Source organism: Hyperolius riggenbachi, chromosome 3 (assembly GCF_040937935.1).
Source record: "Hyperolius riggenbachi isolate aHypRig1 chromosome 3, aHypRig1.pri, whole genome shotgun sequence".
Taxonomy (NCBI): Eukaryota; Metazoa; Chordata; class Amphibia; order Anura; family Hyperoliidae; genus Hyperolius; species Hyperolius riggenbachi.
The window spans coordinates 109925429-110069607 of NC_090648.1; the positions used below are offsets into that span (position 1 = coordinate 109925429).

Sequence of the window (144179 nt, forward strand, 5' to 3'; positions counted from 1 at the left end):
TTGACACCCACTGGGCTCCAAGCACCTGCCTAGGTTGCCTGGTGGGTGATCCTGCTCTGAATACAACCATCAGGCAGCCTTGGCTGTGACACCTGCAAATGTTCCAGGTACGAGGGCTGTGGAAGGACCAATAATAACATCACCCAAACAAAGAAGGTGCAAAAATAACATTTTACTGTACAATACTTGTCATCAAAACATTAACGGGAAAAAAATATAGAGTCCCCTTCAATACTAATTCCAAGAAAATAGGTCATTGAAGTTTTAAATAATATAGAAAAGAGTTGAAAACTACTTGGACTTTTATTGCTTTCTGTAGCCCCTCTGGGAGAATTGTTTTCATTTCCTGTCCAGACAGGAAGACCAGGAAGTCCACAAATATCCTAGGGAGTAGGACATAAGGGAAACGCCAGCCTTTTCAATAGGACACAAATATGAAAAACACAACCAAAATTCTAACCTCTTTTCACAATATTCAAAACTAAAAATATTTTCCTAGAATTGGGCTGTTCCCAACAGTTACATGGCATTTCCCAGCTTCATTTACATATATACAACCTTAAAGGACAACGGAAGTGAGAGGGATATGAAGGCTGCCATACTTATTTCTTTTTAAACAATACCAGTCGCCTGGCTGTTCTGCTGATCCTCTGCCTCTAATACTTTTAGCCATAGCCCCTGAACAAGCATGCAGCAGATCAGGGGTTTCTTACATTGTCAGATCTGACAAGATTAGCTACATGCTTGTTTCTGTTGTTATTCAGACACCACTGCAGCCAAATAGATCAGCAGGGCTGCCAGGCAACTGGTATTGTTTAAAATGAAATAAATATGGCAGCCTCCATATCACTCTCACTTCAGTTGTCCTTTGAATCAGTTAAAAAAAAAAGTATCTATGTTTTTCAGTATCTATCTATTTCAGTATCTGAAATTATTGGTGGGAACACCAGTCATCCCTTTAGTTGAGGTTTAGGCGTAGCTCGCAGTAGGATCTGCTTTGCACTCCTTGTAAAAACAGGAACGCAATGAAACAGGAAACTCGCACCACCCATGATGCGCAGGTTGCGTCCCATACAGTCAATGTGTCACTGCAGTGTGTTGGTATACTGCGCTCTGTTAGTTTGCAACGCACCAGACGTGAACATTGCATAGATTTAACATTGCTGTGCCACTTTTTGTATTACAGTGCATCTGTTACATCGTACCAGCGACACCCCGCTGTGAACAAGGGCTTAGGGTCCATCACACATGACAGAATTCTTATGCCAATTCGCGTTTGACACTTATGTAGTGCAAGGCAGTAGCATAGCACTTGCGCATTTTAATGCAAATTTTCACAGAAAAAAAACAGCCTACAATAATGCTTTTTTTCCAGAAAGGACATGCGAATTCCATATGACGTAAGTCAATGGAAATGTGAATTTTCAGAATTGTAACATTCCAAACATGTTCATCCGCATGCGAATGTAGTGTTCATTAAATGCAAATTCATGTACGTTCACTTCATTGTTAGGCAGGCATGGAAAAATTGCAATGTGAAAACGCAAACAGAAAAAAAGAATCGGATGCAAACAATTGCAAAACTCAGAATCGAAAATAGGAAAAACGTGGGACAAGTGTGAAGGCATCTTTGGAGTGCTCTATAGTACATTAACTACTTTGGGACCACGGTGATAGAAATCTATGCCCTGTTTTGGTGGTCACCTGGCTTTCACGGTGTAGATTTCAATCAGCCGCCGCTGCGCGCATCTGCCGTTCCGTCGCTCCCGCCGATCTCACCACTAAAACCTGACGTCTCTCGCCGCAGCTCACTGGCTTTGCCTGTCTCTATGACGGCAGAGCCATGTGAGCCGGTTATGGGCCAATTTCATTGGCTCCTGGCCGTGTCTATCAATGTAAGCCGCTCCCATAGGCTTACATTGATAGACACCGCCAAGAGCCAATGAAAGCGGAGGATCCCGGCGTTATTGTACCAGCGGTCTGTGGTCCTTACGGGGGCAGAGACTGCTGGTACTTAGGTGGTTAAGCTTGTAATGCAGATTGTAGAAATACAACGCATGCGCAATGCGGGATCCCCCTCCGATGGATGCACCGGATGCTCTCTCTCCTCACTGTGGCCAGCAGTGCAGCACTCCAGACGTCTACAATGCTGGCCCAGAGCCGATCATCTACAAGGCAATTCTAGGCAGTTGTCTAAGGCCTGGAGAGCGTCTAGGGGGTGGATGCTAGCCCACACCAAATCTTACTAAAAAAAGGCAGGTGACTATCAGTGATGGGCAAAAACTGATATCTTGCCCAGAGCTGGAACAAGGTCCTCCAGCACCCAAGGCTGAGACACCAAAGTGCGCCCCTCCATCCCTCCCACCCCAGCCGTCACACACTGATTGCTATTAGACTAAGAGGCGCCCCAGGGCCCCCAACGCCTTAATTTCTAGTTATCTGGCTTGCAGTCACTGCCATGTATCCCCTTTTCTTATTTCTCTCTGCATCAAACACAATAGGGGAATGATAGCTGAGTGAGTTGTGCGCGCCCTCCTACACTGCGCCCTGAGGCTGGAGCCTCTCTCGCCCCTGCCTCGGCACGGCCCTGATTCTTGCCTAGGGCCCAATTTCATCTTAATCCATTTCTGTGCTGGCCCCAGTGAGGAGAGAGGGAGCATCTGGTGCATCTATTGGAAGCGGATCCTGCCTTGTGCCTGCTTTGTGTTTCCTGTAAGTGTGATTTTATCATTTGCAGCATACAAATAAATGTTAATGCTCTATAGTGCGCTCCCAATCTGCCTTTTTTCAACTCTACTTTTTCCCAAACGTTTCCAGTGATGCACTGTGGTGGCATTAAGGACTTTATTCCTGGAGCATATTCCCCTGTATTCCCCTGGTCTGAGCGCAGTTTACTAGTTTGGATTGAAGTGTAAGGGCGCCCTAAGAGTGATTGTGACATTTCCTGTGGAGTTGTGCCATTTTTTATTGCAGCTGTGTGCCGGCCAGTGGTGCAGAGCAGCAGCCACCCTGAGCAAGTCCATGAGGTACTGTAAGCAAGAAGTCCTTGTTGTAGAGTCCACCAAGCAGTCTCAGCACTTCTCAGCTTTAGTTATGTCTTTCTCATCCCCCTGAAAGTCAGGGTTACTGTACCCATTCGGTATGATTTCCAGCTTTTTAACTTCCTCATCCTTCTCCTGCTGCTGTAGTAACACTGCCCGATTGATATCAGGACCTGTATGAAAAAAAATGACAGCTGTCAGTTATAATCAAGGCTGGATTTATACATTTTGTGCTCCTAGGCCAGGTACGTTGTGGCTCCTCTTATCTGCAGCAGCCCCCCTCCCATTCCATGTGCAGCCCCCTCTTCCTTGTGTATCATCCATTTGCTGTAGTCCATCTTTTTCATGTACAGCTGCCCCCATAAAGGGACTCCGAGCACCTCTTATGGGTAATGGTATGCCTTTAAGACTCCGACCAGTACTGCAAAATACTTAGATGCATACCTTTCTGTAGCTTGTGCTCTTGAATCGCCATTCTACACCAAACAGTTTTCGTTCGATTTCAGTTTAAAAATCGTGGCTGCCATCTTGGTTATGTTATAACTTCCGGGTCCCCCGTCTTCTCTGTTAGAGAAGTGCATCACTGAATGAAGCAGGAAGAGGAAGTGACAAGCATGGCCATTGCAAGACATTGTTTCGTTGGAAGTCGTCTGGCTTAAAGGCATACCCATGAGAGGTACTCGGAGCCCCTTTAAGCTGCAGCCGCCCAAAGTCCGGGCCTTTTTGGCCTTTTCAGAAATCCGACCCTGGCTCTGATAAAAGTGGACTGACTACATCTTGCATGGAAGAACAACCCGTATGCAAATCACAGGAGTTTATTATGTTGGATTAAGGAAGTTCTAGAATTAGTCACAGTAATCACAGAAAAACACAGGCCCAGGAGCACCAACACTGGCTTCTAAACGATAAAGTGTGCCACGGTCACACCCCAGTACCAAGGGGCCACAGCAATAAATGTCCTCAAAGACCGGCACCACAAGAGAGTATTGTAGCTCAATTACTTTATTCTGTCAGAATAAAGTAATTGAGCTACAATACTCTCTTGTGGTGCTGGTCTTTGAGGACATTAGTCACAGTAATCACAGAGTACATGCATAAAGTGTAGAGAAACCGAGAGCCCAATATAGTGTAGTATGTTAAGCATAAATGAAGTAAAGGTTATCGTGAGAAAATTATACTCACAAACGTGGGTTACCACAGAGGCAACCACTGTATAGGCAGGTGAGGAGATTAGATCTGTCCTCACTCAGGGATAAGAAGTCGCTCTCTGTAGATGCGAAAGGGGGTAGATCACCCCTCCACCAGGGGTGGACACGGTATAGCAGTAGGAGAACAGAGGCGCCAGCAGGATAAAAGTGGATAAAAACTTTAAAATTTGCTGGGAGGAAGCGGTGGACTTACCTCCATAAAGCAGACACGAAAGACTGTCTGAATAGTAGTCACATTTATTAATTAGTACCCCAAAACAGTGCAACGCGTTTCGCAGGCTCAGCCCGCTTCATCAGGCAATAAACATGGAGACAAGACAGAATTTCAACAATAGCCAGTGTAGCGCCTCAGGGTGATCAGCTGTCATAGGCTTCAGCCTAGGCCAGCCGATCACTGTGCAGCCTATGGAGGGGACAGCTGTGTCCCAGTACAGCGTTGCTGCCGATCGCAGCGCTGTACATGTAAATAGATGGCGATTACGCCGTCTAACAGTCTCCCGAGCGGCGATTGCCGCTCGGAGACTGAAGGCGGGGTGGATCTCCACCCCCCGAGAAGCAGCCTGTGCACGATTTCCTTCAATAGCCGGCTCCAGCACCTGACGCCAATTGGCGTTAGGCGGTCCTGGGGCTGCCGCTGCGTCCACGCTCACTGGTAAGGGGTGGTCTTTAGGTAGTTAATTATCCATACTACACATACAATTAATTATAAGTTTATTATTTTTTTCGCTTCAGTGTCACTTTAGGGTAATCAAATCATCTAAGCCTTATATTTAATTGTTAATAGCACGAGCAGGGCCGGCGCTACCATAGAGGCAAAGGAGGCAGCTGCCCCAGGGCCCCGGAGCTTGTAGGGGCCCCCAGTGGCTACAAGAGGAAAAAAAATTCAAAATCGACCTTATAGTTTTTGAGAAAATCGATTTTAAAGTTTCAAAGTAAAAAAAATACACATTTAAAAACCAGCTGACTTTAATGGTTAATAGCAAATCCACCTTAAATTCTAGAAACCCTAAATTTGCAGGATATGTTAAGGAGATCATTGGGAATAAGAGGAAAAAACAATTTTTCAAAAAGACCTTATAGTTTTTGAGAAAATCGATTTTAAATTTTTTCGAAGGAAAAAAGTATACTTTTAAATGCGGTAAATGTCACTTTTAGTACCTAACGGTAGTGTAATTTTACAGGCATCAAAAGTTAGAGTAATACATTTCCTGACGGGGTTTCCAGGGGGTCCATACGCAGCCGCAGCGCTTTGGCCAGGGATCGCTATACAGCCGCAACATGGCTGTATGAAGATCCCTGGCATTTTTTTCCTATTTTCCCAATTTTTTTTTATGTTTAGAGTGTGGGAATTTTTTTTTTTTTAATTATGTAAAGTCCCCCGTCCTGAAACTTTTTAACCCCTTGTCCCCCATGCAGGCTGGGGTAGCCAGAATGTGGAGCTCTGACCGATTGGGGTTTCAAACCCTGACTATACCAGCTGCAAAAAAAAGGTCCCCTAATGCTGATTTTTGCTCCGGGGTATCTGTTGCAGGGCCCCCCAGGTTTATTTTGCCCTGGGGCCCCATCATTGCTTAAACTGGCCCTGAGCACGAGACAGCATAGTAAATGTAACTGGAAAATGTTATTATTTTATTACAAAAAAAATGCTCATTTTAAAAAAGTTAAATAAAAATGTTGGATACAAAACGGAGATGGAAGCTGGCACTTCCAAAAATAGAAAAGCTCTTTTATTGAAGTTTTATTTAAAATCAGTGGCTGGCTATACAGCTATATAGCCACTGAATTTAAATGAAACTTCAATAAAAGAGCTTTTCTATTTTTGGAAGTGGCAGCCTCCATCTCCGTTTTGTATCTAGTTGGGATCCAAAGGTGCGAAGATCCATTGAGGCTTTGGCACCCTTATCCCTGTCGCATGAGTGCTGCTCTTTTTACCATATTGCAAAAAATAAAAATGTTGGGACAGGAAAAAACAACAAGTGGAGAATGTATGGTCGGTGGAACATCTCACAACTAATTAAGCTTACTGGCAACATTAACATGACTGGTATGAATAGAGCATTCCAGAGATGTCTATTAGAAGATGAGGAGTACACCACTCTGGGAAATACTGTACAGGAAAGCTATGTGATACAGTAATGTAAACAATAAAATGTACATGTGTGACTTAGGAGTTATATCTCATATTTAGATCTTACAAATGCATTAATTCCAAATTAATTAACTTACCAAAGTAACTAAGAGCCACCGGCAGGAATATGAGGCCATGCACAAGTCCGAGCAGAGTGATGGTTAGGTTAAGACGGAAAAAGAAGATCTGGATGAGCTGAGCTTTGGCAAACGCCAAGACAATGATTCCCGGGAGGTTGGTCATGGCTACTCCAGCAAACACCTGAGTTTGAGGATAAATGAAATAATGAGTCAGGAAACCGGTAGTACAGTAACTACATAGAATGATAAGCAGAGATTAACTTACTAACAATGTTGGGGAACAAAAGAGATAGGGGAAGTCTTGCCAGGAAATGATATAAGTAGGGATTTAATTCACTGTGGCATACCGTAGGTTCGCCAGCGATGAACTTCCAACCCATAATGCCCAGCGTGAATTTTGAGGCCACACATGATACCACTTTTTACCTTTTCTTTTCAATTTGAGGAGTAGAATTACCTTTTCTGATTGATTGTAATATTTGAAAAATCTGACCAATGTATCAAATTACCCACAGCACCTTCAGTTACATATAGGAGAGCACTGAATCTCCGCAACCTCCTAGCGCCGAGCAAATTACGTACAACTAATGAACTCTCCCCTCCGCAAGCACAGGAGCCTGGCTGCTTCCCCTGCAACAAGAACCGCTGCACAGCTTGCCAGTTCATCAACACCTGTGCTTCCTTTGTTTCCTCTAGCACCAATATTCAATATCCCATAAAAAAACACCTCACCTGCGAATCCAAATTCGTCATCTATCTCATTTCATGCCCTTGCCGTCTCCAGTACGTGGGGAGAACTACACAGTTGGCCCGCAGCAGAATCGGGCAACACAAAAGAAACATCACCAATAAATTCCCCCTTCACAGCGTTTCACGGCACTTTTGCACCCACCATGACAATAACCCACAACTCTTCAGCATTATACTACTTGACTCTATTGATGCTAGTTTACCAAATGCGTTCGAACAACTTAAAAAACATGAAATGTACTGGATACAAACTCTAAGAACCCTCATACCTGAAGGTCTGAACGAAGTTTTGGAAAAAATCTACTAAAACACTAACTATTCCGTTTTTCTTTTATCTCTGGCCGCTCTCTTTTATCCTTTTATGTGTAATATTTTTAGTACTCCTATTTTTAGTACTTTTATTATTTATACTTGTATTTTTCATTTTTAATATAGCAACGTTCATCTTTACAACAATACCTCAGGCTAGATCATAATTTCTACATAGCTTTATATTTACACATCTGTATATTCACATTATTTATATCAATAATTAGAATTGTTCATGTTTTATACATCTTTATTTGTCTTGTTTTAACTTTGTCTTCTTCCTCCTTTTTATCTCATTGTTTTTACCATAATTTTTTTTTTTTTTTTTTTTGCCTTTCTGTATCAACACCAGCTATAATTTTGTTACATTACATTTGCGTTGCCAAATGTATTAATTTAATTCCTGCCATAATTAATATTATGTTCATGTATTATTTTCTTATTAACTATCCCCTGGCCGGGATTCGAACCCTGGTCTCCCACGTCAAAGGCAGTGCCCTTAACCAGTACTCTATTTAGCTAGTACTGTACTCAGCTGCACATTTGGTAACCATGATACCTGTATCCACCCCCCCCAACTACCCAACACACTGAACACAGGTGGTGAGAGCCCATTGGCTACTCGCAAGCCCGCCCTAACCCCACCCACCCTTCCCAAAAACCCAATTCACTGAACACAGATGGCGAGAACCCATTGGCTGCTCGCACACTCACCCTAACCCCGCCCACCTAACACTTCCCACACATCTAATTGGCCCTTTTAGCAAGTACCTGTGTATATATAAGGAGTTGAGTGTCCTCACCACTCCACTGAGGCGCTACACCTGCTACTGCTGGAATTCTGGTGAGTTCTTTATGTTATCTTATTTGCACACTTTACCTTATATTTCTGCCCCCCTGTTCTCTTCTCAATGCTCTATTACCCATTACACTTGCTGACACATACCCTTTTTCATTACCAATACCACTCATTGCAAATCTGTGTAAAAAATACCCCATAGCCCATTACTATCACGAGCACCATAGCCTCTACCCCCTATTGTTTACTTGTACACCCAACTTTTTATGCTATTTCCACAAAGCAATTTTACATATGGTATGCTTTATGACATGTAATATATTAATATGCATCTTGTAACTGCAGAATTCACTATAGCATAATGTACTGTCTCTTGTCTACAGTTTTGTCCCCACTTTATTGCCTGATGAAGCGGGCTCGGCCTGCGAAACGCGTTGCACTTTTGGGGTACCATATAATAAATGTGATTACTATTATAAAGACAGTCTTTTGTGTCTGCTTTATGGAGGTAAGTCCACCACTTCCTCCAAGCAAATTTTAAAGTTTTTATCCACTTTTATCCTGCTGGCGCCTCTGTTCTCCTACTGCTATACCGTGTCCACCCCTGGTGGAGGGGTGATCTACCCCTTTTTCTCATCTACAGAGAGCGACTTCTTAATCCTGAGTGAGGACAGGTCTAATCTCCTCACCTGCTTATACAGTGGTTGCCTGTGTGGTAACCCACGTTTGTGAGTATATTCTTCTCACTGATTTGCCTTACTTCACTTATGTTTTGACATACTACACTAGATTGGGCTCTCGGTTTCTCTATAATGTATCAAAAACGCAGGGCCGTGCCGAGGCGATAGAGGCTCCAGCCTCATGGCGCAGTGTAGGATGGGGCGCAAAACTCACTCAGCTATCATTCCCCTATTGTGTTTGAAGTAGAGAGAAATAATAAAAGGGGATCATGGCAGTGACTGCAAGCTAGATAACTAGAGATGAAGGTGTTGGGGGCCCTGGGGCGCCTCTTAATCTAATAGCAATCAGTGTGTGACGGCTGGGGTGGGAGGGATGGAGGAGCGCACTTTGGTGTCTCAGCCTTGGGTGCTGAAGTACAGTGTCCCGGGTCTGTAAACACGTGTTCAATTCTCCCCAATTGTGAAAAAAAGTGATTGACAATGCTGAAAAAATTGCTTGGGTCTCTAAATCAAGAAATTGTGAGAATATGTCCAAAACCATTTAATTTTCTGAATAGGTGCAGGCTTACTGAACGGGAAGAGCCGAGATTCGAACCCTAGTCTCCTGTGCCAGAGGCGGAGCCCTTAGCCAGTACACTATCCAACCAGCCAATCAAGTTCAAGAAATCAAGATTTCTCGCTCACATAAAAAAAAAAAATTTCAATTTTTCTGTACAACTGATCATTTATATCAAATTTTTGATTCTGAACATAGGGAAAGGTCACACAATCACCAGTGGCGTAGCTAAGGAGCTCTGGGCCCCGATGCAAGTTTTACAATGGGGCCCCCCAAGCACTCTATACATAGCAATTAATACGGTGCACCAAAACCTGCCAATGGCAACTACAGTGTCAGAGGTGTAAGAAGGGGATGGGGAACAGTTTGTTAATGATTACCACTATTCAAAGTATCTATAGAAGTGATTATTATGAGCACAGGACCAATAGAGAGCTAATACAGTAGTTGAGGGAGGGCCCTTCGGGGCCCCTCTGGCCCAAGGGCCCTGATGCGGTCGCTACCTCTGCACCCCCTATTGCTACGCCCGTGACAATCACAGAGGTGTTTACTAAAAAGAAAGTCAGTGTGAAAGACAGTGGGGAATGTTTGGGACTAAATGTAGAAATTGCAACCATTTTGCAAAGACAAGCCTCTTATCCTACTGAATTGCAGATTGAAAAATCCCATGTGAATGTAAGTTTAATGTGGAAGTGTATTTAAGTGTAACCTTCACCGCTCACTCAGAGCTGTGCTGCTCCTACAAAAATAATAATAATAATAATATGGCCCCACACGTTTTGTAGAGAAAATTCCAGAATTTCAGTTTATGAGCATGAAACCACCAGAAGGCTTATTTAGGTTTATATACTCCTACACGCCAGTAGAGGGAGTCGTAGGCATACAGCAGACGGGATCTCAGTTTGGCCTAGTTCACAGTACAAATCGCAAGCGCAATTACAAGTGCTAATCACTTTTGTGAATTTTGTGACTTCTGTCATTTTCACAGCTATTTGCATTTTTTTTTGCAACTGTTTTTGTAAGCACTTTCATTTTGCGTTTTGTGATTTTGGGCCTGATTCACAAAGCGGTGCAAACACTTTGCACGCCTGTGAAAAGCCCTTTATCACGCCTAAACTCAGTTTAGGCGTGATCTGAAGGAATTCGCGCGAACTCCCGCGCGCAAAGTTTTGTGCGCGCAGCGCACCGTGCTTCGCGCGAAGTGCCCATTAAGCCCTATGGGACTTTGCGCGAGTTAGAGCACAAAGCGGTGATAACTTTGCTGGTGCAAAGGTTATCACGCCTAAAGTCTTTTAGGCGTGATAACTGAGTTATCACCGCTTTGTGAATCGAGCCCTTTGTGTTTGCAAACAGAGTAACCAAGCAGCTCGGGGTGACCCAAACCACTAGGAATGTATAGGGGGATAAAAGAGACCAAAAAGCCCTCCAGGAAATGCACTCTGACCCAGAACTTTGAACTGACCCAGAACTGAATTTTGAAGCAATTGCTATATGGCTGCCATATTTATTTCATCTTAAAGGGAACCTGTACTGAGTAAAATTATTTAAAATAAACACGAGGTAACTTCAAATGAACATTACATAGTTACCTTGCCATCAGTTCCTTTCAGAAGCTCACCATTTTCTTCTGACAATGATCCCTTCCAGTTCTGACAACATTTTGTCAGAACTGAAATATATCAGTTGCTGTCAGTTATATATCAGTTGCTGTCAGTTACAGCTGAGAGGAGAACTGATGTGTCCATGTTTCCCTATGGCTCAAGTGGGCGATGTTACAGTTTAACTGTGTGCTGACCAGAAAGCTGTTATGGTGAAATGGCCATTTTCAAAATGGAGGACGGAGAATTCCATTGATCACAGTGGACAAACAGGACGCAGGAGAGGAAAAAGAGATTGAGGAGTAGACTACACAGGAGGTAAGTATGACTTGTGTATGTTTATTTTGACTTTTAATTTTCAGTTCTGGTTTTCTTTCTGGCATCAATCAGAATAATTTATTTCGCCAGGTACAATGGGGGTTGTACCCAGAATTATTTTTGGCACATACAGGGTCAGTGCTGGTACAGTGTAAGCCCCAGTGCACACCAAAACCGCTAGCAGATCGTCAAAACGCTAGCGGTTTTTGGAGCTGATTTCAGAGCGATTCTAGGCATGTTTAGAGACGTTTTCTAAACATGCCTAGCGTTTTTGTGTAGCATATTACAAATATTGTTACAGTAAAAGCTGTTACTGAACAGCTTCTGTAACAATGCAAATTTGGACAGAGGCGCCAGGCAGGTTAAAATGATCTAAAAACAACTAAAAAGGAGGAGTACAGGTGGACTTACCTCCTGAACTGATGGACAATCGAGATTGTTCAAATCGCAAATAACAATTTATTTTGGCACTCCGCAACGCGTTTCGCAGGTATAACCCGCTTCATCAAGCAAGGAGTGCAAACTCAAAAAGGTCTAATAGTGGCAATGCACCTGGGGTCAGGTTTTAATGCTCCCCACCTGCATTTCGAGTGGTTGCCTATGTGGTAACACGTGTTTGTGAGTATATCCACACCATTATTTTGCCAACAATTGCTAGACTTACTGCACCATATTGGGCTCTCGGTTTTTCTTTTTTGTTTCAAGTGCAGCTTCTGTAACAAAAACGCCTGGAAAACCGCTCTGATGTAGCGTTTTCCACAGCGGTTTGCGTCTTTGCTATACTTTACATTGAGGACGAAATGCTTCTGAAAGCCGCAAACTTGCAGCAGGAGGCACGTTTGCGGTTTGGAAAAAAACTCAAACCACTGGTGTGCACCATCCCATTGAAATACATTAGCCAAGCGTTTTCACTGGCGGATCGCTGCTAAAACCGCTCAGTGTGCACTGGGCCTGACTGACATATCCTACATAAGTAGTATCTGAATCACATACCTGAAACAAGCATGCGGCCAATGCAGTCAAACATCTGATCTGCATGCATGTTCAGGGTCTATGGCTAAAAGTATGAGAGGCAGAGGATCAGCCGGACTGCCAAGAAACTTGCATTGTTTAAAAGGAAATTCTTATGCCAGCCTCCATATCCCTCTCACTTCAGGTGTACTTAGCAGCATTGATCGCTAGTGGCCGGTGACAGAGAGGGAACACAGGCGACATGCCTCCAGGACTGAAATTTCATAATCCATTCCATGATTTCTCTTTTTGTCTTTTATGCTGGATTTTTTATGTATTGATTGTTTTTGATCTCCACAACCTTCTCTGCTGCCCAGTTATTCTGCTGTATGTTGGTTGCATATTTCGCAGCTATCACGGTTTTTTTTAATGCCATTACTGTGTACAATCTCTGTTATGTGGTCCAGCTAGCGTATACATCTTTATGCACCATACAATCTCTCTGCTATACTTACAGCGCTGCCCATGTAGATTGTGGCATCTTTTGCCCGTTCCACTTTGGTAAGCTTGTTGCTCATGGCAAAAGATCGTGTAAGGTGGGATACAAATTCCACCGAGATACCAATGGCCTGAAGGATGGAAAAGAAAAGATCAAAGTATGAGCTGAAAAGTTATTCTAACTAAACAGAAGATGAAAAAGTATCTCCTAGGAGAAAACATAACAGAACAAGTGAATTGAATAAGGGCCTTCATACGTAAAGTCCGCTATGTTCTTGGTCACATAGATAGAGGTAGGTGTTGGATGTACACTAGAGAATGACTACTTACTGTCACCAGATTGATGAGAGACACAGCATTATAGTCTATGTCCCACAGCGTCATGACTCCAACCGTGTCTACAATGATCATGAAGATGGTGATGAGGTTTATGAGGCCTGAGCGCAAGTCCATGCCAAGCAGGATGCAGCACACAGCAAAGGTTGGCAGGAGGCACAGTGCCAGCATGAAGAGACCTTCTTGAACAATTGTCAGGTACTGCTCATAGAACACATATGTAATCCTGTGTAAAGAGAAGAGGTCAAATCATCAGACAGCACAAGCTGATCAATGTGAAGTCACACATGGGTGATGTTCATGAAAAAATAACTGGAACAACATTATCGTAAGATCAAGCATTTGGGTGAGTACAAAGGGTGGACAATGTCCAGCTCTGATTTTCAGGGAAAGTCCCAGGGGTTTTGAATTTATCTCTCAGCTTTAGAACTTTGATAAATAGGTCCAGCAAGCTCTAATGCTGGGGATACACGGTACGTTTCTGTACCGTGTATTGACCAGCTGATCCGGTCAGCTGATAATATTCAGCTGGCCCGATCAAGCTGCTTGACTCTCCCCCCCCCCCCCCCCCCGGCGGAAAATGGCAGGGAATCGAGCGCTGATAAGGAGCGCCGGCGGGGACGAGCGGCTGGGGTCGATCCGGCGGCTAATCGGCCGCCGGATCGACCCGTGTATTCCCAGCAAGTTTTGTATGTAATATTCCTACCGGTGGCCATTTATATAATGTAGTCCATTGCTGTTAGGCACAGGACTAGCACTAGAACAGCCATGAGGTGGTCATTGCACAATGTAAAACATGGATATAAAGAGAAGCCAGCACAAGACATGGTAGTCTTGCCTATAGAGAAATGAGCCACACAGAGTACAGCCAGTAGCTTGATAACAGCTCTAAAATCATGTAGTATGCAACCTGTTCACTCTGTGTTCTTTTTTTCAGCGCACTTTAGTATTATGCAGTAAAATGCAATGCGGGAAAATTAAAATTATTTTCTGTCTTCATCAAAGTTTCTCTAAGTATCCAACTCATTTCTGGTTTTTTTTACCAGCAAATCTGAAACTAAGAGTGAAGCTTTACTCTATGCATTCCACTTACAGGAATAAAACCACATTTCCAACCATAGCCACCCCATGAACTTATGCCTGCTAATTGGCAATGGCACTCGTCCTCAGGGCCGGTGGTTTAAGGGACCCTGTGGCATACTATAGCATTGGGGCCACCCAGCGCAAAGCTTTCCAAGCCCCCCCGCGCCATTACCCCTCTGCTCCCTGGTGTCCTGCAAGCAGCCATAAGTACCTATTAGCGCCGGCGGGTAAGCAGACGGGCAGCGGCTGTACTCTGAGACACGCTGTCTCCCTCCCACTCTATGACGCGGCGCGTCATTTGTAAACACGCTCCGGGCCATAGAGTGAGAGGGAGACAGCGTGTCTCAGAGTACAGCCGCTGCCCGTCCGCTCACCCGCCGATACTTATAGTTAATTATGGCTGCCATTATAGCTGCAGGGCCCTGGGGAGTGGGGAGCAGGCAGAATGGAGCAGGATCGGCACTGCAGGGGCCTCAGAAGAGGTCGGGGCCCGGGGCAAATGCCCCCTTTGCCTCTATGGTAGCGCCGGCCCTGCTCGCCCTGCCCTGAGCCCCTGCGGGTTCATAGCGCTCGCTATGCTACTTTGATAAGGTGTGTTAACTTTGATAAGGTGTGATATCTTTGTTAAAGTGAACCTTAAGTGTAAAAAAAAATGAGTTTTACTCACCTGGGGCTTCCCTTAGCCCCCTGCAGCTGATCGGGGCCCTCGCCTTTCTTGCCGCAATAGCAGTATAGGGGGCGATATTGTGGCTGGGAACGCGAAGAATCACTCGCGTTCCCGGCCTGTCGGCTAAACCGGAAGTGGTCGCCGGCGGGGACGGGAGGATCGGAGAGACATGGCGAGGGCACCGATCAGCTGCAGGGGGCTGAGGGAAGCCCCCAGGTGAGTAAAACTCATTTTTTTTTTTACTTAAGTGCCTCTTTAAGGTGTGTGATATCTTTTCATAAGGTGTGATATCGTTGATAAGGTGTGAGATTTGAGTTATCACGGTTTAGTGAATCAAGCCCACTAGCAGAATTTAGTATTTGTCTGTAGGTTGCATAAATTAATATGGGTATAATTTCTGAACTGTGTTCTTCTCCGGTGAACAACAGGATGAGTGTGATCTCAGTAAACAGAGGAGGGAAATCACTCACGTGTATGGGAAGACGCTGAAGTTAGGGTCTGTACCCGGCACCAAGCGCATTGACTTAGTTATGTCATCTGTAAGTTCTCGGGTATACAGCAAGGCAGCGGTGTATTCCTGGGAGTTCTTCAAGGTTGTATGATAAGCCATGAAACGCGTGGCTGTGGAAGACGTTAGACCTCAGTATTCCAAACAGGCATACATTATTAGACGTAGACTACATACATATTCAACATCTTCCAGAAGGTGATCATTTATCTGGTCTATCACTTTGCAACTTTAAATATGTGGTCTAACATAGGTCTGACCACTGCAGCTGCTTCATTTGCATTACCCAAAATACAAAGCTACGCAAATGTCACTAAAATACAGCTCCCTCTACCTGCTCCATGCATTCCTGCTGGCATTGATCAAGCATGGAATAGCCATGTTCGATCAATATTTCGTGAAGGTACGGATATAAGAAATATACGTGAAGGTACGTATACACATGTTACCCGTCGGCTGAAACGGCCGATAATAACCGTTTCAGCTGACGACTGTTGTGTGCGACTGTTGTGTGTACAGTGGCAGCCAAGGTTCCTGCTCCTGCATTGGGCCTCATTGATGACCCCCAATGCCTGAGCATGACCAATCACAATGCTATTTTTTAGCCCCCCCCCCCCCCCCCTCACAGATGTCCTGGCACCTTAGATTTTGAACTCCATGAACCTACCAACACCTGCCGAACCTCACCGCAAGTGAGTTGGCTGGCCCGGCTGTCAATTCTCTTTTACTCCCCTTGCCCATCATAGGTAGCTACAGGTGCCCCTTAGGTAGCCAGAAATACCCTATATTAAGTAGATAGAGGTGCCCCCCAAGTATTAGGAAGCTAGAGGTGCCCCTGACTGAAGGGAGATCTTGTCAGTGGAATGCTGAGAGCAGGGTGAGTAGCCTCTTATTTAACTCTCATCAGGACTCAGCGTAGGGAAGGAGGGAGGCACTCGGGAGGAGGGGAGTGAGCTGCCTTTCCATCATCAGGCGCATGTAGGCATGTTTGCCTTATGGTAAATCCAGCCCTGGTCTGTACAGCATTGTTCCCCAAATTGTCGCCCGAGAGATTGTTTCCCTGTTCCCGATGGAGGACAATTCGTGTGCGTGCGTGTGTGCGTGCGTGCGTGTGTGCGTGTGTGTTTTTTACCATAAATTTCTAATTTCTAATACATTTGATGTCTATATCAAATACATTTGTCTAATCTATTAAAAAATTGTGTAGTATCTGACATCCTTAAGAAGATGCAGGAAACATCTTACCTATAATCTCTCCCTGCTCGTTGAATTTAACCGCACTGTCATACGCACCCAGACCCCTGCAAAAATACAGTTTCATACTGGTTAATGGTTTTTAAATCAATTTACAGCATACTTGATTTATTGTATTAGGTACCCAAACAAACAAATTATTTCATTTAATTAGTTTATGATAGCAACATATGAAATATAATGGGTTCATATTTTGGGGGATTGGATTGTGGCCAAGACTTACAAAGCAATTCTAAATTTAAATTTTCTTCATAAATAACAACTTATTAGCTATTGATTACATCAGCATATAGTTTTCACTGCGAGTCTTTGCTGAATAAATATTTTTCATAATATGCTCATTTTGTGCTATGCATATTGTGACAGGTGCACTTTAATCTGCTCTGTCGCTACATGCATATCTGTCATTGGCAGTAATGAATACTCGTAAGGATGAAGGCGCCTCAGTGTAAAAATATATATAAGCTTCTAATAGTTAAAATAAGAACAAGAGGTCATCTTTTACCTATCTTGACGACAAAAACAGCAGTAGTAATGGAAAAGTATTTGTTCAAAAAACAGACAAGGTGTTTCACAGGCACAAACCCCCTTCCTCAGGTCAATACACAGAGCCTTGCAGCAAGGTGAATAGGATATGGACTCCTCCATCCTTATGAGTATCTAGATAAACCTCCTTTGGGGGTAATCGTTTATTCCCTAAAAACTACAAACCCAAAAGAGCGACCGCCCAGCTTCCGGCAGAACCTGTAAAACCCAGCGGGGATGGTTCATTTCCCACTGGCTTATACAGTAATTGCAGGGATCTGCAACCCACACTTATGAGTATAGCTGTATACACTTACAACTTCCCATTTATTAACGATACTACACATTGGGCTCCTGGTCTCTTCGTTTATCCAGGTATTCTTGAGTACAAGGTCACTACAAGGATCACCCAAGCCCTCCTATAAATTGGCAGTAATGCTTTTTTTTCTTCATACAGCACAGTATGGTACCATACCCTAGAACAGGGCCAATATGATATAGTCTGCCCAGTATGATTATGAATGGCTTTACTGTATATACCCATTTAATCTAGGCCTCAGTACAAGCTGGTGGGTACCCTCCTAATTTTCATTAATAGCAAGTATTTATCAGTTCCTCCTAAAGGCAAAACAATGTAGGATAAAGCAGGATGTTAAAGTGACATAAAATCACATGGCCACAACTAGCCTGGGTTACCACTGCTAACCTACATATGTTCAAATTCCATAGACATTTTACAAAAGCATAGCTTTTTCCATCACTTAAATATTATTTTACGTCTACTTACCCTTTTGGGCATTTCAGGTTTGGATAATCTCCCAGGAAGTAAGGCAGGTAATGGTAAAATTCTTCTACTGTTGGTCTGAGAGGGCCACTTGGAGTCGGCACACATCCACGTACGCATCCAGGTAAGTCTAGAATTAAAGTTAAAAATAACACGATAATTAGACTAACAGCTTTATGCTAGGTTCACACTGGGGGTACATTCAAAAATAGCACCGCAAAATTATGGCGCAGGGTGATGCCAGTAATGATATATTAATGTATGAATGCAGCTTTACTTACCTGGGGCTTCTTCCAGCCACTAGAAGTCATTTGTCGGCCTTCTCCTGGGTCCTGCTGGCATCTAGGGTTTTCAGCGCCCGGGGACAAAGACAGTTTTTGCGCCCCCCTCTGGACAAAATGGGCGTGGCCACACATCAGAATGTGGTCATGGGTGGAGTCAAAAGTTATTTAGATAGCTATATGTGCCCCCTTTCCCGTTCAGATAGCCAGATGTGCCTCCCTTTAAATAGCCAAATGTGTGCCCCTTTAGTTAGCCAGATGTGCCCCCTTCACCCTGTTTAGATAGCCAGAAGTGCCCCCTTTAGATAGGCTTATTCTGCTACTGTTAACGCTCCCGCAGAGGGAGGGAGAGAAGCAGGGGCACTTCGAGCAGCTAGTGAGCCACCTCTCAAGCATGTGGGGGTGCAATGGCCGTGCTGAGCGCCCTCACAGTGCTGCGCCCGCAACATATGTCCCCACTTGCCCACCTATAGCTACTCCTCTGCTGGCAGCCATTGAAGGATCGTCAACCTCGATGGGTTGGTGTCTTTCTGCGAATGCGCGTGAATGCACCCACATCATCGGGAACGTACTGTGTGTGGGCACGTTCCTGTGCAGATGACGCCGACCCGACGGGGGTCGGCGATCCTTCAGAGGCTGCCACCGGGACCCAGGAGAAGACTGGAGCTGCGGCGAGGGACACAAATGAATTCTAGGGACTGAAAGAAGTCCCAGGTAAGTAAAGCTACATTTATTTTTTCTCTTCAGAAATCCTTTAAGCACAGCAGAACCCATGAGCAGCTTAAGAAGTTGGCCTTCATCACTATGAATACGATTTGTGCTGGATGGGTGAGACTTCAGGTAAGATGTGCTCTGGAAAACAGGGACTATACTGTATATGAAACCTTTCCTATGACATGTGTTAAACACTTAAAGCCAAGTGGACGGATATATCAGTCCAGCAGGAGCCACTTAGAGTCAATCTGGACGGATTTATCTGTCCAGCGGTGTTGCAGCTGGTGCACTTATTGCCGGTGGCTATTAAAAGGGATCGATTGATGAAGGGGGACATGTATTCCCATCCCCAAACCAATCGAAGCCCCTGTGAATGAATCAACATGCCTCCAATAGGGAGGCATGTTGATTCATCAAAGTGAAAGTATTCAGTAGAAAAAAAAGACTGTACACATCTTGGTATCATCCAGGAGAGTGTACAGCACCATCTAGTGGCCAAAAAGTAATATTAAAGTAAAAAGAATTAAAATAAATAGATTTAATATTTATTAAAACCTTAATAATCCCCTTCCCCCATACCTACCAAACATAAACACATGAAAAAAAATAATTTAAAAAAAGACAGTTTTAAAAAAATACATAGTTACCTTAGGGTCTGAGGTTTTTTTTTTTAATATGTATGTAATGAGGGTATATTACTATTATGTAAGCAAATAAAGGCTTGTAATTATTGATAGGGTACAAACCAAAAAAATACACCTTTATTTCCAAATAATACATTGTCACCATACATTGTACTAGGAACATAATTTAAATGTTGAGATAGCTGGGACTACAGGGCAAATAAAATGTGGTGGTTTTATTTTAAAACTGTAGGGGATGGAATTGGAGTAATTGTGTATTTTTTTTTCTTGTATCTCTCTATAAAAGGCATGGAACATAAAGTAATTACTGAAATCAAGTATCACCGCCAAAAAGCCTAATTTATGGAGAAAAAAACAAGATATAGATCATTTACGTGTGATAAGTAGTGATAAATGTATTGGTGAATTAATGGGAGGAGCACTGGCAGGGGAAAATCGATTCCGTGGGCAAAGAAAAAATAAAAGATACAAGTATACTCTCCTCAACCATTGATAGGTATGACTTAATGCAGTGGTTTAATACACTAGAACTAGAACTAGTTTAACATTTAGTTGTTACTTACTGCTAGTGGAGGAGCAGAATGTTCCATTTAATAACCGTCTGCAGCAAGTCGATGATGGATTTAGCCAGTCTACAAAGTCATCAACCCAGGAGGATGCTGGGATGGCCAAGTAAGATCTATATAGGGACAAAGATGCCACAGAATGTGTCAGGATAAGGCTAACAGCATTTTAGAACAATACATGTATTATAAAACCACGCCAAAAGCAGAAAGCATGAAATGCTTGTCTGTCATTGATTAGATCTGCAGGAGATTCATTCATGCTGATGGGAATATAGTATCTAGACTACACAAGATTTCTAGTACAATGTGACTGGTTTAGAAAATGAAGGTGGTACATAGAGATCATGAAGGTTTATAACTGTTTGTCTTAATAAAAGATAAGATTATGCATGGGAAAGGGGCCTGGCACTCACCGGGAGAGGGGTCAGGCACTCACTGGGAGAGGGGCCAGGCACTCACCGGGAGAGGGGTCAGGCACTCACCGGGAGAGGGGCCTGGCACTCACCGGGAAAGGGGCCTGGCACTCACCGGGAAAGGGGCCTGGCACTCACCGGGAAAGGGGCCTGGCACTCACCGGGAAAGGGGCCTGGCACTCACCGGGAGAAGGGCCTGGCACTCACCAGAAGGACCTTGCACTCACCGGGTGAGCTGTCTGGCACTCACCGGGATAGGGGTCTGGCACTCACCAGGAGAAGGACCTTGCACTCACCGGGTGAGCTGTCTGGCACTCACCGGGATAGGGGTCTGGCACTCACCAGGAGAAGGACCTTGCACTCACCGGGTGAGCTGTCTGGCACTCACCGGGATATGGGTCTGGCGCTCACCAGGAGAAGGACCTTGCACTTACCAGGTGAGCTATCTGGCACTCACCGGGAGAGGGGCCAGGCATTCACCAGGAGAGGGGTCTGGCACTTAACAGGAGAAGGACCTTGCACTCACCGGGTGAGCTGTCTGGCACTCACCGGGAGAGGGGCCAGGCATTCACCAGGAGAGGGGCCTAGCATTCACCAGGAGAGGGGCCTGGCACTCACTGGGAGAGGAGCCTGGCACTAGCCAGGGCTTGGTGACAGCGGGCCTAGGGAGCTGGAGGGTACATATCAGGCCCGGGTTATCCCAGTTATAGTCCCCTTTTAAAATGCCTCTAGTTATAGTGCCCTCTTATAGTTTCCCCTTGTAATAATGACAGTTATAGTTCCTCAGGTTATGGTGTCCTCTTAGATGAAAGTTATAGTGCCCTTTATAGTGCATCCAGTTATCATGACCCCCTATGGTGCCTATAGATATTGTGTCCCCTAATAATTAGATCTTATAGTGCCTCCAGTTACAGTGCTCCCCTGTAACCCGCTGGTTGTGGCCCACCCCTACAGAGCACACACAGGAGTCTGGGGAAAGTATATTTACCTCTCCTCATTGCTGCTGCCCTGCCACTCACCGTCATCCTGAATCCTGAGCTTGCAATGTGTGATTTGTTCCCTATTTCCGGCGTAACACAACCATGATGCAGTGGCAAGGAAGAGAAAAGATGTGGCAGAAAGACTCATGAATCAAAGACAAACAGGAAAATGGGAAACCTATTCACTTACAATTGCACTCCAATGCACGCTCTAAGGGTCCTTTCACACTTTTCTTTTCTTTGTCTTTTGCATTCCTTTGCAACAGACAATATTATTGCAATGCAATGCAATGATATTCCTATGGTGCTTTCACTTTAAGTACAGTACGGTGGGTCCCATTGGAGTAATGCACAGCATGCTGTGCGTTTACTGGGCAACGTGTGTGTTTACAGTGGCAGTGAAACATACTTTCATTGTACTGTATGTTTCACTGTATAGTCGCATGTCTAAGGCACGATGTGACTTAAGGCCCGTTTCCACTTGTGCGGTGGAAATCGCCACGAAAAAAAAAATTTGCATGCGGATGCGAATTTCGCATGTGGTTGTATGCGAAGTTTCAAGCGCATTCACATACCATTTCGCATGGATGACTATGTATGCCAATTTAACCATGGCAGTGCCTGTGTGCTTTTCCATTGTTTCTTTTCAAAATCTTTTGCGAATTTGCATGAAAATTCGCATACCAAAACCGCATGCGAATTACCTATTAAATACATTGTATGCGAATTGCATAGTGGTATGTGGTATGTGAATTCTGATGGCTCTGCCGTGCAGATTTTTTCTGCACAGAAAAACGCTCAGAAATCCTGACAAGTGGAAACAGTCCCATCCACTTGTATTGTCTATGCGAATCTGCATGCAGGAAACACATGCAGATTCACTCTAGTGGAAACGGGCCCTTAGGGCACCGTTGCGATGGTATAGTAATGCAATGTGCACAGTGTGAAAGGACCCTAAGGCTTGGGATAGGAGACTTATGCTGGGTACACACGTTGCGATTTCCCGCTTGATCCGTGGGATCGATTCGATCGATTTGATTATTTCCAACATGTTCGATCGGGTTTCGATGGATACAGCCGTCAATTTTGCATATTAAGTATGCAAAATCGACGGCTGTATCCATCGAAACCCGATCGAACATGTTGGAAATAATCAAATCGATCGAATCGATCCCGCGGATCAAGCGGGAAATCGCAACGTGTGTACCCAGCATTAGGGCCCCTGGGTAATGGCTTGGAAATCACATAGCCTACAATGTCACTGATTTACAGTCTCAAAATCTGTGGAGTAAAATGAGGTCCAAAGGCATATGTTGTAGATAGTGAAGTAGCCTGATTAGATTAGCGCAGTGTGCAGCATGCAGGTGACAGGGCTGTCTTCAGAGATAACTGTTGAGTCAGCATATGGTGAATGTGTTCTGCTTGGAGGGGGTAAGTCCACCACTGCCTCCTCTATTACCAAATTGGTTTTTAAGCTCATTTAGTCCCTTTTATTCTTTTGGCACATTGTTATCTTATTGCTACATTGAGTCCACCCTAGGTGGAGGGTTGTACCCACTTCCTTCTTCTACTACAGAGAGTGACTTCTTAATCCTGAGTGGGGTCAGGACAATCTCCCCACCTGCCTTGACAGTGGTTGCCTAATGGTAACCCTGGTTTGTGAGTATTACATTTTGAATTACTCTATAAATCTTCCATTACCAGTACATACTACACTATATTGGGCTCTTGGTGTTCTCTTCTTTGCAAATAATTCCGAGTTCATGCAGGATCATGCGAATTGGTCCATTTTCAAGCTGTATAAATTAGTATGCAAAATGTACATAACTTTGTAGCATCGCGGTACTCTTACCCGCCGCAGCTGATTGCAAAGGCAATGTAAGTCTATGGGTACTTACACATTATGGCGACGTGAAGCGGTGTAACTGAAGTAACAAAATTGACGCAAGCACACGGCAAGCTCTGCAATGCATTGCCGCATGATTCGTGCATACAGATTATGCAGCATTGCAAGTTTATAACGATGCGGTAAGTGTCCACGAGCAGTTGCGGCGCGCATGTGCAGAAAAACGGTGATCCAGCAATGTACTTCCTGGCCAGAAAGGTATGCATCACATACTATCCTGTCAGCGCACTCAGCTGCAGGATATTATGCATGGGGGGGGGGGGGGGAACAATAGGTGAAATTAGCCTTAAGCATCCTCTCTAGTAGCTGCTACCATTGTTACAACCAACTGACAAAGATGTTTATTTCTACTTATGCATTTTTTGTTGTTTCAACAACGGTTTATTGGAAAGCTAAGAAAAATCATTATGTACAAAAAAGCCAATAAACCTCACACCGGAGATATGGCTACTTATCCATTTTTTTCAATGTTACAGGTTAGAAACATTTTGGACACCAGTAGAGATGGTCGAGAGAAGACAACAAAAATCTGGTTTGTATGCAAGTTTCATGTAAATGGAAAGGCAGCTTGGAATTGGGCCAGTCAGATACAGCGGGGAGTGAATCTGATTGGTCCATTTCCAAGCTAGAGTTTGCACGCAAGCAGGAATTCTTTATATCTGATTAACCATCTCTTCTCAGCAGTATTCAGGAACCGAATGCAGTGCTTACCGGTCAGGGAAATCAGTGGCGTACTGTATCTTCTGTGTCATTGAATTGTTGTCACAGCCAGCACTGGAACATATGCCATTTATTCCAGCTATGGTGGAGAAGTTATAACCAGGCTTTGTCACAAAGTATGTGGGCACTCCAACCTCAAAATACTCAGTGAGATTCCTTAAATAATCTATGATATAGGAGTCCTGTGAAGAGGGAAGTGAAATATGGGAATTTACAGTATATACTGAAATGAAATCACATCCAGATAACATACATGCTGCAGTACTCTGAACAGGCCCTTAGAGTTGTATGGGCAGTGAGTTGACATCCAGAATTATTCTGCAACGCAAGTGAGCACTGTGAACTAGCCATTGTGGTTAAATAAAAGTTTCAGATATTTTGGGAATGAAGGGCAGAGGCGTAACTACAAATCATAGGGATACATTCCAAATTCATGGGCTTCTGGTGCTAGTTTACTTTAAAGAGAACCCGAGGTGGGTTCTAAGAATCCTATTAGCACACAGAGGCTGGGTCTGCATATAATGTCCAGCCTCTGTTGCTATACCGTCTCCCCCCAGGCCCCCCTGCGCTCTGCTGTGCCCCATAAATCAAACCGGTGTGCTAGCGACATGCAGCGTGTGGATAGCAGGCTGTTTACATCCACGCTGTCACTCTCCACCGCTCCCCCGCCTCCTCTATATCGCTGCTCCTCACCTGCGCCCCTTCCCTCCCTGCTGATTGGAGGGAAGGGACGCAGGCGGGGAGCGGCGATATAGAGGAGGAGGGGGAGTGGCGGAGAGTGACAGTGTGGATGCAAACAGCTTGCACGGTGGTTTGATTTATCGGGGCCAGCAGAGCGTAATGGGTGTGAACGCGGTGGCAGCCCCAGGACCGCCTAACGCCCATTGGCATCAAGTCCGTGCGCATGCGTGATTGTTCCCTGCCCATTCATGCCTGCTAGCCGCCGATCGCAGCTAGCAGGCTGTTTGTAAACGATAGGGGAAATTCCTTTTGTTTACATGCGTACCAACACTGCGGTCTCTGGCAGCGCTGTACGAGATCGGCGATCCCCGGCCTCTGATTGCCCGGGGATCACTGTCCTCTCATAGGCTAATGCCTATGAGAGGCGGAATAGGACGGATCGCTGTCCTGTTCAAATTCAGTGAACGGAGGGGAGGAGGGAAGGGAAGGGGAGGGAGGAGGGAGGGAGGGTGAAACAGCATATACAGGCTGAATAAAAAAAACAAAAAACACTGCTGCCACAGCGATCGGACATCTCCGGCGGCATGTCCCCTAAGGGACAAAAAAAGGAGGTGAGTCCAATCGCTGGGCTGTGCAGGAGGCTGAAAAGCCTGCACAGCCCAGCGCAACAAAAACAGCATAGTCGGTAGGGGGGTTTAACACTGCGGTCCTCAAGTGGTTAAAGGACCCAGTAGGAAACCTCAAAGGGAACAGTTCTCTAATCACAGCATCCTCTACAGCACGAAGCATTGTGAATGGACGAATACAACAACAACAACAAAACATTTGTAAAGCGATTTTCTCCCATTGGACCCAAAGCGCATAAGCTTTTCTCAGAACAGTACATAGTGGTGCGTACAGGGGAAATGTCATGTGATTATAAATGCCAGACTAAACAGGTGGCTTTTCAGTTTTGATTTAAACGTGTCCAGGGTTGGAGTTGTCTTGATTTTGTTTGGCAAGGCATTCCACAGGGTAGGGGCAGCATGACAGAAGGGCTCTGTCTCCAAAGGTTTTTAGTTGAACTCTGGGGTTGGTCAAGTTATTGTTTCCTTGTGATCTGAGGTTGTGGGAGGTGTGAAGCATATGCAACAAATCCTTCAGGTATCCAGGGCCTAGGTTGTGCAGGGATTTTAATTAAATTCAATTCAATTCACTTTATTGTCATTGTGTAACACAACGAAATTACTTTTCATGACAACCCCACGGTGCATATATAGGGAACATAGTGATAGTAACAAGGAAGAGAAGAAATTATACAAGTATGCCAGGTATTACAGAAGATACCTAGGTTGTGTAGGGATTTTAATGTTACCATTACAATTTTGAAAAGGATTCTCCATTTTATGGGTAGCCTGTGTAGTGAGCCAAGGATTGGTGTTATGTGGCAATGCCCGGGTTGGCTTGTTAACAGTCTTGTGGCAGCATTCTGTACTAGCTCCAGGCGGTGTAGGTCTTTACTTGGAAGGTGCCATAGTCCAGTCGTGATGTGATGAAGGCGGGAACTAGAGTAGGAAGATCCTCTGAGGGAATGAGGTGCTTAGTTTTTGCAATATTCCTTAGGCGAAAGAAGGAATGTTTCACCACAGCTGAGATTTGATTCCTGAGGTTTAACTCCCCATCAATCAGTAAACCCAAGCTGCTCACAGTGATGAAGCAAGTAAGGTCTGAGTTCCCTAGCCTCAGTGGTGTTGACTGTGTCTGGAACCGCTTTGCTGTAAAGGTGCGTACACACATGCGACTATAGTCGTTTGAATTGATCGTTCCCCCGATCGTTTCAAACGACGATCGTTTAAAAAAAAGCAACCAACGGGGGGCGTGGCTGGCGCGCTAGAGAGATGGCCGCTTTCTAGACTCGCTCAGCGTGGCCGACTGCTAAAGCTAACTACCCCAGCCTTTTCAGCAACCATCCCCACTCCTTTTTCCTCTCCTCAGCATCCTAAAACATCGGTGACTCGATGGGCCGAACCTCAAAAGGATCCAGGGAGAGCTCACCCCACTCTCAGGCTTCTTTCTCTCAGCGCTGCCGAGGCAAATCCAGCATGGCGTCCTCAGCTTCCTCCTCACACTCAGACGCAACAGTAGCTTCCCGACCCCGCACCAGAGCACGGAGGTCGGAACACAACTCTTCGGATCCCACACTGGACTGGACTCCGAGGGATGCCCTTCTCCTAGAGAAATTCAAGTCCCTTCTCCATAAAGAACTAGACGCTGTAGCTAACAAATTAGCCCGTCAGCTCAAAAAAGACATCAAAGACCTTACCGCTCACATGGGAGAATTTGAAGAAAGGTACGAAAAGACTGCGACGGTGGTCGATGCACATGACAAGGAGCTCACTGAAGTTAAATCTGAGCTAGCAGAAACCAAGCTACGGTTGGAGGACTCAGAAAACCGCTCCCGCCGCGGCAACCTGAGAATTCGCGGGCTACCGGAGTCCATCTTGGATCTGAACTCCACTGCAACAGCTATGTTCCAGGAGCTAGTTCCTAACATCCCAATTGAGCGCTTAGAATTTGACCGCATCCACCGGGCCCTGGGGCCGAAGAGAGCAGATGGTTCCCCCCGGGACATCATCATTAAATTTACATTTTACCGCACTAAAGAAGTGATCCTGCAAGCGGCAAGAGAAAAGGAGCCATTAAATTTTCAAGAGCACCCTTACCAAATCTTTGCGGACCTTGCTCCCGTGACAATACAGAAACGAAGAAGCATGAAGCCCTACACTGCTGCACTACGGGCTCAAAATATCAAATATAAGTGGGGGTTCCCGTTCAAATTAATCTTCCTGCTGTCCGGGAAATCTTACACTACCACCTCTCCCGAAGAAGCCCAAGAGCTGTTCGAGCGCCTACACCTGCTCCTACCTCCAAACGGCAACAAGTCACCTGCCGGAGCTTCATCACAGCGTCCCCCGAATCTGCAAAATTCTTGGAAACAAGTTTCCCCATCACGGAAATCCACTCAGTCTGCTCCAGCTCTTCGGGATGTCTCTCCAACCTGAGGACCAGCTGCAGCTACTCCTCTGCCTGCCTTACGGAAAATCTCCCTAAGCTGATGTACGCATCACCGCTCAGGTGCATTACCATAAGCACGGATCACCGGTGGACAGTTATAGTCCTACGTTCTGTTTGCTTCTTCTACTTTTAGGACAGTCCACTCCGGGGTTAACTAGTTCAGCATTCCGCTCTTGATCTTGTTTGAACATCTGGCTTTGGTTTATCTTCCTGTCATCACCCAGAGAACTCCGTGCTTCACAGATAACCTTTTGTTCGCATACCTCTTCACTTTACCAGCTACCGCCACGGTTGGGTAAGACACTACAGTTTTTTCTTCGCTGTTAAGCTGACTTTATTTTTATTTTACTCCTCAGTCACTACTTTTGATCTGGCTGAGCTACTCAGCGGTAACCTTGCCCAGACCTCCGCTTTCTAATTGTTACACTCTGGGACAATGTTTATATGTTTACTGAACAGTTTAGGAGGGCATAGACCTGAAAGCTCTCTCCTCACTACGAGATCTTGCTTTTCTTAGCATACTGTGTATCTGATAAATGTAGCTTAAATGATGAACTAACTAACCTCTCTTAATTATTTAACCTCTCTTAATTATTGTTCTTATGGCATGAAGTTTAACAATGTTAATGTTACTGTTCTTATAGGATGCTCGCACAATGTTCCATTTACAATATATGTCTTGCATTAAGCTTAACATATTACCCCCCCCTCCTTTCCTCCCCCCCCCCCCCCTTTCACCTGTGCTCTCTGTATAATTAGCACTTCATAGATACATGTTCTAACGGAACATTTACTGTCCTGCTTGTCCTCGTTTCCCCCCCCTCCCTTTCCCCCTAAGCAAATTTGCCGGTAGTTTTGCAAAGCATCACGCCCTTAGTGTTTTGTAACATATATATAAGCCAGAACTCTAACTGGAAACCTCAAGGTTCTATATAGGGTTAAAAGGTTGTACTTATCATTACTGTTATGCACAGTTTACCCCAGATTTACCCCCTCTCCCCACCACCCATGCTACTACTGCTGATATGTTCATCCTCCCTCCCCACCCTCTCTACCCCACTCGCTCTCCCCCCCCCCCCTTCTTCTCCCCTCCTGTCTACACTAGCTTTAACAGAGGAGCCCCCTCCGTTATTGAGCCTCTTCCCCTTCCCCGTCCTTCTCCCCCTTACCCTTCCTACCCTACCCTACCTTATTACCTAACTTTCCCTATGAAGGGATCGACAACTTTTAAACCAAAATAAGGATGTGTCGCTCTAAGCTTATATTTGATTTGATGTTATACCTCAGGCCTTTTATATGTACACCAAGTCTTCAACAAAATTTGCTATCTTTTTCCCTTTTCCATTTACCTGCCTTACTAAGCTTAACAGTTTGTTACCGAAACAAAATACTGTACGATACCTACCTGTCTTGGTGAACATAAAAGGGACAAACCAACATACCACATTAAAGCTGATTACTCTGCTGGCTTGACCCATCCTCCACACAGAAACTACATAACCATATTCTTAATTATAATAATTAACACCCCCAGCCGACAACCTACAACTAAATCGTAAGTTTATCCTCCCCCCTCCACCCCCACACACACTTACAACTACTTTCTCTCCTGACGCTGGGACCTATTTTGAAAATATGACCCGATAACTAAGCCAGCAAGGCAGTCGGCCAACACATGTTCCCCAATGATTTGGACAGAGCCCCTTACCCATGGGGACTCAATCCCTCTCGAGAACCTCTCGACCCTGACTCAATTGGAGTCGCCCTCTCTGCCTACCTCAGTCCCTTTGTTACTAGGGATCTGGGTACCTCTTACCTTTTCTCCTTCTCTTCTATTCTCAACTGCTTTCAATCTTTCCTACTCTTTTCTCTTTCCCTCCTCTCCCCACTCTAAAGGTGTCCACCTTGCAGCCTTTCACATTCGCACACCCTCATACATCGACCCTCCATGACTTCCCCGTTTTTTAAAATCTTTTCTCACAACGTCCAAGGATTCGGATCCCCACATAAACGCTCCAAGGCGTTCACTTACTACAAAGCGAGTCAAGCTGACATAGTTTGCCTACAAGAAACCAGGCTAGATCAAACCACCTGTCCCAAATACTTAAATCGTCATTATCCCACAGCCTACTTTGCTTGTGCCCGCACAAAAGTACGGGGTGTTCTAATAGCTATTAGAAATCATTTTCCCTTCTCCTATACAAAACACATTGGTGACCCTACTGGTAGGTATCTTATCTTACTTGGCACCATATATGACAGAGAAGTCACCATTGCTACATATTACGCCCCCAATGCACACCAATCTAATTTCTACTCACATTTTCTCCAAGTTCTCACTCAACATGGCTCAGGTCAAATCATAATTACTGGTGACACAAATGCCACTCTTAACCCCAAAGTAGATAGACAGAAACCCCCCAACTCTAACGCTGCCCCAGAACCAAAAGACCCGCAAGGTGTTAAAATTAAGGAATTGCTGGATAAATATGGCTACGTGGATATATGGCGAGAACTCCACCCTTCCACAAAGGATTTCACCTTTTACTCTAACGCCCACGATAGCTTCAGTAGAATTGATCACATATTCGTCCAGCAAAACCATTTACATCTGACACCAGCTGCTAAGATACACACAACCCCCTGGTCAGATCACTCTCCAATCTCTGTCTGCTGTTCTGCTACACTTCCAATCAACCGAGCATTTCATTGGCGATTAAATGACTCCCTACTCTCGAGAGCAGATATAACTGATCAATTAAGAGGGAGAGTCACAGAATACTTTGAGGATAACACAGGCTCGGTAGCCTCCTCCCTAACTCTATGGGAGGCCCATAAAGCTACCATAAGGGGGACCCTGATTGGAATAGCTAGCGCTATTAAAAAGCAACGCAATAAAAAAATCGAAGAACTATCTTCAAAACTAGATCAAGCAGAACAAGATTGGAAGCGCAACCCCTCACGTATCAATAGAATCATTAAAGATCGCACCCGCACAGAACTAGATCTTTTACTTACAGATAGAGTTGAGCAGCAGCTTAGGTGGCGCAGACAATTATATTACTACAATGCAAACAAACCTTTAGCTTTGCTTGCTAGATGCCTTAAAAACAAACCATTAACTCCAACCATGCTGAAAATTCGCAACAGCTCAGGACAAATTACCGCCAATCCCCGCAAGATTGTAGATCTTTTTTCTAAATTCCTATCAGATCTATACACCGACTCCTCCACTGCTCCTGATGGAGACATTCTCGCCTTTCTAGACCAGGTTACACTCCCAAAACTAAGCCAGGAATCTGTTTCACACCTGAGCGCCCCCATTTCCACCATTGAAGTCCTCTCCGCTATCAAAACCCTGAAATCCAACAAATCTCCAGGCCCAGACGGGTTCTCAGCCCTATATTACAAAAAATGTTCAGACTTATTGGCCCCAGTATTAGCGAAATGTTACAACGAACTCCGAGAAGGTAAATCTCCTCCGAGATCTATGCTTGTAGCTCACATTTCGATGATCCCCAAAACAGACCAAGAACACCACGCAGTCCACCAATTTCGCCCCATATCCCTCATCAATGTAGACTTCAAAATACTAGGTAAAATCCTGGCCCTGAGATTAAATAAACTCCTCCCAGCTTTGATCCACCGTGATCAAGTTGGATTTGTTCCGGGAAGGCAAGCTGAAGACAGCACCAGAAGAGCTATCCTTTTAACTCACTATCTCAATTCACATAAAACCCCAGGGGTAGCCTTATCCTTAGACATCTTTAAGGCCTTTGATACCCTCTCCTGGTCTTACCTAAAGCTCACCCTGAATAAATGGGGCCTTGATGCCCACTTTTTAAATTGGATTCAAGGGATGTACACAGATCCAACAGCCTCAGTGAAACTTTCTGGCCATAGTTCTCCAACCTTCGCTATCAAACGAGGTACGAGACAAGGCTGCCCACTATCCCCACTGCTTTTTATTTTAGCCCTCGAACCCTTTGCATGCTATTTACGCAATGCTACAGACATTAAAGGGGTAGACTGCGCTGGCCTATCTCACAAGCTTCTTATGTTTGCAGACGACACCCTACTATTTTTAACACAGCCCCACATCTCAATCCCGAATGCCCTTTCAGCCTTTGCTCGCTTTGCCCAGGTGTCAGGCCTACAAATTAATGTTGAGAAATCCAAGGCCTTAGGCATCTCTTTACCCCCCCAAGACCTTGAGCGAATCAAAGACCTCTGTCCCTTTCAATGGGTCCAGTCCTTACCTTATTTAGGCATCACTCTTACCCCCAATTATGCCTCCCTCTTTTCAGCCAATTACTCCCCCTTATTAAAATCACTCTCAGCCCTAACCGACCGGTGGTCCCACTCCCCCCTATCATGGCTAGGGAAGATCAACGCCATCAAGATGTCATTCCTGCCCAAACTCCTTTATTACTTCCGCACCCTTCCAGTCCAAGTCCCAAACCATTACATACGCATCTTTCAAAATAAAATCATGGGATTCATTTGGGGACGTAAATGTCCCAGAGTCCGCAAAACTACTCTCTTTGCTCACAGATTTGATGGAGGCCTAGGAGTCCCACAAATCTCGTCATATTATCGCGCGGCAACCATAGCCCAACTTGCTCGTTTATTTCAAATACAAGATACTCCCCTCTGGGTTTTCCTGGAAATACCTAACTGTGCTCCCTTGCTCCCTAGTACCTTACTATGGCTTCCATTGAAGGCCAGGCCTCCCTCACTTAGCCCCCCTTTGACCCACTGCCTCCAAGTATGGGACTCCATTCGCTATTCAGCACACCTGCAATCCCCATTTTTACCATTGCTTCCCCTGATTAACAATCCTTTATTTCTGCCAGGACTTGAGGACCCAACAGCATTCTCATGGTGGAGCACGAAAGGCCTCACCCATGTGACACACTTCCTTACGCCTAGGGGTATTCTCTCCTGGCCAGATATTCAAGAGAAATTTCGGGCTCCCCCCAGAGAATACTTTCGCTACCTGCAAATCCGACACTGGGTCAAATCCCTCACTCAAAGCATAGATCCCCCCTATACCGTAACGCCTTACGAAAACATCTGTCGCTACCGCCCTAACGTCAAAGGGCTAATCTCCCAGATATATGCCCTTTTAACCCGCCCATCCCCACCTGTAACACACCTCTACACCTCTAGGTGGGAAGCAGACCTGGGTGACCCTAAGGACAGGGAAGATTGGCTTGATATATGGAGCAGAGTCTCCAACTGCTCTTGCAACCTACATATAGTAGAAGCTGCTTATAAAGTTATGACCCGCTGGTACCTGGTCCCAGCACGCATAGCTAAGGTATTCCCATCCGCCAACCCGTACTGCTTCCGGGGCTGCAGGGTACTTGGCGACATGTTGCACACTTGGTGGACTTGTCCACGACTTATGAGATTTTGGTGCCAAGTATATAAGATACTCTCCTCCCTTTTCCATAAACCTATCTCTAGAAACCCATGGCAAGCCTTACTACATGAAAAGATAGAAGGTTTAACATTAACACAAAACAAACTAGCCTCCATAGTTCTCTCAGCAGCTACCATGACAATTTCACGAAATTGGAAAAAGCCCTCGGTCTCAATCACTGAAGTGAAATCTAGAATCAATATGATAATGGTGAACGAGAAGTTAACCAGTATTCTTAAAGACACCCACAAAAAGTTTGGAAAAATCTGGGATCCTTAGATTCGCTTGGAACATCCAAATCTAGAGGCATCTCTTATCTCTAGGCTGTAGGGTGGACCCCTCCTTTTCTTCTTCTTCCTTCTGCTCTTACCTCCTCTTCCTTCTCACTTATCTTTCCCCCCCTTTCTCTTTCCTTTTTTTTTTTTTTTTTTTTTTTTTCTTTTCCCCCTCCCCATATCTTCACCACCACTGTAATGATGCTACTGGCTATAATCCTTCCTGTCTTGCTTGCCTATCACTGGACGGCAGGCTCCCAGGACCGAAATTAGAAAGACCCAATATTGACTTGGGTCTCCCCATGCCCCTACATTTCCTTCAGCAAGCCCCAGGTAGCTGGACTAAATCCCCTGAGGGCTCAGTATAACCTCCAGGCAGTGATACCTCGTTTTCTACAAGCAAGTTGGTCAATAATTATTAGGAGTATCACGGATGACCCCACATCCCCCCCTCCTACTATGCAATGTTTGTATGATGAGCTTATCTGCATCAGGCGTTTCCCTTGTTTTTGTCATGATGTTTTTTCTTTTATGCACTGTTTGTTTGTCAAAAATTTCAATAAAACTTTCAATAAAACTTTGAAAACCAAAAAAAAGCAACCAACGATTATTAAGTCTACCGACGGACGAGCTGGATCGTTAAAAACGAACGATCTAGCTTGGCGGATTTTTACCAACGACGATCGTTTGCAAAAGTAGTACATCGTTGGAAACGGTCGTTCGTACTAGGCTTGACATGCGCATTTCAAAATTTCTCCATGAAACTTCTCATTTTTTTGCGCAAGCGCAATAGTTGCTTTACGTGATGTAACGTTCGTTCTAACGATCAGATCGTTACACACATTTTAAAACTAACTTTACTTAGGTCGTTCTTTCATCAATTAAAAGTTTGTTCGTCGTTCTCAACGAACGATCGTTGTCGCATGTGTGTACGTAGCATTAGGCACTGGCCTCCGATGACAAGAACCTCAGTTTTGTCAGCATTTAGTTTAAGGCAGATTTCGTTCATCCACTCCTGAAGCTCAGCTAAGCATTTGTTTATATTTGGGATGGGGTCTGTCATGTTGCGTTTTAATGACATATATAGCTTTGAATGACATATATAGTGTGGGCGTAGGTTACTACAACCTACCTGAAACCTAGACGTTTGAGTGGGTGCCGTCCACCCAATCACGCTAGTGGGATTTCCCTATGAGGTTTCCTGCTGGGTCCCCTAAAATAGACTCCTGGCCTGGCCTCCAACCCAAGATACACTTCCTCCATGGGTATAACTGCACCTGGCAAGGTGCAGACACATACTAACAGTACAACATGCAGTACAAATGCTACAAATCATGATTGCATCAATTTTGTAGTGATTTTTCCTGCAATTTTAATGCAAGTCAATGGGAGCGTTTTTTTCAAAACGCAAATGCATCGCTGAGGGATCAAAAAGTGCTCTGCAGTGTCTATCAGGACTTAGTGTAGGTGAGTAGCAGATGTGTTGAGCTAGGGTGTTCCAGAAGAGGGGAGAGGATCGAGAGAAGTCTTGTAAGCTGAACTGATGTGTTCTACATGATGAACAGCGTCCGCACCTTTCCTCATTCAGTCCCATCAATTAATTTAAGCTGTGCCAAAAATGTATGAGGAGGACCTTGGACCTTGAGGACTGGAGCTCGACATCCCACATTTGCAGCCTCCTTACTTTATTTGCATCCTCTTCTTCCATATACAGCAACCTGTCTTCCATGTCCAGCCGCCCCCTTAAGTTGCAGCTGTCCTAGGCCTGGGCCTTTGTGGCCTTTCTAAAACTCTGACCTTGCTCCAAAGTCATTCTATAACTTTCATATTTTCTGTTTACTGTGTGTGTGTATGTGTGTGTGGGGAGGGGTATATATATCTTCAATAATCAGCCTAGAGAAGGGCTTTAAATTACCAAGTCAGCAAATCCAGAAATCCTGACTGTTGCTATTTATACCACTGCTCTCTTTGCTGGGCTTAATTTGTATATAGAAGGCACATAGCACTTACCAGAGGTACTGACAGCTCCTGATTTAGACCCACACGAGAATACATCATAAAGTATGTCCCACAACAGAAAAGGACAATGAATAGCAGCATCTGATGAGACAGAATGAGACATTATTAGAGACGCTCTAGAGTAGACAAAAGAAAATCTGGTTATCAAATACATATGATGGTCATGGTCTACCTACAGATCTGAGACATCCAGGGGAGCCTCTAGGCATAGGCAGTACAGGCCATTGCCTGGAGTGCCATTGGTCCTGGAGGCGCCATGTTGTTTGATTAAGCCACGTCTTCTGGATGAAGCCACGACCCCTGACTAAGCCCCACCCCACAGGTGTTCTATTACTTGCTTCTGCTGCATCTGCTTAGCGTAAGTTGCAGGCAGCTGCCACTGTGTCCCTCTGTGCCTTGTACATTCCTTTCCCCCCTTTGTGCCTCCCTCTGTCCCTTGTGCCATGTCTGACCCCGTTTGTCCTTCTGTCTCCCTTTATGCCTCCTGTCTCCCTTTGTGACTCTGTCTGTCTTCTTGTACCTCCTTCAGTCCCCCTGTGCTACCTCTGCCTCCTTCTGTCCCCCTCTGCCTCCTTATGTCCCCTTGTGCCTTTCTTTGTCCCCCTGTGCTACCTCTGGCCCCTTTTCCTCCTTCAGTCTCACTCTGCTTCCTTCTGTTCTCATGTGCCTCCTTCTGTCTCCCTTTGTGCCTCATTCTGTCTCCATGTCCCTCTTCAGTCCCCATGTGCTACCTCTGCCCCCTGCACCTTCCTCTGTCCCCCTGTGCCTCCTTCTGTGCCCCTTTGTGCCTTCTTCTGTCTCCCTGTGCCTCCTTACATCCCCCTCTGCCTTTTTCTGTCATCCTTTTTGCCTCCTTCTGTCCCCTTTGTGCATCCTTCTGTTCCCCTTTGTACCTCCTACTGTCTCCCTGTGCCTCCCTTTGCCCCCTTTGTGCTTTTTTCTGTCCCCATCGTGCCTCCTTTCCTCCTGTGCCTCCTTTTGTCTCCCTTTGTGCCTCAATCTTTCCCCCATTGTGCCTCCTTCTGCCCCACTTTGTGCCTCCTCCTGTCCCCGTGTGCCTCCTCCAGTCCCCATGTGCCTCCTTCTGTCCTTTTTTGTGCCTTCTTCTGGCCCTCATGCCTTCCTCTGTCCCCCTGTACCGCCTGCTACCCCTCTGTGTACCTCCTTCTGTCCTCCTGTGCCTCCTTCTGTCCTCCATTGTGTCTCATTCTGTCCTCCTTTTTTACTTCTTCTGACCCTCATGCCTTCTTCTGTCCCCCTGTGCCTCCCTATGTCACCTTGTGTGCCTTATTCAGTCCCCCTGTGCCTCCTTCTGTCCCCCTTTGTGCTTCCTTCTGTCCCCCTTTGTGCCTCATGAAAGTAGAGCCCTGCTTATGTGTATTTTCTGGTGAAACGCTGCCTGCATTTTGTATTTTCTGATGAAACGCTGCCGCCCTTACGTGTATTTTTCTGGTGGAACGCTGCAGCAATAAGTGTAATTTCTGGTGAAACACTGCCGCATTATGATTATTTTCTGGTGAAACACTGTTGCAATATGATTATGTTCTGGTGTACCGCTGCTACATTACGAAAATTTTCACATAATATATTGGTGCTTTCATGAATGAATATACATCTCATCTGGTGTGGGCCGATCACTGAACTGAAAATGGTTGGATGGTTGGCCACTCTGGCTGATTTAACGCTTGTGAGTACATACTGCATGAATGTAATCTGTGTGGTGGGTTGTAAATAACCTGAGTGCATATGATGTTGTGGTTGAGCTGCAAGCAGTAAAATATATTTAGAACAATAATAAAAGAATAGATAAGGTGACATGGGACCAAGCAACATCTACTAATAGTTCCACTCACCACTACAACTCGACTGAATGAGTTCAGTAAGACGGGACAATACACCTTCTTCATGAAAGCCACCAAGAGGCCTTCAGAATCCTTCTCTGGCTTTTCAGACTTGCTCTTTATGCAGCAACAGATGTCAAATCTTGAGCTCTAGAAAATAAGGAAAGACGTCACATCACTGTTGGATTTATTGTGACTGGATCCCAGGTAAATGTGGAAATAGGTATAGAAAGCAAGAAAGAGCCGTCATCTCTATATCCCCAGAAGCCTGGCTTTACCTGTACCTCCCAACTTTTTGAGATAAGAAAGAGGGACAATATAAAACACGCCCCTGCCACACCTCTAACCACGCCCCACCACACCCCTCATCATGCATATCACAAAGAATTCAGAACCAACACATGTAGTTTATCATTCATTCACAATGGTCCTCTCTAGCATCAGTAGTTTTTCTTCATTTTAACATTTGAAAATAAGAAATATATCAATTGAATTGATGGGAATAAAGTTTAGAGTCAGTTAAACACATTCCTCAGTAGAAAAATACATATATTAACACAGATCTGTACATCAGTCCTGAAAGAGGGACAAATGAGGAAGAAAGAGCGACAGAGGGATTTGGTTCCAAAAGAGGGACAGTTGGGAGCTATGCTTTACCTCTTGCCGCTTCATGTCCAGAGCCACCAGAGCCACAAACATGGAGATCTGAAGCAGGAAATCAAATATGATGGCGAGGGCAGCATTCAGTGCAAATGTACGGACTGCAGGCATCTGTGTGAGGGCACCTAGGAGTAATACAGTTATAATGTAACTTGCTTTTTCCTTAATTAGGGTTAGCTGAATAACCATCTATTTATAGCCAAAGAATAACAACAGTTTGTTGATTTTGCTATTTACGGTTATTATTATTATTGTGTATTTATATAACGCTGACATCTCTTGCAGTGCTTTACAAAGTACGTAACCATTTAGAGCCTATTCGTCCTCTGCCTGCATCATACTCTGTCGGCATCATGTTTAGCCGATGCTAAATGCTTTTCTGCAACCTAGCGGAAAAGCATTTGGCTTGAGTTCTCGTTCTGTTTTGTTTTGAGCCTTATGGAACCGCTAAACGCAACCGCTACATGCAGCATCAGATATATTTTTATCGATCGGTGGTAAACGCATTGAGATTAACACTCCCATTCATCTTAATGTGACTGTAGGTTGACTCCGGCGGTAAAATAATGGCAGTTGTGCATGTTAACCAACGCTAACAGTACTACCTCACTCTACCTCCATTGAGATGTGATTATACTGCAATCTCTCATCAGCAGAAAGGGATTAAGATGAAATGGGGCCCTAGAAAAAGTAACAGTTTTTGCCCAACGCTAATGATCACCTGGATTTTTAGTAAGATTTGATGGGGACTAGCATCCATAGGCCCCTAGACTTCTGCCAGGCCCTTGGCAAGTGTTTAGAATTGCCTTATGGATGATCACATTATCATAACTCGCAAGCACTGTTCCCCCCCCCCCCCCCACCCCCCACAATGTTGTACGTAGCAGGGATTTCTGTTGGTCTGCGCATGCGCGCCACATCACACCGCGTTTAATTTGTTTACACTTGTATTGCTGCATAACCTGAGGTATAGGCATGGATCATGCGACAACGTGCTGCAGGCCTTGCATCAGGAATGCGGCAGTTTGGATACTTCTAACACACCGCGTTGCAGCGCGTTAAGTGTGCACGTCTCCATAGATGCGCCGGGGGAAGTGTAACATGGGGCAACGCAGTAGGTAAGTGTAAAAGGGGCCTCAAGGTGCTGATTGTGTTGCCCTAAAGCCAACCTCTATTTGTAGAGTGGAACTTCTGAATCCTGTTAAGGTATTTCTGCTGCTAAAAGGTCCTAGTGATTTTGAATGCAACACTTTAAGGGCTTGTTCACACTAAGGGCGTTTTCGCCTTTTTTTAAGCGCCAGCGATTTTCAAAATCACCCTAAAAGAGTTTGTGCAGTGATTCCCTATGAGAGTGTTCACATCTGAGTGGTTAGATTCCAATCTGCTCACCAAAGCGCTGCCTGTACCATTTTTGGGGCGATTTGCCTCAATGGAATGTATAGGGAAATCGCAAAGCGCTTGAAAAAGCGCTTTGTATAGCGATTTCCCCCGCGCTTTTAAGAGTAAATACATTGGGGTTGACTCACTAAACCGTGTTTTGACAAACAGCACGCCTTATGAGAGTTTGCATGCCTTGTGAGAGATAGCACACCTTATCAAAGATAACACGCCTTATCAAAGTTAACACGTCTTATCAGAGTAGCATAGCGAGCGCTATTAACTTATGCCTGCTAATTGGCAATGGCACTCGTCCTGCCCTGAGCCCCTGCGGGTTCGTAGCGCTCGCTATACTACTCTGATAAGGCGTGTTAACTTTTATAAGGCGTGTTATCTCTGATAAGGCGTGCTATTTATCATAGCACGGTTTAGTGAATCAACCCCATTGTATTTATTATTTTCCGTTCCAAAGAGTTCAGTTCCTGACTTGCATCAGGAAGTGAACAAACAATTCGCTCTGCAAAAGTGCTTAGAAAAGCACTTTACAGAAAATCGCAGCACGCAGGGAAGTGCCGGGAGGCGCTAAAAAAAAATCACTCACAAAATCGCAATACGCTGGACTCGGCGATTGCGATTTTAGATGTGAACAAAGCTTTAGAAAGTTTACTAAATACAATGTCAGATTTTGAAATAGGATGTGAAAGAAACATTCCTGTTCCATTTTTAAGTGTACAAAAAAAAGTTTTGTGATAGGTGGATTTATTCTTCCTTATGAATTTATACAGCACTGACTGTATTAGTAACAGTATTAACCCTGTCACAACCATGGTCCTTTTTGAACAGAAGTCAGTTAACCTTTATCTTCCCAGTATTTGTTGGGAAGGAAACTAACACACCAGGGGGAAAACCCTTGCAAACATCACAGGAACATACAAACTCCATGCAGATAGCCCCCGGCCCCTGGCCAGGACTTCATCCTGAGATGCTAGTGCTACAAGGAGAGATTGGCAATTATTGTAAAATATACACACACACATATATATATATATATATATATATATATATATATATATATATCTGCAGTATATTATGGTACAGGGCTGTGAAACCCTTCAGCAAATATTTGTTCACGAGGGTTTTGTTTAAAGTTTAACTGTTCCCCACACAGTGATCCTCAGTGATGTCACTCCTCCTGACCCCACAACCTGCAGGTTACTACATACTGGTTTGTTTTAGCTGCTACTCCTACTTGAAAAAATACAGATGATGATGTGTTAGTATGTACTACTGCTATGTAAGAACTATTCATAATCATCATTATAAATGATTTATTTGATGCCGTCATCTTTCGTGGCGCTGCACCGAAGCTAAGTTGCAGCTCCTCCTACTCATGAGCTTCTGTTTCAGGAAAACAAAGTTGCAGGTGAGTACTGAGCTAAGGTGGTCATTTGGAGTTTATTTTTACCTTCAATCCAGTGGCGTAGCAATAGCTGTAGCAGCCATAGCAACTGCTATGGAGCCCCAGAGAAGGGGGGGGCCTGGTTGATGCACAGGCATTCTAAAGAATTCTAAATGGATGTCGGGGATGCATCTTACTATGTAATGCCCTCACTGCATGTAATTACAGTTTGCTTTACCGCTCAATGGGCTGCGTAATTTACCGAACTTTAAAGGCAGCTGGGAAAATGTTTATGAATTAGCACACAAAGATCTAAAATACCGAATGCGGTAATTTAACGACCAGAATATTTTATCGCAAAGCCTTTTATGAATCGAGGCCAAGTCTCAGCGCTTGTGAACTATGCACAGTGTGCATTGCATGAAAATGTAAATTGCTCAGTCAATTCATATTCATAGGTTAGGGGCAGGTGACATTGCTCAAGAGCGTCTAGATATGATAGCACATGAAAGTTTTGTATGGGGCCCCATTATGTCTAGCCAAGCTACGTTAGTTGCATACATCACAAAGAAAAAAAAATGTTCCTGCCATGCCATGTTTCATTTGAGCGTAGGGAGAAGCCGAGAGATGGATCTCCCTGTGCTAGGTAATCTCGGGAAATATATATAAAAAATATTCTCCTATTGATTAGCTAATTTCTTCCTCTAGACGTTAATGACAGTAAATCTATCGCAATTCAGGCAGCGCTGCTATAGCTGTAAATATTATTATGGCCTATGCCAGCACCCCAGTGGCGTAGCTAAGGAGCTGTGGGCCCCGATGCAGGTTTTACAATGGGGCCCCCCAAGCACTCTATACATAACAATTGATACAGCGCACCAAAACCTGCCAATGGCAACTACAGTGTCAGAGGTGCAAGGAGGGGATGGCAAACAGTTTGTTAATGATTACCACTATTCAAAGTATCTATAGAAGTGATTATTATGAGCACAGGACCGATAGAGAGCTAATACTGTAGTTGAGGGAGGGCCCTCCGGGGCCCCTCTGGCCCAAGGGCCCCGATGCGGTCGCAACCTCTGCAACCCCTATTGCTACGCCCCTGCAGCACCCAAATCAGGCTCTGTGCAGCACCAAGTAGGCACCAAAATGACCTGACTCAGTCTGTTTTCCCATTGCTCCCTCTAGTGGCCAGAATAATTTGTTAGCCTGCAAGGATGCAATTGATGCAATAGACAATATACATTGGTTGCCACGCGATACTTAAAGTGGTATGAAACTCAAAGTTGCACCACTGCTCTAAAACATGAAACACAGCAACTCAATGACTTTGTAGCAGCTTTTGACACAGTGGACCATCCCCTACTCCTCCAGTCCATGTGCATTCACGACCTAGCCCTGGCCTGGCTCTCATCCTACCTTTCCAACCACACCTTCACGACCTCCTTCAATGAGTCCTCATCCACCCCCAGCCACCTCTTGGTAGGAGTCCCCCAAGGCTCGGTCCTTGGCCCCCTACTGTTCTCCCTATACACATCCTCCACTGGCAAGGTTATCTGCTCCATGGGTTTTAACTATCATCTGTATGCAGATGACACCCAGATCTACCTCCACACCCCTGACCTATCATCCACTACCATGGACAAGGTCTCCTCCTGCCTATCAGCCATCTCCTCCTGGATGTCTGCTAGGTTCCTGAAACTAAACTTGGACAAAACGGAATTTATGATCTTCCCACCCGGCCATCCCTGACTCTCCCAGATATGAATGTCACTGTTAACCACACTTCCATTCGCCCTACCTCTCAAGCCTGATATCTGGGTGTCACCCTGGACTCCGCACCCTCCTTCACCCTCCACATCCAAAACCTCACAAAGTCCTGCAACTTCCCCCGCTGTAAAATCTGCAAGATCTGCCCTTTCCTGACCTCTGTCACCACAAAACTACTCATCCATGCCCTCATAATTTCCCGCCTTGACTACTGCAATGCCCTTCTGTCTGGTCTCCCTATGACCCGAACAGCCCCACTGCAGTCCGTCATGAATGCGGCAGCCAGAATTATCCACTCCTCCCATCGCTCCACCACGGCGGCTCCCCTCTGTGAATCCCTCTACTGGCTTCCTATCCAATCCTGAATCAGATTCAAGATACTGTGTCTGGCCTACAAATTTGTCCACAAAACCTGCCCAGCCTACATTTCCAATCTTACTCAGAGGTACACACCTAGCCGCTCACTCCGCTCTTCCAATAAACTTCGCCTGACCGTCCCCCACATCACCCAGTCCCATGCACGCCTCCAGGACTTCTCAAGAGCCCGCTCCAACACTATGGAACTCCCTACCACCACCCATTAGGGTTTCCAAGAAGGCCCTCAAAACTCAACTTTTCAATTGACTTTCATACCACTTTAAAACATACAGTTGTTGTATACAGTATATGTCTTAAAGGAGACCTGACGTGAGAGGGATATGGAGGCTATCATGTTAATTTCCTTTTAAGCAATGCAAATTGCCTGGCTGTCCTGCTGATCCTCTGCCTCTAATACTTTTAGCCATAGATCCTGAACAAGCATGAAGATCACATGTTTGACTGAAGTTTGACTGGATTTGCTGCATGCTTGTTTCAGGTGTGTGATTCAGACACCACTGATGCTTGAAAGATCAGCAGGACCGCCAGACAACTGGTATTGTTTAAAATGAAATAAATATGGCAGCCTTCATATCCTTCTCACTTTTGGTGTCCTTTAAATTTCATACAAGCAGAATTAAGCAAGTGAAATAACTTTTACTCCTAAAACCTATTCTACCGAGTGTCATATTATCTTCTATCTTTTAGAGCACCTCAGTAAAATATACTGTAGTTACTAGCCAGCTCAAAGTGTGATTGCCTCACAGTGCTTTAAAAAAATACCTACCTAGGAAAAAACAAAGGGACTCAGAGAGACTACAAAGTAACATGCTAGGTGCCACAGTGCCCAGCACCCGACCGATCTGCTCCTCCCTCTGCTCCCCCTCTCTTCTCTTGTCCCGCTGAAAGAGAAGAAAATATCAAAGATGAGACAAACATATGACAACCAATGACATTAGAAAATATGTTGACTTCAATAGAACCAGAATAATTGTTTTCAAATTCAGGTGTGCACAGAGGCAGAATCTCCACCCACCCCTACCTGTTCAATTGGATCCATCCTCAACCTGGGGGGAGGTGGATCGATCCAAAAGGTAAGAGGACAGGTGTGGATGGGCGGAGAGTCTCTCCTCATACACACCTATAATTTTAAGTCCTGTTTTCCTTCTCTCAGTTGAGCAAAAAAACTACTTAGTAGTACAAAAAAAACTAGCTACTAAAAGTAACCAAAGATGTCAGCCTTGATATGACTCATGCGGACAAATTGAACATTTGTATTGATGGCCAGCTGCCACTGCACTGCAAACACTGCTTGTGTCTGATTCCAGCAACATTCTCCCTGCATCTGCCCAGATGCAACCACAGGAACAAACTCTATTCAAGTATTGGAAGGGCACTGAGCAAACACCATGTGGGTCTATAAGGCATTCACTGTTCCTGAGATGCTGTAGGTGGTATTTCTGTACAGTTTAGTAAAGACAATACCTAACCAGCTCTGCTCTTCAACATCCCTTGTGAACTGCCCTCAACATTTCCATTTGGTACTATGGCACTCAATGGTTTCTTGATGGGAAAACCAGTACAAATGCGCAAGTGTGAGTCAGTAGCCAAATGTTAAAACTTTCAGATTTCAAAATCCAGTCATCCAAATCACAGGGTACCAGAATAGCCATTACAGTAGCTGTGTTTGGTTAAATTGGTCCTGTATAAAAATAAAAACCCCACTATAAGCACAGGCAGCAGAAGTTATAACAGAGCAGCATGAAAAAAATGTTTACAAATTAACCATTTGTGCCATAAAATACAGGTCTTGTTGGTTAGCCACTCCCCTTTTCTGAAAAACTGCCATGGCATTTTTCTGCCTTTGCAGAGAGTTCTAAAGCCGCATATACACGTGTAGATGCGGCTCCGATGTTCCTTATCAATCGAGCCGCTGATGCGGCTCGATTGATAAGATCCAACAGGACGGATCTCCGCACCGCCGATTCCCTGCTCGCTCCCCGCGAGGGGACAATGGCAGGAAATCGAGCGGAAGATAAGCGGCGCCGGCGGGGACGAGCGGGGAATCGAATCCGGCGCACGCGCAGTGAGCAGGGACGCGGCTGGCACACGCGGGGACGCGGAAGAGGTGATCCGGCGGCTAATCGAGCCGCCGGATCGGAGCCGCATCTACGCGTGTAGAGGCGCATTAAGAGATTGTGTCATCTGTGGGTGGGCGGAGCCTCATAGTGTGGCCTGAGGGGTTCTCTGCTTCTACCTGGACCACTGAGCCAGCCTATCACAGAGACGCCAGTACAGTGCCTGAGCTACTACAATGCTTCCCTGCTGCTTAATGAAGTAGTCAGCTGTTGCTGCATTGGGTAAAAAATACTCTGGCAGTTCTTTGCTTTAGAATTCACAACGGTGGTCCACTTTAAGTTTTTTTATATATTGTTTTAGGTGTAGGTACACTTTACTTCAATATAGAACTTTATATTTCATCTACTAAAAAATACATCACAAGTTGTCTTACTATTTTCTTTCTTTGATGTTTGGCTATATTTTGTTCATATTCCCAAAACTTAATATGAGTAAAACGGAACTAATCATTTTTCCACCGTCTCTGGCCACCTCTCTGCCTGAAGTAACTATAAATGTTAATAACACTCCCATAACTTCAGTTCCCAAAGCACGGTGCTTGGGGGTAATATTCGACTCTTCTCTCTCTTTTATTCCTCATCTTGACTCCATAACCAGCTCCTGCCATCTCCAACTCAAAAATATATCTCGCATCCGTCCCTTTCTCACTCAAGACACAACCAAAATGTTAATACATGCTCTTATAATTTCTCGTCTGGACTACTGCAACGTACTACTTTGTGGACTACCGTCTAACAAACTGGCCCCGCTCCAGTCGGTACTGAACTCAGCTGCTCGTCTCATTCATCTTTCTTCTCGATCTTCCTCTGCTGATCCTCTCTGTCAAGCTCTTCACTGGCTGCCAATTAACCAGAGGATCCAGTTCAAACTCCTAACCCTAATCTACAAAGCTCTCCACAATCTCTCTCCCCGGTACATATCTTCACTCATTTCCAGATACAAACCCAATCGCAATCTCAGATCTGCACACGATCTTCTGTTGTCCTCCTCTAGAATCATCTCCTCACATTCCCGCTTACAAGATTTTGCACGCACTTCACCCCTTCTCCGGAATCCCCTCCCACAACACATCCGTCACTCGCCAACCTTTGTTACTTTTAAATGCTCTCTAAAAACTCATTTGTTCCGACAAGCAAATGCGCTACCCTAGGCCACTGCCCTTTGTCCTAAGACCAAATTGCACTCCTACTAGGTATCCTAAAACACACTGCCTTTATATATTTTATCGTATACTACCCCTCCTCTTGTTTCCCCCCATTCCCTTTAGATTGTAAGCTCACAAGGGCAGGGCTCTCTCCCCCTTTTGTGTCTTGGAAATCATTATACATTTTATTCATCATGTTACTTTTATCACTGTCATTACCACTTCTGTATTTTGTACTCTGTATGCTGTATCATTTTTTATATTTTGTCACTAATTATGTATCTTGTATATTAGTGTACACCATTGTCTGTATTATGTACCCCATGTTTGTTTCTTACTTTGTACAGCGCCACGGAATATGTTGGCGCTTTATAAATCAATAATAATAATATATATAAATGCACAAGGAAAACAATTGGCTCTTGGGTGCATGCAGAAAAACTTTACATTTTATTCTTGCTTTATGTCAAAAAAGTTTTCTAAAGGATTTCAAAAATACATATATATTGCACAAATGTGACAAACACCAATTATAGAATACACACCCATTAAAAAAGGTCCATCTGACTGAGACCCCACCCCTAGAAAAAAAACCCCTACAAAGACCTATGGAGGCTGCAGTCCTCCCCCTGAGATCAAGTCCTGGTAATAAAGTGATGGAGACCAATGCGGATGGAGAATGACATCGGCTCTGTTTGAAAAGCAACTGTGTGTCTCATTAACTCTGCTGCTTCCTGCAATCTGCGCCTGGGATTGACCTGTATATGGATGCAAATTGCCATTTGTGTTGCCTTCTGTCATTGGCTTTATGTGCAAAGAAACTGTGCTTTCCTGCTATGCTTGTCTTGTTGGCTGCAATCTGCGATTGGGATTGATTTGTGTATGGAGTGGAGATCTCAAGCCTTATGAAAGAAATATATATGGAGTAACATCTATGCTTCACTAACCTACTTACAAGCTTCAATCACGGCTATGCTCTCATTTATCAACCTATAAGCTTTAATAACGCCTGGGCATGTCCATTTTTTGCTCATTTTTTGCTTAACAAACAATCATCAGATGGTCTTCAATATTTGCCTGGATCTTTAGAAGTGCACTTTATTACCAGGACTTGATCTCAGGGGGAGGACTGCAGCCTCCATAGGTCTTTGTAGGGTTTTTTTTTTCTAGGGGTGGGGTCTCAGTCAGATGGTCCTTTTTTAATGGGTGTGTATTCTATAATTGGTGTTTGTCACATTTGTGCAATATATATGTATTTTTGAAATCCTTTAGAAAACATTTTGACATAAAGCAAGAATAAAATGTAACGTTTTTCTGCATGCACCCAAGAGCCAATTGTTTTCCTTGTGCATTTATATATATTATTTTGTTGGCATGGTGCATGCATAAAACATTGTCTGGTATTTGAGTCTATACATCATATATGGTTTATCGTGTTGTTTGGCTTTCCTGCATCTTCCTTTTTCCTATAAACTACAATAATAATAATAATAATAATAATAATATCACAATGCAACTTAGCTTAAAACTATACAGAGAAGGAATAGTGCTTATTCCTGCAGTTTTTCACCTCAAATTCGGATATTCATACCTGAAGCTCCAGGACAAAAATGAAGATGTTATCAGCTCCAACTGCCAAAACGAGGAAGGGTACAACTTCAACAATGATGAGCGTAGACTGCACACCCACATAGCAAAAGAAACCCATTGATGACAACACTGCTCCAAGGACAACCAGGATTCCACCAAGGCCCAGGGTCACCTTAGAGTCCACCTGAGAGAGGCAAGAGTCATCAGATTAGTGAAATCATTATGAGATAAAATGTGTGTTACCTACGGGGAGACGGTTTGCTTATTGATGAGATCTTGCTGCACGCTGCAGTTTAATGAATCAGGGATTTAGTTTCCTTCTTTGGGAACAATGTAAATATGCAGAATGATGTACATGGGATGCAGTGGCGGAGCTATGGGCCCCGATGCAAGTTTTACATGGCCCCCCCAAGCACTCAATACATAACAATTGATACGACGCTCCAAAACCTGCCAAGGATTTCCACAGTGTCATAGGTGAAAGTAGGGGATGGGAAACAGTTTGTTAATGATTATTACTATTTAAAACATCTATTGAAGTGATTATTACCAACACAGGGCCAATAGAGAGATAATATTGTGATTGAGGAAGGACCCCGATGCGGTCTCTACCTCTGCAACCCCTATTGCTACGCCACTGATGGGATGTACCGTAGACAGTTATTATATAGTTATATCCAAGTGTTTTCAACCCAATACCCTCTAGACCAGCCTTTTTCAACCTTTTTACCCTGGAGGAACCCTGCAAATAACTTTTGGATCTCGAGGAACCCCTGCAAGCAATTTTTTGATCTCAAGGAACCCCTGCATTTATTTTGCAGGAGGCGTGGTCTTTAAAAGTAGATGTGGCTGTTTATTTCACTACCCCCATTACACTGCCACTCATTATACTGTCTCCTGATCCCCAATTTAGTGCTTCTTGTTACAGTGCCCCCTATTATAATGTGCTCTATTATACGTCCCCCACGATGGGGGAAAATGCCAAGGAACCCCTGCAGAGTGCTCAGGGAACCCTGGTTGAGAAAGCCTGCTCTAGACTGTAAGCTTGCAAGGGCACAGGCCTCTCCCTAGTGTTTCTTATTCTGCTGTAATTCGGCATCATATAAACATGTACCAGCATTGGTGGTGTCTCAAACTACCCATCACCAATGTATATACTGTACAGTATTTGTATTACTGGATGTCCTGGCTGTACAGAGTTTTGAAAATCTCATGTATCTGTGCTCCTCACTATTTGATTTGTAGTATTGTACTATGCATAGCGCTTAAATTCAGCTCACTCTCGTGGACAGCAGTACAGGAACACTGTGTGGAACTTCATGACCCGGAAGCACTTTACATCGCAGCCATTTTGCCCAAAGGTTTAAAAGTTTAGAAGAGGGGGAATAACGGGGGAAACAGTAATATATTTATTTTAATGTGCTGTAAATCACAGATCTTCTTTAAATTGATATATTTCTTATTTTCAAGTGAAGGAAAATGTGGTTTGAATTATAAAATAACATTTTTCTTATGAAATCTTTATAGTATGCATGACTAGGGGTGTGGTGGGGGCGTGGTTAGGAGTGTGGCAGGGGCGTGGCTTAAATGGAATGTGGAAGATGTTGGTGCTATATAATTACAAAAAAAAAAATAATAATAACAAAAATAGATGCAGGAGCTACAACTGCACTATAAGGTTATCGAGTGGTGAATGTAGTAGTTTTGCAAAGCCTGTGTAAGGCTAATGTACAGAATCCCTGGCGGCTCTCTCACCAGCACTCTCCGGCAGCTGCTGTACTCCCCTAAGGCCAGAGTTATGTATAGGAAGATCACCAGATAGCTGACAGCAAATATGGGAATGTCTTCAGCTGTGCTACGGTTAATCTCATCCTCCAACGATCGCTGTTGTAAGAAAGATGGAAATTAGATACAACAATGGAACACTTGTACACCTACAGCAGATGGAAAACAGAGGACAGGAGAGATTAAAGAGGCACTGTAGTCGTGACATTTAGTAGAATGCACTAAATTATTTAGGATACCCACTTTTACTTTATTATCCTGGTTTCAGCATCAGAAACACTTCCCATATCAATATGTTGCTGTATATTGGTATGGAACCCCGCCTTCCCAGTGATGCTTAGCCTAGGCTGATTAGATATGTGGAATTCCCGCCCCTCCCCCCCCCCCCCCAAGCATTCTGGGAGACCAGGTATATTTTATACTGGCTTCAGGACTCTCAGTAAACAAACATTCCACAGAGATCACCTGGCAGGACTAAAGATGTCGCCGCCTGTAAATCAGGGAGAGGACAGAATTTACAAATACTGATTAAATGAATTATGAATGAATATTGTAAAAAAAATATATATTTATTAGTAGTAGACCCAAGCCCGTTTAAAAACGGGCTCTAGGTCTGTCTTTTAAAGTGCGCATAAGCGTGCACCTGCCTCTTATGTGTGCTCACCAGTCGGCCAGGGCCGGCGCTACCATAGAGGCAAAGGGGGCAGCTTCCCCAGGGCCCCAGAGCTTGTAGGGGCCCTCAGTGGCTTCAAGAGGAAAAAAACATTTTAAAACGACCTTATAGTTTTTGAGAAAATCGATTTTAAAGTTTCAAAGGAAAAAAATACACATTTAAAAACCTGCCGATTTTAATGGTTAATAGCAAATCCACCTTAAATGCTAGAAACCCTAAATTTTCAGGATATGTTAAGGAGATCATTGGGAATAAAAGGAAAAAACTATTTTTCAAAAAGACCTTATAGTTTTTGAGAAAATCGATTTTAAATTTTCGAAGGAAAAAAGTATACTTTTAAATGCGGTAAATGTCACTTTTCGTAGCAAACCTAACAGTAGTGTAATTTTATATGCATCAAACGAAAGAGCAATACATTTCCTGATGGGGTTTCCAGGGGGTCCATATGCAGCCGCAGCGCTTTGGCCAGAGATCGCTATACAGCCGCAATATGGCTCTATGAAGATCCCTGGCATTTTTTCCTATTTTCCCAATTTTTTTTATGTTTAGAGTGTGGGAATTTAAAATAAATAAATAAATGATGTGGGGTCCCCCCTCCTGAAACTTTTTAACCCCTTGTCCCCCATGCAGGCTGGGGTAGCCATAATGTGGAGCTCCGACCGATTGGGGCTTCACACCCTGACTATAACAGCTGCGAAAAAGGTCCCTTAATGCCGATTTTTGTTCCGGGGTATTAGTTGGGGGGCCTCCCAGTTTTATTTTGCCCTGGGGCCCCATTGTTGCCTAAACTGGCCCTGCAGTCCGCCTGCACACACGCCGGCACGGCTCACTGGCCAGTCCTCCTGTCTCAAAGGCTGTCCGGGTCTGTGCTGCGCACATGCGCAGTAGAGAAAAAGCACGATCCAATGACACAGAGACAGGAACATGTAGGGACAAAGGGGTTTTATTATAGAGTATATTATTTTCACTTTACAGTACACCTGAATGGGGTTTTGTTTTCAAAACATTTTATTAGTGGAAGACATGTTAAACAAACTGGGTAAATAGCATTTTGAACAACATACTTTTTATACATATTGTCTGATTTCTGGAACTGTGGCATATCACAGCACTATCCTCCTCCCCTCCAGCTCCCCCTCTTTCCTCCGCTGTACTGAGTCTTCAATGATGGCCGGGGAGGAAGTATCAGTAGTACTTCCTCCTCTCTGCCCGTCCTTAGCTCCGCCCCTGCACTCGCAGCTTACAGTTCCGATCTGAGTACCGCACACAGCGCGCAGGGTGTACGGGCTTGTGGTAATTCAGGTCAAAACGATAGTGTAATAATATACACTATCGTTCTGACCTCAGTTATCAGAAGTCTGCACACAGCGCAGTTCCCATGCCCGCTGTATGCAGTACTCAGTTCAGGAACTATAAGCTATGAGTTCAGGGGGTGGAACTAAGGACTGGCAGAGAGGGGAAAGTACTGACACTTCCTCCGCGCCTTTCATCAACGTTCTGCTCAAGTCAAATATTTTGGCTGAGCAGAGTGGGGGACTCAGGGGGCGCTGAAGGGGGAGGATTGTGCTGTGATGTATGTCACAGCACCAGAAATGACACAGTATAAAAAGTATATTATTTACAACCAGGTTCAGGGGTACTTTAAGGGGAAAAATTTGGATTGATTAGGCAAACCACTTGTGTACAACAGACTGGATGGCACAATAAAGTTAAAATCTAGGAGGCAACACAGGTCTGGAAAAAAGAAAGAAGCGGAGTTTCAGACCAGTGAAAGATGGGGAAGGAGGGTACGGCTGCTGCTCACCTCTGCCATGTAACCGAAGGTCAGGTTACTTTTTGGGTCCTTTAGATAGTCTTGCACAATATTCAGAAACTCGCTCTCCCACAACAGGACATAGTCAAATCGCGGGTCCGACCGGGGAAAATTGTTCAGGGAGATGGTCAGAATGAGAGCTTCTGCCTCAGAGAAACGACTTTCTGTAAGATGGACAAGGAGGAGAAAATATCATGAAGAACGGTAAAGTATAGTTTTTGTTTGGTTTTAACCACTTAGTGCTTTATGTTAGTTTTTAACCATTTGTACTAATTCATTAATAGGAAAAAAAACTGTGGTTCCATGACACTCAGTTTCCAAAGCATCCTCTGCCATCCAGTGAGATGACACTTGTCTGTAGGGACCCTGTGTGAGTGTTGCTAAGTTAGTCTGAGAAGGTCCTTTTGTTTTTAGATGCCCATTAACAGTAACATTTTTTAATCAGATGCTATCTTTCAATGCACATTCACGATAAGTAAGTAAGTAGGTAATAAGTAAGTAATCGGAAGGTAATGATCGATTGTTCTCATAAACGAGTCAATTAGGGCATTTCCTGTCTTCAGATACGATTGTAAAACCCAACTTTTGGATTTCTTATTCTGTTCCAATCAACTATAGAATTGTTTTAAATTGATTTTTGCCACACCCTGCAGTTTTCTGTACAACTTGATCTTAAAAAAAAAAAGTAGTTTGTAAACCCACACGTGTCAGCGCCCGCTATGACATGTACATCTGAGTACAGATACACTCAGATTTTACTCAATACAGCGCAAAGCAAGTGATTTCAGTGCAGCACTTTGGGGTTTGCCATAGGCCGCAATGAGAATTACGACTATATCGGTGCTTAATTACTAATTTGGGTGCCGGCAATTACATATTCATCCTGAGTAGCGACAACTCAGAGGGGGAATAGCATTAACGCCACCCAGGAGTTTGCCTGCAGCAGGATGAGTCATCTTTCAGGCAGGGCCAGGCCGAGGCAGAGGCAGGAGAGGCTCTAGCCTCAGGATGCAGTGTAGGAGGGGGCACACAACTCGCGCTTCGCCTATCATTCCCCTTTTGTGTTTGAAGCAGAGAGAATTAAGAAAAAGGGATACATGGCATTGGCCTCAATTCACTAAGATCATGCTAGAGATAATAAGGCAAGAGAAAACTTACCTCCACACGTGAGAGAGTTATCTTACCTCTTCATTCCTTAAGTTACCTCTCCTGTAGTTAATTTACCTCCTCTGTAGTTAATTTACCTCCTCTGTAGTTATTTTCACATGCAGCTAATTAACAGCCTGTCTTTAACTCTGGAGTTATTTTAAGGATTGGAGAGTTAATTTAAAGACAGAAGAGTTAACTTTAGGCTTGCCTGAGGTAAAATGTTTCCTGAATACTACATGCCTTATCACCATGGTAACAACTCTAGAAGAGTTATTAAAGACAGGAGATAAGTTTAGTGAATTGAGGCCAAAGACTGCAAGCCAGATAACTAGAGATTAAAGTGTTGGGGAGGTTGGGGGCCCTGGGGCGCCTCTTAGCCTAATAGCAATCAGTGTGTGGCGGCAGGCTGGGAGGAATGGAGGGGCCGACTTCGGTGTCTCAGCTTTGGGTGCTGGAGGACCTTGTCCCGGCTTTGCTTTCAGGTTAACCTTGTGCCTAAATTTGGTCGCAGCCGTTTCAAATGTGCGTGTACAGCGGCGGCCTCTCCATTGCCCATGCTGAGCAGTGCCTGGCTGATGCACGACAGCAGCTGAAAGATGGTGGATTCACTGTCGTCAGCCCTCCATGTGAAAAAGACCTCCAGCTCCTTTCACACTTACGCCATTGCGTCATGTCGCACAAAATTGGTGCATACTGATGCAGAAGCAATGTTAGCCCTATGGGACAATCCCCTAACTCGCGGTGCAGTGCAATGCAACGGCTTCCATCAGGGCAACGCAAGACACACTTGTGATACAGGACAACGCGATGGTGGTGAAGCTTACTTTCATGGTAATGTAAGCCTCACTGTCAAAACTTTAAGGTGCGATGCCACTTTTTATATAACGGTACAATTGAAGAACAATCAGATCGCAACAGAAAGCAGCAAATGTGAAAGGACCCTAAGGATGCATTTTAACTCACTACCCATACAATTCTATGGCCCTGTTCACATCTCTGTGCAGTAACAAATTGCATTATTCTTACGCTTTGATTTAACATGTATGTTATAATGCGCACAGTGTTAATTTCAGTTCACACACATTGTAATGTGTTATGTGCTATACAACGCGCACAGTGTGAAGGGTAGCACTAGAAAGTGTATAACATCAGTGTATAACTGGCGACTGTTACCCTCATAACCGCCTACAGCAAGGAACGGAAAGACAGGAGCACCATAGTCTGCCATACAGCTCAGCTCCAAATCGGTAATGTCCTGGAACGACAGCGGGGAGCTGCAAAGGAAGATGAAGAAAGAAAGCTGATATCAGTCTGAGATGTTGTATTGATAACTAGCACAGTGGCTCTTCACTTTTTCTCCTTAAGGTGGCCACACACCATACAATTTTTTAAATATCTGTTTAATTTAAGAATTTTAATCAATTTTTCTGACTAATTGTAACATTTAAAAAATCTGACCAATGTACCACACATGTATGTTAAATTTTTCCCCAGTTATGATAAAAATGATTAAAAACTAACAAACTTGCTAGGGTGTGTATATTAATAAGTTGACAATCTAACACACACCATACAATCTTTAGAAAGAAGGAAGAAAAATATCTGGCATTCCAGATCGATAAAAACCGAAGAAAATGGGAAATCCGGAAATCCAGTCGAATGAAAAAAAGCTTTAAATTTTTTCGGGAGATCCGATCTTTATCGAATTGCTGTAAAATCGGATCATTTTATTGTATCGTGTGTGGCCACCTTTAGGCTTTGTTCACATCTAAAATCGCAGTCACTGAGGCCAGCGTTTTGCAATTTTCTTTCCCCTCCCGGCGCTCACCTGCACGTTACGATTATTTGTAAAGCACTTTTCTAAGCACTTTTGCAGAGCAATTCTGTTGTTTCACATCCTGACATCAGTCAGGAAGTGAACTCTTTCACCCGGAAATATGAATAAATACAATTTATTTTTTCATGAAAGCACCAACGCAATCACCAAAGAAAGTGATTTTGTGAGTGTTTTGCACTTTTCCTATACCTTCCAGCAAAATCGCTCTAAAAATGGTACAGGCAGCACTTTGGTCTGCGAAAAGCTGACAAAATGCGCAGATATGAACAGTCCCATAAGGAACCATTGCACAAACGCTTTTACGGCAATTTTGAAAATGGCCGGCGCTGAAAAAATAGCGAAAACGCCCTAGGTGTGAACAAGCCCTTAGTGTTCTCCTAGGGAAAATTTTCACACCTTGTCAATATGACCAGCAAGCAGGAAAATACTGAAAATAATTTGGTTAGTAATTTTTCACTATTTCAGTTCTAAAAAGTTACTTTAAATAGGAGATAAAGAATTAAAGAATTATCTCCTAGGAAAAAACTTAGGAGAAAAAGTGATATGAATACGGGCCAGTGATATCACCTGCAGCATAATAGTACAGGAAATCTCGCAGCACAGGGTTACACTGCGCATGCGGGGCAACGTAAATTTTAGGGCAGCACGATTGGACACAGTTCCTGGCCCTCCCGCAAACCAATGAGCTGCCCCCCCTTCATGATCACAGTAGTACAAAAGACTTCTGCTAAATGTTGGAGCACAGTGCTACAGTAAAGAGAAGAGAACCTGTGGCTCTGCTGGAAGCCAGTAGTGTATGATGTGGAGGTGCTTTACCGGGCCCTCTTAGCGCCCGGCCCCCCACAATGATGCAGACTCTACATACATGGCTGCTTCAACTGCCTGCACTGCATTATCATCACTTTTTAAACTGCAATGGGGATGATACACAGTTAGGGCTGGTTCAGACGGGCGTTTTTGTGGCGTTTAACGCAGCGTTTCAGACGCAACGTTTTTTGGGATCTGCTGCCATCCCATGCAAGTGAATGGAAGCGTTTAGAGCTGGCTTTTGCAGGCTTTTGTGAAAGCCTGGCGGTAGATCCCACTGTTGCGTCTAGTCTCAAAAGCAACATGCTGCTATCAGAGGCGTTAAACGCCAGGAAACAATAGCAGAGACCAGAACTGCTAGCCTTGAACGCTTCCCAAAAGCCTTCAAAAGCTAGCCTTCAAAAGCTATGACAAGAGGTAGGAGGCGCCCTTGGGGTACTTATAAAAAATAGTTAGTATACCACTGTGTTAGAGGAACCCCTATAGGGGCATATATCTAATAAAACAAAAAGCTAAAGGTATGGACAGATCCTACCTTATGAAGTGTTCACTCAGGGTATCGTAAAAAGAATACTTTAATATGGCACTTTTAAATTGACAACGCGTTTCGCGGTAACCACCGCTTCATCAGGTCGAGTAACGTGCCACAAAGGGTGAAGTCCCCGGTCTCAGGCGCCTAAGATGTCAATTTAAAATTGCCATATTAAAGTATTCTTTTTACGATACCCTGAGTGAACACTTCATAAGGTAGGATCTGTCCATACCTTTTGTTTTTTGTTTTATTAGATATATGCCCCTATAGGGGTTCCTCTAACACAGTGGTATACTAACTATTTTATAAGTACCCCAAGGGCGCCTCCTACCTCTTGTCATTGTTTTATTCCCTCCAGCTTGAGGGTCAACACCCAGGCGGGTGTTTCTTTCCTAAGGAGTTGCAACCAATAAAGCGAAACCACAAGGCCGAGTGGGGACGGTACTTCCCCCACATGCGAGTTTACTTGGTTGCGTTGTGCAACCCGGCTTTGTGAGTATATCTGAATACTTTTATATACTTACCTTTTTTATCTGTGATAATACACCAGATCGGGCTCCTGGTGTCCTCCCGCTCCTTTTTCTCTTTCTCCAGCATCCAGCCTTTAAAAGCTAGCTTTTAAATGCTGGCGTTTAAACGCTGGCGTTTGGACGCAATGCCAAGCGAAAAGCTCAGCAGATGCCCGTGTGAACCAGCTCTTAAGTAAAAATAGCCCCCATGATCCCCAGGATCGCATAGGAGTCCTATGGGGTCCCGGCTCGCACCTCTAGGCGTCCTACGTGGGCCCGCTTCTCTTCCCTCCCACCTTGCAGGGTAAGCACAGGGAGAAAAGTCTATTTTTCCGCTCCAACGTTGCATCACATCTCCTCTTTTACCCAGCAGCCGCAAGCTCTGTGCTTGCATATCACTGCCTCCCGATGCATGTGACGTGATCGGGAGGTGAGTTTACAGCATAAACTGAGTGGCTGCTGGGAGGAAGAAGACACCTGATGAAGTGCTGGACCAGGTAAATCCACACTGCTGCCTACCCTTACTCTGTGTATGTGACTGGCCACACACGGTGGAGGGGGGGAGGAGGGGTGTTACACAGGAACACCGGAAGAGCCACCACACAGGAATACAGGAAGAGCCACCAGGAACACAGGAAGAGCCACCACACAGGAACACAGGAAGAGCCACCAGGGACACAGGAAGAGCCACCACACAGGAACACAGGAAGAGCCACCAGGAACACAGGAAGAGCCACCACACAGGAACACAGGAAGAGCCACCACACAGGAACAGCCACCACACAGGAACACAGGAAGAGCCACCAGGAACACAGGAAGAGCCACCACACAGGAAGAGCCACCACACAAGAAGAGCCACCAGGAACACAGGAAGAGCCACCAGGAACACAGGATGAGCCACCACACAGGAACACAGGAAGGGCCACCACACAGGAACACAGGAAGAGCCACCAGGAACACAGGAAGGGCCACCACAAAGGAACACAGGAAGAGCCACCACACAGGAAGAGCCACCAGGAACACAGGAAGGCCCACCACACAGGAACACAGGATGAGCCACCAGGAACACAGGAAAAGCCACCACAAAGGAACACAGGAAGGGCCACCACACAGGAACACGGGAAGAGCCATCACACAGGAACACAGGAACAGCCACCAGGAACACAGGAAGGGCCACCACACAGGAACACAGGAAAGGGCCACCACACAGGAACACGGGAAGAGCCATCACACAGGAACACAGGAAGAGCACCAGGAACACAGGAAGGGCCACCACATAGGAACACAGGAAGGGCCACCACACAGGAACACAGGAAGGGCCACCACACAGAAACACAAGAAGAGCAACCACACAGGAACACAGGAAGAGCCACCACACAGGAACACAGGAAGGGCCACCACACAGGAACACAGGAAGGGCCACCACACAGGAACACAGGAAGAGCAACCACACAGGAAGGGCCGCCACACAGGAACACAGGAAGAGCCAGCAGGAACACAGGAAGAGCCACCACACAGGAACACAGGAAGGGCCACCACACAGGAAGGGCAACCACACAGGAAGGGCCACCACACAGGAAGGGCCACCACATAGGAAGAGCCACCACACAGGAACACAGGGAGGGCCACCACACAGCAAAAGAAGTGAACATTGGTGGGCCCCATCAAGGGTTTGTAGGTCAGCCCCATGATTTGTAGTTACGCCACTGGAGGCAGCCATGGCATGAAAATTGATCAACTAAAGGGAGGTTATTAAAGATAAAGATTATTTTTCCCCAATTTGGCCTGCATATGTATTTTGTGAATTTGTTGGTTCCGTTACTTACTTGACACAGTACAGGAAATGGTCCCTCCATCCGACTTTTCCTGTTTCCCCAGACACTGTCTGTGTCACCTCCATGTTGAAGCGGGCCTTGTCATTCTGGAAGTACTGCATTAGGCTGTTCACACAGCAGTCTGTTTGGGAAGGGTTGGTAGGATTCAGTGGGGCATAGCAGATATCCTTTATGGTCACATTCTTTTGATGCTTCTCTGACCACACCTACAAGAAAGAAAAACACAATCAGCTCAAAAACTAGTGGAATCATTTCTCCAGACTGGCCCTTGCCAACCGCCACAGTCCCTGACTGAAAAATATATATTAAAAGCTTTAAAAAAAACCAGAGCGTGCCATTCTCAACCAGCCCTCTCAATCAGCCACGCCCATCTTTGCTTTATAGAAGAACTGAGAAACCCAAATTAAAGCTACTCTTGAAATACAAGTGTTTGTGAGGATGGTGGTAAAATAATAATGATCTAAAATCAGATTCTTAACTAAGAGTACTCTGCAAATAGTCACTGTCCCTCCCATCTGTTCCAAAAACAGCTTGTTCACAAAGCTGAGGGCTATAACAGCTTGTTTTTTGTTTTTTTGTTTGTTTTAAAACCAAACAGTAACTCCTAAAGATGAACATGCAAATCTCCATTAGTGGATGGAGTGCATTTAAATTCAGCCAATCACAACCACTGGCTTCTGATTAAGCAAATGCAAGCTAATTGATTGGCAGCTACTAGCTCCAATTGGCTGGATTTCTTTTTCCTGAGTCAGTGGGGGTTTTGCTCATCACTAGATACTATTTAAGGGTACATTGGAGAAGGCACTTATTTATTTTAGTGTACTCCTAAAACTGCCATATAGCCTAGTCCAGGCACATGTTTCATAATGGAATTTCACTGACTTTTTTTGTCTCAGAACTTACTGTGCCCAGAAAAAAAGTAATGCTCAATGCTTAAATTTTATTTATAGGGTTCCAATCTCAAGTTAGAAGTGCACAGATAATTACAGTTTATCAATAGCAATTAGCTCACACATTTCAAATGATCACCCTAAAGGGCCAAACTATGAAGGGGTAATCAGGCTGTTCATTTATTAGTGTAATAGTAAAGGGCTCTGCCCCTGACTAGGGATGGCCCAGCCTATGAGAACTAATGGAGAAGCATGTGATCAGGCTGATCAGCTGACAGATTTGTAAGCCTCTGATTTGCTGTGATGACTTCCTGGTTTAACACATGATCATGGCCAGCAAATCAGAGCCTTACAAATCTATCAGCTGATCACATGCTTCTCCATGAGTTCTCCTAGGCTGGGTCATCCCTACGCTCTGACATCGCTCTTCCTGTTCAGTAAGCCAGCCTCTATTCAATAAGGAGTCCTTGGGCGAAACTTCCTAACACTGCAGGGTGGCCTCTCATTGATCATCCCTAGTGGCTGCAGCCCTAAAGCGCTTTGACTTTGACAGGAGAAAAGCGCTATACAAATGTTAGGATTATCATTATATAATTATTTATTGGCTAACTTGAAAGGAAAAAAGCAAGCCTTCAAACCTTGTTAGTCAACAGGAATAGTCGGAAGAAGGCTTTTCACCTGACTCTATTCCTGTTGACTAACAATATTAGAACATTCAGAAGCATTTATTACAACAGGACATCGGAAGGGCTCTTGCACCATCTTCACAATCCTTGCAAGATCCTTTTTAATGTCCTGTTGTATTTAATGCATCTGAATGACAATTATTTTTGCAAAAATATCTACAGTATGTACCCCCTTCTGATGTTCAAATATATATAATCTGTGTGTTCTAACATTGTCAGTCAATGGGAATAGAGTCTGAAGGAGGCTTATTAGCCTAAAGCTTACTCTCGGATTTATGATAAGTGTCTTACCGTGGAAATCCATATATGCTACTGAATAGCAGCATAGCGTATGCTGACTGCCTTGTCTCCAGGGCCGGATTTAGGGCAAGGCCGCCTAGGCCATGGCCTAGGGAACCACAGAAGCAAGGGCACCAAAGCAGCAGGCTAAACTGGTGCAAGCTTGCAAATGCTGCAATACAGGGCGATCAGGCGCGCGCCTGACCGCGGTACTCTGCTGCCAATGGCCTGTGCATCGGCCACCTTGCTCTATGTACACGTTTGCATTGTGGCCCGCCGCTATGGACTTGGGCAGCATTGGAAACGGAAAGGAAGAGGAAGCTTCTGCACTGAAGACGAGTGGAGAAATGAGTGACACTGATGGCTGCTGCGGTGTGAAGGCGAGCTGGCTACCTATACTGAAGGGGGGTGGGAAAAGGAGGGATTAAGGGAGTCATCTGGCCACCTATATTGGAGGGAAGGGGGGAGGGATCATCTTGCTACCTATACCAAAGGGGGGCGGCTAGTGACAGTGGCCTTGGGCAGTAAAGAGTACAAATCCAGCCCTGCTTGTCCCCATTACACACACTATGATGCCAATAGGGTTCATAGCGTGCAATGACAGTAATTAAAGCATGCTTGCTTTTACAGCGCTCGTAACAGCTGATAACTCTCACTGTTACTCAGAGCTACAATTAGTGAATCAAACCCCATTGACACTTAAAATGACATATTGCAGAATATCCATGCAGTAACCGCAGCACTGTGTTCCTTTATTGCTAAAATCTGTGGATTCTGGAATCCAGCTGATAAATATTGCATCCTTGGATTTACCAAAAGAAGTTGTGCTATAAATGAGAAAAAAAAATCAATAAATATCTACAGTTTCCTGTAATAGCAGAAAGTATTTGCGATAAATCAGGTTGGAGTGAGCTCCGAGATTCAACCTGATTTATCACAAATTCTTTTCTGTTTTGAGAAAGCAAACTTTTGTTTTCCATAGCATTATAGTAAGGGGGCTTTTTGAACCATTGTAGCCCCTTAGGGCTGGTTCACAAGGACGTTTTGTTGGCATTAAACGCAGCATTTTAAAAGTAACGTTTTTAGTGATCTACTGCCTTCCCATGCAAGTGAATGGGAGCGTTTAGTTGATCCCAGCGTCTCGTCTCATCTCAAAAGCAACATGCAGCTTCAAGAAGGCGTTTGAAAGCCAGTGAAAGCCAATGAAAGCCCATAAAAGCCTAGCCTTTACATATACTTCCTGTAAAAGCCACCAAAAGCCCAGAAAATGCAACGCTCTCTTGAAAGCCATTAAAAGCCTTCAAAAGCCATTAACCACTTGCCGACCGCCTACTTCATATTGGCGGCGGCAAAGTGGCAGCCCCAGGACCACGTAACACAGATTGGCGTCAGGTCCTGGGGCACTCTCTGGCCGGGGATCGCGCGCTGGGATGCGCGCGCATCCACCGGCAATAGGCTCCGCCCACCCGCGACGTCAACCCGCCGGCCAATCGGAAGCGCCGGCGGGTTGTTAACCCGACGATCCCCGGATAGAAAGCGTATAATACGCTTTGTAATGTTTACAAAGTGTATTATACAGGCTGCCTCCTGCCCTGGTGGTCCCAGTGTCCGAGGGACCACCAGGGCAGGCTGCAGCCACCCTAGTCTGCACCCAAACACACTGATCTGCCCCCCCCTGCCCCCTGATCGCCCACAGTACCCCTCAGACCCCCCCCTGCCGACCCCCCAGACCACCATTTGCACACAATCACCCCTCTAATCACCCATCAATCACTCCCTGTCACTATCTGTCAACGCTATTTTTTTTTTTAGTCCCTAAACTGCCCCCTGCTCCCTTCTGATCACCCCCCACCCCTCAGATTCTCCCCAGACCCCCCCAGACCCTCCCCCCCCTGTGTACTGTATGCATCTATCCCCCCTGATCACCTGTCAATCACCCGCCAATCACCCGCCAATCACCCGTCAATCACCCGTCAATCACCCCCTGTCACTGCCACCCATCAATCAGCCCCTAACCTGCCCCTTGCGGGCAATCTGATCACCCACCCACACCAATAGATCGCCCGCAGATCCGACATCAGATCACCTCCCAAATCCATCGTTTACATCTATTCTCTCCTCTAAACACCCACTAATTACCCATCAATCACCCATCAATCACCCCCTATCACCACCTGTCACTGTTACCCATCAGATTAGACCCTTGCGGGCACCCAATCGCCCGCCCACACGCTCAGATTGCCCTCAACCCCCCCCTTATCGATTCGCCAGTGCATTATTTACATCCGTTCTTCCCTGTAATAACCCACTGATCACCTGTCAATCACCCCCTGTCACTGCCACCCATCAATCACCCCCTGTCACTGCCACCCATCAATCAGCCCCTAACCTGCCCCTTGCGGGCAATCTGATCACCCACCCACACCAATAGATCGCCCGCAGATCCGACATCAGATCACCTCCCAAATCCATCGTTTACATCTATTCTCTCCTCTAAACACCCACTAATTACCCATCAATCACCCATCAATCACCCCCTATCACCACCTGTCACTGTTACCCATCAGATTAGACCCTTGCGGGCACCCAATCGCCCGCCCACACGCTCAGATTGCCCTCAACCCCCCCCTTATCGATTCGCCAGTGCATTATTTACATCCGTTCTTCCCTGTAATAACCCACTGATCACCTGTCAATCACCCCCTGTCACTGCCACCCATCAATCACCCCCTGTCACTGCCACCCATCAATCAGCCCCTAACCTGCCCCTTGCGGGCAATCTGATCACCCACCCACACCAATAGATCGCCCGCAGATCCGACATCAGATCACCTCCCAAATCCATCGTTTACATCTATTCTCTCCTCTAAACACCCACTAATTACCTATCAATCACCCATCAATCACCCCCTATCACCACCTGTCACTGTTACCCATCAGATTAGACCCTTGCGGGCACCCAATCGCCCGCCCACACGCTCAGATTGCCCTCAAACCCCCCCTTATCGATTCGCCAGTGCATTATTTACATCCGTTCTTCCCTGTAATAACCCACTGATCACCTGTCAATCACCCCCTGTCACTGCCACCCATCAATCACCCCCTGTCACTGCCACCCATCAATCAGCCCCTAACCTGCCCCTTGCGGGCAATCTGATCACCCACCCACACCAATAGATCGCCCGCAGATCCGACATCAGATCACCTCCCAAGCGCAGTGTTTACATCTATTCTCTCCTCTAAACACCCACTAATTACCCATCAATCACCCCCTATCACCACCTGTCACTGTTACCCATCAGATTAGACCCTAATCTGCCCCTTGCGGGCACCCAATCACCCGCCCACACGCTCAGATTGCCCTCAGACCCCCCCTTATCAATTCGCCAGTGCAATATTTACATCTGTTATTCCCTGTAATAACCCACTGATCACCTGTCAATCACCCATCAATCACCCCCTGTCACTGCCACCCATCAATCACCCCCTGTCACTGCCACCCATCAATCAGCCCCTAACCTGTCCCTTGCGGGCAATCTGATCATCCACCCACACTAATAGATCGCCCGCAGATCCGACATCAGATCACCTCCCAAGTGCAGTGTTTACATCTCTTCTCTCCTCTAAACACCCACTAATTACCCATCAATCACCCCCTATCATCACCTGTCACTGTTACCCATCAGATTAGACCCTAATCTGCCCCTTGCGGGCACCCAATCACCCGCCCACACCTCAGAACGCCCTCAGACCCCAGCCCTGATCACCTCGCTAGTGCATTGCTTGCATCTATTTCCCCCCTCTAATCACACCTTGAGACACCCATAAATCACCTGTCACCCCCTAGCACACCTACCCATCAGATCAGGCCCTAATTTGCCCCGTGTGGGCTCCTGATCACTCGGCCAAACCCTCAGATCCCCCTCAGACCCCCTTCCGATCACCTCCCCAGTGCATTGATTGCATCTATTTTCCCCTCTAACCGCCCCCTGAGACACCCATCAATCACCTCCTGTCACCCCCCTAGCACTCCTATCCATCAGATCAGGCCCAATACATCCTGTCATCTAAGAGGCCACCCTGCTTATGACCGTTTCCACAAAATTTGCCCCCTCATAGACCACCTGTCATCAAAATTTGCAGATGCTTATACCCCTGAACAGTCATTTTGAGAAATTTGGTTTCCAGACTACTCACAGTTTTGGGCCCGTAAAATGCCAGGGCAGTATAGGAACCCCACAAGTGACCCCATTTTAGAAAGAAGACACCCCAAGGTATTCTGTTAGGTGTATGATGAGTTCATAGAAGATTTTATTTTTTGTCAAAAGTTAGCGGAAATTGGATTTTTATTGTTTTTTTCACAAAGTGTCATTTTTCACTAACTTGTGACAAAAAATAAAATCTTCTATGAACTCACCATACCCCTAACGGAATACCTTGGGGTGTCGTCTTTCTAAAATGGGGTCACTTGTGGGGTTCCTATACTGCCCTGGCATTTTAGGGGCCCTAAACCGTGGGGAGTAGTCTAGAAAACAAATGCCTCAAAATGACCTGTGAATAGGACTTTGGGCCCCTTAGCGTACCTAGGCTGCAAAAAAGTGTCACACATGTAGTATCGCCATACTCAGGAGAAGTAGTATAATGTGTTTTGTGGTGTATTTTTACACATACCCATGCTGGGTGGGAGAAATCTCTCTGTAAATGGACAATTGTGTGTAAAAAAAAAAACAGAAATGTGTCATTTACAGAGATATTTCTCCCACCCAGCATGGTTATATGTAAAAATACACCACAAAACACATTATACTACTTCTTCTGAGTACGGCGATACCACATGTGTGACACTTTTTTGCAGCCTAACTGTGCTAAGGGGCCCAAAGTCCAATGAGTACCTTTAGGATTTCACAGGTCATTTTGAGACATTTGGGTTCAAGACTACTCCTCACGGTTTAGGGCCCCTAAAATGCCAGGGCAGTATTGGAACCCCACAAATGACCCCATTCTAGAAAGAAGACACCCCAAGGTATTCCGTTAGGAGTATGGTGAGTTCATAGAAGATTTTATTTTTTGTCACAAGTTAGCGGAAATTGATATGTATTGTTTTTTTTTTTTACAAAGTGTCATTTTCCGCTAACTTGTGCCAAAAAAAAAATCTTCTATGAACTCACCATACCCCTAACGGAATACCTTGGGGTGTCTTCTTTCTAAAATGGGGTCACTTGTGGGGTTCCTATACTGCCCTAGCATTTTAGGGGCCCTAAACCGTGAGGAGTAGTCTAGAATCCAAATGCCTCAAAATGACCTGTGAATAGGACGTTAGGCCCCTTAGCGCACCTAGGTTGCAAAAAAGTGTCACACATGTGGTATCGCCGTACTCAGAAGAAGTAGTGTAATGTGTTTTGAGGTGTATTTTTATACATACCCATGCTGGGTGGGAGAAATCTCTCTGTAAATGGACAATTGTGTGTAAAAAAAATCAAATAATTGTCATTTACAGAGATATTTCTCCCACCTAGCATCTGTATGTGTAAAAATACACCCCAAAACACATTATACTACTTCTCCTGAGTACGGCGGTACCACATGTGTGGCACTTTTTTGCACCCTAAGTGCGCTAAGGGGCCCAAAGTCCAATAAGTACCTTTAGGATTTCACAGGTCATTTTGCGACATTTGGTTTCAAGACTACTCCTCACGGTTTAGGGCCCCTAAAATGCCAGGGCAGTATAGGAACCCCACAAATGACCCCATTTTAGAAAGAAGACACCCCAAGGTATTTCGTTAGGAGTATGGTGAGTTCATAGAAGATTTTATTTTTGTCACAAGTTAGCGGAAAATGACACTTTGTGAAAAAAAACAATTAAAATCAATTTCCGCTAACTTGTGACAAAAAAAAAAAATCTTCTATGAACTCACCATCCTCCTAATGGAATACCTTGGGGTGTCTTCTTTCTAAAATGGGGTAATTTGTGGGATTCCTATACTGTCCTGGCATTTTAGGGGCCCTAAACCGTGAGGAGCAGTCTTGAAACGAAATTTCTCAAAATGACCTGTGAAATCCTAAAGGTACTCATTGGACTTTGGGCCCCTTAGCGCAGTTAGGGTGCAAAAAAGTGCCACACATGTGGTATCGCCGTACTCAGGAGAAGTAGTATAATGTGTTTTGGGGTGTATTTTTCCACATACCCATGCTGAGTGGGAGAAATATCTCTATAAATTGACAATTGTGTGTAAAAAAAATAAAACAATTGTCATTTACGGAGATATTTCTCCCACCCAGCATTGGTATGTGTAAAAATACACCCCAAAACACATTATACTACTTCACCTGAGTACGGCAATACCACATGTGTGGCACTTTTTTGCAGCCTAACTGCGCTAAGGGGCCCAAAGTCCAATGAGCATCTTTAGGCTTTACAGGGGTGCTTACAATTAGGCACCCCCCAAAATGCCAGGACAGTGAACACACCCCACAAATGACCCCATTTTGGAAAGTAGACACTTCAAGGTATTCAGAGAGTAGCATAGTGAGTCCGTGGCAGATTTCATTTTTTTTTGTCGCAAGTTAGAAGAAATGGAAACTTTTTTTTTTTTTTTTTTTTGTTACAAAGTGTCATTTTCCGCTAACTTGTGACAAAAAATAAAATCTTCTATGAACTCACCATGCCTCTCACTGAATACTTTGGGATGTCTTCTTTCCAAAATGGGGTCATTTGGGGGGGGGGATTTGTACTATCCTGGAATTTTAGCCCCTCATGAAACCTGACAGGTGCGCAGAAAAGTCAGAGATGCTTGAAAATGGGAAAATTCACTTTTGGCACCATAGTTTGTAAACGCTATAACTTTTACCCAATCCAATAAATATACACTGAATGGGTTTTTTTTTATCAAAGACATGTAGCAGAATAACTTTCGCGCTCAAATGTATAGGAAATTTTACTTTATTTGAAAAATGTCAGCACAGAAAGTTAAAAAAGTCATTTTTTTGACAAAATTCATGTCTTTTTTGATGAATATAATAAAAAGTAAAACTCGCAGCAGCAATCAAATAGCACCGAAAGAAAGCTGTATTAGTGACAAGAAAAGGAGGTAAAATTCATTTAGGTGGTAGGTTGTATGACTGAGCAATAAACCGTGAAAGCTGCAGTGGTCCGAATGGAAAAAAAGGCTCTGGTCCTTAAGGGGTTTTATGACTGCAGTCCTTAAGTGGTTAAAGAGAACCCGAGGTGTGTTTAAAGAATGTTATCTGCATACAGAGGCTGGATCTGCCTATACAGCCCAGCCTCTGTTGCTATCCCAAACCCCACTAAGGTCCCCCTGCACTCTGCAATCCCTCATAAATCCCAGCCGTGTTGTGAGGCTGTGTTTACATCTGCAGTGTCAGTCTCAGCTGCTCCCCCGCCTCCTGCATAGCTCCGGTCCCTGCCCCCGTCCCTTCCCTCCAATCAGCAGGGAGGGAAGGGATGCAGGCGGGGACTGGAGTTCTGCAGGAGGTGGGGAGAGCAGCAGACTGACACTATAGAGATAAACACAGCCAGCTCTGACAAGCTGTTTGTCAGCAGCGTGGCTGTGATTTATGAGGGATTGCAGAGTGCAGGGGGACCTTAGGGGGGTTTGGGATAGCAACAGAGGCTGGGCTGTATAGGCAGATCCATCCTCTGTATGCAGATAATATTCTTCAAACCCACCTCGGGTTCTCTTTAAAAGCTAAGCTGTTAAATGCTGGCATTCGTGAAAAAAGCACAAAAAACACAGCATTTGAACGAAACGCTAAGCAGAAGCTCAGCAGAAGCCCATGTGAACCAGCACACTCGAATTAATTCTGGTTCACCATGAGCTTGCTGATTAGTCTGTATCTCTGTAATAGCAGCAGCCACTTGACTTCTTTCTTCCTTTCTGCTAGTTCAGACTTCCAGACAATCTTCAGCCCACTCCAGGGCCCAGGTAGTCTGGGCCACGCCCACTGTACCCTCTCCTGCAGGGCAGAAGGTGGTGCCATGTCATTACCCTTAAATGCAGAGAGGACTGATCATTCTGAAGGTCAGAATCAGATTACTGTTACAGTGACATTTAGTTGTTTTTTTTTTCAAATTACAACTCCACTAATTTCAGGGAATGCTAAGAATCCCTTCAACTATTAACTGAGTTCTGGGATTTCGGGAATTGAGCTTTCAATATTATTATTACTTTTAAACTTACCCTCTGGGAATCTTCAGGCAACTTATTATTTCAGACCATGGTATAATTTCTTCCCATACACCTACAGATGCCTTGAAGAAGGAGTAAACGCTGCCATTTCCAAAACACACACTGTACTTGTAATTGTAATTTGATCTCCCCCTGTGTCACCTGACTGCCTATGGCAGATAAGAAGATAAGCCCATTTGAAAGCACAGGCTGTACACAATATGTCTGCTTCCATAATTCAGGAAGTAGAAACTGTGCTGATTTATTTTAGGATTTATATCAGCTGTAACAAAGAAATGTTTTTTTGTTTAAAGGTTATTGTGCTGTTGTGTATCTTTTAGAGCAGAGAGGAGTTCTGTGTTCAGGTCCCCTTTAACCGAGATGTAAAACAAAAAGTTTCACTACCCTGGGGCTTCCATCAGTTCCCTGCAGACATCTTGTGCCCTCGCTGTCAGTCACCAATCATCACCCACTGCGGCTCAGTTTAGATTTCGGTGCGCCTGTGCGGCCCTGGCTGTGTCCAACACGGTCGTTCACGCTCCCACCGCCGTGGCCGTCCTGTGCAGGAGTGTGTACTCCGCATAAGTACGTACGTACCTAATACGCCCATGAGCAGGGCGGTCACGGCAGCGGGAACGCAATCAAGTATGCTGGCCCGGCACCTGGCAAGTACCCGAAAACGAAACTGATTCGCAGCGGGGGATAGGATGATCGGTCAGTGACGGCGAGGGCACAGGACGTCTGCAGGGGGCTGGTGGAAGCCCCAGGTAAGTGAAACTTTTTTTTTTTTTTACATCTCGGTTAAGGTTCACTTTAAACTGTACCCAAGATGAAATGTGACATGATGAGATAAACATGTAAGTACAGCACAAAACATATTAATAACCAGGCTTTTTTACTTGTTGTATTTTGCTGCCTGGAAGAGTTAATTTCTAGGCATGGAAGTGACAGCTTCTGTCTTGCCAGTCCCTTATCAAGAATATAATAAACATCACTGATAAGCAGATTACAGCCATAAAAGTTGTCCTGGCAGAATACAACTTCTGAGGGCAGGGAGAGATAAAATACATCAACTATTGACCTTTTTTTTTTTTTAACTCTGGGACACTTAATAGGCTGCAACTGATTAAAGACCATAAAATATTCAACCTACTTTGTAAATGTTTAAATATAAAAGAAAACCCTGGGATACCTAAAAAAAAGTCATTTTTAGTAGTAGGAGTATAACCACAATTGTTTATCTCATTCATTTATTTTCCACGATGGTTCACTTTAAATAAAATTTTCTATCAATTGTAAACTGAAAACTATGTGTTTCATTTATTACTACTTGGAGACATAACTCACAATGTGAGTGACCTGCTAAAGGAGATGTGTGGTGAAGACTAGAGTAGCAGAGTGCCACAGTGATCACTTCAACCATCCAATCGGGTGCAGAGGACTGACATAGTAGGACCATCTCTGCACCTAATTAGATGCTCGACATGAAAACAGCTTCATTTCACTGCCCATCTTTGTATACCTCCTTTAGTGATATGAAATAAGAAAGATTCACAGTAAATAGTTTAAGTTCTACATACAGCACATGGTACCATGTAAATCACAACTATCCACACACTGATTCACGTACCGCTATGTTTTGCAGTTTGGTCTGAAGGTCCATCATTTCCAGAATGATGTCTGGGGAAAGGATTCCACTGAAATTCAGTTTGCCAAAGAAGAGAGAGTCATAAGAATATGAAGGACGATTGGGCACTGTGATGATCAACTGATTCGTTCTGAAGAATGGTCCAAAATGTTCATCATGGAAGTCTTTTTCTTGTCTAGCTCTGCTGTTTGGAGAAGACCAGAGCTCCACCGGGTCTGTGGTCAGTTTGATCAAGGCCATACCACATGAGAGCACAACAACCAGAGCTAAAGAGACACAAATGACAGTCTTGGGGTAGGTGGCAATACGGGTGCCCCACCACCGAAAGGTTTTCTCCATGGAACGGTTGGTCTTAAAACTCACCTTTTCTGAGCAGTTGAGGTCAGAATATTCAATATGAGGTATTTCAGTCCTTTTCTTTCGTCCGCACTTATCTGCAACACATGTTATACCCAAAAAGATGAAAAAAAATAGGATCAAGGTTGCACAGATCACACAGCTTATTATCAAGTATCCATCCACAGACCCGATCTTGAACGGGTCAGGCAGAGGCTCTGGCACGGGAATTTTGGGGCATGCCTCTTTGCAGTCTTGACAAGTGCAGGCGTTTCCTGTTTCCCCATAAGGGCCTTCACTACAGCTCCACACGTTGGTGCTAAGAGGCTTCACTCCACCACCGACTTCAGTCATATTATCTAGTAAATGAAAATTAATTTCTAAAGGTGCCAGTCCATTGCTGATGTCTCCTTGGAAGTCCAACCATCGTTGAGCTGTACAAAATTCCACTCCGTACTTCCCACACATGGCTGACATGGCATAACCCCCAGTGGAGGGCAGTCTCACATTCTTACAGGAGTCAAAACTCTTTTCTGCAAACTCTTCCCTATAAAAGGCCTGGTAAGCCACCACTGCAATGGTGCCATTTTCTTCATGTACTCGTGTCACATTAATGAATTTACTTTGATTGGGGCTACATGTGTTATGACAATGGATATTAGCAAAGTTATCAGCACATGATGGACATCGGTTCAGAATGATCTTTGATAACGCAAAGCTCTTCGAGACGCTCGTAAGCTGCGATAGGTCGCAGCATGTGTAGGTATTGTCATTTCCATTGACCAGCATTGGGCAGGTTGATTTGAGGAGCTGTAGATGGGCACCGGTGGACTGAACGGCTTCAGTATTGGACAAACATGGAGCTGCATTTTCAATTAGGCCACCAGTTATCTCGGGATTCTTTCCACATTCTGCGTATATGGCACACATCCCATCTTCTTTTACCGGGGTATATTCTGCAGCCTGTACAACCAAAATACATTGAAATATGAGATGACATAATAATAATAAACTGCACAGTAATTAGCAACACAGGAATAATAAGCTATAAAGTAGTAGACTGTACAGGAGCAGATGGAGGACAGAAGCTAAACAATCTGAGCTTTGGGTGTGATCAAAGATGAGAACCAGAGGTGAATAGAGTCCTTCAAGCAAATAGAGACAGTCCATGATCAGACCATACATCACACATTAAGTTATAACCACTTCTGTACCAGGCTAATTGAAATCTGCACCCTGTTTGGGACCTGTTACCGTTGCCAGGATGTAGATTTCCATAAGTCCGTCGCACGCTCCTGCTGCTACCCCCAATCGCGCCGCTCTCCCGCTGCTGCAGCTCACTCCCTCTGCTGACAGTATGAGCCAATCACAGTGATCACAGGGTCAGGAACCAATAAAATCGACTCCTGACCAGCTCACAGAGCTCTGTTGTCACAGCGTTGGAAGAGCTATTGGGCTTCAGCGATAGGAGAGCAGCACGAATGGCGATGGGACCTTGCGGCGAGACGTCAGTGAGCCACTATTTTTGTACGAGCGGTCTCTTGTCCTTAAGGGGCCAGAGACTGCTAGTACAAAAGTGGTTAAAACTAAGATAACGTATAAATAAACAAATTAACAGGAAAACAAATGATCTGAAGGCATATAGGTTCACTCTGTGAGATTAGATGTACAATTTTTCCATCTAAAAGAAACTCTGAAGTCTCCAGAAAACGATCTTTTTATTTAAAAAATTTGCTTAACATCTTTGCCCTAACTAAACCGCCGCATCCCCGCCGCTGTACACTAACTAAATCCCCCGTACACTAACTAAATCCCCCCTAACTCGCTGGGGGGCAATCCGGGCAGCGCTTCCATGAGAGGCAGAGCTATGAGCCGCAGCTCTGCCTCTTAGCGCATCGGTCAGCCCCGGATCGCCACCTCTCCCCCTCCCCTCTCAGTCATCCTTCACTGAGAGGGGCGGGGGAGAGGCGGAGATCCGCCGCTGATAGATGGGGCATGGAGGCCGAGCTGCGGCTCATAGCTCGGCCTCCAAGAGCAGCAAAATCCACGACCAAGAAAGTCGTGGATTTTACAGGGGAGAGGGAGGGCGAGTTTGGGGGGATTTAGATAGATTTCAGCGGCGGGAATGCGGCGGTTTAGTTAGGGAAAAGATGTTAAGCACATTTTTTAAATAAAAAGATCGTTTTCATGAGACTTCAGAGTCTCTTTAAGATGTGTACATACTATCAATTATTGTCGGCCACAGGGATCAGAACTCGGCCCCTCAGGCAAAAGTTTGGGGCCAAGCACTGTACAGATGTGTAGCTAGAACACAGGCTAGCAACCCATTTTGTTGCTATAGAGAAGGTGGAAGGGAAACCCTGCGGCGCACAACGAATCGGCTTCAAGCAGATGGGGTAATGAGGAGGAGTACAATGCACTTGTCCAAGCCGATCCGCCACTCCGAATCTCTCGGCGACGGATTGGGGCAGACGTACACATGCTAGATTCTTGGCATAGATGGCCCCCTGACCAGTCGCCTAGCTGAGAACCTTCTGGCATGTGTTCGAGGCTTGTAATTTAAATAAAACTTGGTAGTAGGTATATATTCGACACACACAAGCAATAGAACACAGCAATACATGCATGCAGCTACATTTGAGTCGTCAGCAGGTGCTCGTCAGCCAATCAGGATGCACTGTCATACACCCTTTACCTGCCATACCACATCTAGCAGCCATTAGCATTCAGGTGGGAGGCTTCAGTTGGACGCAAATCGCAAGATTGCGTCGCTAGCAGGACCGCCCCGTGCAGGCATCCCTCCCACAGGGGTCCCTCCCTAACCGCTCACCTGTCCGCCATGTCCTAGAGCTGAAAAAAAAAACATTTAAAAACACACGATTGGTTCGCACGATGGCCAGGGGCCCCGGACCTCTCTCACTGGCCGGGGCCCCAAGGCCAATGCGCGATACCTGGAGGGGAGTGCAGGTGGGCCTGGACCTCTCACACCCAGGCTCTGGACCTCTCACATCCAGAAAACCCACCAACACTGCCTCCATACTGAATGCTAAATTCGACACACACAAGCAATAGAACACAGCAATACATGCATGCAGCTACATTTGAGTCGTCAGCAGGTGCTCGTCAGCCAATCAGGATGCACTGTCATACACCCTTTACCTGCCATACCACATCTAGCAGCCATTAGCATTCAGGTGGGAGGCTTCAGTTACTCAAATGTAGCTGCATGCATGTATTGCTGTGTTCTATTGCTTGTGTGTGTCGAATTTAGCATTCAGTATGGAGGCAGTGTTGGTGGGTTTTCTGGATGTGAGAGGTCCAGAGCCTGGGTGTGAGAGGTCCAGGCCCACCTGCACTCCCCTCCAGGTATCGCGCATTGGCCTTGGGGCCTCGGCCAGTGAGAGAGGTCCGGGGCCCCTGGCCATCGTGCGAACCAATCGTGTGTTTTTAAACGTTTTTTTTTTCAGCTCTAGGACATGGCGGACAGGTGAGCGGTTAGGGAGGGACCCCTGTGGGAGGGATGCCTGCACGGGGCGGTCCTGCTAGCGACGCAATCTTGCGATTTGCGTCCAACTGAAGCCTCCCACCTGAATGCTAATGGCTGCTAGATGTGGTATGGCAGGTAAAGGGTGTATGACAGTGCATCCTGATTGGCTGACGAGCACCTGCTGACGACTCAAATGTAGCTGCATGCATGTATTGCTGTGTTCTATTGCTTGTGTGTGTCGAATTTAGCATTCAGTATGGAGGCAGTGTTGGTGGGTACTGTCTGCTGAAAACCCGCCCAGTGGGAGGTGACGACGGACCCGTCGTTGCCTTTAGTACGGCGTGTGTACGAGCCTTTAGTCTAGGCTATGCTGTCACACAGTCTTCTGCCAAGAGCATTCTGGGAGACCAGGTGTTCCTGCACACTTCTGATTACACAACACACAAACATTCCACAGTGATGCACCTGCCAGCAGTAAAGATGTTGCCTCCTGTGATAAATTTATGAATGTAAATCAGGGAGAAAGATTTGACGATGGGTGAACATTAACTTCATTATTTATAAATGTATATAGAAGAAAAAAAAAAGGTATCATCCTGATTCAAAACTTTTTGAAAAAAAATAAGCAAATGTACTGTGTATTATTTAGGTTATTCAAAAAAAATCCTCTTTAAAGTGTACTTATACTTAAGTATGCTTAAAATAACTTAAATATGGCTCTGAATAAAAAAAATAGTGCTAAAATTCTTTTTAGTGGGAAAATATGTAATGTTACAAAGATATGTTTTGCCTATTTGACTAACACGTAAGTGTAAGTGTAAGTACAAACACGTACAGTATAATTTTACCAATGTGTGATTAAAATAAGATATCCCTATAGTGTACAGCTGAACTTAAAACCCAACTTCAGGCAGACATCTAAAATAAAAAGTAATAGCTTAATAATAAATTACTCCATAAGATTCGCACCATCTAAAATGCTTTTATTAGGCAATCTTCTTAAAAGTTACAGCATATTAAAAGTCCACATGTGGGTGTGCACCATAGGATGATGCACAGGCGTTTCGGGCCGTCCTTGGTCCTTTCTCAAATCCTGACAGACCCACACTAACACAAGATTGCTGGTCTCAGTTGTATAAAGTCTAAAAGCGGACCACATAGAGAACTGCTGCTTAGCATAAATGCATATTCATAAGAAGTAAACCCACCAATCAGAGACCAAGTCCCATATACTGGTGTTAAATAACCCTTATAGCGACCATGATACCATCCACAGTATATAAGTGACAGCCTATATGTTATGGACACTCACCAATAACATCCCACTTGTATAAAATACCAGGGAAAATAGTTAATATAAGGCTCACCGTGTCCACGTCCTGTTAATACAATATAAGCAAAAATGACCAATCCAAATTCAGCCTACAACGTCCGTGCAGGGACTGATCCAAGCTGTGGCCAATCAGGAGCGCCCACCCGCGTCCCCCGCATCCCCATTGGACATATCTTCGCATAGAAAGCCGCTTAAGGGCCAATAAGCTATGGCCTCTGTTAGTTATGATAGGCACCAATAGGAATAACGTCGACGGCGTCCGCCGAATCAGCAGTCTTGCGGTAGGGAACACGTGAGCACATCACGCGCTTCTATCCTCCGATGAGCGAAGTCCCGACAGCGTCCGCTCAGAGCATCTACGCAGCACAGCACGTCATCCAAACGACGTACCATCCGGCCAATCAGAAGCCCGCCGCCAGCGTCCGCTCCAGCACATCAAAGGATGCGGTGGAGCTTTCCGGCCAATCAAAAGCCCGCCGACAGCGTCCGCTCTAACGCATCAGGAGGTGTAGCGGAGACAGCGCATCCATAGATGCGCAGTGTCCGCACTAAGTTTATATATGCAAATTAGCCATGCGAATGCGGAGCAACCCAGATAGGCAACCCCAAGTGCACACCCACATGTGGACTTTTAATATGCTGTAACTTTTAAGAAGATTGCCTAATAAAAGCATTTTAGATGGTGCGAATCTGATGGAGTAATTGACAGAACACTTGTGACTCCAGAGGTGATTGCAGCACATCGACTTACCATCGGTGCAGTTACAATTACGCTATAAATAGCTTAATAATAAAAACAGGGAACACCAAGAGCCCCAATAGTGTAATTCATACTGGACAAGGTGGCAATAAGTTTGTATTGCTAGATACTCACAAGTCAGGGTCACCAGCAGGCAACCACTGTAAAGGCAGGTGGGGAGATTGTCCTGACCCCACTCAGGATTAAGAAGTCGCTCTCTGTAGACAGGCAGAAAGGGTAGCAATGCTCCACCAAGGGTGGACTCAAAATTGTATACAATGAACAGAGCCGCCAAAAGTATAAGATTAGATTAAATGAGCTTAAAAACCAACTTAAATGGCAAAATTGAAGGATTCAAATTAACACAAAGGCGCTTAATTTGAATCCTTGTGCAGATTGTTTGATACTCCTTCCTATATTGCCTGATGAAGCGGGGTTGAACCTGCGAAACGCGTTGCATTTCTTTTTGGAGTTCCTAATAAATGTGTTTGACTGTCTGAATCGCAGTCGTTGTCGTGTCTGCTTGAGGGAGGTAAGACCACCACTTCCTCCTTCAATTTTGCCATTTAAATTGGTTTTTAAGCTCATTTAATCTAATCTTATACTTTTGGCGCCTCTGTTCATTGTATACAATAGCTTAATAATAGGTGGGTAAGGCATTGCACACCACCGTGGAGGTGCTGGATCGAGGTTATAGTACAGAAGAATCCAGGAGATCCGCACACTACGGAAACGTTGGTTTATAGAATAGAACTGTGTCACTATACTTGAAAAAAATATTGGACTTGGTTCATTGACTGTGCGGATCTCCCGGATTCTTCTGTAGCTTAATAATAGGACTGATTAATTGCTTCCTTTTTTTCTGTGTGTAAAATGGGAATTATGCCACTAAAGATCCAGTCTTGATATTTTGGTGACATTGCCTGAAGCACAGATTACAGTGAGTATATTTTAGACTGTGGGTGTGGTTGCTGTATATCTGAATGACACCATCCTCCTGTCAAGACTGCAAGGGGGCAGGCACAGATAGGATCTCTCTGAGAAGTTGGCAGCCTGTCAATCTGCCATGTAGGATGTGGGTTGGGTCCAGAACCTATGCAGACCCTCCTCCCTTTGGCACTTGACAGGAAAATTAAAGGCAGCCTATTGTGTCAATCAAAGTGCGGAGCTAATGTCCCTTAAAGTGATTGGACCCACATGGGGCACAGGGCAGGACGAGTGGAGCTCTCGTCATTGCCAATTAGCAGGCATACGTTTGTAGCACTCACTATACTACTCTGATAAGGCGTGTTAACTCTGATAAGGCATGCTATTTGTGTTAGTGAATCAAGCCCATTGTCTGCTGCATTGTAAACCAACACACTGGACACGGTGTGAATGGGGCTTGAGGGAATTACCTGAGCATGGCAAGAGGGGTTGTTTCTTCGGGCTCTTTCATACGGTTGGCTGACAGGTGGTGAATTTACTTCCTCTCAGCTGCTCTCCTGCACCGGCTGGGTGCTTGTTAGCACTTTGTATCAGCAGTGGAAAGGTGCGCACCCCCCCCCATGGAGTCACATCTGAGCATGGGCCCAGATGTGCTCTGACGCAACATGCTGCGGTTCGCTACATTAATATATTTGTATTGCATTTTTCTCCTGGCAGACTCAGACTCTTGAGCTGCAACCACTAGGACACACTCCACACAGGCAGTAGCAGCATTAGGGAGTCTTGCCCAAGGTTTCCTTACTGAATAGGTGCTGGCTTACTGAACAGGAAGAGCCACGATCTGAACCCAGATCTTCGATGTCAGAGAGGAAGAGCCCTTAAAGGAGTCATCAGGCAAATGACATGAAAGCCAATTTACTTACCTGGGGCTTTCTCCAGCCCCTTGCACCCGAGAGTCCCACGCTGACAGCTCCGTTTGCAGCCGCCGGCCAGGGGTCCCCGCACGGTGCAAAGGATGACCTCCAGGTTGTCCTTACTGCGCCTGCATGAAGCGCCGCTGTCAATCGGGCCCATGTTCTATGCGGCATACTACACAGGCACAGTAGTTCTGCACCTGCGCAGTAAACCGCGGAAAACGTGGGCTTTATTGACAGCGGCGCTCGCGCAGGTGCTGTAGAGGACGCCTGGCGAGACACCGTGCGGGGACCCCGGGCCGACGGCTGAGAGCGGAGCTGCGGCGTGAGACATGTCAGCTGCAAGGGGCTGGAGAAAGCCCCAGGTAAGTATATCGGCTTTCATGTCATTTGCCTGATGACTCCTTTAACCATTACACTATCCAGCCACTATGCCTGCCGCCTTGACGTGGCGGTAACGGCATGCGATATTCTGACTGACGAATGTCACTGAACCCCTGTTGGCTGCTGTCCCCCAAAATGTTATCTGCCCATGCATCAGAATACTTTACCTGTCCGCTGCCGCCACTAGTGTCCAGCCTCTTCCACATCTGCATCTCACACGACTACCAGCGTATAGCACGTGGGGTGCGCACCGCCAGCCACGTGGGGCGCCAATGTGGAAGCTGACACAGCAGCGTACAGGTGCAGTGTACAGGTAAAGTATTTCAATGCATGTGCATCAGGGGGCACACATAACATTTGGGGGGGGACAGTGATGGAGGCAGTTAAAGCAGCGTCACAAGGCCAATTTCCGTAAGATTTAATGCTGAAATCGATCAGGAACCGGCCTGCCGTGTATGGGCAGGCAACAGATCTCTCTCTAATCAGATTCGGTCAGCGAGAGATCTGTCTCTTGGTCGATCTGCCTAATGTATGGGCACCTTTAGGGTGTATTGTATCTGCTTTGTGCTTCATCTTTCCAAAAGCAGTTTGTTGTGTCCTTTTGCGGAAGGTAGTGAATGCAGCAGGTGGATATAACCAAGCACAATTCAAATACAAATAAAACAAAACAAAAATCAACCACAATGTTCACACAAATGCCCAGGTACACAAGCCCTAAAACACCTCTTCAGACAATCATATACAGCAGTGTTTCTCAACATTTTATTGGTATGTACCCCTTTTAAAACCCTGTACACACCAAGTACCCCCTGGCATAGTAAACAAAATCACAAGTACCCCTTGGCAAATATATATTTAATTGTAGTACATAATAATTGGTTCTAAACAATTTCCAAGCATTTACTATTGCTCTTAATTAGCTAAAACACGAATTTGGTGTTGTTTTAAATAAGAGTTATCATTTTCTAAAACTCTAAATTTGTTATTCTTGGTTAAGTATATAAAGCCTGAGTACCCCCTGGAACCATCAGAAGTACCCCCTGGGGTACGCGTACTACAGGTTAAGAACCTAGGCTTTACAGTACTGAGGGCATTTTTCTCATTACTCACCGTGCACTACTTTTGCTATTAGCCACAGCACAAGTCCCCCCCATACCTGGGCTATATGTGCAGTGTAATGTTACAACTGAGTATTGTTATATATGGTATGTTTTGCTGTTTCAGTTGCATTATTTTTTATTCAATGTCCTTGTGTGCTTGCTTATTACATGCATGATGCTGGATCAGTAACACAGCAATACATGTGTAGGGCTGGTTCACACGGTCGGGTCCCGGTGTCTCGTTTCGCCCATGCTAAACGTTTTTTCTGCTACCAAGCAGAAAAGTATTCGGCATTGATTCCCTTCATCCCATCATCAAGTTGCGTTTTGTAGCCCCTGGGGGATATGAAACCGCAAATACAACCGACGATAGAAGCTAAATGCAGCATCTCTGAAAAATCAATGGACCTCGGTGCTTGCACAATTGCACAATTGAATTGGAATCATATTTATTCGCCAAGCACGACTGGGCCATGCTCAGTATTGGGTTTGGCATATAAAACAGCTCAGAATGGAGAAGGGAATAAAGTATAAACAGTAGACCAGTAAACAAGTAACAATGATAGTAGAAGCTTTAACAAGAAATATAACAATCCAAACACAGTAGCAGCAGCTTTAACAAGATACGTTCCGTGACAAGACACAGTGATTGCCGGTAAACTTATAGAACACTGTCATTATACTACACATACTAGCACTTCAGAAATCATAACTTTAGAGAGTTATGCTATAGGGGGCTATATACAAATAAAACAACCAGTAACAGCGCATGGATACCCAAAGTAATCTCCCTACCCTTCAGTATGTACACATAGTACAAAGAGCACATCAGATTTGTACTACAGGCCACACACTGGCAGATTGACCTGGCAGATTTTGTTTTTGATCAGCTGAACATCCCGCAAAAAACGTGCAAGGAAGTCTCACCGTGATGTTTTCAAACAGCCAATCAGGCACTGAGAAAGAGATGAGGATGTTCAGGTACATGGCAGCGTGTTTAAAAAGATTCTTCATATTTACTCTGGCGCCCACCTGCACTGTTTGTAAATCCAGATATCTGCCAGATCATTATTACATATTTAAATAGCGCCCACATCTTCCACGGCGCTGTGCAGAGTATATTGTCTTGTCCCTCAGAGGAGCTTACAATCTAATCCCTACCATAGTCATATGTCTATGTATGGATCATGCAGTATCTGTATCATAGTCTAGGGCCAATTTAGGTGGAAGCCAAGAGAGTGAGAGAGTTAACCACTACATCACCATGCTGCCCGATTAGTCTGCCAGTGTGTGGCCAGTGTGAAGTTGGCCATTAACAGTACAATATTTTCATCATACGCGATGTTTCGATTTACTTTTTTTTCATGATTAAAAGTAATTGGAAGGTAATTCTCGGTTGTTCCAAAATACAGGTCGATTAGGGCATTTTTTCTCTAAAGATACGATCGGAAAATCCAACTTTCAGATCGACAGAATTTTCAGTTCCATTCGACCAAAGAATCGTTTCACATGGATTTTCCCCAAACACTGCACTGCTTTCTGTGCAATTTGATTGTAAATAGTGCGCCGAAAGTTCACATCTGATGAAAATATTGTACCGTTAAGGGGCACTTCTAGAACCATGAGTTACGCTGTTCTACCAACACCTAAGAGAGAAGACCATATGTAGTAAGGCTACTGACCTGAGGCCGGAGCAGCGCTGCCAGTATCACTACCACAAAAATCCTGGGCAGCATCTTCCGCCTTGAAGAAATCGCCCAAAGGGTGGCTGAAGTCTGGACTGGTGACTCCTGTGCCAGGGCTGAGATGTGGCACTCCACACGCACAACTCACAAGGTAATATTGATCTGTCTTCCTCTAGGACTGTATCCTGCACAGGAGCCAATCAGCAGCCACAGATGTGATAAATCCTGCTTTTTATTAACTAGAGGAGGAGGGGGCTGAGAGGACACTGCAGGCTGACACATTCCCTGACAGACTCCAACACAAACCTCCCACACTGAATTAACTCATCACAGCATCACAGCCTCTGTGACTCCAGAAACACCTGAAACTGCATTTTGCAATATTTAGAAAAATAGAATTATAGCGGGAAAGTCTAAGGGCATATTAACACACGCCCTATTTGCGGTCGTTTAATGCCGATTGTCAAATCGCCCGCAATCACTAGCACTTTAACCACTTAACGACCGCCTAACGCCGATAGTTCGAGCGGCCTTTCCATGTCAGTTCACGGAGGGTGTCTCCGTGAACAGCCTGCGAGCCGCGATCGCGGCTCGCAGGCTAAATGTAAAAACACGGGGGAAGAAATCCCCGCTGTTTACATCATACGGCGCTGCTGCGCAGCAGCGCCGTAAAGGAGATCGTCGATCCCCGGCCTCTGATTGGCCGGGGATCGCCGGCATCTGATAGGCTGAAGCCTATCAGAGGCGGCGCCAGAACGGATCGCTGTCCTGTGCCGCCCAGAGAGAGGAGGGGAGGGAGGGAAGTACAGGGAGGCTGGGAATCGCTGCGGAGGGGGGCTTTGAGGAGCCCCCCCCCCGCGCTACACGCAGCAAGCCGGCGGCGAACAGCAGCCTGGCTATTACACGATCTGTGCTGTGGGCTGGAGAGCCCACGCAGCACAGATCTGGGTAGAATAGCCTGGTCCTTAAGTGGTTAAAAAACGTTAGTGTAATTAAAAGTACATGGCAGTGATCTCACTGCAGCAATCGCCGGCGATTCACAAATTGCGGTAAACAAAAAACGCAGCACTTTTTTGTTATTTTAGAGAGATCGCAATGTTAATAAAAGCGAATTGCGATCGCTGAAAAATCACAAAATAGTCCAGTAAAAAAAATACCCCAAAAAATGAAAAAATCTCAGTTGCAAAATGCTAGCCGTTTTGCTAGCGTTTTGCGATCCCCGGTGTGAATGGGCCCTAGGAAGAAACGGGATTTTTACAAGCATAAATGAAGTGAAAGAAAAGGGAGAAAATGAGATACTTCCTTCAGTAGTAGGCAAGCCTCTGGTTTTCTGCATAGTCATAAGGTTTCCCTAATGCATTTGCAATCCACTGTTCCAGCGCTGGGTCCCGCTAAATGTATTAGACAAGAGCTTGTTGAATACGTTTCTTGTGACTGGGCATGCGTGAGTACGGTCCACGCACACTATTTCAATTCAATTCATTTCAAGCACTTTATTGTCATTGTGTAACACAATGAAAATACTTTTCATGACAACCTCACGGTGCATATAGGGAACATAGTGATAGTAACAAAGGTAGTAAGAGAAGAAATTATACAAGTATGCCAGGTATTACAGATATTATTTAAACAATTTGTACACAGTGTTAATTATTTCTGAGAGGATTCAGAGTTCATCACGTGTATGGCGGATGGGAAAAAGTTGTTTTTCAGTCTGTTTGTGTGTGTGTGGATTGATCTAAAACGTTTACCTGATGGAAGGAGCTCAAACAAGGCATTTCCAGGGTGAGTGTTGTCCTTGATAATGTTTTTGGCCCTTCTCACACAGCGCGTATTATACAAGAGTTCCAGTGAGATGTTCTGTGTTAGTCAACCACGTCCTGAAAATCTTGATCTTGAGTTGATAGGACGTGCCTTCTTCAGAGCACTATACTTTGCGCCAGGGCCGCACGAAATCACATCAGCACGACCTCGAACAGACCTGCTGGGTGGCCTGCCTCTGGCTTTGCCTCTGCCTGTTGTTTTGTCCATATTGAGGGGGGGGCTGAAATGAAAGATATGCACTGACTTGACTAATAAAATGTGCAGTCACACAGGTGCAGTTTAAGGTATGCAGTGACTGAAATTACAATACAAGGTGCAGCTGTCACACAGGTGCAGTTAACAGGTATGCACGGACTGGTATATTACACAGCGTGCGGTCACACAGGTACTGTGAACAATTATGCAATGACTAGTATTACAAATTTGCAGCTGTCATACACACAGGTACCGTGAACAGGTGCAGTGACTGGTGGTATATAACACTGCGTGCGCTCACGTACGTAGGTAGGTGCACTGAACAGGTGGGTATGCAGTGATTGGTATTACAAATTTTCAGCTGTCACACACACAGGTACAATGAACAGGTGCAGTGACTGGTGGTATATAACACTGTGTGCGCTCACATAGGTAGGTAGGTGCACTGAACAGGTGGGTATGCAGTGATTGGTATTACAAATGTGCAGCTGTCACACACACAGGTACCATGAACAGGTGCAGTGACTGGTGGTATATAACACTGCGTGCGCTCACATAGGTAGGTAGGTGCACTGAACAGGTGGGTATGCAGTGATTGGTATTACAAATGTGCAGCTGTCACACACACAGGTACCGTGAACAGGTGCAGTGACTGGTGGTATATAACACTGCGTGCGCTCACGTAGGTAGGTATGTGCACTGAGCAGGTGGGTATGCAGTGATTGGTATTACAAATGTGCAGCTGTCACACACACAGGTACCATGAACAGGTGCAGCGACTGACTGGTATATAACACTGCGTGCGCTCACATAGGTAGGTAGGTGCACTGAACAGGTGGGGATGCAGTGATTGGTATTACAAATGTGCAGCTGTCACACACACAGGAGGATGAGGAGTGCTTTTTAGCAATAAGTATCAGCAAGAAGGATCAACCTAACAAGCCTAACTAAGCTGTCCCTATGTCATCAGGTTCTCTCCCTCCTCCAATTAGTGCAGCCACACAAGTGAGTGAAAAGGCTGACGCTGTCTGCGTTTTATAAGGGGGGGGAGGGGGACTCCAGGAGAGAGTGTAGCCTGATTGGCTACCCTGTGTCAGCTGACTGTGATGTAGAGGGTCAAAGTTGACCCTAATGATGTAGTATAGGGGGCGGGTCAAACTCGCATATAGTTCGAGGTTCACAGCGAACGCGAACCACCGAAGTTTGCGCGAATAAGTTTGTGGTCGAACCGTTCGGGCCATCTCTACTTGGGTATAGCCAACAGACTCCAAAGTAAACAAGATAACATTTACAAAACAAGGACAAAAAGGATTCCCATTTTTTTTTTCTTTAAGTCCCCTTCAGTGAACAATTTTTACCTTTTGCCTTCAAACCAGCATCAACTCTTATAGGTGCACTTGCACAGACAGGGATTTGGTAGGATTACAGTCAAGTGTATGACAAATCAATTATACCGAACAGGTGCTAATGATCATCAATGTCACACATAAGTTGAAACACAGTCTTTAAGTGAAACGGAAATAGCTGTGTGGGAAGCTTAATACTGCGTGAGGAACAGCCAAACTCTGCTACCAAGGTGAGGTTGAGGAAGACAGTTTCATGTCATGGTTGTCACGATTGTGGAACTTTCCCCGTGATCAGCGCACAACGCGTGCGCTGACACGGCGGAGATCCTCCACAAGCGTATAATTTGCAGGAACCCAGCAAAAGGTGCTACGCACCTGTAGAGGGAAATTCCTGTCGGCAGATGGCGCTGGGGAGTGCAGAGGAACCAATCCTCTGTACCTCCACAAGTGCCAGACAGGAATTGTACGAAGCGCAGAATGCAATCGCAATAGAGGCGATAGTGAATGAGATTGAGCAAAAGGGATAGGTTGTATGTGTGTGCGCCAATCCAGTCGCCACTCCGCGACCGCGCACACACACAACAGCAGATACGAAATAGGAACGCGATCGCGAGAGGTGCGATCGCGAGACGTGACACAAGGCAGAACAGAATAGAATACAAGGGTAGCAAAGGCACAGCAAATACAATAAGGAGATACGGAAAACAACAACCGCTAGCTAACCGCAAACACCGCACTCATTCGCAACAGTGCAAGCGGTTATGCGCGATCTCCACGTGATAAGCACAATAGAGACAAGCACGCCTAACTAACCATAAACAGACAAACATGAAACAGGGGACGCGAGCGCTTGCTTAACGGTTACCTCACCGAGCCTGTAGCAAGCGCAGCGGACAAGACAGACACACGAAAAACAAGAACTAGGCAGGAAGGATCCACCGCTCTTCCGCCAGAGCAAGTGTGATCTAAGCAGGAACATAGATCAGAAAGATCCACAGCCGCTAACGCTAGCGGCTAGTGCGATCTCAGCAAGACAGAACGATTCGCTATCAACCGCCGTTGGTGACAGCGCAATCGCGACCGACAAGACAGAACAGAAGGATCCCCAGCGCTTGCACAAAGTAGCTAGCGCGATCCCAGGAAACAGAACAGAAGGATCCCCAGCGCTAGCACAAAGTAGCTAGCGCGATCCCAGGAAACAGAACAGAAGAGATAGCTGGTAGCAACCGCTGCACCAGCTATACTCCAAGAACATAGATCAGAACCATTTCCTGTCAACCACCATAGGGACAGGACAATGGCAAACAGGCAAGACAAGACAGAACAGGCAATACAGATAATACAACCTGACTGGGCTAGAAGGGGAGCCAAAAGCAACCCCCAGGAATTAACTATACTAGATAGCAATGGCTGACACTCCAGCAGTGTCCATCAGGAACTGAGCAAGGAAGGGAAATGACCAGCAAAGCATTCTGGGAAACATAAAGCTCTTATAGTGCCAGTCATCAAAGAAGGCAGGTAGAGGATTTGCATAACGAATGTATGCAAATTCCCCAGCAAGAGAACAGAACAGAAACTTGCAATGAAAAGACAGGTCTCTGTTCCAGAGACCTGCAGCCCACAGACTAGAGGAATGGACAAACAGCTGTCTGCCTGTGCAGCCAGCTGAGCGGATCATCACAATGGTAAGATTGAGCACAGCTACAAGACACAAGGTAGTTATACTGCATCAGCAAGGTCTCTCCCAGACAAAGGTTTCAAAGCAGACTGGGTTTCAAGATGTGCTGTTCAAAGAAACAAAGAAATGGGTATTGTTGAAGATCGTAGACGCAGTGGTCGGCCAAGGGATCTTATTGCAGCAGATGAAAAACACATCAAAGCTTATAACCTACGAAATCAGAAGATGTCAGCTCGAAATGTCAGAAACCAGTGGGACCAAGGTACAACCATATACAATCTGGCCAGAAATCTGGAGAAATGTGGCCAGAAGTGGTCTTCGTGGGTGAGTTGCAGCCAAATAGCCATACCTCCGACAAGGAAACAAGGCCAAGTTAGTATGCATGAAAACATAGGAACTGGGGTGCAGTAAAAAGGCAGCTGGGGCTCTGGACTGATGAGTCAAAATTTGAAATCTTTGGCTGTAGCAGAAGGCAGTTTTTGCATCGAAGGGCAGGAGAGCAGTACAATGTGTCTGCAGGCAACTGTGAAGTATTGTGGAGGCTCCTAGAACGCAGGCCTGTTTCTAGGGCCGTGCGGCCCGTGCGGGCGCCCTGGGCGCCGAAAGACTTGTGGGCACTGTAATGGAGGGGGGAGTCAGCCGCGGGGAGGGCAGCCCGGCCCTTCCCTCTTTTCCTCGCCGCGGGCCGCCCTCCGTGCTCCCCCCTCCGAGTCTGACTGCAGGGAAGCGCTGTGTAGGGAGGGCAACTCACCTCCCTGGTTCCAATCGCCGCCGGTCTCCTCTTCTCTTCATAGCCGCTGATACACACGCTGCTTCCTGTTTAGCCGGAAGCAGCGTGTGTATCTGCGGCTGTGAGGAGAAGACAGAAGAGGAGACCGGCGGCGATTGGAACCAGGGAGGTGAGTTGCCCTCCCTACACAGCGCTTCCCTGCAGTCAGACTCGGAGGGGGGAGCATGGAGGGCGGCCCGCGGAGAGGAAGGGATGGAGAGGTCGGGCTGCCCTCCCCGCGGCTGACTCCCCCCTCCATACTGGGGGGCAGCTACCTATCTAACCTATACTGGGGGGGCACCTACCTAATCTAACCTATACTGGGGGGGCACCTACCTAATCTAACCACACTGGGGGGCACCTACCTAATCTAACCTATACTGGGGGGCACCTACCTAATCTAACCACACTGGGGGGAACCTACCTAATCTAACCTATACTGGGGGGCACCTACCTAATCTAACATACTGGGGGGCAGCTACCTATCTAACCTATACTGGGGGGCACCTACCTAATCTAACCTATACTGGGGGGCACCTACCTAATCTAACCTATACTGGGGGGCACCTACCTAATCTAACCTATATTGGGGGGCACCTACCTAATCCAACCACACTGGGGGGGGGCACCTACCTAATCTAACCTATACTGGAGGGCCCCTACCTATCTAACCTGTATTGGGGGCACCTACCTACCTAGCCTATACTGGTGGCAACTATACTGGCTACCTACATTGGAGGCACCTACCTAATCTAACATACTGGGGGGCAGCTACCTATCTAACCTATACTGGGGGGCACCTACCTAATCTAACCACACTGGGGGGCACCTACCTAATCTAACCACACTGGGGGGCACCTACCTAATCTAACCTCACTGGGGGGGCACCTACCTAATCTAACCTATACTGGGGGGCACCTACCTAATCTAACCACACTGGGGGGCACCTACCTAATCTAACCTATACTGGAGGGCCCCTACCTATCTAACCTGTATTGGGGTGCACCTACCTACCTAGCCTATACTGGTGGCAACTATACTGGTTACCTACATTCGAGGCACCTACCTAACTAACCTATACTGGGGGCACCTACCTATCTAACCTAGGCTGGGGGCAACTATTCTGACTCCCTATATTAGAGGCACCCACCTAGCTAACCTGTACTGGGGGCACCTACCTATCTAACCTATACCGGGGGCACCTGCCTATCTAACCTATACTGGGGGCAACTATACCGGCTACCTATACTGGAGGCACCTACCTGGCTAACCTATACTGGGGGCAACTATACTGGGGCACCTATGCCTGGCTACCTATACTGTGGGGACCTATAGCTGGCTACCTATACTGAGTGCAACTAGACCTGGCTAACCTACACTGCAGGCATGTATACCTGGCTCCGCGGGTGGCGCAATTTTAACCCTCGCCCTGGGTGCATTTTAGACTAGAAACTGCCCTGCTTGAACGTTTGGGGCTGCATTTCTGCAAATGGAGTTGGAGATTTGGTCAGGACTAATGGTGTTCTCAATGCTGAGAAACACAAGCAGATAGATTTGAAGGTGGTCATACGTGGTCACACCAAATAGTGATTTTATTTAGATTTCTCTTTTTGTCCATTGATGAACATAAATGACACCTCCATTTTTGAAAGCAATCTCTGTTTACAGCATTTTATCACACCTGCCTAAAACTTTTACACGACAGCTGTGTGTGTATATACTGTGTACGGTAAGTACTGTGTATATATATATATATATATATATATATATATATATATATATATATATATACACACACACATACATACTGTATAAATATACAGTATCTCACAAAATTGAGTACACCTCTCAAACATTTTTCTAAATATTTTACTATATCTTTTCATAGAGCAACAAAAGTGGATACACCCCTAACTGAAGAATATCACAATTGTGCCCAAAGTGTCAATATTTTGTGTGTCCATCATTATCTTCCAGTAATGTGTTACCTCTCTTGGGCTTGGAGTTCACTAGTGGTGCCTCAGAGTTCTCTGGAATCCTCTTCCACAAAATACTGACACTTTGGGCAGAATTTTTAAATTCTTCACTTTAAGGGTGTACTCACTATTGTTGGCTGCGGTTTTAGACATGTTTGCCACCAGTTTGAAAGCAGTTATCAGTGGATCCTTAACCACCCTCAAAAACATTGTCAGTGAGAGTGAGCTGAAATCCACCCAACTTGTCCACACATATGCAGTGGAAACGATACACAGTTTGGGGGACAAATGCAATATGACAGATGACAAAAGTGGCTGGTTACCTCCCCCAGGAACCCACTGTGTACAGTGCAGCTGTAATGATATTGTGGCAGTGTTGTAGTGGTGAGAGTTACTATTAGATAGCTGTCTCTATCTACTACGTTAAGCCTGCACTTTAGAGAGTGTTCAATTACCTTTGTTTAAAGTAGACCTGAACTCTAGCACAGGACAAAAGGATAACACAGAGAAATGCATTTTGTGTGTATTTAGAGAATTTAGCCTGTCTAATTCCCCCTCATCTATAACCAATCATTGCTGAAATTTAAACTCCCAGCCGTGACATGGCAGAGCAGCTAATTTGTAAACACAGGATGTTAACCCTATGTCTGCTTCCATGAAAGCAAGAAGTAGTCACGCTGCACATTTATTGCAGGATTTGTATCAGCTGTAACAAAGAATTTTTTTTCTTTAAAGGTTAGAGTAGGATGCGAAAGTTTGGGCAACCTTGTTAATCGTTATGATTTTCCTGTATAAATTGTTGGTTGTTACTATAAAAAATGTCAGTTAAATATATCATACAGGAGACACACACAGTGATATTTGAGAAGTGAAATGAAATTTATTGGATTTTACAGAAAGTGCGCAATAATTGGTTAAACAAAATCAGGCAGGTGCATAAATTTGGCCATTTTATTGATTCCAAAACATTTAGAACTAATTATTGGAACTCAAATTGGCTTGGTAAGCTCAGTGACCTCTGACCTACATACACAGATGAATCCAATTATGAGAAAGAGTATTTGAGGTGGTCATGGTCAATTGTAAGTTTCCCTCCTCTTTTAATTTTTTCTGAAGAGTAGCAACATGTGGGTCTCAGAACAACTCTCAAATCACCTGAAGACAAAGATTGTTCACCATCATGGTTTAGGGGAAGGATACAGAAAGCTGTCTCAGAGGTTTCCACAGTTGGAACATATTGAGAAAATGGAAGACCACAGGCTTAGTTCAAGTTAAGGTTCGAAGTGGCAGACCAACAAAAATGTCGGATAAACAGAAGCGATGAATGTTAAGAACAGTCAGAGTAAACCCACAGACCAGCACCAAAGACCTACAACATCTTCTTGCTGCTGATGGAGTCACTGTGCATCGTTCAACCATTTGGCGCACTTTACACAAGGAGATGCTGCATGCGAGAGTGATGCAGAGGAAGCCTTTTCTCTGCCCACAGCAAAAACAGAGCCGCTTGAGGTATGCTAAAGCACATTTGGACAAGCCAGCTTCATTTTGGAATAAGGTGCTGTGGACTGATGAAACTAAAATTGAGTTATTTGGGCATAACAAGGGGTACTATGCATGGAGGAAAAATAACACAGCGTTCCAAGAAAAACACCTGCTACCTGTAATGATTGGTGTCAGCAAGCACAGATTTTCTGATTATTGGTGATCTGCAGTATCACCAATAATACAGATGCTATACCTGATTATATGGTGATCTGCAGAATCACCAATAATGCGAGTATAGCGAGACACAGGACAACCAGATGTAAGATAGGTGTTTGGTGCAACAGTAATGTGTAGAGATACTCACTACCCCAGAGGAGCTGGTATAGAGAGGTATCTCTTTTGAACACAGGAATACAATCTCCAGCAAGCTGGAGATGCAGACAACAAATAATAATCAGTTCACCCGAGGAGCGCGTGGTTCACAGTAGACAACGTATTGATCACCCGAGGAGTGGGTGATTCAGACTGCACTGCAGCAGGAGATCACCTGAGGAGCAGGTGATGAGGAAAGTACTATAGTAGCTAGTCACCTGAAAAGCAGATGATTAAGACTGTACTGCAGCTATGGATCACCTGAGGAACAGGTGATTCAGACTGTACTGCAGTTACTGATCTCCTGAGGAGCAGGAGATAAAGATGACGCTGCAACTACTGGTCTATAATTGGATAAATAATAACTAGGTCCCTCTTGGGTATCAAAAGTAGAAATGGAACTTTATTAGAATTTGGCAAATGTGTGGCAAAACAGCTTTAAAAACAATTAAAAGTAGCCATACAGAGTGCTCCACAACACCCACTCACCATGCATGCATAGCCACTCATACACCCCTTCTGGTACCGGTACCAATGTCCCTTTCTTCAGAGAGGGGGAGAGGATTGCAGCAGCATTAAGCATGAATGGTTAGTCTTCAGCTTGCAAGCACATGACAGTTTCAGCAGGTATATATGTCTCACCACTTCAGCATGCTTCCGTCCAGTCATCCAGTAAACCGGGCTCTTCTGAACAGGTCCCCCACAAGAGATAAGGGTCAACAGCAGCCAGAAATCGTGAGGCCTCCGCACTTGGTGGTCGGCAAGTCAGCTCAACCTGTTCCGTATATGCTGTGGCAGGGAGCGGACGCCAGCCGCCATTCCATGAGGAGCAGGTGATTCAGACAGTACTGCAGTATCAATCACCTGAGGAGCAGGTGATTCCTAAACAGAGAATCCCTCACCAGTGACTAGGTTCACTGGTGAGGACAGGATAGTCAGACAAGCAGATTCGGTAACGGGCGGGCAGATACGGTACAGAGACAGAAGGCTGAATTAGAGTAGTATTCAGGCAGAGTCGGCAACAGGATCAGATAGGCAAAGGCACAGAATTAGTAAGCAGAAGAGTAGTCAAGGCTAGCAGAAGGTCATAACAAATAATACAATTCAATTAGTACTTTAAGCTATCAACAGAGTCTGACTAAGTGTGGATCCCCAGCTCCTGCTGGTTCTAGCACACTTTGGGATCTGACTAAGGTCTGAGTGCTAACACGTAGCATTCGCAACAGCAGACACGGAGCAACTGACAGGCAGGTCCTATATATACTAAAAGCGCTCCACAGCGCCGCCCCAGTCACTCAACCAATCCGGAGCACTGCTGGAGTCAGCTGACCGGCTGATCAGCTGACTCCCCTTCTACTTGCATAAAGGTCCTGTCGTGTAGCCCTCAGTCTATGTGCAACTGAGGGACCAGGCAAAACTCCAACATGTAACCGCGCAGCGGAGGCCGCCGGCTGAGACGCGGAGGCAGCCGCCATGCTGCTCACCGCTGTGGCGGCATCTCCGCTATCCATTACACTACCTACAGTAAAATATGGTGGTGGTTCCATCATGCTGTGGGGCTGTGTGACCAGTGCAGGGACTGGGAATCTTGTCAAAGTTGAGGGACGCATGGATTTCACTCAGTATCAGCAGATTCTGGAGACCAATGTCAAGGAATCAGTGACAAAGCTGAAGCCGCGCCGGGGCTGGATCTTTCAACAAGACAACGACCCTAAACACTGCTTAAAATCCACTAAGGCATTCATGCAGAGGAACAAGTACAACGTTCTGGAATGGCCATCTCAGTACCCAGACCTGAATATAATTGAAAATCTGTGGTGTAAGTTAAAAAGCTGTTCATGCTCGGAAGCCATCAAACCTGAATAAACTAGAGATGTATTGTAAAGAGGAATGGTCCAAAATACCTTCAACCAGAATCCAGACTCTCATTGGAACCTACAGAAAGCATTTAGAGGCTGTAATTTCTGCAAAAGGAGGATCTACTAAATATTGATTTCATTTCTTTTTTGTGCTGCCCAAATTTATGCACCTGCCTGATTTTGTTTAAACAATCATTGCACACTTTCTGTAAATCCAATAAACTTCGTTTCACTTCTCAAATATCACTGTGTGTGTCTCTTATATGATATATTTAACTGACATTTCTTATCGTAACAACCAACAATTTATACAGGAAAATTATGACGATTAACAAGGTTGCTCAAACTTTAGTATCCCACTGTATTATGCTGTTGCGTATCTTTTAAAGCAGAGAGGAAGTTTTGAGTTCAGGTCCACTTTAATGGCAAAAGCAACACTGAAAATGTATACAATCTTTATTGGCTTTACTAAGTGTACCGTATATAATTAATCACATACATTACATAAATACAGGATAAAAATACTTTAAAACATTATTATTAAAAATGCAAATAATTGATCCCCAGTACTGAATAATTTCAGGGAGATCTATAATTTATGCAAGCACAGTACATACAAAAGAAAAAATGATAATTAATTGTCCTAGATGGTTCCCCAAAGGGACCACACCAGGATGAAAGAAATGCTGAAAAAAGTGGCAAAAACAGGCCTTCAGGTATTACCATGTTAGTACGCAGTAATCCTCGTCTTGCAGCTGGCCCAAACAGGAAGTGACGGTCACTTCCTGTGGCAGAAGCAATCACAAGTGTATTGCTAAAAATATGGTTCAGCGCATGCGCGATGTGTAAAACTTGCGGCGAGGTTTCACATACACATTCCTCACTATAGACTTACTTGACTGATGCTGAACCGTGTGGTAATGTAGATTTGTCCGAGCGTTGGAGAGTTGGCAAAAACGTCACTTCCGTCACATCGCACCACACAGCGTTGGGGTGCAGAGTAGGTGGGGTGCAGCGCGTGGGGTGCAGAGTAGGTGAGCAGCAGAGTAGGTGGGGAAAAACAATGTAATCTCCTGTCACTTGGCCGAAGTTATCTTGCAGGTAAATCGATGTCTGTGTGGTCGGGGGGCATCAGGGTTCGGGGGGCATCAGGGGCTGTCATACACACTCTGGATTTTGGGTAGAGGCGGTCGTTATCGGTCGACTCAGCCGAGTTTCAGCTGGGAGCAGAAGGCAAAATCATAGCGCATTGTCTCTCAAACCGGTCCTTGTGACTCCCCAGCAATGCATGTTTTGCAGGCAACCTCACCTATGCAGAGGTGGGGAAATGAGTGTCTTAGCTACATGGAATCCATCCAGCTGAGACAGACACTAATTACCCCACCTGAGCTGAGAGCTGTTGAGTTGTTACGCAGAGCTATTGCTTATTCAATCAATTATCTGTCCAGCTTTGTAGACAGTAACATGAATGTACCCTGCATTTAATATTTCAAAACTATAGAACATGTCACCCTGTAAGCACTCCAACACAAGTTACATAAAACGGCTCTAAACAAGGTGTGCTTTTTGAGCCTGAGCTACTGAAAGGTGACTTTATTAATGGCCACACACAGAATTGAGCTCCAAACAGATAAGGTGTTGGGTGATGACCCACAGACTGTGCACCTCTTCTCCAACATCATTACATAATATAGTGCTGTAGCAACATATACACATTGTTATGCACCTGCTATTAGGTGAAGATATCTGTAATTGCTGCGACCTTTGAATTACTATCTTCATTGCTTGTTATGGACTTTCCCATCCTAACTGCGTCCTAAAGACTGGGTGAAGGAGAGGACAGGGAAGAACGTGATACAGAAAACATGAATTTTTATATAAAGCGCAGCAGCAGGCAGAGGGGCGTAACTACATATCATGGAGGCTCCTCAATGTTTGCACCCCATTCTCTCTTCCCTATTGGTGACCCCGACAGTCTGGAGCCATCTGCCAGGGTACATATAACAAGTGTGGCCATCCTGATTCCACTACACATATCAAGGGCAGCCACAACAACATCTAGCCTGGAGGATGGAACCCTATATTGGAGGGAGAAAGGGTAAGTAGTTTGGGGGTCCCTAGACATGCACTATCTCACATAAGTGAGTACACCTCTCACGTTTTTGTAAATATTTTACAGATGAAACTCTAAGAATTAGAATATTTTGCAAAACTCAATTTATTTCAGTAATTCAACTTAATAGGTGAAACTAATGTATGAAATACCTGATGAAGCGGGCATCCCCCGAAACACGTTGTGAGTGACCCTTGCCCTGAGGCATGTGTGATGGAGGAGCGTGGAGCTTATAGACGGGAGCCCAGGATAGACTTTACAGTTGCGGAGCACTGGTGGCCACGGCATCCGCCCGGGAGCCCGATCTCAACCATCGCATATTTCACCCTTCATAGGGGTAGTTTTTACTTCTATTGCATGGTTTATTAAGGTTTTTTGGTACTCTGCCATGATGGCGCGATAAGTCCTCTTTATGTCTTTTCGTAATCTTTGCCCGTTTTAGCGCTGCCTGACTGGGTGGACTGATAAGATAACCACATTGGCTTCAGAGGTCCTGTATTGTGGATGCTGCCGGATCCAAGTGATTGGAGTGTGTTGTGAGATTTTGGAGCTTATTTCTTTCTTATTTTCCACATCATTAATATATAAAATAAACTAATTACATGAAAAGTGAGGTATTTCAAGCCTGCATTTGTTATCATTTTGATGATTATGGCCAGGGCTGGATTTAGCAGGGCCGTTTCTTGCACCGTGCGGGCCGGGCGACCGCACGGAGCGCAGAGTGACAGGTCAGGAAGGGGGGCGCCGGCAAGAAGACACTGACTGTGCGTATGCAGGAGACGGGGAGTGAGCAGGACAGGTGATGCGCGGTACAGGCGAACGAAAGTACGCCTGCGCGATCATCACCATCCTACCCACACTCCTCCTGGGTGTCCTGTAGCAGTCTTCTTCTGCTCTGACGTCACCGCTGGCGCCGTGCGTGGTGACACTTGACGTCTAGCGCCGCCCGTTATTGAAGGCCAGGCTGCAGGCAAAGCGCCAATGGAGGGAGGAGGCTGTCTTCACGGGTGGCGATGCGTGCTTTTCCCCCTGGCCCTGGATCAGCGAGCGCCTCTTCAGCAGGTGGTCACAGTCAGAGAGACAGTAAGTGACCTGCTGCGCTGCGCTGTCACCCACCTGACTTTCCCTATGCCTGGGACTCTGGGAGCCTAGGGAGGGGGGAGGGGGACAGCTACCTATCTAACCTACCCTGGGGGGCACCTACCTAATCTAACCTACACTGGGGGGCACCTACCTAATCTAACCTACGCTGGGGGGCACCTACCTATCTAACCTACGCTGGGGGGGGGGGGCACCTACCTAGTCTAACCTACGCTGGGGGGCACCTACCTATCTAACCTACGCTGGGGGGCACCTACCTATCTAACCTACACTGGGGGGCAGCTACCTATCTAACCTATACTGGGGGGCAGCTACCTATCTAACCTATACTGGGGGGCAGCTACCTAATCCAACCTACGCTGGGGGGCAGCTACCTAATCCAACCTACGCTGGGGGGCAGCTACCTATCTAACCTGTACTGGGGGGCACCTACCTAATCTAACCTACACTGGGGGGCTGCTACCTATCTAACCTACACTGGGGGGCAGCCACCTAATCTAACCTACACTGGGGGGCAGCTACCTAATCTAACCTACACTGAGGGGCAGCTACCGATCTAACCTACACTGGGGGGCAGCTACCTATCTAACCTACACTGGGGGGCAGCTACCTAATCTAACCTACACTGGGGGGCAGCTACCTATCTAACTTACACTGGGGGGCAGCTACCTATCTAACCTACACTGGGGGGCAGCTACCTAATCTAACCTACACTGGGGGGCAGCTACCTATCTAACCTACACTGGGGGGGCAGCTACCTATCTAACCTATACTGGGGGGCAGCTACCTATCTAACCTACACTGGGGGGCAGCTACCTATCTAACCTACACTGGGGGGGCAGCTACCTATCTAACCTATACTGGGGGGCAGCTACCTATCTAACCTATACTGGGGGCACTTATCTAACCTGTATTTGGGGCACCTACCTAGCTAGCCTATACAGGTGGCAACTATACTGGCTACCTATATTGCAGGCACCTACCTAAATAACCTATACTGGGGGCACCTACCTATCTAACCTATGCTGGGGGCAACTATTCTGGCTACCTATATTAGAGGCACCCACCTAGCTAACCTGTACTGGGGCACCTACCTATCTAACTTATACCAGGGGTGCCTGCCTATCTAACCTATACTGGGGGCAACTATACTGGCTACCTATACTGGAGGCACCTACCTGGCTAACCTATAGCGGGGGCAACTATACTGGCTCACCTATGCCTGGCTACCTATACTGGGGTACCTATTCTTGGCTACCTATACTGGGGGGACCTATACTAAGTGCAACTAGACCTGGCTAACCTATACTGCGGGCACCCATACCTTGCTCGGGGGGGGGGGGCGCAATTTTTACACCCTCGCCCTGGGTGCATTTTAGCCTAGAAACTGCACTGACCATAAGACACCATAGGCACATGCCTACAGGTGCTGGATGATGGAAAGGCAGCTCACTCCCCTTCCCCTAGTGCTTCCCTCCCTCCTTCCCTATGCAGAGTCACAAGCAGAGTGTAAATTAGAGGTTACTCATCCAGCTTTCAGCATTCCAGTAATGAGATCTTCCTTCAGTTGGGGGCACCACCAGCTACTTAATATTGATGGTACCTGCTGGCTACCTAATACTACACCTGTAGCGACCTATAATGGGCAAGAGAAGTATGGGAGAAGTGACAACGGGGCAAGCCAGCACACTGGTGAAGTCTAGGGTGCCAAACATATGTGCCTATAGGCTCCTGTGATGGAAATATGGCTTACAGCTTATGAGAACCTCAATATCAAAATCTCAGACCATTAAAATATTGTGAAAATGTTCAATATTCTAGGCTCAAAGTGTCAGACTCTAATCTGCTAATTAATCCAAAACACCTGCAAAGGGTTTCATTTTTTATTTATTAGTTTCACCATCTAAGTTCAATTACTGAAATAAATGGACTTTTGCACAATATTCTATTTTTTTAAGTTTCACCTGTATATGTTTCCATGGGACAAAACTGAAAATATGACACTTTGATGCAATGTGAAGTAGTCAGTGTACAGCTTGTGTAACAGTGTATATTATATATTCTGTCCCATCAAAATAACTCAACACATAGCCATTAATGTCGTAACCGCTGGCAACAAAAGTGAGTACACCCTAAAATGAAGAAAGTCATAATAGTACCCTAAGTGTCAATATTTTGTGTGCCCACCATGATTTTGCAGCACTCTTGGGCATGGAGTTTACTAGAACTTCACAGGTTGCTACTAGAATATTCTTCCACTCCTCCAAAACAAAGGCGGTGGATGTTAGAGACTGTACGCTCCTCCGCCTTCTGAGCCCCACAGACGCTCAATAGCATTTAAGTCTGGAGACAGGCTTGACAGTTACCCTCAGTTTCTTTAGCAAGGCAGTGGTCATCTTAAGTAAGTGGGTTTGGGGTCAATATTATGGTGGAATATTGCCCTATGGCCCAGTTTCTGATGGGAGGGGATCATGCTCTGCTTAAAGGAATCATCAGGTAAATAAAAAAAAAAGCTTTACTCACCTAGGGTTTTCTCCAGCCCCTTGCAGCCGACTGTCCTATGCTGACCGCTCCGCTCTCCGCCGCCGTCCCGGGCTCCCCGCACGGTGCAAAGGCCGACCATGAGGTCATCCTTACTGCGCAGTAAGCCACATACAACGTGGGCTTGATTGAAAGCGGGGGTTTGTGCAGGTGCAGTAAGGACGACCTCGAGGTCGACCTCTGCACCGTGCGGGGAGCCCGGGATGGCGGCGGAGAGCGGAGCAGTCAGCATGGGACAATCGGCTGCAAGGGGCTGGAGAAAGCCCCAGGTGAGTAAATCTTTTTTTTTTTATTTGCCTGATGATTCCTTTAAATATGTCACAGTACATGTTGGTATTCGTGATTCCCTCAATGAACTGTAGTTTCACAATGTCGGCAGCAACCATGCAGCCGCAAACCATGACACTCCCACCACCAGGCTTGACTGTAGGCAAGACGCACTTGTCTTTGTACTCCTCACCTCACACTTGACACGTTCTGAACCAAATAAGTTCGTCTTGGTCTCATTAGGTTCCAGTAGTCCATGTCCTTAGTTTGCTTTTCTCCAGCAAACATTTTGCGGGCTTTCTTGTGCATCATCTTTAGAAGAGGCTACCTTCTGGGATGACAGCCATGCAGATCAAGTTGATGCAGGGTGCGGCGTATGGTCTGAGCACTGACAGGCTGACCCCTCACCCCTTTAACCACTGGAGCAATGCTGCCAGTACTCATATGTCTTTTTGCAAAAGACAACCTCTGGATTTGACACTGAGCACGTACACCTTACATCAAAATCCAAGAGGCTAGTCGGCACACCAGACTGATTATTCAAGCTAAATGTATTGCCTCCACCACTGAGATATTTTGGCTTGAAGAAACAGTCTGGTGGGCCAACCAAATTTTTGGATTATGATTATACCTGTGACGGTGGCCAAGTGCCCATGGTTGCAGCAACCAAATAATACATGAAGAAGAGTGCCTAGACAAATCCTGGTAACCTGTACTGATTAGAACCTGTGCTTTTCCTGGAACCTTTCCTGCCTTATGCATACAGGAATATCCAGTACATATCTTGTGCTAATGAAAGCCAAAACAGCCTAAAACAGCATAAGCTCTATTAAATTAATAAGGTGCAGCTGTGCAATAAACCAGCAATTCTGGATTTATTCTGGATTGCAAGAGCGTAAAGGAATGTTGTGCGTATTCTACCCACTGTCCTGAAGCCATGCACTGTGGGCTTATGTTGCTGTGCAGTGGCATAGCTAAAGATTATGGTGCCTCATTGCAAAACTTGAATCGGGTCATCAAATATTAACATTCATGAGCTATGCCACCTGTTCCTTCCCTAAGGATATGTGGCCAGGTTTCATTCTCTTCTACCCTGCATGTAGTTCATGGGCACTGAGCTACAGTCAGAGGGCGGAGAAACACAAGAAAGTTAAGAGTGAACACATCAAGTACCACCAGTGCCCCCACTGCTTCAGGGCCCCATAGCAGCTGCTATGGCTGCTATGACTATTGCTACGCCCCTGTTGCTGTGGAAACTGCAAATACCTTCTGTTTTAGGTCCAGTTCACACTGGACAAATCAAAAAGTGATCCGTGTAAAAATTGAGTTTTTATTGGGCATCAGTCTTTAACCCATTCTGTTACCGCGTGGTCAACATGGCGTGTCCATCACTCTGGAACTATAACAACCTCCCCAAACAGAACATGCCAAACGGATGCTTTCTAACAGACCAATGTGAATGGATGTTTTTATAACGATAGGATACGTTGTACTCCATTCGGATTCGATCCGTTTTTTATGCCAATGTGAACCGAGCCTCAAGAAGTAAAGACTGTAGCGTGTTACCAGGGCCGGCGCTACCATAGAGGCAAAGGAGGCAACTGCCCCAGGGCCCCAGAGCCTGTAGGGGCCCCCAGTGGCTACAAGAGGAAAAAAAATCAAATCGACCTTATAGTTTTTGAGAAAATCGATTTTAAAGTTTCAAAGGAAAAAAATACACATTTAAAAACCTGCCAAATTTAATGGTTAATAGCAAATCCAACTTAAATGCTAGAAACCCTAAATTTGCAGGATATGTTAAGGAGATCATTGGGAATAAGAGGAAAAAACAATTTTTCAAAAAGACCTTATCGATTTTAAAGTTTTGAAGGCAAAAGGTATACTTTTAAATGCGGTAAATGTCACTTTTCGTAGCAAACCTAACAGTAGTGTAATTTTACATGCATCAAAAGAAAGAGCAATACATTTCCTGACGGGGTTTCCAGGGGGCCCATACGCAGCCACAGCGCTTTGGCCAGGGATCGCTATACGGCCGCAATATGGCTGTATGAAAATCCCTAGCATTTTTTCCTATTTTCCCAATTTTTTTTTATGTTTACAGTGTGGGAATTTTTTTTTTAAAAAATGATGTGGGGTCCCCCCTCCTGAAACTTTTTAACCCCTTGTCCCCTATGCAGGCTGGGGTAGCCAGAATGTGGAGCTCCGACCGATTGGGGCTTCACACCCTGACTATACCAGCTGCAAAAAAGGTCCCTTAATTCCTATTTTTTTTCTGGGGTATCTGTGGGGGGGGGGCCCCCAGGTTTATTTTGCCCTGGGCCCCATTGTTGCTTAAACCGGCCCTGCGTGTTACCACAGACTGTATTCTTATTTATTAATATAAGCAGAGCAGCTGCAGCCGCAGGTCCCAGTCATTTTCTCTAATCAGCATTTGATCAGTCCAAGGTGTTGGCTTTCACAAGACACTGCTCCTTGACTCAGCAGCATTTGGCCTTGGCATTTGAACTCAATAACAGATCCCATCAGATAGTGTCGGGGTGCAGCACCTGGGAGCAGATAACAGACAATCCAAGGACTTGACCATGGAATAGATAGAGCCAAGGTTGTTCCTAGAATTTCCTCTGCTAGTGCTAGACACACAGAGCTCCATTTACTAAACACCATAAGAGAACATGAATGCCGATGCCCTTAGCTTTGTTTCGTGCATGCCTGCGATTACGCCTTCATGCCTGCACTATAGGCACCCTCTGGCTTTTCTTATCTGGCCATATTTCGCACGCAGGTACCCTTTCTTGTTAGAAACCTACCCTTCAATTAAACGATGTAAAAAAAATAAATAATAACTTGCCCCAAAAAGTTTTTCAAAATAAATGTTGTTTGATTTTTCTTTGTTTTTGTTTTTCCAAAAACAATTCATTTAGATGTTATACTGTAATCTCTATTAGAACTAAAGAGGAGCTTGTGCAGTTTTGCAGAGTCAGCGTAATAATGCATTTGCTGATTTCAGCCCTAACGTGAATGTGCTAACTAGAGATGTAATGGGAATTTGTGAGACAGGAAGAAAAAGAACTGGAAATTTGGGCGCACAATAATGCGCCGCCATAGGCCATATTGTGAATGATGGCTATCGCGGCACTGACTGAGACGCCGTCAAAAGACGGAGCCCAAATTACTATACAAACAGCATCCTTCACCCACCAGAATAGAGGGGGAATAGTAATTAGCGCCACCAGGACTAGCCATTTGTCAGGTTTGCCCTGCGCCCAAACTTTCAGGCACCTTAATACCTTGATTGTGTGAATTTGACTTGTCAGGTTTTTGTTCCATATAGAGCTGAAATCCCCTGGTATGATCCAGATCTTTGCACAGGATCAGATTTAAAGCGGATCCGAGATGAAAAACTAACTATAACAAGTAACTTGTCTATACATCTTATCTAAAGTTTAGATGGTTTACACAGCAAATCTAGCTGCAAACAGTTTTAATAGAGTATGATTATTTATTCCTGTGATACAATGACAGCAGCCATGTTGTTTGTAAACATTACACAGAAGCAGGCTTATCTGTATCTTGAGCCATCAGCCTAATCCCCTCTCCTCCTCCCCACTCCCCTCTGCCTCTGAAATCTCTGGCTAGTAACACCTCCCCCTCCTCCTGCCCAGACTGAGCTCCCATAAGCCCTTGCTACTGTCTGAAAGTGCCTTGGCTCTCTGAAAACCTGTTGGCGTGGCTTTTTTAGTTTATACGGAATTAGAGTATTAAAACAAAAACAAAAAAAGTATTTGGCTTGAGGAATGCCCTATAAACAATAGGAAAGGAACACAATTATGCAATGTGTAAAAATTCACCTCGGATCCACTTTAAAAGAAATGGTCATCATTGGTTTCAAAATCTGTGCAAAGTTCCAGCTCAGTCCATGGCTATTCCAGTTCCTGTGGAGCAAAACAAATCAATCAAAGACAAAATGTATGTTTATTTCCTGTGCTCGCCTGTGAAAAGTTGGACTTTGAAATGATTTCACAAAGGACTCATGCGTGGGAGCAAAACCATGGCCCCGTTCACACTGCACGCGTTTTCAGCCGCGTTTTGGAAACGCGTGCAGGAGGGCGACACGCACGACATCAGACAGTGCATAGAGTACAATGTCTGATGTTTAAACTGCATGCGTTCCGGACCTGTGCGGTCCGGGAACGCATGCTGCACGTATTTTTTGCAAAAACGCGCGGCTGTCCCATTCACTTTTCAGTGATGGGATCAGCCACGCAACGCATACAAACGCGGATGGCGTGCGTTCACATGCATTGCGTTCCGCACGCATGGCTGTCCGCGTTTTGTAATGTGAACGGGGCCAAAAGGTGGACACACACGTTACAACATTTTTATTTTGATTCAGTTCAACCAGTCCAATCCAGTCTTTCGGTTTATTGGAAGGTTTGAAGAAAGTGTTAGATTGAATACACACATGTGTTCATGATGAATAGTTATGAAAACAATTGGACAATCCATCACACACCATACAATTCTTTTTAATGTTGGTCTGCGTTTTCCAATATGTCCAATATCAAAAAATCAAGAAAAACAACTTTCAATTTTTCGGTAAAATTGATTGTTTTAATCAAATTGAGGTAAAATTGAACGGAAAAAATTATAACATGCAGCCACCTCAACTCTAGGAAAACACTATAGAGAATGGAAAGGCTTTAGAGAACCTTCTCCTTGTCCACACTGAAGACACTTCTTGCTCCAGAAACCTCTTTGGACCTTCATGACTTTAAGGCCAGCGTCACACTGCATATTGGCGTCAGTTGTGCGAAACATTCGCCGCACCACCAAAAACAGGCCTTCAGGAATACCATATTACTATGCGGTATTCCCCCTCTGGCATCCAGGTCAAACAGGAAGTGACACATGCTTGTGGTCACTTCCTGTTTTGGGTATACGGAAGTGCACAGAAACATTACATAGTTACATAGTTATTTGGGTTGAAAAAAGACATACGTCCAGGGCCGGCCCGCTCATGAGGCGGGGTGAAACTTTTGCCTCAGGCGGCAAATTTCCAGGGGCGGCAGTGCGGCACCCGCCCGTCCGTGGGTGCGGGGAGCCGGCCCGCCGAGCTGGAGGGGTAGCTGGCAGGACGGGGGTATTGGGCCAGCGGCGGGGAGGGGGGTCGGACCCCCCCCTCCCTCGCCTGGGTCCCCGTCCTCCGCTCCCTTCCAGCCTAAATAGACGCAGCCGAAGTGTAAGAGGCACGGGCGGGGAGGACACTCACCTCCTCCTCGCTCCAGCGTGCGCTCCACTGACATCACTTCCTGCAGGACGCTGCAGGAAGTGACGTCAGTGGAGCGCACGCTAGGAAGAGGTGAGTGTCTTCCCCGCCCGTGCCTCTTACACTTCGGCTGCGTCTATTTAGGCTGGAAGGGAGCGGAGGACGGGGACCCAGGCGAGGGAGGGGGGGGTCCGACCCCCCTCCCCGCCGCTGGCCCAATACCCCCGTCCTGCCAGCTACCCCTCCAGTTCGGCGGCCCCCCAGAGCGCGCCCCCCCCCCCCTCTCGGGGGGGGGGGAAGGGGCGGCGGTGGCAATTTTTTTAAAATTTGCCTCAGGCGGCAAAAAGTCTAGGGCCGGCCCTGCATACGTCCATCGAGTTTAACTAGAGAACAAAGTACAACACCAGCCTGCTCCCTCACATATCCCTGTTGATCCAGAGGAAGGCGAAAAACCCTTGCAAGACATAGTCCAATTAGCCCCAAAAGGGAAAAAATTCCTTCCCGACTCCAGATGGCAATCAGATAAAATCCCTGGATCAACATCACTGGGCATTACCTAGTAATTGTAGCCATGGATGTAAAAATACGCTTTCGCGCATGTACGTGACAACCATCGCTCAACGCCACTGCCAACATTTTTAAAAACCCTGCGTTGCCATAGACTTACATGAATTTAAGTCGCTCTGTTCATCACTGACAACTGACTGTTTATACCCCTGTTTATTGCCTGATGAAGCTGGTTAACCTGCGAAACGCGTTGCAGCATTTTTGGGGAGTATACAGTAAATGTATGTCTTTTTCGAAATTGACAGTTATTGTGTCTGCTTCTTGGAGGTAAGTCCACCACTGCCTTCCAAGCATTTTAAAAAAGTAGTTTATTTTTATCCTGTTGGCGCCTCTGTTCTCTATTTACAAACACTGTGTCCACCCCTGATCTACAGAGAGCGACTTCTTAATCCTGAGTGGAGACAGGTCTAATCTCCCCACCTGCATTGACAGTGGTTGCCTGGATGGTAACCCTGGTTTGTGAGTATCTATTTTCTCACACTCTATACATCCACTCAATTCCAGTACATACTACACTATATTATTCTCGCGGTGTTCTTTTTGTATAAAGAGTCCATATTCATGTCACCAGGGGCGAAACCACAGGGAAGCAGTCCCTGCAATCGCAGAGGGGCCCAGAGCTGTAAGGGGGCCCCAACTTTTACATCATTCCCTCCGATAACCGGGTCCATCCTTCAGATCAGGTGTGTTTGTGGCTAGACTTGTTATGGGTATTAAGATTATGATTGTATATACTTGTTTTATGACTCTTGTAAGACGGACCCCTAGGGGTTGGCAAGGGAAAGGGTGTGCACATTGGGGGGCCCCATGAAAGTTTTGCTGGGGGCCCCATGATTGATAGTTACACCCCACCATGTCACTGTCCCTATAGTCTACGGATGATTTTGGGGGGAACCAATAACTCATGTGTATGTAAATGATGATGGATGGAGGCAAAGTGGTAAGACCCCTGCCAGCTTCCTTAATTATGGGGACCACCAGGACAGGACAATTTCAGCCCCTGGAGAGAGAGAGGGTGAGTGAGATCACAAAGATTCTATGAATGTATCCTTTCTGTTATGTCATTTGTTGTACTTGAGCCCAGGCACACTCTAAATATAGCTCCTCTCTGACGTTTTTTGGCTTGAAAACAAAGCTGTGCTGTAGGTCAAAGGGGGAAAGCCAATGACATCTGAATTTTGTCAATTCCTGGCAATTTGTGGCTGCCAGTACCACTGAGTACCAAGTGATTTCACACAAAGCATCCTGTTTTCACCTGTAACTCAGCAATCCTCACTTAGTCTCTGTGATGTGTCAGACCTGGGCAGGGACTCAATGAGGCTGTCTCATCTCTTAGCCATGATTGGATCAGGGGACGATGACGCTGGGTAATACTAGGTGACGTTCTGTGGGGTGACTGTTATCAGCTCCTGGAATTCTGTTATTGCTGATAGGAAAGATATGTAAATGACTCTGTGCGGTTTGAGTTTCCTCACATATAAACTCGGGCCACCTAGATGTGTGGCTGTCTTATCACAATCAGTCCTCCCTGACTGAGCACAAAAACTTTGTGTTGTACTATCTGTGGAATCCATTGTCAGATGCTGGAAGTGTTTTCTGAGTAAAGGGTGTAAAGGTCATCACTGTAGAAACAACCTTAACATTCAGACAGATCAATCATAAAAGGATAAAATATCATTCTAATTGTATGTACAAACTGTGGACTTTCGTTGTACAAAATTATTGATTTTCATGATCCTCTCGGGTGACGTTCTACTTTGCATACAGACCACCCCCCTTCCCCAAGTGAGCGACCATTTCTTCAGCAATGAGCCCAGGTGGATGATCCCCAGCCAAATGATGTTACTTTTCACAGCTGTACCTCAGGAAACCACCGCCCCTCTGAATAAAATGGAACTGATTGTTTCAAGAAACATTTTACCACTGTAACTTAAAGGGATTCTGAAGCAAATCCCCCCAAACATAAAAAAACAGATACTTACCTAAGGAGGGGGACGGCTCTGGGTCCTATAGAGCCTTCCCGTTCCTCTTCTTGTCCTGTCGTTCCTGTGCTGGCTTGGGCTAGCCGCTAGCCCATAAGCAGACTGCTCTCTTCTACTGTGGGTAGGCTTTGGAAGTCTTTGCGAGCACTCGTGCCGCTCTATATTGCGCATGCACGCGTGCCCTCTCTCGCACACTCGCACGTGCGCAGTACAGAGCCGCCCATCTTCAGGAGCACTTGCGCTCCCGAAGACTGCCAAAGCCTGCCGCGGCGGGAGATTTACACAGAGGAGCATGCGAGGGAACGAGGGGATGAGAAGAGGACCCAGAGCCTTCCCTCTCCTTAAGTATTTGTTTTTTTCAGTAAGGCTTCAGATCCTCCACAATCATTTATTCAGGATATCAATTTTTATCTTAGAGCATACCTGAAGTTATATGTGACATGGTGAGATAAACATATGGAAGCAGGAAATTATTACGCCCACTAGTGGTACAAATTTGTGCACCGCCATATGGACCCATTAAATTTATCGGTAAGGAGGGGAAATTTGGGTGTAACTGTATTGTGATGGGCCCCCAGCAGAGATCTGTCAGCTGCCAGAATAGGAGTTGGTTCCTGAGCACAGATTCATCACCTGACCTAACCCACATGCTCCCTCTGCTTTCTCCTGTGGAGCTTAGAGAGAAGGTGGGCAGGGTTAGCGGCGCGCTGTGCTCACAATGAAAAACTAGCTGCTGATCCCTCCCAGTGCTGTCCCAGCTACTTCATGTGGGTGATAACTAGACAGGATATCATTTTGGATGGCTCACAAACTTCCCGCTATGTTATGTAAGTATTATCTGATGTGGCACAGGAAGACAGGTTTGAAAACCCAGTCAACTAGGTAATCAGAAATCAATAACCAACAACGGTTTATGTGCAATTTAGAAAATTGTGCAGTGCAAATTATATTCTGGGAGGTCGGGTAGATGAATTTCAGGTCTGGAAACCCAGGTAAGAAAAGGAGACAAAAAGATCACTAATAGTGTAGTATTGCTAGGCAATGTAAAGAAATTACTACAGTATAATCTCATTATAGTAAACTCCAAGGAATCAGGAAAAGTGGTTTACTATATCAGAACTTTGCTATATCAGAAATTGTCCTAGAAATGGCCCAGCATGGCCTATTCTCTGCTGCAAAAGGCCAACTCTGTCCTCCCATTGGAGGTACAGTACAAGCACTTGCACATTTGGTGGACTACAAGGTTAAATATACCTTAGGGCTGCATAGCCAGGCTGAACAATTGGCTGGTACAGTATCCAGAGCGCCTTAAAAATTTAAGCCGTCACTGAATAGAGGCAGCCACTCGCTTCCTGTGAGTGGCTCCAATACCTCCGCTGGTGGGACTTGCGGCCTGTGTCCTGCAAAACTTTATGCTCACGCTTGAGCCAATCATGAAGCCTCTCTTCAAAATGCAGCCAATCAGGATAAACCACTCACATCTGTAATGCGAGTGGCTCCGATACATCCCTGGACGGGACTTAACACTCATCTCCACTCTCTGCATCCTCTTTTGATTGCATTCACACTATTCCTCCTTTTCCCCAGGCTGCTTATTGTACAGTACTTTTTCAGCATGAGGCAGAGGTCACTAAATACATACCTCCCAACTTTCTTGAGATAAGAGATAGGGACACTTAAGCCACACCCCTAGTCACGCATACCATAAATATTTAATTGGAAAAATGTTGTTTCAAAATTCAAACCACTCTGGTCCTTTCTATCCTGGTTCATTTTCCTCCTTGATAACATTTGAAAATAAGAAATATATCCATTTAAAGGATGTGAATAAAGTTTAAAGTCAAACATTTTTCAGTAGAAAAAAGGATAAAATATGCTAAAATGTTTAAAATATTCGGGTGGCGGCGGTGGACCGGCCACTCAGAAATACACTCGATGCTGTCGCTTAAGATAAAGACAATTTATTCACATACTCCATGAACAGAACCGCAACGCGTTTCACGGGATATTCCCGCTTCCTCAGGCAATAAACAGAAAGAAGTACACTGTAAAGACAGAGACAGATAGCGTGTCCTTAGACCAATGAATATGATAATGATTTTTGGTGTATAGTTATGTTAACGTGAAAAAATGGGTAAACAATGCTGTGGTTAGAGGTATATTGGTAGAGGGGGTGAGGGGCTGTGCGGAGATTGTTATAAGAGTTAAAAATCGTAGTGAAAAAACCAGGGGGGGGGGGGGGGGCAAAAAAAAAAAAAAAAAAAGGGAAGGGGGGGGGGGGAGAATTCTTAAGGAGGGGGGAGTTAGGGAAAAATTAAGGGTGGCAAAACTGTAACGATCGGTGTCAGCACGCAGAGAGAATCTGATTATTGGTGATCTGCAGTATCACCAAGAATACAGATATATACCTGATTATTGATGATCTGCAGAATCACTGATAATCCAAGTATAACTAACCTCTGGACACCTATATAGTGTGAGTGTTTGGTGCAACAGTAATGACTTTGAGTTGGACTACCCGAGGAGCAGGTGGTCTTTGGCAGTATGGGTGATACTGCCCTCTGGGAAGTGCAGAAACCTTCCAGCAGTCTGGGACCTCCTAAGGGGTGGAGCCCCAGGCTAAAAGTAGGAAGAACCTGACTGAGTGACACCTGGAAGGTGAATGTCACTAGTAGGTCTGGAGACTATCTCTTAAGGAGAAAGATAGCTCTCAAGGTCGGGCAAGCCAGGTTGGCAACACACGAGCAGATAAGGTACAAAGACAGAAGGCTGATTCGGTAAGCAAAGGCAGGCAGGGTTGGCAACAGATAATCAGATATGCGTCGGTACCGGAACAGTAAGCAGAGGGATAGTCAGAAATGCAATAGGTCATAACAAATATCAAACAATGCCTAGTCTTGGGTGTGAGGTCCATGGTCTCAACACCCTGGAACTAGTCTGGAGTATAATATGATGGTACAGTATCCCTAGTCTTGGGTGTGAGGTCTGTGGTCTCGACACCCTGAAACTAGTCTGAAGTATAACACAATGATAACACGGAATTCCTAGTCTTGGGTGTGAGGTCCATGGTCTCAACACCCTGGAACTAGTCTGAAGTATAACACAATGATAACACAGAATCCCTAGTCTTGGGTGTGAGGTCCGTGGTCTCAACACCCTGGAACTAGTCTGAAGTATAACACAATGATAACACAGAATCCCTAGTCTTGGGTGTGAGGTCCGTGGTCTCAACATCCTGGAACTAGTCTGAAGTATAACACAATCATAACACAGAAGCCCTAGTCTTGGGTGTGAGGTCCGTGGTCTCAACAACCTGGAACTAGTCTGAAGTATAACACAATGATAACACAGAAGTAATCTGGCTCAGTGTGAATTCCCAGGTCCTCCTGGTTCTAACACACTGTAGGATCTGACTGTGGTCTGAGTGCTTTCACGTAAGTGTTCGCAACGGCAGACAACCTGAGACTGACCAGCAGTAACTATATATAGAGCGGCGCTCTCCGGCGCCACCCATCAGTGATCAACCAATAGTCACTTGCTCTGAGGTCAGCTGACCAACCTGGTCAGCTGATCCCTCCTGGGCTGTCATAAAGGTTCTGCCTTTCCGCGCGCGTGCGCGTATTCCTCAACCTGTGTGAACTAACAGACCCTGCAAACCGCCGCGCTGGACACGGAATCAGCCGCCTTGCTGCCAGTACACGCGGCGGCTTTTCCGCGTTCTATTACAGTAACCCCCCCCCCCGAGGAGTGGACTCCGGACACTCCCCACCAAGCTTTCCAGGATGCAAGTCATGGAATTCTTTCTTCAATTCCTCTGCGTGCATACGACAATCTGGCACCCAAGTTCTCTCCTCTATGCCATATCCCTTCCAGTAAACCAGATACTGCACGGAGTTCTGCACCAGCCGTGAGTCCAGACTTTTTTCAATCTCATACTCAGGTTGGTCATCAATCAACACAGGGGGGGGGAGCGGAATCCACATGCACTGCCGGCTTGAGTAAGGACACATGGAATGATCTCACACCTCACATGCTGGTAAGGAGACCAATAGCATAAGTGACATCATTGATTTTTCTGGTCACTGGAAAAGGAACCACAAATCTAGGGCCCAGTTTGGATGACAGTTGCTTTAGAGCCAAATGTCGTGTGGACACCCAGACTAAATCTCCTGGAGAGAATTCCCATTCTATGGAATGTCTCTTGTCAGCCTGTTTCTTCTGGTACTGAAAAGCCTTCCCCAAATTTGCTTTAAGGACTTCTGCCAATTCTCCAGGGCTGGAAATGGAGTAGAAGCCACTGGCAATGGGGCAAACTTGGGTGACCTCCCTGTCACCACCTGAAATGGGGAAAATCCTGAAGAGGAACTTTTCAGATTGTTGTGTGCAAATTCTGCAAATGGCAAAAATTTTACCCAGTCGGTTTGTGCATCTGCAACATAAAACCTCAGAAATTGTTCCAGGGACTGATTGACTCTTTCGGTCTGGCCATTGGTCTGTGGGTGGTAGCCTGATGAAAAAGAAAGATCCATGTCTAACTGATGGCAGAATGCCCTCCAAAACGTAGATACAAATTGGACTCCCCGATCTGACACTAAATTTTCCGGAATGCCATGCAGCCGGAAAATGTGCTGGATGAAGAGATCAGCCAATTCCTGGGCTCCTTGAGTCCTTTCAAGGGGACAAAATGAGCCATCTTACTGAATCGATCGACTACCACCCAAATGACCGTCATGCCCTCAGACCTGGGGAGTTCGCCCACAAAATCCATGGACAAATGGGTCCAAGTTTCACTCGGAACTGGTAAAGGCTGCAATGTGCCAACAGGTGCCTGACGGGAGGGTTTGCTCCTAGCACACACTGCACACTCTCTCACGAAATCCTTACAGTCTGTTGCCAATGACGGCCACCAAGCACATCTAGCAAGTAGATCCTGAGTTCTAGTGGCCCCAGGATGCCCAGCATTCTTGTGGGAATGAAACAGCTGTAACAGTTGAAGGCGAAAAGGCAATGGTACAAACAGGACCCCCTCAGGCTTCCCCTCTGGAACATCCTGTTGGAATGGACTCAGAGTGACAGTCCAGTCTTTCCAGGTCTCAGTGGCTGCCAGAACCACCTTCTGAGGTAGAATGGTCTCAGGGGCTGAGGGCTGTGCTGTCTCGGGCTCAAAACACCTGGATAAGGCATCAGCCTTGATGTTCTTACTACCAGGGGTATACGTGATTACAAATCTGAATCTCGAGAAAAATAACGACCACCGGGCCTGTCAGGGGCTAAGTCTCTTAGCGCCCTCAATGTACTCTAAATTTTTGTGGTCAGTGTAAACTGTAATGGTGTGTTCTGCACCCTCTAGCCAATGACGCCATTCCTCAAAGACCAACTTGATGGCTAGAAGTTCCTGGTTTCCTATATCGTAGTTTTTCTTTGCGGGTGAAAACCTACGGGAAAAATAGGCACAAGGGTGGAGTTTTCCCTGCAAACCAGAACGCTGAGACAGCACAGCCCCTACCCCTACCTCTGAGGCATCAACCTCCACGATAAAGGGAAAAGTGACGTCGACATATCTCAATATTGGTGCAGAACGGAACAATTTCTTCAGAGTGGAGAAAGCAGCATGGGCCTCTGGGGACTAGTGGTGAGTATCTGCCCCTTTCTTGGTGAGACTGGTGAGAGGCGAGATCACCGTAGAGTACCCCTTTATGAACCTCCTGTAGTAGTTGGCGAACCCCAGGAATCTCTGGAGTGCCTTCAGTCCAATAGGCTGAGGCCACTCCAAGACATCAGAAACCTTTCCAGGGTCCATAGAGAGACCGGAGGTCGAGATTATGTACCCCAGAAAGGCAACAGAAGTCACTTTGAAAATGCATTTTTCCAGTTTAGCATACAGCATATTCTGTCTCAACTGCCGTAGCACAAACCCACTTTTATAAAAGTCCTTTTCTCCTGCAAGTGTGGCAAGTGTTTGCCCCATTCAGCTTATGGCATTAAGGGGAGAAGCCAGTTGTCATTCATCAAGTCCTGGAGCTCAACTAAGCATGTGTTTATTTTTGGAATGGTTTGAATGATAAATGATTTTTCTAGTTGGTAGCATGTATATTGTGGCCAACAAAGGGGATAGTATGGAAACCTGGATCACATCAACATTAACAAATCTATTCCTCGTTTATTTTAATAAATCGTTTATTTTACATTTATTACAGTGGACAAATACATTTTATCTAATGTGACATTTTGACAAATAAACTTTTTTTATTCCTGAATGTAAACTTAAAATTAGGTCTCATGACTTTCATACAACTTTTCACACACCATTCAATTTCTAACAAAATGTATCCAGTGGCGTAGCAATAGAAGGTGCAGAAGTAGCGACCACACTAGGGCCCTTGGGCTAGAGGGGCCCTCCCTCAACCATAGTATTAGCTCTTAATTGGTCCTGGGCAGATAATATTCACTTTTATAGATGCTTTGATAAGTAGTGATCATTAACATACTGTTTCCCATCCCCTTCTTCCACCTCTGACACTGTGGATGTCCTTGATTGGTTTTGGTGCGCCGTATCAATTGTTAGGTATAGAGTGCTTGGGGGGGCCAATGTAAAACTTTCACTGGGGCCCACAGCTTCTTCGCTACGCCACTGAATGTATCTGATTTTTTCCAACCTTTCCGATCGATTTCAATTGAGAAAAACAACAAATTTATTAATTAAAAAAATATATTTTCTCTCGATTTATTCACACAATCGATCATTTTTATTGAATTGGGGTAAAATCAAACAGAAAAATTGTAACGTGTGGCCACCATAAGTCTTTGAAGAAGAGGGCAGATTTCTCACATAGGTCCTCTGAGGATGTTGGGTTTCCAGCAAGATGGGTCAGGTAGACTGTCAACTGTGTGGAATCGCTAGGCCGGTTTGTTAGCAGCTCTTGAAATTTCCTGTGATAAAAAAAGAGGACTTTATCTTTGTCGATCATTGCCTGGTAATCTTATAAGGATTGCCGTTTGGGCCATTGTCGTGAAGAAATAGTCAGAAGAATAAGTGTGTCTGAAATAAAATAAATCTTCCTTTAACAGATTAAATGCAAACAGCTGTCATTTTCCTGGATGACTCTTTAGATATTGGTATATTCACAGTGACGTAGGTACATTTTCAAAATACCTTTTCTTGGACCCCTTGAATCTTATCTCAAGGCCAGCAACATGAAAACTGATAGCACATGTAGCAAATTGCTTCAATGTCATTTACTTGCAATACTGCTGAGCTGGTGTGTCACGCATGGCTAACTGCGGATACTGTCTGGCTCCTCCCATTATGTAACAGTTTTACAATAGAGCTATGATCATTGTATAGTGCAGACTCACATTTAAAGCAGCAGGTTCAGCTATACTATCCCAGGAATAAAAAAACACACATATAAGTAGATAAATACTTGTTCTACTTACATAACATACAGTGGCTTGCAAAAGTATTTGGCCCCCTTGAAGTTTTCCACATTTTGTCACATTACTGCCACAAACATGAATCAATTTTATTGGAATTCCACGTGAAAGACCAATACAAAGTGGTGTACATGTGAGAAGTGGAACGACAATCATACATGATTCCAAACATTTTTTTACAAATAAATAACTGCAAAGTGGGGTGTGCGTAATTATTCAGCCCCCTTTGGTCTGAGTGGTCAGTTACCCATAGACATTGCCTGATGAGTGCTAATGACTAAATAGAGTGCACCTGTGTGTAATCTAATGTCAAGACAAATACAGCTGCTCTGTGACGGCCTCAGAGGTTGTCTAAGAGAATATTGGGAGCAACAACACCATGAAGTCCAAAGAACATACCAGACAGGTCAGGGATAAAGTTATTGAGAAATTTAAAGCAGGCTACAAAAAGATTTCCAAAGCCTTGAACATCCCACAAAGCACTGTTCAAGCGATCATTCAGAAATGAAAGGAGTACGGCACAACTGTAAACCTACCAAGACAAGGCCGTCCACCTAAACTCACAGGCCAAACAAGAAGAGCGCTGATCAGAAATGCAGTCAAGAGGCCCATGGTGACTCTGGACGAGCTGCAGAGATCTACAGCTCAGGTGGAGAAATCTGTCCATAGGACAACTATTAGTCGTGCACTGCTCAAAGTTGGCCTTTATGGGAGCGTGGCAAGAAGAAAGCCATTGTAACAGAAAAGCATAAGAAGTCCAGTTTGCAGTTTGCCACAAGCCATGTGGGGGACACAGCAAACATGTGGAAGAAGGTGGTCTGGTCTGATGAGACCAAAATGGAACTTTTTGGCCAAAATGCAAAACGCTATGTGTGGCGGAAAACTAACACTGCACATCACTCTGAACACACCATCCCCACTGTCTAATATGGTGGTGGCAGCATCATGCTCTGGGGGTGCTTCTCTTCAGCAGGGACAGGGAAGCTGGTTAGAGTTGATGGGAAGATGGATGGAGCCAAATACAGGGCAATCTTGGAAGAAAACCTCTTGGAGTCTGCAAAAGACTTCAGACTGGGGCGGAGTTCACCTTCCAGCAGGACAACGACCCTAAACATAAAGCCAGGGGAACAATGGAATGGTATAAACCAAAACATATCCTTGTGTTAGAATGGCCCAGTCAAAGTCCAGATCTAAATCCAATTGAGAATCTGTAGCAAGATCTGAAAACTGCTGTTCACAAACGCTGTCCATATAATCTGACTGAGCTGGAGCTGTTTTGCAAAGAATAATGGGCAAAGATTTCAGTCTCTAGATGTACAAAGCTGGTAGAGACATACCCTAAAAGACTGGCAGCTGTAATTGCAGCAAACGGTGGTTCTATAAAGTATTGACTCAGGGGGCTGAATAATTACGCACACCCCACTTTGCAGTTATTGATTTGTAAAAAATATTTGGAATCATGTATGATATTCATTCCACTTCTCACGTGTACACCACTTTGTATTGGTCTTTCACGTGGAATTCCAATAAAATTGATTCATGTTTGTGACAAAATGTGGAAAACTTCAAGGGGGCCGAATACTTTTGCAAGCCACTGTATGTATTGTACTGTCCACATTTTGATTCTATAAAAGAAAAAACTGTTCCAGACGTTTTCCATCTTTACGGTCTCTGGCTGAAGCCAATCCTGATGTAATTTCCTCCCTCTCTATTTTTTTCTCCTAAACACTGCACTGTCATATCTAGCTTGCTTTGTAAACACATGTGAGCACAACATAGATCGTATTTCAGCAGCTTCTGCAGAGGGGTGAGGTGTATTTCCCTTCTCAGCCTCGCTGCCACACTGAACTGTTCTGAGCCAATCAGTCACAAGCAGGAATGTGGGAGGAGAGCTAACAAGCTTCCGTCTCCCTGGCATTGTACCAGAAAGCAGTCAGATAAGAGTTATTACAGCAGAAACATTTATCATTATATACTGGAATGCTTGTAATGCAGACTGCATGTAGACTACATAATAAACACAGAGCAGTGTGTAAATGGAATTTTATTTTGTGGCTGACAATCCCTCTTTAAAAGTCTGTTTAGCTCACCTGCCAGGCAGATTAGCTGTACAATTCATAATTTGTACAGTACAATGAGTAGGAATATTTGTAGTAGATCTATGCGTCACTTTATTATTCACGTCATAGTCTGTTGATGCACTACAGTAGGAGTTTGAATACTTTTTTACAGCAAGTTTTTCACCTATTTTGCATGTCTAATATTTAGTCTTCTGCTTAATTTTCTCTCATCGTTGTACAACAGGAGGAAATTGGCAGCGCTTCCAAATGGAAGCTGCACCCAAACTGACCAGCTGCATAGATGTCCAAAACACGGGCAAATTACACAACTTTCATTCAATACAGATGCAGCAAATAGAGGACGTTTGCTTCCAGACAGTTTGTGCGCAGATTGTTCAGTACTTGACTCTTCCACGATGGTGATGTGCCCTCACGGAAGAGGCCTAACCACTAACTAACAAATAAAACATAGTTTAAACCTGGGACTGCTAGCCACAAATGGTCTACACATTTTCTAAGGCCTCTTTCACTTCTACCAGAGGTGTAGCAATAGGGGTTGCAGAGGTTGCTACCACATCGGGGCCCTTGGGCCAGAGGGGCCCTTAAAGAGTCCTCCCTCAATTACAGTATTAGCTCTCTATTGGTCCTGTGCTGGTAATAATCACTTCTATAGATACTTTGAATAGTGGTAATCATTAACAAACTGTTCCCCATTCCCTTCTTGCACCTCTGACACTGTAGTTTCCATTGGCAGGTTTTTGTGCGCTGTATCAATTGTTATGTATAGAATGCTTGGGGGGGGGCCACATTGTAAAACTTGCATCGGGGCCCACAGCCCCTTAGCTACACCACTGACATCTACCAACACATGCAGGAGCCGTTTCCTGCACGCTTTGAATAGCCTGCGGCATGACATCAGGATGCTGCGGTGCGGTGCAGTCAGTGGCGGTAGCTATTAATTCACCCGATGGGAAAACGCCGGTTCCCGACGATAAAAAGCTCCTGGGTGCGTCATACCGCAACGCATCCAAACGACAAGTCGGGTGTGAAAGGTAAAATGAAAGACTATGGACTTTAATTTTACCTTGGGTAACCACTTAAAGAGACTCTGAAGCGAGTCTTAATTCTCTTTTTTAACTTGAATTCCTGTCAAGGACCATAACCCCTGCTAAACCGCCGCCATCCCGCGGAAAAACGAGGGGTTTATACCCCCAAATCCCGCAAAATCCACGACTTTCTTGGTCGTGGATTTTGCTGCTTGTAGAGGCAGAGCTATGAGCAGCAGCTCTGCCTCCATGTGCATCAATCTGCCAGCGGATCACCGCCTCTCCCCCGCCCCTCTCTGTGAAGGCAGATTGAGAGGGGCGGGCAGAGGTGGCGGTCAGCGGAAATTGACGCGCTGAGAGGCAGAGCTACAGCCATAAGCTCTGCCTCATTCAGGAAGCACTCCCCGGACAAAGGAGAGGGGATTTGGGGGGTATAAACACCTCATTTTACCTCGGGATAGCGGCGGTTTAGCAGGGGTTGTGGTCCATGACAGGAATACAAGTTAAAAAAGAGAATTTATACTCACTTCAGTCTCTCTTTAAGCCTATCTGTACGAACATTCTCGTCCAGATAGGCTGCACGCACTCCCGCGGGCCGCTCGCGCTCTTGCTGCCGGCCGTTGGCGCAGCGATCAATATATGGGAGTATAGATTCCATTCATTGATTGAAGGACCCCGCAGAACAACCGACAGCCTCTTATCAGAGGCTGCAGTTTTTTCTGAGTTACAAAAAGTTTCCCGTCCTCCTAATGCTTCCTGGAAACGTACAATCACGCTTTCAGGACTTTTTGACTGTGGCCATCTTGTGGCCAAATAGTAAAACTACACCCACATCTATTTTTTATTAAACATATTTTACATTTAAAATTAGCTGTTTACCTCCCACACCACAAATTACCCAAATAACGTTTTTAATTAAAAAAAAATTACAATAATAAAAAAAAACAACATAAATAGTTACCTAAGGGTCTGAACTTTTTAAATATGCATGTCAATGGAGTATATTCATATTTTTTTTTTTTAATTATGGGCTTGTAAATAGTGATGGACACAAATTGAAAAAATGCACCTTTATTTCCAAATAAAATATTGGCGCCATACACTGTGATAGGGACATAATTTAAATGGTTTAATAAGCGGGACAAATGGGCAAATAAAATACATGGGTTAACCAGGTTTCCTGTGCGAAATCGATAACTTTAGTTTCTCGATCGTGAATACAATTCGAGATTGCATCATATATGGACCCAGTAACCTTTCTTTAAACGTCACATTGCTCACAGTCTTTAAGCCTTCGGAAGTGACTATTCCCCGAACGGTGACTGGAGCATGTTGAACGTGATTGTGCTGGCTACCGTATTATGATAGCGTTGGGGTCTCTTCGCTCCTGGCAAAACGAAGAGTGGTGGCAGTGTATTTACCCGATTTCCAGCGCGAAATCGATATTTTTAGTTTACCGCTTGTACATACAACCGGGATTGTACATGTATGGGCACCTCCAACCAATCTTAACCGTTTACTACGCACACAATAAATTTGCCTCCAGCAGTCTCTATTGCATGAGACCTGCATGGCAACAGTGGCCTAGTAATCCGGGATTGGTGGATAATTGTGCCATTACATAATGTCGGCAGCTGCGCAATCAATCCTTTTTGTCAGTCTGTTCACCGTACTTCCTGCGTATGCTAACGGGAGCAGATTAGACGGGATTGGCACGCTCTGTCGCATTAACCTTTCTCCCTCTGACGATCCAGCAACCGGTCTCGTTGTCCGTCTGCCCCCGTACTTCCTGCGTACGCTAACGGGAGCAGATCTCAACGGGATCGCGGGGCTGGATTGTCACATTGGCTGGATGGTGTAATGATTAAGGGCTCTGCCTCTGACACAGGAGACCAGGGTTCGAATCTCGGCTCTGCCTGTTCAGTAAGCCAACACCTATTCAGTAGGAGACCTTAGGCAAGTCTCCCTAACATTGCTACTGCCTATAGAGCGCGTCCTTATGGCTGCAGCTCTAGCGCTTTGAGTCCGCCAGGAGAAAAGCGCGATATAAATGTTATTTTAGAAACAAAGCATATGGGCAAGCACCATCCACATTACCATGAAATATAGGTAAATCAATAAGCGAGGAGTGTGCAGAAAGGAACAATATACCAACAGCACTACAAAGACAAGAAGTTCCCTGAAAAACCGCACCACTCAACTCCTGAGTACAAATTGTAACATCTTTATTAAGTACAAATACACATAAAAACAATTAAGATCAAAAGTCATGGGGCACTCCAAACATTGCACATAATAACAATACAAGTCTCAATAAACATCCATGACATCCTGCAGTAAAAAATCATACAAATGAATGTCTCCTGTAATCACACCAATAAAGAAAAAATGAGAAGGTGATATACCCCGGATGCTATTGTCCAGCACTATAGCTAATAAAGTGCAGCTAGGTCCTTATGCCCAGACGAAGCTGCATATAGGAGGCAGCGAATCGCGACGGCCGTTCTCGGGGGCGCACTCCGTTCCCTGATCCTGCTCCTTCACACCCCGGTAAGCTCCAGCCTTCTGATTCACTATCACCCTTTCTTTCCTTCGGTTTGGTATTTTCACTTTCTTCACCTTCACCATTTCTGTCACTGGCACACTTTCCTAATGGATGGCTTCAAATTTATCCTCCATCCTAATTATGTACAAAGGACACGTTGGTCCCCTATTTATTTCATGCACTCTGCACTTTATTAGCTATAGTGCTGGACAATAGCATCCGGGGTATATCACCTTCTCATTTTTTCTTTATTGGTGTGATTACAGGAGACATTCATTTGTATGATTTTTTACTGCAGGATGTCATGGATGTTTATTGAGACTTGTATTGTTATTATGTGCAATGTTTGGAGTGCCCCATGACTTTTGATCTTAATTGTTTTTATGTGTATTTGTACTTAATAAAGATGTTACAATTTGTACTCAGGAGTTGAGTGGTGCGGTTTTTCAGGGAACTTCTTGTCTTTGTAGTGATATAAATGTTATTTGTCTTGTCTTAATTACGGTAGCATGTATTGATTTCAAACTATAATGGCCAAAAACGGAGAAATAATGTTTTTTTTTCCATTTCTTTCTTAATATTCTTGTTAAAATGAATTTAGAATAAATTAATTCTTAGCAAAATGTATCACCCAAAGAAAGCCTAATTGGTGGAGGAAAAAAAAAAGATATAGATCAATTAATTGTGATGAGTAGTGATAAAGTTATTGGCAAATGAATGGGAGGTGAAAGTTGCTCAGATGCAAAAAATAAACAACCCTGTGGGCTTAAGTGGTTAACGCAAAGTTTCGACTTTGCGTGAAAAAGCAGAAAAAGGGCTCTAGTGTGAAAGAACCTTAAAGAACAGCAAAACATTGGCAGCTCTTCTTATCATGCTGCAACTGAAATGAAGCCATTTTTTTCTGTTCTTTAGAAAATGTATTCATTATTTTACATTCTTAAAGAGGAACTCCAGCCTAAACAAACATACTGTCATTACGTTATATTAGTTATGTTAATTAAAATAGATAGGTAATATAATCTCTTACCCACACTGTTTTAAAAGAACAGGCAAATGTTTGATTTCATGATGGCAGCCATCTTTTTGGTTGAAAGGAGGTGACAGGGAGCATGAGACACAGTTCCAACTGTCCTGTGTCCTGAGCACCTCTCCCAGTTGCTAGGCAACGTGAATAACAACATAGGAAATCCCATCATGCTCTACACAGCATCAGGGAAAAAAAGCCCGGGCTTTTTTCTTTGATGGGTGGAGCTTAGTTAAAAATGCAGGTAAAAATGATGCTTTGGTAAGAAAAGAGAAGTTCTGATGCTGTGAAACTGTTAAAAAAACACCAAGCCTTTTCAGTTCTGCTGAGTAGATTTTTAGTCCGGAGGTTCACTTTAAATTTGACTGGTATCCATGCAGTATCTGGAAACCCCAGTAACTCCCAATATCCTGAACACACCAACATGTTGTTAACCTCCTTAGCGGTAACCCCGTGCTGGACACGGGGTAAGCCGCCGGAGGGTGCCGCTCAGTCCCTGCTGGGCCGATTTTCATAATTTTTTTTTTTTTTGCTGGATGCAGCTAGCACTTTGCTAGCTGCGCCAGCACTCTGATCGCCGCCGGCCCGCGCCCGATCGCCGCTATCTGTTGCGGCGCGCGCCCCCCCAGACCCCGTGCGCTGCCTGGCCAATCAGTGAGAGAGTTATCTTATCTCTTCATTACTTAAGTTACCTCCTCTGTAGTTAAGTTACCTCCTCTGTAGTTATTTTCACATGCAGTTAATTAACAGCCTGTCTTTAACTTTATAATTCTGGAGTTATTTTAAGGATTGAAGAGTTAACTTAAAGACAGAAGAGTTAACTTTAGGTTTGCCTGAGGTAAAATGTTTCCTGAATACTACATGCCTCATCACCATGGTGATAACTCTAGATACGTTATTAAAGACAGGAGATAAGCTTAGTGAATTGAGGCCATTATCTCAATAACACAATGTTGTAATCTCCATCTCAAAAATATATACTATATACTTACCTTAGGCTGTTTCTGGGCAAAGACTGTACAGGCAAAGGTCTGAGTAGCCCTCTAGTGTACAAAGCTCAATACTGCACCCTCTGAATTAATAAAATTCTATTGTAGACAGTCTGCAGTGCACAGCACAGCATATTCCAGCTTTTGCTGTGCCCTCATGATGTCTTGCAGCTTTCCAGTGTCCCCTGTAGTGTAATCTGAGACTGATCTCCCTCACTGGATACAGTGGTAGAACCCATGGCTCTGGCATATTTAATACAAATAGTTCTTGCCTTCAAAATAATCCAATAAGTTATTTCAGCCTATCTTTTACAACAGGTAAACATCTTGCTTGGCATCACAGCACCTTGTGCCAACAGTATTGTGCAACAACAACACAATCACGCCACTGTAGCGCCCAGTATCCATCTTCACTGAAATCAAATTGTAAAAACATCAAAGGCACGCTCGGATAATTGTTGGCATGCATGACTCACTCCCAGGCAATAAAGCACTTTACACCATGTTCCCTGGTCCCAGTCGTGTATTCTTCACCTCAAGAAACACACATTCATATTGCCACGTACTGCTCAGGAAATTGCCCCTTTTATCCAACTTGTTTCATCCTATCCAAACTTCATCAAGGCCAAATCAACAACAGGAAGGGACAGAGCGGTTATATGGGCTCACTCGATATGTTTATCTTCTTCATGGATATTATTATTATTATTATTGATTTATATATCGCCATCGTCTTCCGTGGCACTGTGCAGAGTAAGCAAACAAACATGGGTACAAAAATACATAAACACACACACACTGATACATAATACAGAATTGGCAGAGAATTGAATGTATGTTAATAAAGTAAATGAACCACAACGTGCATTATTATTATTTAGTATTTATATGGCACCAAAAGTAGTATACTTGTCACTAACTGTTCCTCAGAGGAGCTCACAATCTAATCCCTATAATATTAATATGGCCATCATAGTCTAGGGCCAATTTAGGGGGGAAGCCAATTAACTTATCTGTTTGCTTTTGGAATGTGGGAGGAAACTAGAGTGCCCGGAGGAAACCCACGCACACACGGGGAGAAGTGGCTGGTATTCAAATTGGGACTCAACGCTGCAAGGCAAGAGTGCTCTCTGCTACGCCACTGTGCTGCCCGCATGCATGATGCAAAAGGGAAACAACCCTAAACCTGTGAGCTTACATTCTAAAAGAATAGGCCGGAGAAAAAAGATGCGGGGCAACGCATAAGGTTTTCAATCAGGGTATTGTATTATTAAATTATACTCAGGAACACGGCTTGGCCAGAGGATGGAAGTGGAATGGCTTACATTAGATTGTATGCTTATCTTAAAAAGTGCATTTTAAGGGTGCACTTGAAGTTTGGAAAGTGATGGATCTGTTTTGGAAGGGAGTTCCAGAGGGGAAGGAAGAATGTGAGAAATCCTGTATGCTTTAATGGGAGGAGGTGATTATAACGAAGGAAAGAAGGAGGTTCTGTGGTTGAGTATTGGATGGTATTTGGAATCCATTGAAGGGATGTACTGGGGAAAAAAGATTGTGGAGAGCTTTGTAGGTTAGAGGTAAATGTTTGCAGTGAATCATTTTCATTCGTAATAAATTCATTTCATTTGTAATAAATTAGTGACCTAAAATAAAACAGAATCTAAATCACAAAAAACAAATTCTTTGTTATTTAGAAAGCCAGTAAGGCACATTAGACTTCCTATGATAGGTGAACATATGAGTGGTCTCTAATCACTCATAGATTGCTATACTGGTATTTGAATTGCAGATTAGTTGGATCCAGCCTTGTGGAATTTATGGAACTTAATTCAAATCTGTTATGGATAATGGATTAGCAATCATAAAAAATGTTCCAGCATGCATACACTAACCCCAGTCCCTTGCTGAAGAATAATATAACCCCTCCGTTTGAACAACCAAAGTACCTGAGTGTCTCTTATTTGTTTATTTATTGTATTTATAACGCACCAACATATTATGCAGCACTGTCTCTTAAAATGTAAACTTGGACTGGTAGGTTTAGCTGCACTCTGAACCTTACCAAAACACTCGGTGGACTATCTCACATTTAAGGTTCACATAAGGTCCACTACCTTGCATTTCAACAGAATAAGCAGCAGACTAAGAACAGATGGGTCGTAGCTGGCAATGATTTGGCCTCAATTCATCAAGCATTACCGCATTTTGTAATGCTGAAAACAGATGATTCTTTGGAGCTGTAACGATCGGTGAAGCACAGAGAGGATCTGATTACCGGTGATCTGCAGAATCACTGGGAATACAGATGTATACCAGATTATAAGTGATCTGCAGTATCACCGATAATCCGATCAGGGGCAAATCCAGGATTTCCAAGGGGGGGATTCCTGAAAGCGGTGTGTGGGCGTGGCCAAAACATGGTGTGGGTGGAGCCAAATACTAGCAGTTTCTAGGCTAAATTGCACCCAGGGTGAGGGCGTAAAATGCGCCCCCAACGTGGAAACAGGTATAGGTGCCCGCAGTATAGGTAGCCAGCTATAGGTCCCCCCCAGTATAGGTAGCCCATATAGTTGCCCCCAGTATAGCTTAGATAGGTATATGTCCGCAGTATAGCTTAGATAGGTATATGTCCGCAGTATAGCTCTGCCATGCCTTGCACGGGGACAGCCGCCTCAGACTGAGTGGAGGCGGCTGCCTCCCCGTGCCCTGCCGTGCTGTGCGCGGAAAGAGCCGCCTCCGCCCGACTCATGGCGGCGGCTCTTCCGCGCATCTTCACAGGAGCGTTTAGGAAAGTGTCAATTAATCAAGGCTGTTACCGCATGGAAAGCTGAAATTACTGAGCAGTGAGGTAAATTACAGACTTGTGCAGTAAACACCTCCAACACATGTCAGTAAATGTAAATTCATCAAAATTACAGCATGCGGTAAAGCCAAATAACCTACTCGATAATTATCAACAGCTCTCCTCTGTGGGAAACTGTGCAGAGGAGCCGTGACTCAAGCAGAGAGGAATAAGCTATGACTGACTGGAGCAGAAGCCAATAGAAACAGCCCCTCTCTCCTGCAAGTCCCGCTGATCTGACATTGATAGGTTGCGAAGGCTTCTCAGGAGGGTCCAGTTTTTCTACCCCTCAGGCAGGGAGCAGAGAGAATAGAAAAAAAGTGGTTTCCTTTGCCTCCCTTCAGACGTTTCACCTTTCAGGTTCCTGTTTGAAGATGCAGAGGAGCTAGTGAGGAAATCACCTAAGCATGGCTTGTGTAATGTCTCCTGGAAGTTCATCTAAGCTGTGGCAATTAAATAAAATGTTAAGAAAGACTGTAATGGACAGATTCAGAGCAAGCAGAGGCAGTATAACAAACATGTACATTGTAAAGGGATGTGGGGATGCTTCTTACTATGTCACTGCACGTCGCACGGAACAGCTTGTAACAACACAGAGACATGCCACACTGTTCTGCTGTTACAGAACAGGTTTTTGTGAACTGAATTTTGGTAAATTACAGAACTTCTACTGCACCTGTGAAAATATTGATGAATTAGCAAAAAAATCGAAAAATCTGAATGCGGTATTTTGCCGACTTGTTTTTTTTTTATCGAGCAGCCTTTGATGAATTCAAACTCAAGTCTGTTTTTGGAATCCTGTATTAGAGGAAAGAAGGGTAAGTGGTTTCGGAACCCTAAAGCCCTGGGATCCCCTGTAATTGCAGAGACTGCTCCCGCTTAAGTCGCGCCTTTTTATACTTCCTTCATTTCTCAATGGCGCAGCAGAATTTCCCCTCTGCAACACCTGCAGTTACATCGTGTGCAACTTTCCAGGTAATTCAATAAGAGTTAATTATTTCAGCATTAGGATAAAGTTCTACATATATCTGTCCTACCGTTTCCATGTAATCTCAAATGAGGTCACAGATCTATGTCATCAATATTCAGCTGATAAGTACTGAAAGGCATTCTGTCTTTAAATAGAAACTGTATCATTTGTAGTGTTCTTTAGATATACATTTTACAGTTGTGAAATGTGCTGTAAACTAAAAATACTTTCACAAATAGTATTAATACTTTATTTTTTTGTCATAGCAAAGTGTATGTAGAGAAGAGAAATCCAAATCAAATCAATATTTGGTGTTACCAGGGGCGTAGCAATAGGGAGTGCAGAGGTAGCGGCCGCATCGGGGGCCCTCAGGCCATAGAGGCTCTCCCTCAACTACAGTATTAGCTCTCTATTGGTCCTGTGCTCATAATAAGCACTTCTATAGATACTTTGAATAGTAGTAATCATTAACAAACTGTTCCCCATCCCCTTCTTGCACCTCTGACACTGTAGTTGCCATTGTCAGGTTTTGGTGCGCCATATAAATTATTGTTATGGGGGGCCCCATTGTAAAACTTGCATTGAGCCCAAAGCTCCTTAGCTACGCCACTGGGTGTGACCATCCTTCGGGCCCGTTATAGTTCATTTTTTCTCACAAGTTTTCTCTTAGGAAATAATTTTTCATCTTCTGTTTAAAATAATTTTTCAGCACTATGCAACTGAAAAAGTACCAAAAAATAGGTGAGAAGGTACTATCAAAAATATTCTGAGTATGTTCTTGCTTACTGGTGGCTTAAAAGGTATTGTATTGATAAGATGTGAAAATCTCACCTATTATTATTATTAATAAAGCGGAACTAAACTCAGAACTTTCTCTCTGCTCTAAAAGATATGCAACAGCATAATCAACTTTAAAGAAAACATTTATTTGTTACAGCTGATAAAAATCCTACAATAAATCTGAACTTTTTCTACTTCCTGCTTTCATGGAAGCAGACATATTGTTAACACCCTGTGCTTTCAAATGAGCTTATCTGCCATGGCACTCAGCTGACACAGTGGAGAGATCACATTACAGCTTGTGCTTAGTCACAGATGAGGGTTTATTAGACAGACTAAACTCTCTAAATACATACAGGGTGCATTTATCTATGTTATCCTTCTATCATGTGCAAGAGTTCAAGTCCACATTAATATTAGGAGAAAACAGGTGAAAAAATCATCTGGATCGGGCTCTTTGTCTTCAAAACAGCATCAGTTCTCCATGATACACTTACACTTAGTTTTTGAAGGAATTCAGCAGGTAGGATGTCCCATACATCTTGGTGAAATAACCACAGATCTTCTGTGGATGTAGGTTCCCTCAAACCTCTCCATATCTTCATGTAATTCCAAATATACTCACTGATGGGAAGCTCACTGCCTCATTCGCTAAACCCTTGTCTCCTCCTCCACCCACCACTATCTAGATTGTATGCTCGCAAGGGAAGGGACCTCCCCCTAGTGTCTCCTGTTTCTGTTGTATTTTATCAAATGTACCAGTATTTGTAATATCTCAAACTACACATCAGTTCAATTTATTTGTACTTGGGGTAAACTAACTTTTGTTGCCAGCGGTTTAGACATTAACGGCGGTGTGTTGAGTTGGGACAGCAAATTTACACAGTTATACAAACTGTACGTTGACTACTTTATATTGTATACACTAACACTGGACAGTCGAGGGCCCTGGACTTTTCCTCAGGCCAAGACCCCCAAAAACCCATACAATACCTAGAGGGAGGTACAGGGGAGCCCTGGACCTCTCACCACCAGGGGAATCACCCACACTGCCTCTACACTGAATGCTGACTGCAAAACACAGGAAAAGCAAATGCCCATTCCCATCTCTACTTTATATTGTATTGTAGAGTCATATCTTCAGTGCTGTCCAGTGAAAAGATATATTTACAAAAATGTGAGTGGTGTGCTCACTTTTGTGAGCTACTGTATCTATGCTCCCGGCAATTGTCTCTTTTGTACTATGCACAGTGCTAGGGAAGACGTTGGCACATCTCTCCAGCACTCTACTAATCTGGCTGTGCCCAGATGTGACTGCATGAGACAGATGCCTCTGCACTACTCTCCAATGCAATGCAATAGAAGTGCATGGCCGGATTTGTGGGAAGGCCACAAAGACCATGGCCTAGGGCGGCAGCGTAGCAAGGGCGCCATTGCAGCTGACAGATCAGCTGTTTAAACTCCTGTTTTGTATGGCCGCCCGGCTTGTCTCCTAGTACCGCACCTTCTTGTTTGCTAATGCACCTGCACGATGCAAACAAAGATCCTCCAAAAGGTAGCTGTGGCTTGCTGGTCTGCCCGGGAGTAAGCACATAGCTGCAGATCACTAGCGGCGCTTCTGTCATCACTGCGGAGCTTCTGTCATCCCAGCTATAAGAGACCGAGCTGTGCCCAGTGACAGGCCATGTTCCGGGAAGTGATATCACCGCTCACTTCCTGTATTTGAATTACATGGCCCGTCACTGGGCACTGCTCGGTCTCTTATAGCTGTGATGACAGAAGCTCCGCTGTGATGACAGAAGCGCCGCTAATGATCTGCAGCTATGTGCTTACTCCCGGGCAGACCAGCAAGCCACAGCTACCTTGTGGAGGATCTTTGTTTACATTGTGCGGAAGCATTAGTAAACAGGAAGGTGCGGTACTGGGAGACACAGGCATATATTCAATACTTTTGCTGGGAGGGGCAACTGCCTATACAGGGGGGACAGTTACCTATACTAGGGGGACAGCTACTTATACAGGAGGACGGCTTCCTGTATTAGGGGTTCAGCTACCTATACTGGGGGACAACTACCTAAACTGGGGGGACAGGTAACTATACTGGGGGACAGCTAACTTTACTGGGGGGACAGCACAGCTACCTATAATATGGGGACAGGACAGCTACTTATACTGGGGGGACAGTACAGCTACCTATACTGGGGTGGGGGGCATCAATGCTACCTATACTGGGGGGACAGTAAAGCTACCTATACTGGGGAACAGTACAGATACCTATATTGGGGGGACAGCAAAGCTACCTCTACTGGGGGACAGTACAGCTATCTATACTGGGGAACAGTACAGCTACCTATATTGGGGGGACAGCAAAGCTACCTATCCTGGGGGGACAGTACAGCTACCTACACTGGGGAACAGTACCTATATTGGGGGGACAGTACATCTACCTATACTGGGGGGGACAGTACAGCTACCTATACTGCGGAATAGTACAGCTACCTATATTGGGGGGACAGCAAAGCTACCTATACTGGGGAACAGTACAGCTACCTATACTGGGGGGACAGCAAAGCTACCTATACTAGGGGAGAGTACAGCTACCTATACTGCGGGACAGTACAGCTACCTATATTGGGGGGACAGCAAAGCTACCTATACTGGGGGGGACAGCAAAGCTACCTATACTGGGGGACAGTACAGCTACCTATATTGGGGACAGCAAAGCTACCTATATTGGGGGGACAGTACAGCTACCTATACTGGGGGGACAGCAAAGCTACCTATCCTGGGGGGACAGTACAGCTACCTACATTAGGGAACAGTACAGATACTTATATTGGGGGGACATCAAAGTTACCTATACTGGGGGGACAGTACAGCTACCTACACTGGGGAACAGTATATTGGGTGGACAGTACAGATATCTATACTGCGGGACAGTACAGCTACTTATATTGAGGAGACAGCAAAGCTACCTATACTTGGGAACAGCACTGCTACCTATATTGGGGGGACAGCAAAACTACCTATACTGGGGGGGACAGTACAGCTACCTATATTAGGGGACAGCAAAGCTATCTATATTGGGTGGACAGCACAGCTACCTATACTGGGGGGACAGCAAAGCTACAGTGGGATGCAAAAGTTTGGGCAACCTTGTTAATCGTCAGGATTTTCCTGTATAAATCGTTGGTTGTTACAATAAAATATGTCAGTTAAATATATCATATAGGAGACACACACACAGTGATATTTGAGAAGTGAAATGAAGTTTATTGGATTTACAGAAAGAGTGCAATAATTGTTTAAACAAAATTAGGCAGGTGCATAAATTTGGACACCACAAAAAAATAAATGAAATCAATATTTAATAGATCCTCCTCTTGCAGAAATTACAGCCTCTAAACGCTTCCTGTAGGTTCCAATGAGAGTCCGGATTCTGGTTGAAGGTATTTTGGACCATTCCTCTTTACAAAACATCTCTAGTTCATTCAGGTTTGATGGCTTCCGAGCATGGACAGCTCTCTTTAACTCACACCACAGATTTTCAATTATATTCAGGTCTGGGAACTGAGATGGCCATTCCAGAACATTGTACTTGTTCCTCTGCATGAATGCCTTAGTGCATTTTGAGCAGTGTTTAGGGTCATTGTCTTGTTGAAAGATCCAGCCCCAGTGCAGCTTCAGCTTTGTCACTGATTCCTGTACATTGGTCTCCAGAATCTGTTGATACTGAGTGGAATCCATACGTCCCTCAACTTTGACAAGATTCCCAGTCCCTGCACTGGCCCCACAGCCCCACAGCATGATGGAACCACCACCATATTTTACTGTAGGTAGCAGGTGGTTTTCTTGAAATGCTGTGTTTTTTTCCTCCATGCATAACGCCCCTTGTTATGCCCAAATAACTAAATTATAGTATCAGCGGTCCACAGCACCTTATTCAAAGATGAAGCTGGCTTGTCCAAATGTGCTTTAGCATACTTCAAGCGGCTCTGTTTGTGCTGTGGGCGGAGAAAAAGTTTCCTCTGCATACAGCATCTCCTTGTGTAAAGTGCGCCCAATGGTTGAGCGATGCACAGTGACTCCATCTGCAGCAAGATGATGTTGTAGGTCTTTGGTGCTGGCCTGTGGGTTGACTCTGACTGTTCTCACCATTCGTTGCTTCTGTTTATTCAAGATTTTTCTTGGTCTGCCACTTCCAGCCTTAACTTTAACTGAGCCTGTGGTCTTCCATTTCCTCAATATGTTCCTAACTGTGGAAGCAGACAGCTGAAATCTCTGAGGCAGCTTTGTGTATCCTTCCCCTAAACCATGATGGTGAACAATCTTTGTCTTCAGGTCATTTGAGAGTTGTTTTGAGACCCCCATATTGCTACTCTTCAGAGAAATTAAAAGAGGAGGGAAACTTAAGATTGACCCCCTTAAATACTCTTTCTTATCATTCAGATTCACCTGTGTATGTAGGTCAGGGGTCACTGAGCTTACTAAGCCAATTTGAGTTCCAATAATTATCTCTAAAAGGTTTTGGAATCAATAAAATGACAACAGTGCCCAAATTTATGCACCTGTAAAATTTTATTTAAACAATTATTGCGCACTTTCTGTAAATGCAACAAACTTCATTTCACTTCTCAAATATCACTGTGTGTGTCTCCTATATGATATATTTAACTGACTTTTTTACCGTAACAACCAACGATTTATACAAGAAAATCTTGACAATTGACGACGTTGCCCAAACTTTCGTATCCCACTGTACCTATATTGGGGGGACAGTACAGCTACCTATACTGGGGGACAGCTACCGATACTGGGGGACAGCTATCTATACTGGGGAACATAGTACAGCTACCTATACGGGGGGACAGCTACCTATACTAAATGAGGGAGCGGAAGGCCTATCCTAAATTGTGTGTGTTTGGGTGGGAGATAAATGCTGTCAATCAGGGCGGCTGGTTATAGCTGGCCTTGGGCGGTAAAAAGTACAAAAGTGCCCCTGTATGGGCCACAGTAGAAAACCGCAAAACGCCATTTCTAATGTGCAACTGCTACCAGCTCCGATGGCCATGTATGAAGACTAGATGCTTGAGCTGGAGGTTTTCAGCTGTATATAAGTGCCTGGTAGTTTTACAGGAGCAGCTGGCAGGTGGTGGACACACCGTTTGTCAGCTGCCCAAATTCACTAAAGCAAAAAAGCAGAAAAAGAACTCTGGATAAACAGCACCACTCTGACCATTTAAATAATAGAATGCGGTTATCAAAAAATCTTTATTAAGACATTAAACAACACTGAAATATAAAACCAATTAAAAATCACCACCAGGTGATATACGTGGTGTCACATACATAATATAGAATGATAAAGAATATAATATAATTACAAGGTCTACTTGATCCAAAACAAGGATAAAAAATGAATATACACACCTATATTTGTATGTGTAAAGAAATCACAAACACGTAATCACAGTTATTTAAAAGAAAAAATGAAAAATGATCACCTAGGAGATAACTTTGGAGAAAAAGTGAATTACATATGGGCCATGGTATTTTTAAATATTCAGATTCACATAAACAAAAGTTACTTCTAAAATGCATATGATGAAAACCCCTTACTGGTTATTTTGAGGGCAACCGCCAGTCATATCAACACTGTAAGATATTGTTACGTTCTCCATCTGTTTGTAGACTGAAAAAAACAATTAATGATTTTTTAGTACAATTATAAATATTCTTCATGTCATAAAAGTGTATGTAATTGAGCATTACACTAGTTTGGGCAGACAATGCTGCATGAACTTCCAGATATCAGGCACAGCAAGTACTGTACTGTACTGTATATAGTTGCAGAACTTGACAATACCCTACACTGTTCTTTCTGTAGTTGTTGTTAATGTTGTTTTAATAAAATGATGGCATACAGTACATTGATGATAAATGGGGAAATGGATTGGGGTTAAGCATCCTTTGAAGAATAGAGGTGCCAGACAGACATAGAAGAAGGGGTTGGGTTAGCTATAGTTTTAAAGCAGGATGAAACTTCAAATTGACTTAAAAATAAAAATAAAGAAATTACTTATGGTTTTCACTATCTGATTTAGGAGAAATGTAATATGAAAATATATATATATATATTTCTGCTTTCCACCTTTACTGTTTTTTTGTGATGCCAAAGGTGACATCACTTCTACCCTTTTTTCTCTTCTTTTTTTTTTTAACCTGGCTCAGTGTTGATTTTCCCTCCCTGCTGCCACTGCTTACTCTCTTTCCCACAGCAAACATCACCTAGACAACAGGCTTACATCACTGTGTAAACTCTTCAATGAGTGGGGAGGGGGAGGTGGGATTAAATTGCCTTCTGGTCAGGGTGTCATTATTTTATCTGAAATAGGAAGCATTCTATTATTTGCATGCTGAGATAAGCGTGTCACTGTAACTGTAAAAAAAAAAAAACTTCCCACAATCCCCCTGGCACTGCACAGTTCTTGTAGCTAAGCAAAGGCAGCTAGAACAGGTAAAAAGGGAAAACATTGGGGGACATATAGGGACAGATTTGAGGAAAAAAGGGGTTTACGTGTATTTTTGGGGCACAAACTAATTTTTGGCAATTTTTTATTTTTGGATATCACAACCCCCTTTAAAGCTTGGCTTTTGGGAAAGTACTAGCAAGCAAGGGGCTTTAGTTAGGGTTAGGTACAGAAGAGAGAGCAGTTTAAGATTAAGGACTGATTTACATTTAGGTAGGTGAGTTTGCACTAGCTGGTTGCCTTGAAGGGCCCCTAAGTTTATACAGTATATTATATAAGATCTAGACTCAATGGCAACCATCTGGCGTACGAGAGAAATCCGAGCAGGAGACTTGGGCGCAGGATACAGCCGATAAGGCTGATCCTGCTCCTGCACAAATTCCCATCCACGTTTAATAGTATTCCCCCTCCAGGCCGCCATGGATGGTGGGGAATGAAATAATTCGGCTTCCAGCAATTGCTGGAGGCCAAATTATAGTGTTTTATCAGTAACTTCAGCTCCGTCTCCTGACGGCGCTGAAGTTACTCACTGCTGCGCCAAGTCTTCTACCCTGGAATGAAAGTGTCCGACCACCTGGGGCACGTGTATGGATGCAGAACATCGCCCGAAGGCAGACGCAGACAGGAAATGTATAGTGCAATGGGGGGGGGGGGGGGCTCATTGAACTTTAGAGTGGACAGTGTCAGGGGGATATCTCTTGCCATTACCGTCACACAACCGACTGACCATGATGGCCCGACATCTTGTAGCATGTCCGACTTATTCATGTGACCAATTTCAGTCCAAAATTGGTTGCATCATTGATCAGGCATGCCCTAGATGGCACCGATTTTAATACTCAAATTGGATGGTCGATCGGCTGCCAAGTCGCTTGATGTATGGCCACCTTTATTTATACATAACGTATGCTTATCGCAGTGCTGGGCCAATAGTGCCTTGCAGCAGGTAAGCGAATTGCCACTTTTATCTAGAAAGCCAAGACTAGATTATAGATTGCCCTGGATTACAAGGATACTGGGGACTTTGATAAGAACACTAAAAACAGGTCTAGACACCCTTACAAGCCTGAGCTGCTTATTTTATGAAAAGTTTACTGCAACTGAAAAGAATTTAATGACTTTAACAACTGCTATTTTATCAGTGTAAAGAGAAAAATATGAGCTAACTGCTGCCAATTCACCCTTTATCAAAGAATTCACCAGTGATGTTTCCTGAGAACAGAACATGATAAACTTGCATTGCTGTATTAAGCATGATTAAAGTACAAACAAAATGTAATGTAAACAGGGATCACTACAACTTCCGTTTTTTACCAAGGAAGGTGCATGTTCTGTCTCCCTCACTTTCATCCAGAACAGGTGCTCTCATGAAGCAAGGTGAAGCACTTGAATAAGACTCAGAGATTACAGGGGTACTGTGTGTTTTACACTTACAGCATGCAGTCAGAGTAGGAGGAGAAGTGAGAGGAGAGCGAGGTGAAGAGGTCATCATTGAGGAAAAGCAGCTTATTGTGGTGTGTGAGGAGTCTGACAGTGGGTGAGGAGGGTGGGAGGCAGGAGAACAGGAGTGTTTCATTTGAAGGGAGGAGGTGGCACTACTGTCTGGACTGAGGAGGAATGGAGGACGGCTGTCTGGCTGAGGGTGAGCAGTTTGTCACAAATCCGCAGCCAGTCAGTGTGTTATTGTGGTGAGCTGCAGCATGTCATGTTTCAAGTTGTCGCATATGCTCCTTTGCTGACTGAGAACCTTAAATGAAGCAGAGTAATTGTTAGGTACTGTGCAATCATCCCAAATCGGGGAGAGGTGGGGGCTGCACATCCTCACAAGTTTGCCTCAGAGGTTAGGAACACACTAAGCAGAATCGTATATGCGTTTTCCACTATGTGCTATGGAAAACGCATATGTGATTCTGCCTAGTGTGTTCCTACCCTCAGGCAGCACCTGCTTCTACCCAGACATATAAAATAAAAATCTGTTCTCTGAGGGATATTTTTGAACCAAAAAGCTGGGAGAAAACTGCATTTCTATTAGTTTGTTTATCGCATGTGTAAGTCAGATAGAAATCTTATCTTAAATGCGTCCAATTGTGAAAATCTAGACGATCTTTATTGTCTGAAATAATCACATAAATTTGCAGTTGAAGGTCATCAGGTTTAGCAGAGAAGAAGCGATAGAAGACAAAAGTGATAAATAGTTTGGAGATTAAGCCCATGCCTTTCCTTGTCACATGGATTGTGCCAGTCGCTGCACGCTGGGACACTGATTGAACCTGGAAACAGTGACGGAGTAATAATAATAATTCTGGCAGAGGTGGGGGTGTCACGTATCGACATGGAAACACAGGAAAACAAAGTCTAATGCAGAAAACAAGCACGCCATTACTATGTCTTCAGGAAGGACATCAAGGTACCAAGCAGGTACTTAGTCATATAAGCTTATTATCCTGACCAGCATTGTTTTACAAGCAGAACTCCAGACAACAATTTTTGAAACCCAAGTCCGAGCACTAGGGGCGTAATTACAAATCATGAAGCTCCTCAAGGAAACTTTGATGGGCTCCTTCCTTCTACATTCACACAACTCCTCCCTTTCCCCTCAATGACCCACATGGCCAGAGGGTCCATCTGTTCAGAGTCAGAGCCAGATCATCCAAAAGGCAACTTGTGAGAGGGTCTGGAAGCCCGGTATATGCTAGTCCCAAACAAATCTTACCCCCCAAAAAACTAGGTGGCTATTATGGGTCGTCCCAAAGTTGTTGATGCCTCGGGCCCCATTTTACCTTAATCCATGTCTGTTCAGAGTTATCACTACGACCCCATAAGTAGTGTGGCCAGAACAACTCAGGCAGGCACAGTGTTACCAGAGGCCTGCTGTAGAGGTGGGGCTCTGTTTTGGAGGAAAGGAGGGTAAGAAGTTGTGCCTGCAGAGGCTCCTCACCCAGTACTTACTTTTTTGCCCAAATGTTTTGCTAGTCCTGTGTAGGTACTTAATAATAAAGCTTACTTGCAAGGCAATTTCTGATAATTTTGGTGCCCCATCATATAAATGTATGGGGGAATTACTGCAAAGTCAACCAAAAAGTTGTTACCCTTAAAGTGGACCTGAACTCAGAACTTCCTCTCTGTTTAAAAAGATACACAACAGCATAATAACTGTTGCCATTTTGATTTAAGAGCAGGGATAACCGGTCTGATGCTGTTTTCTAATCTTATCTTGTGAACTACAGCAGATCTCTGATGGAGGATAAATTCACACAGGCACCGAGCTTGGGTTTCTCAGGAACACACACTGTTCTCTTCTCTTCCTCTTTTCTTTTTTTTTGTTCTCTGAGTAAAAACTTTATTTAACACTTCCTGGTTAACAAACAGACAACATTGTCATATGACTCTAGATCAGTGCATAAGCTGTATAAGGGCATATAAAACATCACATATCTTAACACCCCCACTTGCTCTTATACTGCTTAAAAGGAATAGTTTGGTACAGTTACATCATTAACTGCCTACACTCCAAAAATGTAACTTACAAACCTATCTAGCTTACACTTTGTTATTGGTTTAGTCATAACATCAGCTACCATTTTGTCCGTAGAACAATACTCAAGATCTATCTTGCCCTCACTTAGAACAGATCTAAGAAAATGGAATTTAATGTCAATATGTTTGCATCTCTGATGGCAAACTGGGTTCTTTGAGAGAGCTATCGCACTCTGATTGTCTTCAAATATCTTTACTGGCTTGTACTGACATTCACTGTCCAATTCTCTTAGCAATTGTGCAAGATGTAGACTCTCCTGTGTGGTTGCGGCTAACGCTATATATTCAGCTTCATAGGATGATAGTGCAATTGTTGGTTGTTTCTTCGATTTCCAAGAAATCAGGGGTCCATTTTCAGTCAGGCTGAAACAATATCCTGTTGTGCTTCTCCTGTCAATCTGGTCTGAGGCCCAACTGGCATCACTATACGCCTCTAGTTTTAATTTCTCTTTGCATTTTCTGTAGCATAGTTCAAAATTGACAGTTCCTTTCAAGTATCTCAATACGTGTTTGGCAATGATCATGTGTTGTACACTTGGTTGTGAAAAGTGTTGTGACATTTTGCTTTTAGTCCAACTCAAATCTGGTCTTGTACATGTAGTCACATAAATCAAGCTGCCTACTATCTCCCGATAGCTTTTTACATCTGCAGGTTCACTTTTGTCGTCAAAATCTAATCTTTGTTCACAAGGAGTAGATCTCGGTTTACACTCTGACATACCAAATCTTTCTAGCATTTTCAAAATGTATCTCTTCTGATTCATCTTCACTGTTCCACTAGTCTGTTCAAAATTGATACCCAAAAAATAGTTCAGTTTTCCAAGGTCCTTCATTTTGAACTTTGTCGCAAGTGTTGACTTCACATCATTGAGTAGTTTGTCATTGCTAGCAGCAATGATCAGATCATCAACCCATATTAGTAATATTGCTTGCTCATTCCCATTCTGTTTGACATATACACAATGGTCCACAGAATTCTGTACAAATGCATTTGAACATAGATAGTGATGTAGCATTTTGTTCCAGTTTCTTCCCGATTGCTTTAGACCATACAGTGACTTCTTTAGTTTGAGAACTAGCTTTTCATTTGTGTCATTTTTTATCTCAAACCCTTCTGGTTGGTCTATATAGATCTCACAGTCAATTGGGGCATGCAAGTAAGCTGTCTTCACATCCATTTGATGCAGGATCAAATCATATTGTGCTGCCATTTGCATCAAAATGCGTAATGAAGTAAAATTTGCAGTTGGAGAAAAAGTTTCCATGTAGTCAGTTCCCTTTACTTGACTATAACCTTTTGCTACAAACCGGGCTTTGTACGTTTCAGTTCCATTTGCATTGCTTTTTATCACGTATACCCATCTACCCCCCACTGAGTTTTTGCCTTCTGGTAGGGTGGTCAATGTGAAGGTATCATTCTCCTTTAGTGATTCCATCTCATCCTTCATTGCATTTAACCACATTTGTGACTGGGGTGATTCCATGGCTTCTCTGAAGGTCTGAGGTACATCATGTGCCCTGTAGCAGTAGTCTATATTCATCAGTACCTGATCATCACGAACTGATTCTAGTACATAGTCATTCAAATACGGAGGAGTTTTTCTATTTCTTGTGGGGTATCTTGTACCATGGTCATCATCTTTGTCCTCTGTGATCTCCGCTATAGAAGCTGGGGTCTCTTTAGTCATTGGACTCGATATGGGAATTACACTTTCTCCATAGACATCATCATCACTGTCCAACTGCTCAGTCTGAGTTTGTTTCTCAATTACAGCCTTTTCAATGAATTTTACTAGTCTGTGGCTGTGCTTGAAGACTTTGCCAGTGTCTGGGTAATACACCAGGTAAGAAGGACTATTTTTGTCATATCCTACAAAAATTCCTTTTGTGCACTTTGGATCCATCTTTTACCTATCATGTTTGTATGCAAAACATTCTGATCCAAAAATGTTTAATTTTGAAAAGTCTGGTTTCTTCCCTGTCAGTATGTTGTATGGCGTTTGCTTCAAACGACTGTTAAAACATCGGTTCCGAATCATAGCTGCTGCCATCACTGCATATGTCCATAACTCTTTTGGTACTTTACTCTCTATCAGCATACATCTTGCCATTTCTATCAGTGTTCTCCAGTTTCTTTCAGCAGTTCCATTTTGATGTGGTGAGTAAGGTGCTGAAGTCTCATGTCTTATGCTCCTTTTTCTGAGTAGTGACTGGAAGTCATTGGATGTAAATTCAGTACCATTGTCTGACCTTATTCTCTTGATGATCCCATAGGGGGCAGTATCAGCTATAAACTTCTCTGTGGCTAGAACTGTGTCACTTTTGTTTTTCAGAAAGTACACAAACACTGCACCAGAATAATCATCAGTGAATGCTATGATGTATCGAAATCCATCTTTTGCAACTGGCTCTATAGGACCTGCTAAATCTGTGTGTACTAGTTCAAGTGGGCATTTTGCACGGGTGTCAGACTCTCTGTTTCTACTCTGAACAAATTTTCCTTGGGTACAAATCTCACAATTCAGGTTAGACTTTTTAACTTTACCATTGATCTTCATTCCATCTACTATATTCTGTAGTTTCAAGATATCATCGTAATTACAATGACCAAGGATTTCATGCCATATCTGAATATCATAACAACCGTAACAACTGTCGTCACATCCCATGTAGGTGTTCAAGTAGTAAAGCCTGTTGTATTTCTTTATAATAAATTTTGTACCATTCTTATGAACCAAAACACTGTCATCTTGTCGGAATTCAACAGATGCTCCATTCCTTGTTGCTGCCTCAACAGATAAAATGTCCTGTGGATATGTGGGGATAAATAATGCATTCTGTAGCAATGTCCTCACTTGTTTTCCCTTACTGTCCATTAGGTACACTTCCGCGTCGCCCCTCTTGAGTGCTACACCTGAAGTTCTTTTTCCATCTGCCAACTCCAGGTAATGTTTCTCTGGCTTAAACGATGTGTCAAATCTTTTAAATTTCTTGATGTCTGTGATAATATGCGATGTTGCTCCTGTATCTACCATTAGGCTTTTTGCTATAGAATTGCTCAACTGGTCTTCACTTATTTTAAAGGCAAATGTTTGTTCTGTATCATCAACTACATGCTTTGCATTGTCTCGTGCTTTCCGTCTGCACAATGTCTCTCTGTGAGTGGAGCTCCTGCAATGATTACACCACTGTGTCTTCCTTTTATTCACTCTGCTTGGACATGCATTGGCTTTGTGACCTTTCTGATTACAACTGTAGCAGATAAGGATGTCTTTCTCCCTTGCTGGTGTAACAGGGGTGCTGGTCTTCATAACATTATCAGTACTTGGGCTGCTACGATATTTTTCAGTGTCCTCAAAAATCCTTAACTGGGTTTTAAAGTCAGCAAAAGTCACATCTTCTTTGCCTTGTGTTATATGTATTGCAAATGGTTTGAATGATTCAGGTAGACCTTTAAGAATCATAGCAACTAGTAGTCCATCACTGAGGGTCTCTCCTGCATTTCTAATTGCTGTAATAGCTGTTTCTGTGCGTATGATATAGTCTGTGACACTTTCACATTCAGATTTCTGAAGAGATGTCAGTTCTGTGTATAAATTTATGATACGTGGCTTACCTTTGCCAGCATAATGATCTCTCAGAAGTTTCAATGCTTTTCTTCCATTATCAGCTGCTTCTCTCATAAGAGACAGACTTTTGTCATCTAGGAATTGGATTAGCTCAGCATAAGCTTCTTCATTCTTAGTTACTCCTATCTTGAATAGGGTCTGCTTCATCTGATGGTTCATGCAGGATGGTCTCTTTAAGGTTCATAATGCGCAGATGGCCTAGGAATTTTGTCTCCCACAGCTCATAATTCTTCTCATCTCCATCGAAAAGCAGCCTGTTCCATCGGCTTGTTCCCTCTCTCCTGGGCCCATAACCTGTTGCCATTTTGATTTAAGAGCAGGGATAACCGGTCTGATGCTGTTTTCTAATCTTATCTTGTGAACTACAGCAGATCTCTGATGGAGGATAAATTCACACAGGCACCGAGCTTGGGTTTCTCAGGAACACACACTGTTCTCTTCTCTTCCTCTTTTCTTTTTTTTTGTTCTCTGAGTAAAAACTTTATTTAACACTTCCTGGTTAACAAACAGACAACATTGTCATATGACTCTAGATCAGTGCATAAGCTGTATAAGGGCATATAAAACATCACATATCTTAACAATAACCTTTAAAGAAAAACATTTATTTGGTACAGCTCATACAACTCCTAAAATAAATCTGCACAGTTCCTACTTCTTGATTCATGGAAGCAGACATATTGTTTACAGACTGTGCTTTCAAATGGGCTTATCTGCTTATCTCCCATAGGCAGTCATGTGACACATGAGAGGATCAAATTACAATGTGTGATTAGACACAAATGAGGGAGCATTAAGCAGCCCATACACTCAGCCGATTTTCTGGCCGACCGATCGATCGCGATCGATCGATCGATCGATCGCAAATCGGTTGGCCAATCGACCGATCGACGGCCGATTTCGATCGATTTCGATGGATTTCCATCGAACTAGCAGGGTGGAAAATTTAGGTCGATCTGATGTGATTGCTTATCAGTTTGCATTGGCCTTAATGGAAATCTGATGGCAAAAAAATGCCATCAGATCGAATTTCAACAGATTTCAAACTGAAATCTATTGGAATTCTATCCTGGTAAAAAATGTTCTAAAAACGCATCAGATAGATCATCAGATGCATTTCTTATCTGTCTGCTGCCAATCTGACGAGTGTATGGGCACCTTTAGACAGCCTAAACTCCTTGAATACATACAGGGTGCATTTCTCTGTTTTCCTTGTGTCCTGTGCAAGAGTTCAGGTGCACTTTAAGGCCTGTACACACGCTCAGTCAATTTTGCACGGTGGGGATCTGGGGCTGATCCCTTGAGCGACATTACAGGGCTTGTTCTGTTCGATCGCTGTGTTCTGTTCTATGCTGGGGGGAATGTCAGGAGAGTGACACCGCGCGGCGGGCGGGGTAAGTGGGGAGAACAGTGCTATTGATCTACCAGGACGGATCAGTGGTCGAATGGTTGGGGGAGGTGGGGTTATTTGGCTGCTGTACACATGGTGGACTCTCGGCAGGCCTTTAATGGGTGATAACACACTCCTTTCTCACGATCTTTGTTAGGATAGAAGGATAATGTAATTTAGCAAACATGAACATTTTTGCAGATATGCAGATGCTTTCACTTTATTGCGAAAAATACAAAAATGGTATGCAATGGCGGTAAATATTTCTCCAATTGAAACACATATAATATCAATGGTTTGGAGCATCGCAAGGAAAGAATAATTGGCCACGACACTTACAGCAGCTCTCTATCTGGCCTGCATACAAAATATCTCCGCAGACCAGACGATTCAATTATAATAGTAGTAATAAGATGGAGTATCACCCTTTAGGACAAACTCACAGACACCGTCCTGATCGTCACTAACATGCAAGCAATAAAGCTGTGCTCTCTTTCTAGCGTTTGTTGTTTTTTGCATATGTGGTTGTGTTTTGCATTTTTCCAGCGTTGGAGGTGAAACACGTTTTTACAGGTGCTTGTAGGGAAAAGGGCATAAAAACATACATTTTGATCATTACAAAAGCATATAACCCCTTATAAATGCAGGCAAAGGACATAACTATAGGGGAGCAGCCCTGCTGCAGCCACAGGGGAGTCCAGCTTCTTAACCTCCCACCTTCTGATACATGGGCTGACTTTTCAAAGGCCAGAGGGGGGAGTCAGGGGCCCAAGTGCGAGTTTTAGACTGGGCTTCCAAACTCTTTATTAATATAGAGCCCCGAAACCTATCATGGACATATTCAGTGTAAGATACAGGTGTCGAACTCCAGTTCTCGAGGGCAGGGGCGTCTCTAGGCATAGGCAGTACAAGACATTGCCTGGAGTGCCATTGGTCCCGGGGGCGCACCATGTTGCTGGATTAAGCCATGCCCCCAATTAAGCTCCACCCCCAGACTAAGCTCTGCCCGTGGGTGTTCTATTACTTGCTTCTGCTGCATCTACTTAGCATCTTAGTCTGTGGGTTCCGGCAGGCAGAGCAGGGCTACGGGAAAAAGATGTCCGAAGCCCTGCACTGGAGACTATTTTTGTCTCCATGCATGGGGCTTCGAGCGCCATTTTCCCGTAGCCCTGCTCTGCCTGTCAGTGCGGGAGTTTTGCAGCACAAAGATCATCGGGTGGAGCTGCCGTGCGCCAGAGGGAGGCCGGGAGAGGAGTACTCTGCAGGTGAGTAAATGTTTTTTTCTTATAGGTGCAGGCAGGCATCAGGGCTATTAGGGGGAACTAATGGGAAGGGAGGGGGGAGGGGCCCTGCCTATGTGTATTTTCTGGTGAAATGCTGCCCACATTACGTGTATTTTCTGGTGAAATGCTGCTCGCATCGCATATTTTCTGGTGAAACGCTGCCTTTACATGTATTTTCTTTTAAAACGCTGCTGCATTAGGGTTATTTTCTGGTGAAAGGTTGCTGCATTATGATTATTTTCTAGTGAACCGCTGCCGCATTACGATTATTTTCATGGGTGGGGGGCGCTATGGGGACAGGAGTGACAAAATGTCTAGAGGCGCCCCTGCTCTAGGGCCATATCCATGCTAGTGTTTAGTATAGATTGGGAAACTGAGAAATGTGTTCTTTAATTAGCCACACCTTTCCTGATTCAGTCCCATCAATTCATTTGAGCTGTGCCAAAAAAGAGTGAGGATCTCAGCCCTTGAGGACTGGAGTTCGACACAACCTTTGCATCCCTTATTGCTAAACTTATGCCAAATGCCTTGTTATTGGTGGAAAAGTTATGATGGCTGCACTCGGGGTTACCGAGACATGGAAATTTTGGGAGGCCCCATGATTAGTAGCTATAACTCTGCATGAAGGTGTTCATCAGGAGCAAATCGTGCCCAATAGTCTTAGGAACACACTGCAGTGACTGCTACTCCAGGCAGTTATTCCCGTTTTTAGAGACTGCAGGCTCTGCATACAATTACTGTATTATTATTAGTAGTAGTAGTAATATTAGTAACTGATACGCAGGAGTATGTGGATACTTTATGAAAAATTACAAACACTGAAGACCTTGTACAATAGCTGTACAAAGAGCGGCCACCTGAAAACTAAACTGACAGTTATCTGGGTTGTCAAGGGTGCCATTTCTTTACAGCTGCCAATTGTCCCTCATAAACCTTGATTGTTATTGTTAGAGATTAGAGTAATCTCTGTTTAAGTGCTGCATGTTTTTATGTCTCATTATCATACTCAAGGACACACATCAGCAAATTGCTGCAAGTCAGCTGTGACCACCACATCTCCAATCATGCCTAGCAGAAGGTGGTGCCCCAGACCCTGGACATACAGTACCTGCTAATGCACCGATCCCTTGCTGGGTACTTGCAGTTCGGAATCTGGAGGTGTCATGTATTCCCTGGTACACACCATGCAATTTCCCATCAGATAGACAGGTCGAATC

At 44.7% G+C, this 144179-nt stretch overlaps 1 protein-coding gene across 1 annotated transcript; it reads right to left on the bottom strand.

The window, feature by feature from the left end:
* Nucleotides 1–2377: 2377 nt before the first annotated feature.
* NPC1L1 (NPC1 like intracellular cholesterol transporter 1) lies at nt 2378–81660 on the bottom strand. The gene is made up of 20 exons (XM_068274763.1): nt 81560–81660; nt 70640–71956; nt 58960–59174; nt 54622–54722; nt 52291–52463; nt 49784–49912; nt 48030–48212; nt 43943–44057; nt 38253–38380; nt 37608–37745; nt 35746–35835; nt 24289–24479; nt 20276–20391; nt 18077–18203; nt 16756–16811; nt 15473–15623; nt 13247–13478; nt 12934–13047; nt 6476–6638; nt 2378–3214 (listed from the first exon to the last, which is right to left on the bottom strand). Exons 1-20 carry the CDS (start codon nt 81611–81613, stop codon nt 3072–3074), a joined length of 3936 nt encoding a protein of 1311 aa, XP_068130864.1. The 5' UTR covers nt 81614–81660; the 3' UTR covers nt 2378–3071.
* Nucleotides 81661–144179: the final 62519 nt, after the last annotated feature.

Coding starts and splice junctions, on each gene's coding strand:
- NPC1L1 (XM_068274763.1), bottom strand. CDS start 81,613: ATGCTGCCCAGGATTTTTGTGGTAGTGATACTGGCAGCGCTGCTCCGG. Junction 52,464..54,621: donor TGCTGTAGGCGGTTATGAGG/GTAACAGTCGCC, acceptor TCCATCTTACAG/AAAGTCGTTTCTCTGAGGCA. Junction 20,392..24,288: donor GCCACTGATTTCCCTGACCG/GTAAGCACTGCA, acceptor GTCCCTATATAG/ATCTTACTTGGCCATCCCAG.